The following is a 144,179-nucleotide window of genomic DNA, read 5'->3' on the forward strand; positions in this document are numbered from 1 at the left end:
TCCGAACTTCCATACATCATGGAAAATATAAAGCAAATTATTACTTTTATCATGATACTCAAGACCAATTTTTAATTAACCACCAGATATGTTTAGGCTAATGCCATTTGTCAAGATTTCCCATTTAGCTGGATTTCATTTTCCACTCAAAGTAACCTTTTTATAGCTTCAACAAATTAATTTAAGAAGTCCCTGCCTCGTATATTTGTGATGCTGTCACACAAAGTGGCTTTAGAACAGAATTACATTCTTAAAAAAGGTAAAAGGAGTAACTGGATATCAATAATATAAGAAGTGAAAAATGTACAAAGAACAATGGATATTGCTATGAACTGTTTCTGCTTATTTTGTCTATAGCTCTTTATTAAAGCATTAAACATAGTGATTACACATCACTGCAAGTGTTTACAGTCAAGAGAGTGCAGTAATTGTAAAATGACACACTTGAGAAATCAGCCAACTTCAACCAAGGCTGATTGCACTGGGACTGAAGGCGATGCAAATTTTAATGGCTCTTAGCCACCCTTAAATTTCGAATTAATAACACAGTTTCCTATAGGAGGCAATATTTTATACGTGGTAACAGTCAGCAGTATTTTTCATGTTCAATAGCCTCGTAACAGTTTTCTGTTATTTCATGGCTATGAAGGAGCAAAGTGAGGGGGGGGGGGGCTAAGGTGGAACTTTATATAGAAAGTTGAAGCACTCTTCAAGTTTGAGCAGCACAAGGGTGGGCTGTTGTATAACAGGGCTTTTACGGTGGCATAGCTCCCACCACACCTTCTACTCAGCAGCATTGCAGGGGTATAAATCTTTGAAGAACTGCAACCTGCGTCACACACGCACACACCCACTACCGAGGATGTTCCACCCAGTTGGTGGGCAGGGGAGAGACGGGCTAATCAGAGACAACCCAGGAGGTCCGAGGTCCCAAGGTCTAGGACTGTGTGTGTCCGGAAGTGCTTGTGTAAGTGTGTGGAGCTGTAGCGGGGGTACAAAGATCAGCGTATAGTCCAGCAGCAGGTAATCCATCATATCTTGTTCATTCACATCTGCACTGTGCCCCTGAGGGGCAAAAGATTCACAGAGAAAAAGGTCAAGGTGACATTGCTTTCCTCCTGTCTGTCTTAGTCCAAAGCAATACTTAAACATATAAATCAAAATAAAAAACACATTTTCCCCTGGCCTGATCACATGCTTGAAGAATGTTTACATTATATTAATAAGGCTCTTAACATTGAACCCCAGAGGGTATATAGAGTTTTCTGTTGCTCAAGTCAAACCAGCAGCACCACAGTGTAGAAATATTCAGTCATAAGTTAAAGCCATATACAATATAAATAAATGTACCGAAAAGTACTTATTATGCAGAATGCCTGATTTCAGAATAATGATGTGTTACACTGTTTTACTGTAACAGGTTGGTACATACGTTTTTCACCTTTATTTAGCAGCCAGTAAAGTCTTATTTAAATGACTTAAACTGCAGGGGAGCTCAATAAAGTCTTATTCTCATTTATAACATAACCTCAAAGTTAATTTGTTGATTTTATTATTTTTTTTATTTTATTTTGTAATATTGTATCATTTCTGTAATATTGTAATGTTTTTTGTATTTTTGTGGGCATGTCTAAACAGCATAATACTTGCATACGTACATGTATGCAACTCCGGTGCAATATCATATCATATTCATAAACACATGTATGTGTTTTTAACCTGTGCAACAGTATACAAATACACACATACTGACGTATATGATAAATGTGTACAATAGGGCTTTGTGCAATTACACCAGGCCTTTACATTAAAGGGCATCAAGGGAAATGTGCAATTACACCAAGACTTCACAAAGATGTGCAATACACCAACACTTAAGTTCTAAACCCCAGTCTCTTTAGCACCTTATATACTTGTGTGGCAAAATCGCATAGTTACCTGTTGTAATGTTTTGTGAGTGTCTTTGTTAACTTCTGAAAAGTTTTCATTGTCGTTTGCTTTCTGCTTGTTGGTGTGCTGCCTGTGTTTTGTACTTCTATGTAATTTTGGTTGGTAATTAGCCTATGGCTATAATCTTATTTGTGTTTCATTCATTCACTGCCCTAATTTAAATGAAAGTAATACATTCTAGAGAGAACCGGTATATCAATACCTCCAGAAATTATTAATTCAAGGTATTTAAGTAGTTTTATTTTGTAATACTTTAGACTCCTACGGCGCCACTGCTAAGTAATTAGGGGACTATTGTAAGTCTATGACTTAAGAAAATGGACTTTATTATCCTCTGTACTGTTAGCAGTGACTTTCAGTTTAACATGCGCAGTGAAGACGTTTTGGACACTACATCCCCCAATAGGCTATTCTTTCCTCGAAAGTAAGTGTTGCATTAAAAATAAAGACAATGAAGTCATGTGAAACCTCGATAATGTCAAGTCTTTATTGATATGGTGTCATACAGCAATTCATGAGCAGTAATAGCAGTAAAGATAATATCATGTCATCTACATTCAATCCCCTAAGCATTTGTAATCATAGCAGCTATAAGAAAGGCTAACAGAGAAAGAATCACGACTAAGCACCCCACTGGATAGAATCATACACATCACACACATGGCCAGATAAAAGCTGCTGGTGTTTTAAGGCATTTCACATCCGACAGTATTTGCTCTATGGCTAAATCTTGATGGTTGGTTTTGGATTGGTGGCGTACTGTATTGTCATAGTTTTCTTACAGTAGGTGGTGTTGCGCATGCACTTAGAAATGTTTGGCAGTGCTGTAGAAGTAGTAGTGACATTATTCTTTAGACACCAATTTAAATATTTTGCTTAAAGTGTAAAGATAAAGGCTTGACATTTGCAACCACCAACCATTCATCCATTGTTATAGCTGTATACTATAAAAATGCTGCTTTTATTTGTAGGTTCTTGTACATCTGAGTTTTTCTCCGCTTCACACTTGAAATCAGTTATCCATTACACAAAACGACCAACTTTCAGATTTGCTGCCTCCTCAATAATTCCAGGTATGATAGGCCACAGTGTAGAGACACACATACTACAGTACTAAGATACTTATCTCAAATCTCAAGTTAAATAGCATGAACTCAATCCAGAACAGTCTGCGTTACAATCAGTATTTTTTTTGTTTTCAGTGTGAATGCAGTTTGTCAGGGCGAGGATCGCCTCGAGAAGCAGCAAGAGAAGAAGAAAGCTTTGTTAAAGTTGGCAGTGCACAAGCAGAAAAAAGCTACAAGTCTCTGTTTTATACTGAAGGATATCTAAGTAGTGAGGTTGTACTACAACAATCGTTTAATCCAGTCATGGCCTCGGTTACAAAGAGAGGTTGAGTGGTTTCAAACACATCTGGGTGTGGCAGCTTCCGACTGACTTTGTGATGTACGTTGAGGGGGGATGACATTGGTTTTTCACTGGCGGAGTGATATGGTATGGATTCTGGGGCTCAAATGAGTGTCAAGCATCATCTATGGCACATGGGAAATGTTTTATACGCAAACACGGACCAAAAACCAAATGGCTCATACAGACTCTTGTAAATTTGTGCTGAAGCTTAGTTTACAACACAGCCTCCGTTTTACTGTTTCTCATCAAGAGAAATGCACTTCCTATTTCTTTAATGAGATGATTTTCTAACCTTACAGTATCTTTGTCAACTTTTTCCCTCTATCCTTCATTGTGCTTACTGCTGAGTTATCACCAAATTAGGTATTTCCATTCCTGTGTAAGTGCTGTAAAGAGGATCTTTCCCTCATATGTTCAAAGCAGAGAGCTACAGCTTCCCTACTTCACAACCTTAAGTACAAGTTTAAACAGCAGTCTCAAATCTATCTGACAGACTAACAAGTACGACTATTACGTTTTTAAATAAGCACAGTGTGAACGATGATGCTCAGCATGGTAAATGGTGAATAAAGACGACTTGAGTCGACTCCATGACACCCAACAAACAACAAAATCGTGTTGAATGAGCGATGGATGGATTCCATGCAAGCATGACATCTACATACACCATGCATATTACACTCATTAATACATGTGTTGTCTTGTTTGTTTCAAGTCTCACCTGAATCGTTACGTCAGTGGGAAAGTTGTAAAGGAATTTAATGCATGAGCGGTTTTTTTTGTTATCCACTTCCAATCGGTCATGCAGGGCTGACTGGGTCGAGGCCAAACCACAGATCAGAAAAATTGTGCAAGAAGAAGTAATCACCTCCGTTATTAGAGAGTATGCTTGAACGAATGCCTCTTTTGTAAAGTGGTGTTTACTTTGGCTGGTGTCCTACAATTGTAGACTGTGCTTCCTTACCTAACTGTCATTATGTCAGGAATCATTTCAGCCTTGCCAATAGCAGCTGATGTGTTTTGAGTCTTATGTCCTTGAAATGCGCAGACATGCTTCCACTGGAATGTGTTGAGATGCTCTCACAGCTTGTGATGGTGGTGAAGGATCAGAGATATCCTCTAATGTGTTTAAGTATCACTTATTGATCTTATATCAGTCCAAAGTGTGAAAAAACAGCTGAATATTATATATTTCACTTCTGGAAGAAATGCTACCTTAGTGCTTGCTATTGTCAGCTGTTGAATGTGACGGAGAAAGAGAGAGAACAGATGTTGTATTGAGTGATGGCTACAGTAGAGTTATAATGGATTTCCTTCTGGGGACACATGTGGGGAACAATGGGGAAAGAGAAACTTATTCAAAACAAACATCTGGATCTTAAACTTTTAACACTTGAGGTATTAAGCACACAAAGATCAGATAGAAATAAGATATCATCTTAGATCACTGCAAGTGTTTCAAGTAAAGGCCCAAGGTTTGCTTTAAAATAGGAGAAGAAGAAGAAAGGAATGGATGGTGGTGCTAAGGAAAGCTTTCGCGTTTGAAAACAGGCTTACAGTAAAGGCTTTTAGTTTTTCTGATTGGTTGGGATGTCGCTGGGGTCTTGTTGCTTCTCCATCTTCTTGGTGGTGGTCACTGTCTCCTCATAAACTTCACGTTGGGAGACCTTGGCTCCAGCCTTACTCTGCTGCTGCTCTTCATCCTTCTTGGAGCCCTTACCAGAGCTGGAGTAGATACGGGTCTGATAGTTGTAGCTTTGCCCCATACCTGCGCTCATGGAAGTGCCGGGATAGCCGATCCCTGTCCCTATGCGGGTCTCCTCTCCTTCCAGCAGTTTCCTGCAGAGAGGATGATGATGGGATGAGTTTAGACAGGATACATAATACAGGAATGGAAATTTGAAAATGCAACTTCTTCTTCTTCACCTTTGTGTTTTTAATTTATCTTTTTTTTTTTTTTTTTTTAACTTTCTTTTTACATAAGCATATCATAATTGAATATGAGAGTAGTTCTGAAGGAAAGAGTCTACCTGTATGCTGCGATTTCAATATCCAGAGCCATCTTAACATTCAGCAGATCCTGGTACTCCCTGAGGTGACGAGCCATCTCGCTCTTAGTAGTCCTCAGCTCGTTTTCCAGCTCTACCATGCTGTCCTAAAGGAAGGAAAATCACAAAAGAAAAAGTGAAAGAGATTTAACTAGAAGTTAGTCAAAAATAGTCTTTGACCCAATTGTTGCAGGACAGTTATCTCAGCGTCCAAACAAAGAACTCTGTCAGGCCTTTTTATTTATAAAGCTGCAGTCTTTTACCAACAAAAAAAAAATTCTGTTTTATTTTTTTCAGAAATGATATTCTCCATTAGATGTGCTGGATCTAACACGGCAGTGATGTGAAATGACTCATTAAGAGCGTTTACACCAAGTGGGCGTTGTCAGATGCAGCTGCTGAGCGTGCGCTCCCAAGGGAGAGAGTTTCAGCACCATGGACAGAGCCCCACCGACAGCAGCTGCTCCTGATATTATTCTTACGTTGACTTTCACTGCTTGAAAGAAAAAAACAAAAGCTATACAGTTTACGTATATAAATGCCAATAAAATGTATTTGAACTGAAAACACATTTTGCGCTCACGTTTTTATTATCCTATTGTAAGTGTTAGACCTGACGTTAATGTGATTACCTGGTAGTTTCCAATCTCCACACTGTGCCTGTCCTCCATCTCATGCAGCTGCTTTTCCAGAGACTCATTGGTTCCCCTCAGGCTCTCTATCTCGATGGTCTTGGACTGCAGCTGCCTCCTGAACTCGTTCATCTCCTCCCTGCTGGCTCGGATTGCCTCGTTACTCCGAGTGGCCTGCTCGGACAGGTCGGCGAACTTGGTCTTGTACCACTCCTCTGCAGACTGCAGGTTCTTGGAAGCCATGGACTCGTACTGGCCACGGATCTCCTTAAGGGCGGAGGTGAGGTCCGGTTTGGACACCTCCATCTCCACAGATACCTGGGCGGCCTGGATCATTTCCATCAGCTCAGCAACCTCCTCCTCGTGCACCTTCCTGAGGAAGTTGATCTCGTCCAGCAGGGATTCCACCTTCTTCTCCAGGTCCAGGCGTACCATGGTGGCATCATCCACGTCTTTCTTAAACGCCTTAAGGGTAGCCTCTGCCTCCTCGCGAGCATGGAACTCGTCTTCGTACTTTCCCCTGAGCTTCTGCAGGTCTTCATCTATACCGTCCCTCTCGATCAGGAGCTGAGACTTCTCTGCATTCACCTCATCCAGCTGGGAGCGCAGTTCACGGATCTCCTGCTGGTAGAGCTCGGCCAGTCGGGACGGTTCGGTCTGCCGCTGGCGCAGCGCGGTCAGCTCCGTCTCCAGCACTTTGTTATGCTGCTCCAAGTTGCGCACTTTCTCGATAAACATTGCAAAGCGGTCATTGAGACCCTGCATTTGCTCCTTTTCATTGGTGCGAACTATTTTGAACTCGTTGTTAAGGGCGGTGCTCTGGGTCAGGTCGTAGCTCTCCAGCGGCATGGACGAGAAGGAGCGGCCCGACTTTCTGCTGTGCAAGCCCATGGAGGTCACATTGCTCCGGGAAGCAGAGAAGGAGCGGGAACCTCCCCTGGAGGAGCCGCTCATCGGAGTCCGGGATGGAGAGGATGCATAACGGGGAGAATCCCCGAAAATCTTCCGGTAGGAAGAGGAGGTGAAAACATCAGATCCGTAGTTCATGTTGGCTGGTACAGTAAATGGAGACAGAACAGCGCAGTGGGCGCGCCTCCTTTATATATGGAGGGGGAGCGACCCAATCACTAATTAATGCTGGCAGCATCCGGACACGTCAGGTATAGCCCCATCTAGACTATAGGCTATACGAATTAAAAAAAAAAAGACTATTATGCTTTATGTGAGCTCAGAAAAAAATTAAAGTGTGCTATAGGCTGAGATTAGTTCGGATGCACAATTGTGGCTCTTCTTTGTGTGGAGCAGAGCTCATACGTTGCGATCAGCGTCCTAACACCTGTTCAGAGATTTTTAGACAATTACTTTCAGAAGCTACCTTTATGTAAGTGTTCTCTAGACTTTTCATCGTTGTGTTTGCTGAGAAAAGTAATGAAAAACGACATACTCATGACTTAAATCATAAATCACTCTAAAAGTACACCATGGCTTTGATTGAGCAGAACAATGACGGTGCACTTTACTTTAAAAACTTTTTCTTCACAATTTTGCATCGTCGCAACTGGTTGCAGGCACCTAACATTATTGTTCTCTCAATAATTGTAGTCAGTGACTTTCAACCAAATGTCTTCTAAATCCTTGTTCCCCCCTATGACAGAGCTTCAAACTTTCAGATCTGCACCTACATTTCTTCAAAATTAAGATTTTGCATAGACGAAGAACTTGTTAATTCAAGTGTAAGAGATATAAGAAGCTTGAACATTGTGTTTACATTTGAACAGGAGGTAAAGGTCAAATGTCTTTTTTTTAACGTTGAAAAAATAAAGACGTTCATATGCTTACATTCAAGTTACTCTTTACATTCACCATTTAATCATTTGTTTGGTGTTCATCCAGTTGTGTTTAAGGCTCATTGGACACAGTGTCACGCTCACAGGCCTTTGCTGCCCTCTGTTGACAATTTTCAGAACACAGCAAACATATGTTTCTGAAGTATACATGGTCACTTGATACTGAGTTGTAAAATATGTCAAGTGAGGATTAATGAATCGGAACTGATGGAACTGATAGATGTCTTGTCAGTTAACCACATGCAGGAGATGAAAGCTATCCTTATAATGCATAAGCCCTGTGTGTACATGGGATCATTGGGGCTTTTCTTGCTTGCTTCAGATCCCAAATGTATATGCTGATCTGGTAAATGGACTTGAGCTTGAATAGCACTTTTCTAATCTTCTGGCTACTCAGAGTGCCTTTACACCGCATGTCACACCTACATGTCATCAGCCATCCACACACTGAGGGCAGAGACTGCGATGTAAAGTGTCCTTCTTATTAGCTGATTCCATTCCCAATGGGAGCTTGTGGTTAAGTATCGTGCCCAAGGACACATCAGACATGTTGCTGCAGGATCTGGGAGTGGAACCTTGACCTTCCATTTGAGAGACAACAACTGAGCCACAGCCTCAGATGGCACAAATGATGATATCAGGCGGAGTGATGAGTTTGTTATATTAGTTATAGTGGTTAGGGTTAGGGTTAGAGTTGGGGGGGGGACAAAGGTGGATATGGGAAACTATTTCATTTCATTTATTTGTTCCTAACGAGGAAAAACACACAATTTACACAGAAAATGATTTACAATGCATCACAATCCTCTTTGTAAGGAAGCAGAATATATTTTATTTTGCCTGCTACTCACTCAAAGAAAAAACAAGAGTTAGTATATGTATATAATGCATAATAAGTTAGTCTAGTTGGACAAATTAGAGGGCACTGATGGAATCATTTTGCTTATCTATATACTTCAGGAAGAAGAGTGGCAGGCTGAGGTCTCAGTCAGACCTGCTGCCGTGAACACACCGGTGGAAGGGGTATGCTTTTTCACAGTATTTATTGATTAGACACTGTTGGTGCAGCAGCTATATGGTACAGACATCTTTCCATATGACCCGGTTGAAGATCGTGGGTCAAGGCCAACAACGATCTGTTCTCTGCCAAAGTGGACCTGCCTGATATTCTGTGCATGGGGGAGGAGAACCACACTGCGGCTGCTCTACAGTATGGGAGGGTGTCGAAAGATCGTGAAAAACAATTGGAGAAAATGTTACTCCATGTGTACTATATGCGTTGTACGAAGGTATCATAGAATCTGTCATATGAAATGTATCTGAAATGTCTTAGAATACTACATGCACAGCATATTGGGTGTTTTCCATCATTTTACACACTTTATTCTGTTTGTACATGTGGGAAGAGTCACCCAGGCTCTTTCTCACTGGACTCCATCTCCTTCTCAGCCTTGGGAGATGGTAAATAGTCATGTAGTCTCTTTTCTCACACTAGGGGATAGATTGTGCCTTGCCAGGTGGGCAGTGGCTCTATGTGGCATGATGGGGAAGTGCTCTGTGTAGTGTGATGGAAATGTATAAGTTTTCATGTTTTCCTTTTCTCGGGGCCTCTTTCTCTCCTCACCGTGTGAGAGACGGGTCTTCGAATGCTTATTTTGCCTTCGAATGAATGTTCATTGAGACCAGATCGATCTTGGGGTTCTTTTCTGAATAGATCTTCTCACTCTTTATTTTTACTCTTTGGTAATGGGAAAAATTCCACAACAATTTGGCGTTGTCGGCAGGATCCAGCGAGCTGCTACACGAGGGAAACGGGGAACGGTTTTTGGCCAGAATGAGGAAAGAAAAAACTCAGTCCACCTGTTTGAACAGGGGAGCCAGGATCTCGTTTCCTGCGTCTACAGCTGCCTGGATCCAACAGACTTGATCCGAGAGAATACTGGGTGAGATACTATTCAAATTATAATTCCAGACTCTCTGGGAAAGGGACTGATGGGTGTTCTTAAAATTTCAGCACTATAAAAACGAGAAATCGGGAATTTTTCCATGGAGACTCAGTGACTCAGTGTTTCGGCACGATAAAATTAGGAAATCCAGCAAGAGATGTCTTGACTGTTAAAATGGGGTCCGGATCCAGTAAGGGTCTGTCCTTTTCCCCGACAGTCCAGTGTGTAATATTATGAAAAAAAAGAAAAAACAGGAAAAAAAAAAAACAAATACTGTGAAAAATGTTCGAATTTCTGAATGAATGAATGAATATATATAGATTTCCAGAGGGAGGTTCGTTGAGCTTACATCAGTTAAAATAATAAATAAAATATAAATAATAAGTACAGTATAAATACATTTAAAAAAGGTAAAGATGAAAGTTAAGAAAGATTTGGAAAGATATGGGAGTCATAGCAAAAGCATGAGAATGTGGAAGACTGCAGCGAGACTCTCGCTGCAAAAGAGAGAGGAAAAGGTCATGTAAAAGATTGGCAGAGGGACGAGTTTAAGGTGGGGATGTAACTGGAAGAAAAAAAAAGTTCAGCCCACCTCCATATAGGTCTAGTGATACCTCACGCCTGTCTCCTTATGCCCCATTGCAGGCACCATTGCAGGCCCTCAGGGTGACGGACTTGGACCTGGACTCCTACCCTCCCATGCCGCCGTCCCTGCCACCACTGGAACCAGACCAGCCGGAACCAGACGACCAGCCTCCTCCCCATGGTCAACAGGGCCCAGCTAACAGTTCTTCAACATCGCAACGTTATGACTGCCCTAACATTGCCAGCTCCAGACCAAAGAGCAAAGCATCCAGATTGGAATAACACAGACACTGGAATACAAAGCTGCTGTTGCAACTCTGACCCGAGACCTGAGAGACAGATTCTTCAGAAACACTGATACCAGCGCTATCAGGAGTGTTATGCAGCCCCTCAGAGAAGCAAGCTGCTGATTTCCTGCATTGCCTGACGGAAGCCTTTAACCGTCACTCAGGCCTCCTCTGCAACCACATTATGGATTATCTGAAGTTATGGGGCAGATATGCATGCTGTACATAAGGTGGTGTCATGGTGCAAGGTATGGAGAGCTCCAAAGACATGTTTTACACGCTCAGGACGTGGTGAATGAGCGAGAAGGGAGCAGAAAGACAAGAGAGACACTCTTGCATAAGGCTACGCTCACCATGGACAGTGGATCTGCCATTTCCAGGGCCTTTCCCAAAAACACGGATGCAAAGGGGGCAGAGCCCTTGACTGACATTCTGACGTGTGCTATTTCTGCCGGCAACCTGGCCATTGAAGGGACGATTGCCTGCAGCGAGGAAGAGCTGAAGGAGGAGCCACTGGCGGGGACGGACGGGAGGTTAGGACTCCGGGTACGGACGTCAACCCGGTTGCTGAGGGTCCTGTCCAGGGGCGTGAGATACCACACACACACACACACACACACTGCTACACTCTGTTGAAACGGCGCCTGCTTCTACTGATTCACATAGGTTACACACACAGGAGGCATTAACACACTTAGAGTTACAAACACAACCCCTGCCAGGAACTTGTGTTTATTTACTTATTTTCAGGAACTTTTGTTTATTTACTTTTTTTGGGGTAATTATGATATTTTGATTCCGCATTTCAAAACCTACCTGTGTTTACGATAGAAATTTTGGGTAAACTTGTGAAATTTATGGTTGATTTTGAGGCTACTCATTCTGTGATCACAGATTTCAGATTTATTTTGTCTACCCCAATTACATATAGTGGCAGATAGATCTATTCTATATCTGCCTCTGGGGAAACCATTAGAGAAAGGGTTTCTAATCTAAAGATTTTCAGCTACGTCATTCATTTCTGGTTTTTCATCATGGACCTAATGATGATGATCCTGACACGTGTTACAACTGTACAATGGGCCCCATTTGAACTGAAATATATCTATGAGTTGAGACTACAGTTAGGACAGTTGACCCAGAAACTTCTTAAAATGACAAAAGAAAAGTTGCTCCTGACTCAGACTTCAAGCGACTTACTGACTTACACTGTACCTCTCATGCGTCTTTGACCATGTTTATGAAAAACAATGGTACAAACAATCCTCTGACAGACTGACTCCAGAAACATTGTTTTGGAGCTCCCACGTGGCTGCTATCTGTGTGTCCTTGATGGAGCCTCAGGAAGAGTTGTTTAGAGTTTACAGTTTCTCTCTGCATGTTTCTTCCTGAAGCTGAGCGCTCCTTCGAGCAATTGTTTATAGTTTAGCTAATTGTTATTATTTAATGTTTATTTTGTAGAGAGAGAGAGAGAGAGAGAGAGAGAGAGAGAGAGAGAGAGAGAGAGAGCGAGAGAGAGCACAGTCTACTGAATTAAATTCCCTGGGTGTTAAACATGCCTGGCCAATAAAATTGATTCTGATTAAAACAAGCCCTGTCTCAGTCGCCACCTCCTGTTGTTCAAACTGTGGATGAAAAGGGAGGAGTTCTTTATTGTATAAATGCATGGTGATAAACTCCGTTCGGTGGCCTACTTTTCATCCAAACTTGACTCTGTGGAACTTCCTGGGTTTCTTAGAGCTGTATAGCAGCAGCTGAAGAAGCTGTTTTGGCTGCACTTGACATTGTTGGCTCTGTCCTTGTTTCTCGTAATGTTTACATTATTTTGCTTGATCAAAAAGCATGAGACTTGTCTGTTGCCAGGTGATTGCGCTATTCCACCATCTTGCTTGGCCTCCCCAATTTCACTGTCAGGTCTGCACACCTTGTGCTGACCTCTCTTACCGACCACTGATTAACCCTGACCTAATCCCGTTCGTTGATGGTTTCTCCTCCTGCTCTGACATTGGACTGAATAGGGTAGAATACGCTGTCTGCTCTATACACTAACTCCGTTATCCCTTCGGAGTAGTTCATGACTTTGGAGCACTATGAAAACGTCGCCCATTCTCCCTTGGGATCAATAAAGTATCTATCTATCTATCTATCTATCTATCTATCTATCTATCTATCTATCTATCTATCTGTCTGTTTTTAACACTGTTGTATTCCAATACATCTAAAATGGAAAAAGCAGCAGAACTTGTCAAACTTGAAGAAAGTGATTCACTTTCTGTGACCTCTGATGATGCTGACAGCTTCATCTCTGACACTCTGGATCCAACCTTTGCAGACCGTAAATCCAACACCGAGAAAACCATAAGCAGCCAGCCATCAAGCTCTGGCTCTCTGAATTAAAGGTGGTCTCAAAACCAGCCAGTACCTCATCTTCGGCAGAATCCTTAAAACCACGGGAGGATACTGAAGCAGCAGAAGTGGAAGTCCCCCCACTTTTTTAGGAACTGAAAAAAGCTTATATCATACAATCAAGGGATTCTTTGACAGCCTCACTGAAGGGCAAAGAAACAGAGGTGTATTGAACCGTGATGTAAAGGAGAAACTGACCAACATGCATGCAGATGTGCTGAGACTCTCAGTAGAGACAGTTTTTTCATATTTGACTACAAGTCCAACCTCTCTCAAGGAATGGGGACAAGAAAACGATCGGAAGGAGTTGCTCTTTAGTCCAAGAGGGGCCACTCAAATGGACAATGAAGAAATCAAACAGAGGTTGAAAGACTCCTTTAGTGAGGTGTTCTGTGAAGTGGTCGGTGCTGACGCCTCGATCAGTTTTACTCCCGCATTTGCAACGGCCATCCTAAATGTGTTCACAGAGGAAGACAACTTCATTGTCTCAAAGGCTATGAATGATTCAAAACAGTCCTCTGTTATTCGGGTTCCTGTTCTTCAAACCAAAGGAAAATAAAGTGCACCCAGCCATGTCTGATGAACAAGTCAGAGTCACCAAGTCAAATAGGTTTGCCTCATTCTTAAGGAAACTGAGGAAGAATCAATCAATTTCTGATGAAGTTGACCATGATGTCAGCTCATCTTCTTGGAATTCCTTGACGTGCACCAAAGGCTCCTCGTCGTCTCAGGATCAAGTACTAACAGGTACAGATGTGGATGAGACCCAGGTGAAGAAACAGAAAGGATTCTAGGGATTATTTGGAAAGGGCAAGAAAAAGGAGAAGACAAATAATCCATGGAGATTCTTCTCTTGCTGTAGAGAAGACTCTTGCGATGTCTTGTAATAGACTGGTATAGTGATGACGTATTTTCGTAGGCCAACCCGAAAAAATGGCCCCGGTGGTTCCTACGAAAATCGCCTATGGGATTTTTGCATTGGATTTTGGATCATTGCAGAAAATAAGCTCTGTGTCAAACACACGTTTCTGATGCGTTGCTGTTTTGATCAGTGGGATAATCTTCACAGATGAACATCATTTATATGAAGTTTGAAGAGGTAATGCAGCCGAGAGAAGTAAAAAGCTAACGTTACGTCGGTTTATAATGACGTCACAACCATTATGCTTCATCGGTCTAATCATCGGATTTGACAAGCTAGTGAAACGTTAGCTTAATAAGTTGTTTATTAACCTAATATTTACAAGAGCACTGAAACGCATGACTAGAGGCTGTAAGGAGGATTAGGGAGAGAGTTCCCGGCGTGATGACGTGTAATGTCTGCAACAACCACTGTAGTTTCAGTTAGCTACTTGTTAGCAACCGCCGTTTAAAGTTCACATAAAAACATTAAAATTCACAAGTGGATTCTTAGCTAACGTACTTTTTCTCGTCTAACAAAACGTCAACATCTCTTCAGCTTGTGTTAACCACAGACCTTATTTCAGGCGTCTAAACACAAACCCATTCAAAATCCCCATTGACTTTTAGAGGTTAGAACCACGGTGCTAAAATGCTAACTCACTTCCTGGTTTTAGGACTCAAAACTACACCAGTCTATACGGTCGCTCCCCCTCTATACCTGAGCAACCTTTACTTTCCTCCCCTTCTGACTCGCCCCTGTAGCTACACCTCATATCCCCCAACCTTTCACTTTGTTATTTTATCCTTTGATTCTTTTATCAACAGTACTTGTACATCTGTGTTAAAAGCTGCACGTCTTGTTAAAAGGTACTTTAATTTAGGCCCCATCTTTCCTGATTCTACCTTTTAATCCTTTATCTCTGAGTTTACTCTGGGCACTCCAGTTCCCCTAACACTCATACATAAAAAAAAAATAAAAAATTAAATTAAACCAGAAAATGACGTGGAAAAAGTGAAAAGTTATCTTTTAAGTCGACTGTTATTTACTTATTCACTTATACGCTTTTTTCAGAGTTGAGCTATTCCACCATTCTATTTAAAAAAAACCTCAAATGAATGAAGATGTACTTGTTATGTTTATGGTCGAGGTAATGATCAAGACTAGGCTCCACACAATAAGACTCATTAGACTCAGATGGCTCACGTTTATGAAAGTATACATCAGATGAATACTGCAGGAGACATGATTGTACATCACACTTGTGGTCCAGTGTGCTGCTCAAACCAGACACTTCCAAAGGCTCTGCATATGTTCATAAAGATATTATCAGTGTTGTGCCTCATTGACCCATCTAGATAATCTATGACGTCAAGGAGCCTGGGCCCCAAAAAAATAAAAAATAATAATATACAGTATACTTAATATTAATTTGTTATAAACACTTATTCATAAAGGGCAAAGTACAGCAGAACATGAGTTCAATCTGAGTCTTATTCTTATTGGATGATTGTGTTATATTATTATTTTCTTATTGTGACTGTGTGCCAAAAGTTGCAATTCTGACATTGTTTAGCTGTACAGAAAGAATCAAAGAAAGCTTTTTCTAAGAAATCTCTTTAGGTATTCACTTTTGTACTTCACAAAATGTTTAATATCTGACTTGTTTATTGAATTCATCTTTTAAAAATATAAGTTTGATAACTGCTGTAGAAAGAAGTTATTGTTAGATCTTGTAAGAAAATTGTAATACAGGAGTGCCACCATGAGGGGGAAGACTGACACTCTGTCAGTTTTGGCCAACCTGGTCTCTTCAATCTGCGTATAAATGACACAACATTTCACTTTCAAATGATGTGCCATGCATAATTTGAAAGTGTAATATCGTGTTATTTGTACGCAGATTGACGAGACGGGGTTTGAATTAATACAGTGAGTAGGAACAGACAGTACTGAGGGACTTATAATAACAGAAGCATTGGCCAGAATATTATAGGAAAAAGAAAGTCGGTATTTATCATTTACTGAGTACTATACTTATGTTCAACAAGCCAACATCAAAACATTGCATAAACATTTATAATCTAATATGTGTCCATATTCACATTACAAAGTTATTGATGGAAGCTCTGCAAAAGAATTGTTGACCATATTTCAGGTAGTTCTTTTCTTTATTTTTTGTACTGAAATTGTTAAGGGTTTCAGAAAAATGCTTAATCTTACTTTTCTGTTTGTCTTTATTTGTTAGCTAGAACAGATCCATTCATTTAAAGCAGGAGGAAATAACTAACCTGCCTTTGCCCAAAGTAAACTTCATCTGCCCACCAGCATGCTTGAGGATAATATTCTCTCGGTTGCTCTAAATGCCTGCTGCCTCAATTATGGTCAAAAAGATTTGATGTGATAACAGCAATAAGCAAAATAACCTGACAGGTGTATTTTGTCATCAGACTGTGATCTAGACATACTCTGTACAATACCTTCAGACAGGTACAGTGTTAGATTAAGAATGGAAAATAGCACATGACTGTAACTGAGCTCACTGCAGGGTCGCAGACTCAGAGCACGTTTTACAAGTGTTACAGCAGTACTAAGTAAAATTTGTTTTGTTTGTTTTTTTATACCAACATTGACTTACAGAGAACCCTGCAGCAGTGAGCATTCCTTTGCGGGGTGTTTTGATTCTGTTGTAGCTCAAAGAATCTTCCGTAGTTGTGCATTTTTAAAAATTCTTTAAAGATTTTCAATCTTGGGATTTTGCCTTTGTCACCATGGAAACCATATGTGCATCTGTCAAACTTGTTTTTCAAGTAAAAAAAAAGTTCATCAGTCCACAGAACAAAACTCAATCTTCATTTAACTTCATTATACTATCAAGGTAAGAAAACAATCGCTCTTTACTTGTTCTTTGTCTTGTTAGTAAAAAGCTTCAATAGTCTTGAGCTTTATGAGAAAAACTCATAAAACTAAGAACTTGGATTCTGTTTGAAGTTTCATCCTGTTGGTAGAGTTAAAAGATAACTAGCGAAACTTAACAGCTTAATTTCTTTATATTTGTATTAATGATAAAGGTTTGTTAAGGTGTATGTTTAGAGTTGTCTTAAAGTATAAACAGCTGAAAGTGCATGAGGTTACAAAAACGGTTTATCTATGCTAATATCATGAGAGTTGCACATGTTTTACTAGAGTAATGTAACCTCCCATGTACTTTTTTCTTCACATATTTATTCTCAAGAAAGGGTCAGATTTTTGTGAAGAGGCGATAAGTGTATTGTTATTATTTGGATTAATGGGTTTTTGTTGATTTACTGTCCTTATGTGACATTAGAGTGGATTCTCCAAAAGAAGAATATCTGGCAAAAGGGAAGAAGGAGCAGTGAAATGAGCTCAACAGAAGAGCCTTTGAACCTCGTCATAGACAGGTCGAGCCATCAACGCCTGCAGCCTTCTGCCCCCCTGAAAGGCATCGATGGAGCTGACCAATCAGAGGCAAGTGAGCACATGGGGAGAGGCTTCATGCAGAGGCTAAAATAAAAGGAGGGTTTTTACAAACACAAATAAAAGACCAATAAGATGTTATTTTGAGATCCAAATCATGCAAAGCTACTCTACAGGTTTCACAGGCCTACAACATAATAAAGGGGAAATGAGTATAATATGGGAATATTAAGTTAGGATGCAAATTCCACACTTAACCACACGGAGAAAACAGTTATTTTGTTGCTTAAGTTTTATTATTTTGTTGGTTGCACAAGGAAAACAATAAGGTAATCTTAAAAGGGAGGATGTGCATTTACATTTTACACATTAAAATCTAAGACACATAAGGCTTCTATTTTTGCCAGAGCATGCTCCATTAATTTGCCACAAAGCAGGTCTTGCAGGTGCAACAGGAAGTCAGACATCAAATAATATACTCTGATTTGACTCTAGGTCGTAGTTCTCTTTACTACCTTAATAAAATGTCACAATAGTTACTTACCCATAGAAAAAGCAAGACAATCAAAAAAAAAAAAAAATCCAAGTTCACCCTTCTTTGTATTTGTTCTTGTGTTTATACCAGTTTTATACCATATAAAATGTATTATCTTGTGCAGTTGCACATGATTCAGTAAATACCGTGGGAACTTTGCCCAGTGTTACTGCTCTCTGCTTCACTCTGAAAATAGAGCCAATGGGTGCTGATGAATGAGGAAGAACGGAACCATATTGTGTAAACTCGGGTCTAAATTGGGCTGGAAGCTTTAGAGGCAATCACTCATAAGAACAAACCTGCGTGGCTCCATGAACTTTAACCATGATGTGTTTTCTTAAAGGGTGAAGGCATAGAAACACCAGAAGGTTAAACAAGAGACAAGAAACCTATTATTGGACTGAGGTTTTACCAAACTGATCAATGGATAGGTGGTCAACTTAGACTCTTTATATGGACTAACGATTGTTTACCTTGAGATCTTTTTGGGCAGTGATTCTTAATTACTTTCTGTTCATTAAGTATTGCTTTAGGGCGATTCTTTTTCTTAGCCCTAACAAAAACCCCCACCAATGTTCACTTGGATTGAGAAAACTTTTCTCATATTGTCAGGAAGCATGTGTTTGATATCCTATGCAATCTTATGTTTGTCTCTTTCTCTGTCTGTTTGTTGTTGCTTTGCAGGAACAGGTCTGCAAAAACCAAGGCAACCTTTCAGCAAAGATGGATCAATTTGGATCAGTTCCCCACACCGGAGAACGCCTCCAACATTCCATGGTTAACGCTAGAGAAAAATCTTTTTCCTGCAACCAATGTGGAAGGAGTTTCAGACGATCAGGCAACTTGAAAATTCACAAGCTTATCCACACTGGAGAAAAGCCTTACTCCTGTGACCATTGTGGGAAGAGTTTTAGACATATAGGCTCTTTGAGACGTCACAAGCTAATCCACACTGGAGAAAAGCCTTACTCTTGTGACCTTTGTGGGAAGAGTTTCAGACAATCAGGCAAATTGAAAAGTCACAAGCTTTTCCACACTGGAGAAAAGCCTTACTTCTGTGACCATTGTGGGAAGAGTTTCAGCCAATCAGACAAATTGAAAAGTCACAAGCTTATCCACACTGGAGAAAAGCCTTACTCCTGTGACCATTGTGGGATGAGTTTTAGACATTCAGGCTCCTTGAAAAGTCACAAGCTAATCCACACTGGAGAAAAGCCTTACTCCTGTGACCATTGTGGGAAGAGTTTTAGACATTTAGGCTCTTTGAGACGTCACAAGCTTACCCACACTGGAGAAATGCTTTACTTCTGTGAGCATTGTGGGAAGAGTTTCATTCAATCAGGCTCCTTGAAAAGTCACAAGCTTACCCACTACTTCTGTGATCATTGTGGAAAGCATCACTAACGCATCCATTCAAGAGAAAAGGTCAATTAGTGCACCAATACACCTTTTAGAAATTAACAAACTCGTCAACCAACTGGTTGTCCAAAGTTCACGCATGTATTGTAAAAGCTGTTGTGAAATTGAGTAAAAATAAATATTATGCAAGAGACCTAAGTTGTACATTTGGTATTGTTTTCTACATTGCTATAGCTACAGCAATTAACAAAAATACACAGGTAAAATAAAAATGGATATTGTATAAAAGGCTCAGACAGTAAGCAATGTTCAGGTTAATTGATCAGGCTCCTTCTGCATAATGATAAAGTCAGCACATCATGAACAGTTATCAGAGCTTGTCGGAGACGAAAGCGGCAGCGTGCAAGTAGGACTCTGTACATAAGTTTACTACATAAGTATTACCTTTTGTTAAGGGATCTTTACTGTCCTGTTTCCAACAAGAGTTGAGTCAATGACGGAACGTAAGTTGTCCTTAATGTTCGATAATATTCATAAGTTGGTATTTACACCTGTAGCCTCCTGTTAACTAGAGAAAGTATGATTGTATTATGGCCTTTACCCTCTGGTTTATTGTTGTTGAATGCTTGTAGTAGTTTAATGTTATTTCTGAGTTTCATCACGCATGAGGCGTGTTTCTCTTTGATGTTAGTTTAATTGATTCCATGCGTGGTTGAAAGTCCGTTTGTGGACTCTGCTAGTAATATTTTTTGTTGACCTGCAGATGGCGCCTGTAATACTTATGCACACAGTAGCCTATAGTGAAATGGTTATCTGTCTAGGAAGTTAATTTCTGCCATTTTCTATTTTTCACTTTAATAGACTGGTATAGTAATGATGTGTTTTTGTAGGCCAACCCGAAAAAATCACGCCGGTGGTTCCTACGAAAATTCGCCTATGGGATTTTGGATCATTGCAGAAAATAAGCTCTGTGTCAAACACACATTTCTGACGCGTTGCTGTTTTGTTCAGCGGGATAATCTTTACAGATGAACATCATTTATATGAAGTTTGAAGAGTTAATGCAGCTGAGAGAAGTAAAAAGCTAACGTTATGTTCTAGCGAATTACACCGCGGTCGGTTTATAATGACGTCACGACCATTATGCTTCATCGATCTAAGCGGATTTGACAAGATAGCTAAACGTTAGCTTAATAAGTTGTTTATTAACCTAATATTTACAAGAGCACTGAAACGCATGACTAGAGGCTGTAAGGAGGATTAGAGAGAGAGTCCCCGGTGTGATGACGTGCAATGTCTGTGACGACCACTGTAGTTTCAGTTAGCTACTCGTTAGCAACCGCCGTTTAAAGTTTGAGTAAAAACTTTAAAATTCACAAATGGATTCTTAGCTAACGTAGTTTTTCTCGTCTAACAAAACGTCAACATCTCTTCAGCTTGTGTTAACCACAGACCTTATTTCAAGCGTCTAACCACAAACCTATTCAAAATCTCCACTGACTTTTAGAATTAGGAACCCATGGTGCTACAATGCTAACTCACTTCCTGGTTTTAGGACTCAAAACTACACCAGTCTATATTCCTGTTGAAGAATTTGTTGTAATGATTCTGAGGAATGTATTTATGTTAGAAATACAGTAAGTGTTTACCAATTCATATTTGTATTAGCGCCTTAATTGATTTACCTTTTTTGTTAGGGTTAGACTAAATGAATACAACACTGGATTTTTAGTTAATAAATACTGCTGGATCACAGGCAATTTAAGACTAATTACGTCTCCTCATCATTTTCCTCTGTAAGCTGACCGATACACCATCCTGTTTCAAGTCAAACCTTTAAAGAATTAGCTGTGCCTTATTACCTTTCCAATAGATATACTGTACATATAAAACAAACAATCTTTAGTTAAGGGAATACATTTAGATAATACTTAATACAGAGTTTTCAAATGGTTCCTGTCTGAGTACTGCACTACACAATTTGAAATGAACATACCCAACTCAAAAAACACCAGCCCGCACACTTGTCGCTATGGGCGGGCCATAGGGGGCTGGGCCCGCCCGCAAAAATGCTTGTGCACCCCCACTTGAGGCACAGATGTTTAAAAATGTTTAATTTAATTATATATTATCATAGATACAAATTATGTTGCATTGATGTTGCATTCTTTACCCTTAAGCCATTACAAATATTAAGAAACAATGGTGTGATTGTGTTTGATTGATGGGAATCTACACTGTAACAGCCTATCACGGTCTGACTAAATGTAAAAGCCGTGATGTAAAGCCGGATATCATTGGTGAAGATGTGCGGTTGCGTCTGTGTCCTCACTGAGCAGGGGTAGGGGGGGAGGGGGGTTATACACGCAGCAGACGAACAGGAGAGAGAGACAGAGACAGAGGTTGACACCTCTGTTATGTCCTCCTCGTATTTTTCTTTAAGTTTCGTTTCATTAAAACCAAAAGTAAACACGCTGCAGGTCTATTTTTTAGAACGGCATTTAAATGAATCGGAGCAACGATGTAACATAGTTTTAAGAGGCAGCGTCAATCAAGTTATCATTTGTTGCAGCAAGAAAGGCAGGGGATGATCAGGCAAAGAGGAGAGGAGAATTTAGTGTCTATGTGTTTAGGTGTTTGGTAATAAGCTAAGTGAATGAGCCTATAGATGCAACAGATAAATACAATAAAGATGTAAATGTAGCCTGGGCTGAAAAATGAAAGGACATGAATCAGAATATTTGAAGTTCATGTTCAAGGCTGAACAGCATTTTATAATATTATTTGGATGTTTGGATGGATAAGTAAAACTGTGACTAAACATGGCATTACAATTGTAATAATCATGACTCAGTATACTGAGGCTTTTCATTTTAAGAATTTAACAGAGATTGAGACAGGAGGAGAGGAGAGAGAAAGAGCAGGAGAAGGAACCAGTGAGATGAATGTGGAGTTAGGTCCAGGAAGCCCATTATCAGCCCAGGACCCAGTTATATACAAAGACCAGGACCCAGCTACATACAAAGACCAGGACCCAGCTACATACAAAGACCAGAGTCTCTCTATATCACTCAGTCAATCACCATATCCTATACCAAACACTTCATATACAGTTAGAGATCACCTTAGTTGTTATTTATTGTGAGGCAGCAACACCACACACAAATACTTCAGTTATAGTTTTATATATTTTATGATTGCAGCAACACACTTATACAAAGACACACTAAACAGTTTTGCCTAAAATAAATGTTTTTCGAATGTTGACCTCGATATTTCAAAAATCCTGGCCAAGGCCGCTTGTTTATTTGGGTTTTTTCCTCTCTCTCTCTCCTTTTTCCTCTTCAAGCTGCAACTCTGCAGAGTGTATAAATAAAAGTGTGTTTATATCATAAACATTTGATATAATGCATATTTTTACAAAAAATCTGAAGAGCCACTTGGGAGCCGGAAGAACCGGCTCTTTTTGGTGAGCCGAGCCAAAAGATGTGTGTGTGTTACATGTCAATGCATATCCCTCTGTGGACTGCTTTAAAATGCAATATTTGAGAGATCTAATATGTTGTATATTGTGTTATTGATATTCATCATAACATTGCTTCTATGTAGGCTTATGTGGTGTAGGCTATACCGCAGGTCATATTGTTGGTTTTGTTTAACATGATGACTTCGTGCTGCGCAAATACAGTATAGGATTCTAAAAATATTGTGGCGAGCTGTGTGGAAGAATGACTCAAGACAAGCTTTTGGTCTCAGTCAACACACACTGCCAACTAGAAGGTGCTTTTATTTAGGCAGAACATTAACAACAACACGCTACACTGCCAACAGCAGGAGGTCATTCACATCAATACCCCAAACACTCATGGTTTTCCCCAAAGTCCTGAACACCCACAATGCTCCGCGGCATCAAAACCCCACGATTGGCTCTACAATCGCTACAATATGCTTACTGTAGGCTGATAATAATTGTGCCCCCCCATGCATTTCATATGCCCCCCCTGAGACTAAGGTCTGGCGACGGGTCTGCCAGCCCGACATAGCAAAAAAAAAAAAAAAGCCCTATTTGCCCACACAGGAGATGATCTGACTGCTCTTAAGCAAAGTCTTAACACTTGAGCCTGAACAACATCCAATCCTGCCAATGAGTACGGACTTTGCTGCTGAACTATGTATTACACTCCCACAGTCAAAACAGGATGTGATTAAGGCAACATAAATTCGCTTCAGTGATACAAAGTCTGCACCCCACCTCAATCCTAACCAGCATCTCATTACATCAGAGAACAAGTTATTCTCTGATCAAATTCAACCCCGAAGTATCTAAAACTTTCCACTCTTTCGATTTCTCTTCCATACATTTTTAGTTTGCAATTTGCATCCTACACCTTTGCTCCATAGTCTTCACAGTCCACGAAGCCACGTCCTGCGTGGATCGCGAAGGCTGAACCGAGTGGCCTCCGAAATGAGACTGTCTGGTCTATGGGAGGACCATCTACTCGCGTCACTAACTGTTCGGCCGCTTCGTAGCCCTGACGCCGTTTGTTTTTTGACTGTTGTTTTTTAAACACACCTCCACCAACTACACACACCTTTTAAATTTAGATTTGTAAAATGGAGCCAGGAGATATTATTTATTCATTTTGTTATCTTAGCTACTGTTGTTAAAAGCCAGAGACGTTGAAATTCATAACCACGGGTGTGTGATGTATCTCCGGCAGAGACAGCACCATGGCCAGGTGTTTGTACTTTAGCCTTAATTTTGTCCTTAACTTTAAGCTAAGTTAGTTAACAACAACAAACATAGTTTATATGGCTCATCAATCAATAAACCTCTGGATAGCACAGATTCACAAGTATTATCACAAAAAACAGGTAAAAGACCGTACTTATTAATATATGAAGACCAAACATTAATCTGTCAGGAAAGCACTTAGCACAATTTAACAAAAGTTACAGTCAAGAAAAAATTAAAATAATATTTTTATTTATGTAATGATATAATTTACCTCTGAAAAATTCATCAGAACTATCCCCCTTTATTAAAAAAAATCAAAATAGTAGCTTTTTACAGGGGGGAAAAAGCTACTTTTTTTAGGGGACTCATATGTTAGGTACATTTACAGCTCATCTCTCAGTAACGGCACAGTAATTACTTCATCACTGACCTCAGCCTGGAGTCTCTCAGAGCGTTCACAGTAAGCCCACTAACTCCACTTTCAGACCACAGCAAAACCACAATTTACCTTAACAGAGCAACAACCAATCAGAAAGCACAGACACCAATCAAACTACATAGCATTAAAAAAAAATGCTATAAATGGAAAAAGGACAGTGCATAATCTTACCAAAATGCGATTAGACAATAACAAGTCCAATAAAAGTTAGACAAGTTTCTAGAAAATAACTTTCCTCCTAACAGTGAACAGCGCAGTAGAACACTAAATTACATATTTGACCATACAGCTTCATTATCTAACCTCAAGACCTCAAATAGAAAATGCCAAAATATTATCAAGCAGAACATATGCCTTCCCTATAGTGAAACCGTAAAACAGTATAAAATACTTTAAGAAATAAAAGGGACCAACATATCAGGAATCAACTAAATTAAATTGAAGAATCCATTCAAAATGGAGACGTATGGATAAATCACTTATTGAACCTTTTTGGCCAGATAGAGCATTCTGAACAAAAACAGAAACACAACAACTAAAACACACATGAGATAAACTACAAAGTGTTAGGATTCAGAATATAAGTGGAACAAAACGCACGACTCAGAGACAGAATAAACAAACAATAATTTATTAAACAACGAGTGACACGGTGAATAAATGTACTACATGAAATATGAGTGACATTAATGTGCAGCATAAATCTAATGTGACAATAATGTGTACAAGTAATATAAAGTGACTCTAAATATGTGTACAAGAAATATAAGGTGACTCTAAATGTGAACAAGGAATATACGGTGACTCTAAATGTGTTACAAGAATATAATGTGACTCGAAGGTGATCCAAAAGCACGCGTGTGGAAGCCAGATGAAGACGAACAAGACGACAAGGAACACGAGGTACAGGACGGGCAGGACTGGGAACTAGCGAGAGGGAGAAAAAACATGAAGGGTCAAAAACACGACAGGGAATAATACAAGCAATCACAGAGCACTAAATACTGGTAAAGACACGGCGAGTACGAACCACTGAGGGAAGAACAATAATCTGCCGCCGGCAGTGTGGAAGGAGCCGGCTTACATAATGAGATGATTGAAGTGACCACACCTGTGAGCTAACCTGAAAGCAATGAGTAATTAGGGGGTGAAGGGAGAACACAGAGGGAGTGACAGACAGGGAAAAACAAAACAAACACACGTGGGAAGACACAGAAACCAGAACATGACAGTACCCCCCCCTCAATGACCGCTACCTGGCGGTCCTCCAGGTTTCCCCGGGAACTGTCTATAAAAATCCTGGATCAAGGAATGATCTAAAATAAGCGCTCTTCAAATCCAGCTCCGCTCCTCCGGACCGTACCCCACCCAGTCGACCAGGAACTGGACCCCCCGACCTCTGCGGCGAACATCCATGATCCTATTGACAGTAAAGGCCGGATGGTCGTCGACGAGCCGGGGGGGTGGAGGGGCGATGGCCGGAGGGCTCAGAACACTCGTGACAACCGGTTTAACCTGAGAAACATGGAAAGTAGGGTGAAAGGAGTCTGAGACGAACTGCAGAGGGGTTAATAATTTTTTCAATCTCGTAAGGACCAATGAACCGGGGGGCCAGTTTCTTGGACTCCACATTGAGCGGAATGTCCTTAGCGTTAAGCCAAACCTTCTGCCCGGGAACATAAACTGGTGCCTGAATCCTGCGACGGTCAGCCAACCTCTGGTTCCTTTCTTTGGTCCTCATAAGCGCAGAACGAGCCTCCCTCCAGGTCCTGCGGATCCGTCACAGGTGATTCTGGACGGACGGAACGGCGATCTCCTCCTCCTGACTGGGGAACAGAGGGGGTAAGTATCCCAACGAGCACATGAATGGGGCCATACCTGTCGCGGAAGAAGTTAGTGAGTTGTGAGCGTATTCCACCCATGCCAGATGTTGGCTCCAACTGCGGGGTCTCTGCGCACAGACGCAGCGAAGCATGGCCTCAAGGTCCTGGTTGGCCCGTGAAGGATAAAAGTTGGTATTGAAGGATAAAAGTTGCTATTTCATCCTTTTCCTAAATGTTGTTAATAGAAATCTGACTCCTCTAAATAATTACCTCAAATCTCTGCGCATTCTTTTGATGGGATGAGAGGAATGACTGGAGGCGTCTCTTTCAGGTTAACAGAGTTTATTAACCCGATGAATCAAGAATAGAAGTTACAGAGTCTCTGGGTTCAACACTACGTGTCCCTGACGACAGACAGATACCTGGTCAGTTCGCGAAGTCTGAGCCCCGACTATCTTTCCCTGAACCCTTTTATACATTAGACAGAGATTATCTAACCAAATTATGCATTCAAGAATGTGCGGTTTCCATCCTCCGATTGGGGCAACTTCCAAATTATGCGCCTCCTGATGTTTGGTTCCGCTTTTCTCATTGGTGCATCATACTCCCGAATCCTTTGTCCTTCTATAGGGGAAGACACATCCTACCTGGCCTGTTTCTTATCACAAGCAGACATCTAGTCTCGTAATCATTTCCTTTTAAGCAACAAACCATTTAAGTGATTAACTATCAAGGCCCACTGAACCTATAAAAGTGGATGAGTAATTAACTGTTCAGGGCCTTAAACTAAACCTATGTTTGAGTTGGTGAGTGATTCAGTTTAAAGGGCCGCATCAAACACATGTTGGAATGTGCACTCACTTCTGCAAGCCCTCTTCACACAAACACCTTACTGAAAAGTATGGCAATTTTATTAACACACACAAACCTGGAATAAAACATGATAAAATAACTGGTATAATATAAATGTAAGCGAACATCATTCAAACTGTAAATATCAAACCTTTCCTTTGGACCGGGTGATGAAACTTTATTGCAGTAAACACTTTGATTATAAGCAGAAAAGGCCTAATATTCTATCACCCGCTCAGTTTGTCCGTTAGATTGAGGGTGATAACCGGATGACAAGCTGACCGTGGCTCCCAAGGCTCGAACGAACGCTCTCCACAGCTGCGAGGTGAACTGTGGCCCTCTGCCGGAGACAATGTCAACGGGGATGCCATGCAGCCGAAAGTTCAGCGGTCTCAGCAGCAGAGGGCAGTTTAGGTAGGGCAATAAAATGAGCAGTCTTAGAAAAACGATCCACAATTGTTATAACAACTGTGTTACCTTCGGAGTCCGGAAGACCCGTGATAAAATCCAGTGCCACATGAGACCAGGGACGTCCCGGCACAGGAAGGGGATGCAGCAGACCCGCTGGCGGCCGATCAGATGCCTTGCCCCTCGCACAGACCGAACACGGCAACACGAAGTCCTTAATGTCCACGCCCATCGTTGGCCACCAGAAATGTCTCTTGATAAACTCCGTAGTTCTGGCAACTCCGGGGTGACAAACCAGTTTGGAGGAATGTCCCAATTGAAGAACCTGGGAATGCACTGTATCTGGAACAAATAAACAATTAGCCGGACCTCCACCCGGATCCGGTTGGTCCCTTTGAGCCTCTCTGACCACAGACTCGACCTCCCAAGTAACCAACGCCACCAGGCAAGAGGGAGGCAGAATAGTGTCCGGAACGATCAGAGTCTCATTTTCTTTTTTGAATTGCCTGGAGAGAGCGTCTGGTTCAATGTTTTTATTACCTGGACGATAGGTAACGGTGAAACTGAACCTCGTGAAAAACAACGCCCACCGGGCCTGTCTCGAACTAAATCTCTTTGCTGTCTGTATGTATGAGAGATTCTTGTGGTCAGACCAGACCACAAACGGCATCTCCGCTCCCTCCAGCCAATGACGCCATTCCTCCAACGCCAATTTGACTGCCAGCAATTCCTTGTTGCCAACGTCATAGTTCTTTTCGGCTGGAGAGAGTTTTCGGGAATAGAAAGCACAGGGATGAACTTTATTATCACTAGTATCCCTTTGAGATAAATCCGCCCCTACCCCAATGTCAGACGCATCCACCTCCACTATGAACTGCTTGGTGGGATCCGGCTGCACCAGAATAGGTGCCGATGAGAATCTCTCCTTGAGATCTACGAACGCCTTCTCCGCAGCTGGTGACCAAGCAAAAGGAACAGTGAGGGATGTTAGTTTAGTGAGTGGTGCGACCACCTGACTGTAGGTTCTAATGAACCGGCGGTAGAAGTTGGCGAAACCCAGGAATCTCTGAAGTTGCTTTCTTGAAGTAGGAGTGTCCCATTCCAGCACTGCTTTCACTTTTCGCCGGGTCCGTCCTTACTTGTTCGCCCTCTAGAATATAACCTAGAAATGAGACTGAAGCAGCATGAAAAACGCACTTCTCCGCTTTAACAAACAGTCTATTTTCAAGTAGTCTCTGGAGCACCTTTTTGACCATGACTACGTGCTCGTCAATGTTTTTAGAAAAAATAAGAATGTCGTCCAAATATACAAAAACTGAGTGGTTCAAAAAATCCCTGAGAACGTCGTTGATGAGAGCTTGAAAAATGGCCGAGGCATTGGTTAGTCCAAACGGCATCACCAGATATTCAAAGTGACCAAGATGAGTGTTGAACGCCGTTTTCCATTCGTCCCCCTCTCTAATGCGCACTAGATGGTAGGCGTTCCGTAAGTCGAGCTTAGTAAAAACTGTTGCTCCGTGTAGAGGTTCAAACGCTGAACTAATGAGTGGTAGAGGATACTTATTCTTGATTGTGATATTGTTCAACCCCCTAAAGTCAATACACGGCCGCAAAGTCTTGTCTTTCTTGTCGACAAAGAAAAATCCGGCACAGAGTGGCGAGGAAGATGGCCGAATAATTCCAGAATTTAGTGACTCTGTGATGTACTTTTCCATGGCCACCTTCTCAGGATTAGAAAGGTTGAATAAACGACTAGAAGGTAAGGGGGCCCCCGGAAGCAAATCAATAGCGCAATCGTATGGTCTGTGAGGAGGTAAGGATAAAGCTCTTTCCTTACTAAAAACTTCACTGAGGTTGTGGTAAACAGGAGGTACTGGAGCTAGATCCGCGGACGACACGGAGTGAGCACGAGGAGCTAATTCACATGAAGAGTTAGCCGCAGTCAGACAATGAGCATGACAAAAGTTACTCCAACCTGTGATTCGACCCATGGACCAATCAATCGAGGGATTATGGCGTTGGAGCCAAGGGAAACCTAGCACTAAGGGAGCATGAGAGGATGGCATGATGTTAAACGTGATCTCCTCTCTGTGATTACCTGCTAGTGTCAGTAATAAAGGTGACGTTTCGTACTCAATGCAAGCAATAAGTTGACCGTTCAAAGCGTCAACTTTGAGGGGTATCGACGTGGGCTGGCTTGAGATCTCCGTCTGTTTAACTAATTCAGAGTCAATGAAATTAGAATCGGCACCCGAGTCTACCAACGCCACTACGGTAATAGGTTTACCATTCACTAAAAAACCAGCCTCCAGATTGAGGCATTTACGAGGGGAATTTATAACTTCTGCTCTGCTCACCAGCACCCCTGCTGCTACTGATGAGCGTGCAAGTTTAAACGAAGGGGACAATTGATTAGCTGATGTCCATCCTCCTCGCAATAAATGCATAGTCTAAGTGAAAACCGTCTATTTCTTTCCGCAGGAGATAATTGGTTCCGACCCAACTGCATGGGTTCCTCCCCATGAACTGCGGTGCGAGGTTTTTCACTCTGGGGAAAAGATGGTGCACGTTGCCTATCAACAACTGACTGACCCAAAAACTCCCCTTGATTTGCTGACCAAGATAAGCCTCTGATTCTCTCCCGTTGTCTCTCCCGGACGCGATTGTCAATACGGATGGCCAGGGTGATCAAATCTTGAAGCGTGTTAGTTTCATTGCGCCCAACCAACCCGTCTTTGACCGTCTCACTTAACCCTTTTAAGAAAATCCCCTGCAAGGCTTGATCGTCCCACCCCAATTCCATGGCTAGTGTCTGAAACTCGATTGAGTATTCAGCCACACTGAGGGCACCCTGCCGTAAACTAAGTAACTGATTCCCCGAATCTTTATTTGACACAGATTGATCAAACACGGACGTCATAATATCAGAAAAATCCTTAAATTGCACACTATCATTAAGCGGGTTGTTCCAAAACGCTGTACCCCAAGTCCTCGCTCTGCCCGAAAGTAATCCCAGGACATACACGATCTTGGATCTGTCCGCTGCATACGTAAGTGGTTGCGTTTTGAACACAAGAGTACATTGAAACAAAAATGACTTACAGTCTCCAAGTTTACCACAAAATCTTTCAGGCGCTGGAACAAAAGGCTCACGAGGCTGGGCAGAACTGGTGGCAGAAACGACAGGGTTAATGTGAGTGACAGGAGCTGTCTGAGAAATTAACAGCTGATTTTCTACGCGATTCAGACTGGCGGAAATCACGTGTAGTGATTCCAATAACCCACGGAGAGTCTGATCATGATGGCCAAGCATAATTCCCTGAGACGAGATAGCATTACGCAACAAACTAGCTTCTATCTCTGGATCGGCTGGTTCCATGTTGGCCAGATTATTGTGTTAGGATTCAGAATATAAGTGGAACCAAACGCACGACTCAGAGACAGAATAAACGAACAATAATTTATTGAACAACGAGTGACACGGTGAATAAATGTACTACATGAAAGATGAGTGACACTAATGTGTAGCATAAATCTAATGTGACAATAATGTGTACAAAAGAGTTCCTTTAAAAAACTGACTTAATTGTCCCTAATGGCTGATAAATGGCCACCTTCCTAAAACATCTGTAAAACCTTAAATGTTGAAGTAAAAAGTTTTTTCCCTACTAAATTCATATTGCCTTGTTGTGTACTAAAAATACATTCAAAATACAAGATTAATTTCAACAAGAAAAACATTTATTTTAGAACATGAACATTGAAAAAATAACATTGAAATACATAGAACATTTACAAATGCAGTAGGGATAGGGAGAGGCTGAGATAGAGAGAAAGAGAGGATGAGCGGGAGAGAGACCATCTTAGGTACAACAGAGGCTGCAAATGCACAGGCTGTGTTCTTTGCAGCAGAATTTGCCACATTTGCAGCAAGGGCTGCACATTTTTCTTTCTGTCCCTGTGCAAAATTCACATTGCTTCCTGCTCTTACTTGGTTGGACGTGCGATGGGCCAGCAGCAGCATCCTGAAGACTCCTGACCATCTCTGCAGCTGCTGATGAGAGGGGAAGGCGAGCTCGGTTTTGAATGTGAGGTGTCACAAGCATCTCTCCAACCTCTTCATTGAACAGCCTCCTCCGATAAGCTTTGCTTTGATTCCACGAAGGATCCATGGCTATCCAAACGACAAAGGCATTGTAGAGTGACACATCCAGGACGTTGTGAAAGAGAGCCAGTGGCCACCTATTGGTCCTCCTCCGGCACGAGTATGTGGAAACAACCTAACAAAACAAAACAAAAAAAAAAAGTATGAATAAATCATCCTAATATTCTTTCTCAGCTATTATTTATTTTACATGAAAATGCTTATTTGAAAAAAACCCTACCTTATCAAGGTTGTCCACTCCTCCCTTGCATCGGTTGTTGTCCATGATGATTTCTGGCTTTCTCTTGTTGTCATTGCTGACATCAGGAGCCCGGTGTTTTGTGCTAAGGAGGAGCACATTTTTCCCTCGTCTTGCAGCGTAGGACACCAATGTGCAGTTCTGCGTGAAAGCAAACTTTGAGGAGAGGACCTCTCTTCCTCTTCTCTGAAGCAAAGCGAGGGGGAGTTCAGGTTTGTTTTGTCGAATTATTCCCACCAGGGCTATTTTCCTTTTCAGCAGCTCCTCCGGCAGTGGGAACGATGTAAAAAAGTTGTCGCATGTCACGACATGGCCCTGGAGCGCCTCGGTCATCTCCAGGACCACTCTCATCCCCTGGTTCACCTCTGCAGGTCTGCCAACTTCTTTGCCTGTGTAAACCTGTAGTCTCCAGGCGTAGGAGGTCTTGACATCACAACAGGCCCAAATCTTCAGCCCATACTTTGCTGTTTTTTTAGGCATATATTGCCTAAAAGACCATCGTCCTTTGAAAGGGACCAGCTGTTCGTCAACACAAATGTTGATATCCGGGTTGAACAGCATTGGGAGCCGATAGGTCCACATCTCCCAGACTTTCCTAAAAGCTTCCAGCTTGTCATCCCTGCGGCGGGGTCTGGAGAGCTTGTCATCAAAGGGCAGTGCTCGGCTGATCTGATGAAAGCGCTTGAGGGACATGGTTGCTGGGAAAATACTCCTACCTGACTTTTCACTCCAGAGGCTGAGGGTGGACTCATTTCTTGATTTATAAACTCCAGCCAAAACAAGCAGCCCCACATAGGCCTGCATTTCCAGCGTGTTCACATCTCTCCACTCCGGAATGGATCGTCTCCCATGCAGATTTGTCATGGCTTCAATGTGCTCAAATATTTCCTTTGTGAGCAGGAGAAAAAAACTGGAAACTGGGTCCTTGCTTCTGGCAGCAGCGAAGTGCGTCAGTCCCGGGGTCAACCCTCTGGCTGCTGGGATGAAGCGGAGACTCTCATCGTTGGTGGGAGACCAGATCTTTCCATTTTTGCATGTAAATCCTGTCTCTGCTTCCTCCTCGCTCTCATCTTCAGATGAGACTTCAGATGAGCTGGAGTCCAAATCTTCCGCTTCAACTTCTGACTCTGTCAGACTCAGAGGAAGATGAGGATTCATCCTCAGAGTCAGACTGCATAATTTGATCAAGCACCTCCTGCGTGGTGAAATGTCTTGCCATTCTTGCCAAATGACTGCTGACGCACTACTGGTCATACTTATAACCATAGCTGAAATGCACCTGCATAAACAAGTGATCAGAAACCAAAACAAAGTTTTGGGCTTTGATTTTTGATTTATCTTAGATGTGGCCCACACACACCCAAACACTTTTCTTTCATGTGGCTTAGTTTAGATCCAGTATCATTCACTTTTAGTAAATGAGCTGATCCTTGAAGTCCCTGTAATACCACTAATGCAATACACATACATGGTTGTAATGCAGAATATATGAAAATATTTTTTGGGCTTTGATTTTTCTCTTTTGATGTGACACACACACAGATCTAGTCACCCTGTGTCAATGAGCTGACCCTGGAGGTCACTGAAATGTCTTTCCATCTCCACACACACACACACACACACACACACACACACACACACACACACACACACACACACACACACACACACACACACACACACACACACACACACACACACACACACACACACACACACACACACACACACACACATCCAGCTTTACACAATCTAAGAGGAAATATACCATTATAAAAGGCGCTAAAAAGCAGAATCTTTCCTGGGTGCTTTTATTTTTAAAATTTGGCGCCATCTGGTGGACAAATATAAACATTACAAGTTCAGAAGCCCTACTTAAAAAATCCTATCTCAACTGAAAGAATGCATTATTTTATGTGGGGATAAATGTGGGATTAAAAATACTGTTTTGAATGGTTGTCAATGCGACAAAAATCAACCGTAGGAACAAGAAAGGATGGAATTCTGTAGCCCAGCCATTTTAGGCCAATTTATGAAATGGATATTACAATTCTAAAGTGTTTTACAAGTGAGCATACTCAGGCAAATGGGAGCTATATTGGAACGACACAGCCAAAATAGTGTGCAAATTACATTTAAAAAAAAAACAAATGGCTGAAAAATGTACAAAGGAACTCTAGTAACACTCTAGAGTTCCTTTGTAGTTCCACTCTAGAGTTCTCTAAATATGTGTACAAGAAATATAAGGTGACTCTAAATGTGAACAAGGAATATACGGTGACTCTAAATGTGTTACAAGAATATAATGTGACTCGAAGGTGATCCAAAAGCACGCGTGTGGAAGCCAGATGAAGACGAACAAGACGACGAGGAACACGAGGTACAGGACGGGCAGGACTGGGAACTAGCGAGAGGGAGAAAAAACACGAAGGGTCAAAAACACGAGCACTAAATACTGCACGGCGAGTATGAACCACTGAGGGAAGAACAATAATCTGCCGCCGGCAGTGTGGAAGGAGCCGGCTTAAATAATGAGATGATTGAAGTGACCACACCTGTGAACAAACCTGAAAGCAATGAGTAATTAGGGGGTGAAGGGAGAACACAGAGGGAGTGACAGACAGGGAAAAACAAAACAAACACACGTGGGAAGACACACAGAAACCAAAACATGACACAAAGTCTAGAGCCCACTATTAAAGATTATCAGAACCCCTTAGATTCCCTAATTAGCTTTAAAGAACTTCAGGATCAAATAAAGTCACTAGACCTCAAATTTCAATTGGCTTTTCTAAAAATCTTTGACCCCAAGGACTGATAACGCCAGTCCACAAAAGTGGAGCCAAATTTGAGCACAATAATTACCACAGGATCTGTGTCGAAAGCAATCTGGGAAAAATCCTCTGTATGATCATGAACCACAGACTCCTTCATTTCCTCAACGAAAATAACGTCGGATCACAAATTAGTTTTTTACCAAATTATCATCCAACAGACCACGTCTTCACCTTCAGCAGCCTCAACAACCAAATAAACAAAAAGAAAAGCAAATTATTCTCCTGCTTTGTCGACTTTAAAAAAGTATTCGACTCAATTTGGCATGCTGTACATACTGTTAGAAAGTGGAATTAAAGGGGAAAACTTCTGACATCATAAAGTCCAGGCACACAAACAAGTGTGCTGTCAAAATTGGCAACCCTCTTTAACATTTGCATCAATGAATTGGCAAAGGCATTAGTTTCAGCTTTAGTTTATAATCGTGACACTGAAGGACTTGGAATGTGACCCTGGTTGACCGTGAGCGTGTGTTGCCGCGTGTTTGTTTTAGGATCCAGTTTAAGATTTTATTGCTTGTTTTTAAATCTCTAAATGCGCTGGCGTCTCAATATGTGTCTGAACTATTGACTGTCCATGCTCCTGTCAGAGCGATGCGATCATCTAATCAGATGCTGCTAGATGTTCCGAGGTGCCGGCAGAAAACCCGAGGTGACAGAGCCTTTGCTGTGGCTGCTCCCTCTCTTTGGAACGCCCTACCTGTTAACATAAGAACTGCTCCAACCATTGAAAACTTCAAATCACTGCTTAAAACCCACCTCTTTGCTCTTGCTTTTAACACAAACTGAGCTTGACATTTTGACATCTTTTTATTTCATTTTCCTATTTATTGTATTTTAGTTGTTTTTATTGTTGTTTTTATAGTGTGACTTCTGCCTGTACAGCACTCGTTGTTTTAGATGTGCTCAAGAAATAAACTTTGATTGATTGATTGATTGTTTATGTCTAAAATGGTGGCCGCGGATATAAACAACTCCAGTTGCTGAATATAAAGCTAGTCATGTTTTGAGTGTGAGACAACTCTTTAGAGCTATATGATGAAGACAATAATAGTTAGAACAAACAGAGTGAAGCATGAGAAACCGAGCCATTTATGAGATTATGGATTAGCTGTGTGTATTGTCAAGCAGGCTAGGCTAGGCTAATATGGTATATACATGCTAATTCTCGCTACAGCCTGTGTTATCAGGTCTGTGTTTCGTCCCAGGCAAGATTAAAGGAGTACATTTTTTTGCATAAAATGTTTGTATTACACATTTTTCAGGGGGCTATTTTAGTCTTTGCAAAATAACAGGATGGCCCCTTGACCCCTGAGAGATCAGTTCTTACAAAATCTCCACACAAAACTCTTTAGAGGGAACTGTTACGACCTCTCAAATTAAGAGTTTAACATAAAAACTACAAGTCATGATGTTTCCAATTCATAAAACAATTTATTTACACAAAAGACCACAAAAGTCTGCTGGTCAGAGACACCAAACAAAACAAAAATAAGTTTAAGTCACCCAGACCAGCCCACAAAGGACTGTCGGACAGGGCACTCACCCTCTAGCCTACTGGTAACCAGAATTCTTTACACACATCAATACAACATTTAGATGTGACTCTCATGAGCGAGCCAGCAGTGAGAGATCCAGCAGCTGATTTCAGCCTCCTCATTGTCCTTCTCCCAATCATTTCCCCAACCACACACACCCATAGGGAGAAACAAAAAGCAATTAGTGAACAGATTCATAACAGTTACATATTAGAGCAAGCAGAGGGGGATAAATAAACAAAACGTAAAAAGAACAAACACTTTACAACCAAAAGAGTCAGATTTTTCATGATTTACTTGTTTTACATCCAAACTAAACATCTTGTAACACACTTTTTTTATGACACCAGCGAGTACTGGTCACATTAAAGAGGCCTGGGCTAAAGAACTAGGTGCTCCAGTGTCAGATGATCTGTGGGAGGAGGGCTTTTCAAGAAAAAAAAAGAGTTGTTCTATGAACTCCAGATATAGGTTTATTCAATTCAAAGTTATCCATAGATTGCATTATTCTAAAACTAAACATTGAATCAGTCTCCCCCTTGTGTGATAGATGTGGTACTGCAGAAGGTTCATTATCACTCTTGTTCTGGCGTTGCCCAGTCCTGACACATTTTTGGAGTGACATATTTAATTGGTTTCCAGACAATATGAAACAAACATTCAGCCAGACTTCAACTTGGCAATATTTGGCAACTCTGACTTGGCGAGGCCCCTTCCCTCCCACCAATAACAGACTCTTAATGCAGGCATGGTTGCAGCTAAGAAATTGATTTTGCTTAACTAGAAGTCTTCAACACCCCCATGTTTCAAAAGGTGGCTCGATGAAATGCTTCTCATTGCTAAGATGGAGCAGATTCATTTTAGCAAACAGAACTGTCATGGTTATTTCATTAAGGTGTGGAAACCTTAAGAGTTAACTGTATCTATTGATCGTCTATGCTTCTATGTTATCTTAATATTCTGTGTATACTCCATTCTATTTGGCATACTGACTGAGGATTTTGACTGACTCCCACCCATATGTGTGTTTTTTGCTTCGTTGTTTGTTTTCTATCCAGGACTGTTCCAGGGCTCTCTTTTTGGACATTCTTGTGTGTCCCTTGCCTGTCTTTCTTTCTGTCATTTTGTATATTACTGCTGGGTGTTCTGGGTGTGCTTCAAACAATGTCTGAACAAACACGCAGCTCGCTCAGGGTAGCATAACCTCCCTCTGCATATGACATCTTCTTTCTGCACTGCCATTCCTCATGTCTAGTTAAAGGACTGGCGAGTTTAAATGGGCAAGACATTGGATGGCCCTAATATTGACTGCAGGGCTGCACATGCAGATTTTATCAGGCAAATGCCAGTAAATAGCATCAACAGCTGCAGACAGCATTAGCAATTAGACTTTTGAGAAGGAGTCGTTGTGACAATAGTGGAGTGGGAAGGTGAAGTAAACAGGACCCGTCACCTTCCATGTGCATGGATGTAGTTGTTGCACACATGAATGCATGATATAGGATATCAAAGCTCAACTTGCATCTTCTATATCTTTGACTATGATATGGTTGAAAGTTATGATCAATACACCAATTTCACCAACTAACAAAATAACTTAATGTTTACTATAATAATGTTGCATTGTAGTTGGTTTAGGAAAAAGCTGCAAAAGCTGCTAATATCCATATCCTTGGTAATTGATTTTATTGAACTGGTCGTTAACTGCCGACCCACTCATTAACATTTATTCCTGACTTTGTGTTAGTCAGTAATGCCCAACTGCCTCTCCTATAGTACAACCCTCATCTCTTTCTCAATAGTATTCTTCTTTGTCAGTGCCTTCATAGTTTCAGATGTTTCCCCCCCAACCATCTTGCTTCATCACTCAAATTTCAAATGTGTTCAATAACAATAGTTTTTAACTCTCCATTTCCTTTATTTATTAGTTTAGACAGAATATGTTATTAACCCCTGCAGGGAAACTCATTTGCCACCTGGCCAATTCATACAAACAACAAACATTATCAACAGTAAAATTATAGGACACAAGTAAATGAATAACAAACACCATTGAAGCCATTTGGGACATAATATACAGCCATGAGTGAAAAACACAACTAAAAATGTTTTGGAATTAAAGGACCTCCTAAGTTGTTATAACTGCATCATCCTTTCCATCATTTAAAACAGATTTCTTTTCGGTCTCTTCTATCCATCATCCCCAATTATTGACTATGCATTACTATTAGGCTATAGGCTTGTGTGTGTGTGTGTGTGTGTGCGTGTGTGTGTGCACGTATGTATATATTAGTGGAGTGATTGGCATGCTTGTCTCAGTCTTTATTTAAGGATACGGGTGATAAGAGGAAAGTGTAAGGGAGGTGTTGCATGTTATCAAACAAAGTGGCATTCAGTCTTGTGCACGCACGCATGCATGCACGAACGCACACACACACACAAAGAGCAGTCATGGTTTGTGAGCATACAAACATCCCGTCATTGATACAGTACCAAAGCTGATTATAATTCATCGTATTGTCTTGTCTGCTATACAAAAGCTGTCATCATATGGTTATCCATTGCAACAACTTGTTATATTATCCTAAAGTTTTGGTGGCACGCTGTAACAATAGAAAAACTTTGGTAGTGAGCAATAAAATTATTTGTATTGTGTGGATATATTGTTATTTTTTATTGTGGCCCTGAAGGTAAAGTCTCTAAATATTTCACCCACTGTAAAATCTATTTCACCGACAGCAAATATATTTCACAAACAGAAAAAAGGGAAAACACAAAAAGTGCTTGTTCTGCTGTACTGTCTCCGGTGTGTCGTGTACGTCACTAGTTTCTTTCTTTAGTGTGGGAAGGATGCTTTTCACATTTTTGTGCTTTTTATTATTCTCTATTTGACATTTTTTTAATTCTGTTTTATATGTTGGTAATTGCTTCTCATTTTATTTTATTTAAGTACTTGCTATTTTGTCCTTTGTTTCTGATTTATAGTCAATTTTTAATTTTTCAATATTCCAAATAATTCCATTGCTAAAGGTAGACGGTGCTCATGTCAGCAGGATGGTAGTAAATAATGTAGAGGTGGCATGGTTTGTTTCTCCTGTTTGAATATTAAACCGCATCCATATCGGCATGAAACACTGTCAGAAATAAAGTGCTACATTTATACCTTTAGGGGTACAACAGCTCATCACTGCAGTACCCTCAAAGGTATAACTCTTGTACCCCTTAAAAAGGATAAATATTACAGTTTGTGGGGACATTTTACCTCTGGGGTACAACGATGGACCTTAATGATCTGGGGGGAAAAATGTACCACTGGAAATGGTACTCTAGATGGTCTGTCTAATTACAACCACTTGGCAACCAATTGACTTCACTTCATATAAATAAAGAGGTAAGAACACAAAACCCAACATAGCTTCAAATTTCATAAAGTCTAATAGCTCTCTCCTGAAAATGTTCATTTTTTTTTTTTTAGGTTTATTTTTTGTGATTTTCATGCCTTTATTTTAGAGACAGGACAGTGGATAGATTCAGAAATTGTCGAGAGAGAGTGGAGAAAGAAATGCTGGAAAGCAGCCATTGGTTGGATTTGAACTTTGGCCGCTTTGAGGACTATGGGCTCTGAACATGGGTTGTGTGCATTAACCATTAGGCTACAGGCGCTGCTCTTCAAATAATTCTTGAAAGAATTCCACAGTTTGAGACCAACAACAGATATACAAAGCTGCTTTAAAAATATGTCAGTATAGCCATTGCTTAAAATAAAATTTCGTCCTACAGGTCTTCAACTTCTACACTAAAAACAAATCTTTTGTTGATTTTCTTGTAATACTTTATCTCTGAACATAATTACCGGTGTCTGTATGTGTAATTCAACTCAATCTTTCAGTTTCACTAATCCTGACCTAAAAAACAGCATGCGCTCTCTTGTCCACTTTACAAATGACTCATACTGCTCTTTTCTCTCAGATAAATGATGGTTTAATGATATAACGTGACCCCTCACTCCAACACAGTAACTAAGATAAGGCAACGCACGTGAACAATACACAATCATCTGTACCTTATCTTCCAACAAAAACTTTGCTTTGTTAAACACAAAGATATTCTAAAAAACTTTTGTTTCAACGTAACACCTTTCAAATGTCATTTATCATCCATGATCACACGGAAAAAACAGAATTCAATTTGAATACCATAGTCAGAAAAGTGTTGTCCTTCTTTTTTTGATTGGCAACAATCATAAACTTACTTTGATTCAAATTTAAGGAAAACATATTTTCATCAAACAATGACCATTTTATTTTCTGTACTTACTGCTAAAGAAGTTCCTTTGAGATTGATCTTAATTCTCAGGATATTGACTTTATTATGTGACATGAATTTCCCCTCTGGAGATAAAAAAGGATTATGTCAGTTTATTTCAGGATTGAGTTTAAAGTGAAAATCCTCAGAAGTTACAAAAAAAATCCAGCCTAGGTCATTTTGTGCCCTGTTGTATAAGAACGCATACATTTTCTGTTTTAATCTGTTCCGCTCTTTAAATTCTCATAATCCTCCTAATGTTGGAACAATGAGAGAGAAAATGAAAAATCACTTTGTATTGGATGTAAAGTTGTTATCAAACACAACTCTTAATCCTGTGTTGGCTTTCATTAATTTTCGTTTCTTTTCTGTTTAACAGACAGATGTGTACAGTAGGAACATTTTTCAATTTCTTTTACTCAATTACTTTAAGGTTTTTTACAAAGTGCAGATTCAATTTGAAGTCTTTCAGTTTTATACTACTTTCCTTTGAGTCCTTCAATCGTCGCTAATGCACAGATAACATGGTTTCTGTGTCATAAAAACAATGGCTTGCAGCTTAATCACATTAGAGATAGTATCTTTGACCTTGTCACCAGCAACGAGTCATTGTGAGTTCAACTGATGCTCAAAGATTTTCAGAAAAAGCAAAGACTGGTAAAAATCTAATGCAAAGAAGTCACAGGGGCAGAATCAGAATCAGATTTAATGCCATGTCTTTTTATATACAGAGAATGTATCTATGTAAAGTCTATAGGTGCAAAAAACAAAGAACATAACAGTATTATATAACAGTAAAAGATAGTGACGTTGCCTATCTGGGCCCAATATACACATTTAGTTTGCAAACTTATATTGTTTGGGAACCTTTCATTTTTCTATTTACACCTGTCTTCTTTTTTACCCTTTTACAGCTAAGCCTCAAAATGTCCACCCAAACCTTTTTTCTTATCCTTTAACTATGAGCTTTTGCCGATCTCTTTCAGAATACCTTGAACTTTTAATATCTGGCAGATAATTACAATTTCCTTGTTATAACAATGCAATATCAGTTTTAGATGAGGAAAAACAAACAAACAAAAAAATACTATACAGTTTTAAGTGATTAAAAATACACTGGAATTGTACATAAATAACGCAAGATTCCTACTCTCTTATATTTGCAAAAAAGGCCATACAATGGAAACTATATTCATTCGTTTTTACCCACAGTTTCAGTGATTAAAAAACACTGGAATTATACATAAATAACAGACTTTGCAAGTTAATCGGTATTTGAAATGATTCATTCAGTGCTTTTGGTAAATTTTCTTAGATTGGTTTCAGCACATTAATTGTATTTCAACATGAGTAGATCACTGCGAGGGTCTGCGCAGCACTAAGGTTCACAGAGGGCAAATGAATCTTTGCTCTAAAATAATTAGATGCGGATTATCTCAGGTTTCGCTCTGATGCGGGGATGTGGCGTCACGTGTCTGTGCCACGACGACGGTTAGTCCCGCCTCCTCTTGATAGACAGGATTAAGCTCCGCCCCCATCGTCTCATAACAACAGCTGGCAGCAGAAAGGGAGAGATAGCGAAAGAGCGAGCGGAGCAGGAACACTCATCTGATGCTCGGCTGTGTACGGCGAAGACACCACAGCGTTGACTGCTGCTTTCTGTAGGAAATCACACTATCGACTTCTCTGACTCTCACACGGCTCAAGGGCGCATGCTCAGACTCACTGACAGTGCAGTAGTTTGATTCAGGAACAGAGAGGTGAGTACAGTAATGACTGTCAGAGATACGAGCAGAGAAATCTGCCTTCGTACTTTGGAGGCTTTTGTTTTCGTATCAAAGCCAGCTAAGGCGTTAGCCTCGCCCAGAGCACTTCTTCTTCTGTTCCCCTCTTACTTGTGTCAGATAAAAGGAGGCTGTGTTAGTGCAGCTAGCTGAACACCAAGATGTTGAATTCAACGTGAATCCTTCAAACGACGCTTCTTGTTGTCAGCCTGTAAATACACTTCATCATTAGCTTGAGGTAATCTCTGTTTACATATTTGGCTCCGAGGAAAAGTAAGGCAGTATGTGATGTAATTCAACAAACCAATGACTTGTGAAATAAAGGGTGACAGCTAAGGTTACGTGCAGCTTTTGTTGTAATGAGCGTCGAGCCCTTCTTCTCTCAGGACTGAAGAAACAAAGCCTGTAACAAGTTGTGTTAAGCCTTGTTTCTCTTGCTGGGTGCAGGGCAGTTTTGTATGTTTACTTGCTGCTTTGCTCAAACAAGAGCTCCCCTCAGACCCCGCTGGACCCGTTACATTATGCAGGATGGTGTCACAAATAAAGGCTGAGAACATGCTCCAGATTAGAGCTGAAAACAGGTTTTTATTCGGAGCCAATCACCACAAACAGCAGCGTTCACCTTTTGATTGGACAGTGGACGATGTGAAAAACAAACACGTCGAAGCTTTTGTGTCATCATCTCCCGTCAAGCTGTTCAGTCAACATTGCTGCCTTTGTTTTGATAGTCTGCTGCAGTGTTAGTGGCCCTGATGACAGTTCTCGTCTTCCCCTCGTTTCAGTCTCATTTGCATGCGGTGGCAGAAGAACAAGGAGAAAGCTGACCTCCTGTGTTTCCTTCCTGCAGTCCAGCCTCTCCAGTGTCAGCAGGAGGAAAAAAAACCAAAACAGACCTGTCCATTCCACAGAAAAGGGCAAACTTAAAGCTCAGCTTAAAGGCTGAGACTCATTAGGCATTTTCTTCTCCTGTCTGAGCTTGTCCGTGTGTTTGTCTACCAAAAATTAGGTGTAGAACAGCCTACTATGACAGCCCATGTAAAAAGTTTCATGGATGTTATTAGATTGTTGTTCTGTGTCTTGCCTTTTTTTGGGCGTTGTTGTCCAACTTCGACTTTGTCATGATGATTGGAGGACTTTTTGCTGAGCTGTTAAAACATAACAAGCTCCATTAGGCAAACTAGGTCGGCTCTCAACAATTTTTTTTGTTTTCATAATTGAATACAGCGACGCCACCGATCTGACCTGTTTTATATGTTTGTCCTGCCCTGCCTTAAAGGGATACTTCACCCATTTACATGAAGTTTTCTTCATGTGATGCAAAAAGCGTCATATTGCATCACAAGAAGAAAACTTTCAAGCAAAGAAAAACACATTTTTCTCGTCTCGGGGCAAAATGAGGGTTGGATACATGACCACACTACTACCATGTTTCTAATGATACAAAGCTTCATGCAAATGGGTGAAGTATCCCTTTAACCTCACCCATCGTCCTTTATCTGTTAGCACGGCAGGTAAGCCCTCATCGATAAAGTTTCAACTGTAGTTATTAAAGAGTTCGCATCTCCTTAACATCTCTGCACAAGCATGCAAAAAGCAGTTTGAACACATACAAGGCTGGTCCTGCTGGTAGTAAAGCCTTAGGTCTTAGGTTAAAGACAATTACATCTATCCTTCACACTAGTGTTGTAGCCAAGACCACATTAACCGAGACCAGAGTGCTACGAGACAAAGACAAGACCGAGACATTCAGGGATTCAGGCAAGACCATGAATATCACTGAAAAGTCATCTTCCAGTATCTGCAGCGGGCGTGTCGTTTAGACTGAAACACTGGGAAGGTTGCAACTGTAAGGGGGGATAAACATCAAGATTACTCATGAATTTAAGTTATTAGAAGTTTTAGAAAGGGGCATTTTTCTTCAGTCCTGAGAGAAGAAGGGCTCGACGCTCATTACAACAAAAGCTGCACGTAACCTTAGCTGTCACCCTTTATTTCACAAGTCATTGGTTTGTTGAATTACATCACATACTGCCTTACAGTGATTATGGAAATATTGCGCTCCGGTGGTGGTCTTAACCGGTCTTGATTTCAAATCCGGTGTCCACCCAGTCTGAGACCGAGACAACACTGAGGAATCATGCTTTCAATTCCGAGTTGAGACCTTTCAAAAGTGCTCTCGGGGCCGATCTTGAGACCAAGACCGATTTGAGGTCTGAGTGTTTTGTAAGCAGAGCATTGACTTCTTTAATTCTACATTTTCAAGCTCGACCTCATTATGTGCTTTTTTTTTCACTTCTTCTTCTCCTCAGATTTTAAAGCGGTTTTAAACATGACGACTTCATGGAGTGACAGACTGCAGAACTATGCAGATTTGCCTGCCAACATGGACGGCCTGACTATGAAAAAATATAGAAGAGAAGCGCACCACAGGTAAGAGAAACATGTGGAGGTACGACGTGTGTAAGTAAACCTCTTCCAGATGGGACTCCTTGAGCATTTAATGATGTCAACTGAGCCGTCAGACAAAAGAATTCCTCCCTCGGTCGTGACTGAAACGTACATTTCTATGATACCACAACCAAGACTTTAACTCTGATCTTACCACAAACAAAGACTTTGCATGCAAAAATGGTTGCAACAAGAAACTTTTATTGCCATTTTTTTGTAATGCAACAAATGCAGACGTGTAAAAACTGTATTATTTACATCTAAACATGAGGTGTATGCATTAACCACTGTGTGACCAGCGCCCTCTTTGCACCAGATTTAAGAACTAAATTTGACTCGCAGTATTTTTCATCCTGCTCAATCTGTTCATTTGTTTTCTTCCTCTGAACAGAATTTTAGTAAAGAATCAAATGAACCAAAGGAGCCATAAGGCTGCAGAGTGAACAGCCTTTGTTAGCTCAGTGAGCTCAGGTCACTAATCATTAATCCAACCAAACACTGAGCACTTCGACTCACTTCCCCCCTCTCTATGTAGAACTTAGTAGTCAATATGAAACATGTGTCACATCGTATTTCCATCAGTGTGTTTAATTCAATGTGGCAGTATTTAAAGTGAAACTGCAGCTGTATCAAGGAATGAGTTATCTTTGTAGGACCTTTGCCCCGACATGCTTTTGACTGTGGAACAGAGGCATGAACTGTTGAGTTTCACTCAGATGACACAAGGCATCAAATCAATAATCAGACTCGTTGCTTAGTTTTAGTTCCATTAAGAGCAGATTTTTTTTTTGCTGCTGAACTTTTGATTTCAGCAACACTTTTCACTGTGTCACTTCTTATAGCCCGTTTCCACCAAGCAGTCCGGTTTGGTTCAGTACAGTTTGGTATGGTAAACTTTGGTCTTGCTTGCATTTTCAGACCTTAGTAAACGGTGTGGTAATAAAAGGGTACCGAACTGACCCGGACCGCTTGGTGGAAACCAGACTTATGTTCATTTCAGCAGTAATGACTCTCAGTGATATATCTTGATGAGGGTCCTGTCAGGTCCTCCGGGCCCTATCAGACAAAACATCGGGCCCAACCAACTCCTGCAAAATGTCCCTCAAGCCACGCCTTGATCCCAAGTGTTACACCCTGACAGTGAAGTTATTTCTCCAGACATTCGACACATCATCACCTGGACGCTCTCTCAACACTCTTTTCATGTAGCACGTTTCTATAGCCGAGTTTCCAGTTTAAAGTTGATGAAATACAAACTAACATGAGTTTAAAATAAATGCTCTTTCAGACATTTTTAACCATTTTAAGCAGCATTGTTATACTGTTTAACTTAATTAATGTTCTAAAGGAAATATTTAACTGTGTAAAAGTGATTTTATTGGTTGAGTCAAAAATCCTACTGTTATTACTGATTAACATATAAATAATGAGAATGAGAGTCAGGCACAGATTTTCACCATGACTTTAAAATGAGTGGACAGCAGTTCTTCTCAGTTCGTTCTTGGTTCACTTGTCTTCTTTGAACACCGGATGGTGTGTCTCACTTGGCATTAAAGACACCGTTTTTAAGGCAGTAGCAGCGGAGCAGGCTCAGCTTTCATGCTAGCTCGACAACATTGATATCATATGACTCTAGAGATCACAATGATTCCATTGTTAAGCAATACTGAGGCTGGATGCTACTTTTCTAATATAATTTTTTAGAGCCCGTCAGTCATGGGTCCTTGGAATCGTCCTACATTTCCTCCCCTGAACTCGTCCGTTAGGTGTAAATCGTCAATGGTTTTCCCTCATACTCCAAAGTGAGTGGGAGAGCACTGGTGGTCCATTCACATTGTCAAGTTGGAAAATGTTTATCTTCCGTGCGTTATTTTTTAAAGACACAAAAAGTTGTGATCGTATCTCTTACAAACACAGGGACCCTGTCAAAAATGGTGAAAATTGAAATAAATCTTCGACATTTTCAGGACCAAAGTATGACAATGTATTTTTGTTCTTTCAAGACGGCGTGCTGGGGTTTTCTGGAGGCTTTTATAAATACAAAAAAACAAACAGGAAATGTCCGTTTGGGTGCCTTGGACACCGTGTCTAATGAAACGGGTTTAATATTCTTTAATTTTTACTAGTATTGCATCAAAGTTCATCTGTCATGAACACCTTATTGTTGGACACATTTCGTCAGTTTATTTATTTCCTTACATCTCAAACTTCATGCCATGAGGTGATGCAGAACCGTGACTTGTCTCGATGGTTTCTGATCTGCTGCCTCAGATTTAACATCTATTTGTCTGCGTCTTGGGGGAGGTTTTCAGGCTGTTCTGAAACATTCCTGTCTGCTTCACTGTAAAATGTCACCAGGCTGTAAGAGGTCCTTGGAATAAATGCTGAAGCCAAAGATTGTAATCAGATTAGAAGCCAAACCGACACCCTCTAATTGTCTTTTTTTTGGTATCGATCAAATCTTTATGGGCACAAAGGTTTTACCAAAGCTACCCACCCACGTCTCTGTTTCTTACTAACTGGAAACATATTGTAGTCAGGCTGATGTTAGTCGGGACTTATTACATGTCTGAGCAATAAAAGTGCATTACTGTTAAATGTTTAACTAAGCCTTGGACATGTGTTTCCACTGGGAACTGCTGTTCTTTTACACCCTTATGTAATGTGCAATGTTCACAGGGTTTATGAAGCTGTGTCTCATCTGTTAGCTGTGTGTAAAGTGCTGACATAAGTCATCCAGTCCATGATGTCCGCTATACATCCCCTCCAGACAGACACGCACCAACAAGCGTCTAAGCAAAGGTCACAAAGATGCTTGTGGCAGAAGTGTTTTTTTATTATTACTTTTTTAAGTTTATCACGGCTGCAGCAATTTTTCAATGTAGGACACAATTGAAGGTGACCTTTTGTGACAATGGACCTTTCCTTCAAAGTAAGAGGGGGTCTTAAGCAATGCAGCCTGATAGTGAGCGGCGTATCACATAGCAGAGGGCTGAGGACTCTGGACAGGACAGATAAACTTTCTGTCACAGGGAGTGGAATCACTGTCTTCAGGAGATTAGTGAGCAGTGGAACAAATCTGGCAGATTGCGGCACAGCTGGGATTGTCCTTTAGGTGTGGTGAGTCCTATGTGAGCTATTTGAAGCATTAGCGTCGCTGTCAGAAGGAGCACAGTTGAGTCTGACTCAAGTAAAGGAGTCACTCCACCAATCAGTTGTCAATACAGCTGATTAGAAGATATTCTTAATCATCTGTAGAGGACTTTTACTGCACCTCCCACAGAGGTTAGGTAATGAATCACATGGGAAATGAAAACGGCACACAGAAGACTTAAATTCTAATCCTGTGCTGGGAAAGGCTAAGCTTCACCCAGCCTCACTGACAATGAAGTGGTACCTTTGTTATGATGGCAAGTCTGTGTGGAAACAGAATCAGGTCATGATTATTTGGATATTATAACCCACTCAACATCTTTAACCGCGACTGAACACTTCACATGCTCATGATAGTGTTGGGCCAACTTTAGCATTTAAGTACTGTTTAGAAAATCCAACTTTATGGGGTTAAGTCCGACTTTCTGAACTTGTTTTTCTTTGATCATGTGACTCAACTGACAGAATCAGATTCTTGTTTACGCCCTATTGATTGCTCATTCTTGCTTGCCTTAATATTGAACACCAATTATTGAATTATTCATTTCAATCTACTTGTGAGATTTCTGTTGTATGGACTAAATCAATCCAAGAATTTTCCCTTAAACATTTGACTCTAACGTGCCTCGAACCTTCCCCTTGTAATATCAAGGTTCTTTATATTAAATGAATACTATTAAAAGAATCTACAGCTGACAGTGTAGAACATTAGCGCCTTAATAAGATCTGTCCATGTGCATCTAAAATGATACCAGTCTGCTCGATTAACCATCCTGTAAGTGTTTACATGGAACCAAATCTCAGTCCGGGGGGGGCGGGGCTGTCAGGGCTGTCGGGGCTTGCTTGATTCTACCCGACTTGTGATTGTTCTGGATGTCTTTGAGGGCCCGCAAACATCATGTTGCACAACAACAACCGTGACTGATGGCACACAATAACAGAGAATGACGCGGAATAGCCACAATCATTTTTGCAACAAGTCAGAAAATGTCTGAATGGCAAGAAAGCAAAGAGAGAGAGAGGTGGGGGCATTGTTTGTGGGCCCCAGCTGCCCTGTGCTGCCCGAGCTGATCAGAGTCAAACTGAGGTTTAATTTTGTACAGAATGCATCGCCCGTCGTGCGTTGGACTGAGATCTAAATGGGAACTTGTTCACTATGGAACTGCTGCCAGGTAATTCCCAACCGATTAAAACATTAGAGAGGATGTCGAGGTCACAGATTAATGATAAGACTGTCTGCTGGCTCTGAGTTTGTGGATCACATTATTTTGCTAATCTAGACTGATGTTCCGTTTTTGTTCCACTGTGACATTTTGGATTTCACTTTGGTTTATTTACACCTTACTTCAAGCATGATACACATGTCCGTGAACACGGCTACATATGGAGTTCAGTCTCTGATGTTGGAGATTAGCTCTGTAGGTCTGTGTCAGTAGTTACAGTTAAGCTAGCAGTGTGTGTGTCTGCTCTGTGGAAGCTGTCAGCCAGGCGGTGTCAACACTATCTATCACTGTGGGCACCTTGGACCCCGACTACTGACTGATTCATGAGTCAGCACAGTCGACCTGTTCCTGGAAGATTTGCCTCCAGAAATACGTCCTCGGGGTTAGCGCAGCGTTGGAGTTTAGTTTCACTTCCTGTGGTTTCACCAGCCATGAGGCTAATCTGGTTGTTTTACTTCATAAGAACTTAATACGTTTGTGGTTAATACCTCCAGTCCAATGTGACGCTATTGTGTAACCATGACATTTTAATTAGAATGAATTGAATATGAAAGTGTTATTTAGAAAGTGATTATGTTTTTATTTGAATGTAAAACGTTAAATTATTGTTTGTAACATTCAGCGTTTAACTGTTTGTGTTCCAGTATCTTCAGGTCATGTCATGATCTTAGCTGTAATATGTTTAAATGTCACTTTTCCTAAGCTCGTAACTCCTGAATACACGACTACTGTACAGTTAAGGTCAACAAGCCGAGACATTCAGTCCATAGAAAACTGGATTTGTTACCACGGCAGGGTCTTTAATGGAGACTAAAACAATGACTGTAATATATCATTTCTGGTTATTTTATGTGACTATAATTCACGGTCTTGTAACGTAAAGCAAACTGTAGAAAGGTTTTTGAACAATATGTCCGTGTTTGAATTTTATTTTGATAAAAGTTGTTTGTCTGAGTCACTTTAATGGAAAAAAAACAAACAAACAAGCGTGAAGTGCCACTGTAAGCTGGCGTACACAGACGTCATGTAAATGATACTTGGATACATCGACGATTAGCACATTGTCTTCCTTGGGCCAATTTCACTTGTTGGTCTTGATGATGGTTAAGTCTGAGTTTGTTGTCATCAGTGGTTGACGCAGCCGTAAAGGAACACACGACGCTGCTCATGTTATCGTTGAAACTGAAACCTGTACCTCTTCTTGTTTCCTCTATAGAGTGTTTGTCAACAGAAGCTTGGCCATGGAGAAGATTAAGTGCTTTGGCTTCGATATGGATTACACCCTAGCAGGTAAGATGAACACACATTCATTTGATTTAACGCTCCCTAAAAACTCCTCCTGGTGCTTGTAAATGTGCGAAGAGCAGAGAGGAGAAGTTTAGATGGATGATGCTTAGATTTCATCAATAAAACATTTTTAATTCTGAATTCATTAAAAGCATTTCACCGACAGTTTGGGGAAAAAAAAGTGGATTTCTCAGACGTACTGTATGTTCGTATTTTTCCTACTTTCACACCGCAGCTCACAGCTACACATTCACACACTGATGGCAGCGGCTGCTATGTGAAGTGTCCATCAGTGTTAAATAATCGAATGCATAGACGCTTTGTCAGCGGCGGGAGCAACTTGGGGTTAAGTCTCATCCAGGAAACTTTGACGTGTTAGTTTGGGGCTCGAACCCCCGGCCTTCTCGACCACTGAGCCAGTATTATTAGTGAATCGCTCGTTATTGACTCTTCATCCTCATTCTGTGTTTTTTGTAGATTTCATCATCTGCAGAACTCTCTATTTTCACCCCCCGAACTGCAGCTTGTTGTCCACAAAGTATTATTTAGGTCAAAGCTAGTGACATATTTAGCACACCACACATTTTGATCTCTCAATTTAAAGTGAAGCTCCCAACAAAGCCGACTGTGTGGAGGTTCTACTGGCCTAAAATATCCACTCACTTGTTTTTTTATACAACATTCACTGTGACTCAGCTGCAGTTTTTGGTCTCCCCGTCTCTATAAATACACCCACCTTGACTCTGGAAACAGGTCAGCTTTGTTTGTCGAGTTCATCAGTGATGGCTCCCTTAAGGACGGGGATCACTCGTAGTCCCTGTCTGGCTCTGTACCTGCATCCCTCCAGCCCTGTTCTGGAGTTCAGCGGATTTCACAGACGCTCAGCTGTTGACATGACTCTCTTTATGGGAGCTCATAACCAAGTGGTAATGTTTGCTAGAAGCATGGCTATCAAGTATCTCTCGGACCACAGGCAGAGTTCATCATCATGTCTGGTGTTGTTGTGACGGAAAGGCTGCTGGTGAAGCGCAGCACCCAGGCTCACTGCAGGGTTTGGAACAGGCTCAAACCCAAAATCAAAGAGCTTCAGGTACTTTTCAGAAATAGTTTCCCTTCGTACTTATGTGAGGAGTGACAACACTATGATTGAGAATATAGAAGTTAAACACATATTTAATGCGGCCACATACAGTAGTTACTCTGTTGAGATGTGCAATAACATCGATCAATGCTGAAATAACAATATGAAGTGAAATAAGTGAACACAAAGTAAATTGTGCATGTTGGCTCTGAAGGAAGCTGATAACACGCTTTAACTTCATCTGACTGCATCAAAATAATGTGACGGCATCTTCTCAAACTCGTTCTGTCCCGTGCTAACCAGACGGGAGAAAGAAAAACTGAAAGTGTTTGAGTATAGGGAGAGGCTACGGCAAGAACATCACAGGGAATCAGAAAAGTAAAGTGTTTATTTTCTTCATTGTGTTAAAACACTTTTAGTACGCCGCCACACAACCCTCACTGGATTCTGTGCTAATCCAGTGGAAGCCAGGCTGCCTTTGCCCTTCTGATAGAGAAGAGACAGCGATACTACTGGGTAGATTTAAGTCCCACACACACACACACACCTACACACACACACCTACACACACACACCTACACACACACACACACACACACACACACACACACACACACACACACACACACACACACACACACACACACCCCTCCTGGGTCACACAGGTATGTGAGTGGTGCCTTCTGGGTTCAAACACCTCCACCTATGCGCTCTTACCTCCTGAAGGTCCATGTTTAAAGATTATACTTCATAGTGTTTAAAGACATCTTGAAATGAGCTCAGTAAGAAACAAGCTGTCACTCATTTTAGATTTTAATGTTTATCACTAAAATAATGTTGCATTGAGCAGAATATGTCACGCTGAACACTGACATGGTTGTGATTCATGATGGGAGCCCCCGCACCATTAACAAGCCGGATGGGTGCTCTGGTCTGTCGCCCAGAGGCCGAGGGGACAGGACCGTTTTCCACTCGCCTCAGTCCATTTGCGATGAGCCCAGACTCGCAGAGGAGGCGGGGCATTCTGGGATTTGGTTAATATTTTCCTCTTTGCACGGTAGAGTATGAGTTGCAGGATGACCTGCATACACAGACGATGGTTAAAGTGATTGATTTGAAAGCAGGCTGTCCTGAGGCTCCACAGACAATGACATGCTCCAGAGCTCGACCCCATTCTTACTTCAGAAAGCCTCTCATGGATGCTCTTTTAATACACATCCATGTCACTAACCTGTTGTGGGTTAATCTCATGAAATATGAGCTGTTTCATCAGATGATTTATTTATTTTTCAACATTTCACAACTTACACAGCCTTTCATCACCTCTGTGCCCACTTGTTAAAAGAAGTTTGTCTGCATCCGTTTCAAATTCAGTTTCATTATTTGACATGAAGTTCGGCCAATCACTTCTGTCTCAGTGTTGGAAGTGTTTCCTTTCTACAGAATCAGGTCGGGCGCGTACGTTGTGAAATGTTCGGTCCGACTTTGTGAACTGAACCAGACTAACGCGTGACCACATTGCCTCATGTGTTCTTTGTGCTCCGTTGGGGAACACATGATAAGGACACCAAAGGAAAACGTTGCTCAAACACACATACAGGCCCAGATTGCATAGAGAGAAACTCACAGTTGTGTCCTAGTTTTCCAGCAGACTTTTTTTTTTGGCTGGAATGTGGAGGCCCTGAGGCTGTGGGTGAGTTTCCTCATTTTCCCACCACACGTATGATCGTGTCATGAATCTGTGACAAAGACCTACATGAGCGTATTAGTTGTTACAGAGACTTGAATGTAGGCTGCTATCTGACATGGTTCAGATACAGTCCTTGTGTTGGAAACTTGACTTTAAGTGATTTTGATTTAGTGGCCTACTTGTAGAAGAGTGCTGCTTGTTTATCTTGTATGAAGAGGGGTATGTTTCATGTAGGCCCGAGGTGACCCAGGAGACACACTCATGAACCCCAAGTTACAGATCCTTTACGGGAAGTCCACGTTTCTCCTCTCATCTGAGTGAACGGTTACATGTGTGTTTCTGTGTGTACGTGTCCGACATACATACCGACAGTGTGAGAAATACGAGAAGGGCCTTACAGCCGATGGAGCGAGCGCCCCAATGAGGCAGAACTGCAAACCAGTCAAGGACGACGTGAAAAGCAACAACTTCCGGTCAGCTAACACGAGTTTTCAACAATCTGTGTTTGTCGCGGATGCCTCGCTGGTTTAGTAACACAGTCAACTTTGCATACCTGTAGTTTCAATTCAGATGGTTTGATGTTACGAGGTTTTGTTGGTCAGAAGTGGGCGGGGCCTTAAAACTGAAACGTTTGACTTTTGTTAAGCTTTGGGCTGATGTGAATGATGTCTTCAAACTTGAAGGATTATGTTGGAGTTAAGGTTTGTCCTTTACTAGTAGACCTACCTGTGTGTCTTTTCAGTTCATTACGGTCCGTTTCTCCACTGAGGCACGACATGGTGGTTTTATTTTAGGCTGTGTGGGTGGTAACACGCCACCGTCCCAAGGTCAACACGTGAAAGTAGCCGCCCGCTGAAGTAAAGAAAAAGAGAGTGATGACAGCTGAGGCGACAGAGGTTGACAAATGAGGGAAAAGGAGCAGGAGGGGGGGGGGGGGGCGTGCAAGAAGGAGGAGAAAAAGGCAATTTATGTGCTGTACACTGCTGCTCTGGGCAGGCAGCCCGAACCGTCAGATTGCCTGGAGACCACAGCGGCAGGGAGCCATTGAAGGTTACGTGATGTTCATGCAGGAACAGGCTCTTGCTTACAGAATAGGGGTGTCAAAAAAAAAGAAGCAAGCTATTTCTGAACCCGTTTTGGTGGAGCTCGGTGCACACTCATTATGCTCCCGTGTGTAAGCCAGCATTAGACTCACGCGCCCACATTTTGCAGAATTGGACGCAGATGTTTTCCTGTTTGTCCTTCGGTGCTGTTCCCCCGCTAACTGTCCTCTATCCAAACATCATCAGCCAATATTTCTTTCCCCCCCCCCCCCCCCCCCCGGGGCCTTGAACCCCTCCACAGAGAGTGTAGAAAGCAGCCAACAACACAAGTGCATTCTCTGTTTTGTATTTATAACTTCTGACATATTCTTTTCCCAGTGTCACATAGCATTTTAATCCTCTGCCAGCCTCTTCTTAGTCCGGCATCAATCTGAGTTTTTATTTTCAGAGCCCTCCCCTGCTTGCTTTAGCTTCGGCCCGGGGGTAAATATCTGGTGGTGACAGGGCAGAGGGTGCTCAGAGCCACCGTCAAGAGCCGAGTGAATTTTCATTCTGACGCCTGATCCTGTTTCGTTTTGGATTTACGTGTGGAACATCGAGGCCCTTGTTGACGGCAGGGAGAGGAGAGAAGAGGGCAGTGTATATTGTAGTGATCAAAACGGTGAGGTAGCCCAACAGACGATCAAATGGATGCAGTAACCTCAGTGAAGTCACATGGACACATTGCGTAACACTGGCGGGCTCCCCTTCCTGTAAGTCCCCTCTCATGTTTGCTCTGTAATCACAACTTCCCTCAGCGCTCCTGTTCCATAACTGTACACAAGCAAGAGTGTTTATGTTACATGTAAGCCTCTACCTGTTCACCTCAGCTCTGTGATTATGTGTCTCTGTGGAATCTTTTTTAACCAGCTGGACGACACCCAAACACATGCAGTTTGTCCTGGTGCCATGGTTTGATTTTGTCACAGCTGTATATAATAATACATACATTATTAAGTACCAGTAGGCCAGCGTATTCTCTGTGGGCCTTTCATTGGATAGAGCGGCTGAAGGAGACAGGAAGTGTAGAGAGGAGAAGACATGCAGTAAAGGCAGAGGTCGGATTCGAACCCATGGTCGCTGTGATCAGGACTTCAGCCTCAGTACATGAGGGCGTGCGTCAACTGCCATTCAGCAGTCCGAGGTCAGCTTAATGGTGTTTTTTTTTTTTTTTTAACAATGATTAGAGCAGTGAGGAGTTTGAAGCTGGTCATGACTGAACTCATTCTGATTTCACTTTATGAGCTACTAAAGCTCGCTGCCAGTTTCCATATTTCCATGGTAACAATGGATTTAACTGTTTAAAGAAAAAAAAGTAAGTTTAAAAAAAACTGTCCCTTCACATGTTCTGGAATATATAAGCCTAGAGATAAGTCGTACTTCAACCAACCAAAAACATTTCTTTAGAATGAACAACAATTGTCTTTGATATTTTATCCTCTGGACTGCTTTTCTTAAAAATGTAACATGTGATTATTGTTGTAGACTGATATCAATCAGTCATTCTTTGTTTGTAAAGTGCCAGTTCCTAAGAAAAAGTGTCTCGACTGTACTCTTTGTTATATTACACACAAAGACCCAATGTGCCGATGTGGCTCAGTTGGTAGTGTATCGGGGGGGGTTCGGTCCCCAGCTCCTGCAGCCACGTGTCTGATGTGTTCTTGGAGAAGAAGTCGCTGCGTCTGTGGCGTATGACTGGGTTTAGCTACTTCTGATGTTCACTTCAGATCAGCCTCTGCCATCAGTGTGTGAATGTGGACGCGTGACCTGCGGCGTGAAAGCACTAGGAGTACTCCCGAGACCAGAAAAGTCCATTCACTATTCACTATTAACCAAATGTTGACACACGAACCTGAGGCTACTAATAATCAATAAAACTTTAAAATGCACCATGGCACTCTCTGTGTTATGGTTCTTAGTAAACATTCGGTACATGTTTGTTTGTTTGTTTTTATCTCCAGTGTACAAGTCACCAGAATACGAGTCACTTGGTTTTGAGCTCACTGTGGAGCGGCTGGTTTCCATCGGTTACCCCCAAGAGCTGCTCAGCTTCGTCTACGACCCATCCTTTCCCACCAGGTGAGAGCAACACACACACACACACACACACACACACACACACACACACACACACACACACACACACACACACACACACACACACACACACACACACACACATACTTACTGTGAGTGGGACTATTAGACTTCTAAGACCTCTGAGTTTGTCCTGTCAGTCTCTGTGATCAAACAACATGTGGGCAGTGATCGTTTGTTCCCTCCTACTTTCAGGGGCCTTGTCTTTGATACTATGTATGGAAACCTGTTGAAGGTTGACGCCTATGGCAACATCCTGGTGTGTGTCCATGGGTTCAACTTCCTTCGAGGGTAAGAGTTTTCACCAATCCCCTGCATGATTAATGAAACATGCACTTTATGCTTTAACTTCTATTTGTTTGTTTTGTCCTGACGCAGATTGATTTTTGTTTGCTCTCTTCCCTCAGCCCTGAGATACGTGAACGGTACCCGAACAAGTTCATCCAGAGAGATGACACAGAGCGCTTTTATATCCTTAACACACTCTTCAACCTGCCAGGTGAGGTCTCTGAACACTGAGGATAATACCATGCCTCTGGTTAAAGACATGTAGTGAGCAAGAAAAGAAAACCCTGATTAGAAGCCGAACATTAGCTTTTTTCGGAAGGTCATACAGAAACCATCACAGTCGAGTGACTTTATTAAAGAACACCTCCTCCTGTTTCCCTCACAGAGACCTACCTCTTTGCCTGCCTGGTGGACTTTTTCTCCAACTGTGATAGATACACAAGGTGAGGAACTGTTGGTTTCACTCGTTGTCATGCAACAAGTTTCTGGGCACCGCATGGTGACACAAAGACAGTTGCAAGCCAAACTGGGTTAAAAGGAAGCCCTACAGCATGGGAGGGTCCAGGTGTCTCAATGCTAATCGAAGCTTATTGTTTTCAAATCCAAATCACACGGGAATTCAATCAATCAACCCTTATTCAATAACAGAAGGATTTATTAATCTCTCCACTAATTGCAGAGATGCATGAATTCTTACCAGAATTATTTAGCAATTAAAGATGTTCCCACTAATTATTGACAGAGAATGAAATCGTTCTGTAACATTAAGATCCTCCTTCAAATGTTACAATAAGAGGAAACAATGGCCTGTAAAATTGTTGAGGATGTAATCTGGAATGGCTGCATGTCCTTTGTCCTCTGAAACCTGGTTGTTGGTCTTTTAGGGGGCGAATGCTTTCCTGTTTGGCTGGGGACCCCTCCAACAAGGGAAGGCTATCCCATTTAAAAGCAAACAAAAAACAAATGTCACGTTTTTAAAAACCTTCTGTAAAGATCTGTCCTGTCCGACGGCTCTGTACGTGTTTGTCTCTGCTCCTCTCCTGCAGCTGTGAAAGTGGCTTCAAAAACGGCGACCTCTTCATGTCCTATAAAAGCATGTTCCAGGACATCCGCGACGCCGTCGACTGGGTCCACTTCAAGGTCAGACACTTTAGACAGTCGGGATTTTTAGGCCTCGTGGATGCCGGTGACTAACACAACTCTGATTTCACTCCTTTCACTTTCCGCTCCATGTGTGACTGCTGAGTCCTTGTTACCATGACTACAAAGTGATACATCAGCAGATCCCCTTTTTTAAGACTGTCTGATCACATAGCTTGCATCAATATAAAAAAAACGTTCATGGTATCTTAATAGAGTTCATCCTTTTGCAGAAATGCATCAACAAACTCAATACCTTGTGGTGTATTGAGGGGCACATCAGGATTCATCTACTGGGGGAATGAATCTCTGGATCACATTTTGAAATCCAGCCAACATCAACTTGTCAAGCGGAAAGCTAACCAGATGGTGGCAATAGACTGAGGGTCAGAGAGTCATCCAAGCCATAAATAGTCACCCTCTGGGGTTATTAGTATCCAAGATACTCAGAACGGCTCCGCAGTAAGAAAGCAACTAGAAACATCTGTGGTGCAGAAAACGTTCCTCGATGTTCGGTCGTCATGCGTTGGCAAAGTGTTTGTGAGAATACAACAAAGTACAATATGTTAGAGGAAACAGGGAAGGACAATAACAATGAATGATTTCTGTATGTTAGGCCTGGCCATTCCCCACAACCTCACGATACGTATCACGATGCGTGTTAGTTTTGGATCATGACCACCTCATACAAAGAATGACCTTTAACAGCTGTTCTTTTTCGTTGAGATAACAATAAGATAATAATAGATTAAAGGATCCTATCTCTTAAAGTTACGCCCTTAGAGATCCTAAAAGTAGACCAAAATGATAATAATATATGCAAATACAATATTCTTTCATTTTTGTTAAAATATTCCCCCCGTTGTCTCTTTGTTTTTGTATAATGTGTAACATTATGGTTTCACTTAAATCTCTTTTTAATTTACATGTGTAAACTACTGAAGCAGCGTGAGTCACTGAGCAGCTGTCTTCTTTATCAAACACGTTCAAGTCTTTACAAGATACAGCAGAGAAGACCTTCTGTCATCTTCTGAGTGTACGAGTCGAGTGACAGTGAAAGTGTCGCTCTGTGCTGGCACACATTGACGCTGTGTAGCGATCCTAGCTGCTGACTTCTTGTCAAATGTTCAGGGACATTGATCGTGTTGCTGCTGTTTTACCTCGTTTTTGTGAATCTTGGACGACTCATGTCCAACTCCAGACTGCCTGGTGTTTGTAAAATAAACATTTAATTTAAATTTAATTTAATTTAAGTTTAGCTCACAGAGTTTCTTATCCATGCTTTTTTTGATTTGTAACGTGCCGTGCGTCATGTAGTTTTGCTTATACTGCCCCATATTGGCTTGAATGGGAACTGCATAATGGAAAATGAGTCTTTCTATACGGCCTTCTCAGCTTTGCTGCTGTATTGATACTGTAAAATCTGCATCGATACACGTGTTGGCAGGGAGCACATGATATGTTTGAGCACAAGCCTACTGTATGTATAGATACAAGATGTTCTGCTTTTCTGTAACTTTGTACGGCACATTTCTTTTTTTTTTTTTGCAAACATTTAAATGTGTTCTATCCTTTTTCAAAGAGCTAAACATATTTATTATGATTTTGCTATCACAGCTGTCTCATCTTCCACATCCTGAAAAAGCCACCAATTAAAATGTGTGTTACTGAACTGGAAGGAACATTGATATTTAAATTGTTGTCCTGAAGATGATGTTTAAAGCAGATCACCATTCTTCACAGTCCACATTTCTAGTGTTGAGACTCATTCCTCTTTTCTTTCAATGCAGGGTACTTTAAAGGAGAAGACTGTGGAGAACCTGGAGAAGTATGTAGTGAGAGATGTAAGTAGTTTGTATTCATTAAGGATGCACACACACACACACAACTTTCACAGTGTCCCACATTCTTGCTTTGCTCTGTGAAGAGAGAGTTTGTTAAAATGCTGACAGCTTCAGTCTTTTTCTCTCCTTTCTTCATCTCTGTTCCCACCAGGGGAAGCTGCCTCTTCTCCTCAGCCGAATGAATGAAGTTGCCAAGGTTTTCTTGGCAACCAACAGCGACTACAAATACACTGAAGTGAGTACAGACATGCACATACCGCACAGGCCGCAATTCCCAAGAGAAAACTGTCAAACTGGCATTTAGAAATTACATCAAGAATGATGGCTGTCTGTTTGCAGCACCAACATGTATGTATTACTCTAAACATGACTGCACTCTAATGACTGTGTACTCTCTGCATGTTCTGTTCCTACAGAAAATCATGACCTACCTGTTTGACTTCCCTCATGGCCCAAAGGTAAACTTTACATTTATTTTCTGTCTTTTCTTCGAAAGTTGTTGAAAAAGTCAAAGTTAAAAGACAAACTGTCAGTTTGCTCTATTGATTGATTTTCTGTGTGTGTGTGTTTGCTACTACTACAGCCTGGGACTGCACACCGACCCTGGAAATCCTACTTTGATCTGATCCTGGTGGACGCCAGAAAGCCGCTGTTCTTCGGAGAGGGGACGGTGCTCAGACAGGTCGACACGGTGAGCAGACTCAGAACACACCGCGGGTCAGAGGAGACGTGACTTTCAGCTGCTTTGTGTGAACGCAGACGACTGTAACATGCTGCAGCTCAGTAGCACGGCGACTTTTTAAACTGCTGATATGATGCATGCTTACAAGTACACAAGTTCAAGAATATAACCAAAAGAGTACCATCTTTAGCATTTTAAGACTTTTTTTTCTCTTGACTTAAACAGTCTGGAATGATTAATCATTTATAACATACTTCTAATAAAGCTTTATAGATTTGTTTACACATTGCAGCTGAAGCGTTACACCCCTTTTTAATGAACTTTTAATAAATAGACATTGTTAGCATGCAGCAGGTATCTTCAGCTGGATCGTATTTAAATAAAAAGGGGTGTGTCTTAAAAAAAGTAATTGCCTGTGACATCAACCTTCATCCATCAGAGAAAGTGTAGCTGTTTGTGATTGGTTAACCGTGTCCTTGCATAAATCATATTTACAGTAATGATGCATGCAGGTGGACCAATGACAGAGCTTGTAACTATTTGTAAAGTAATGTTAGTTTAACGTTTTCAAAATGTTGTAATTCTATCAATGAAGCATTTTAACACATGGCTTAGGTAGCAACTTCAAATCTCATCCCCTCAACAATCCTTTATTTTGTATCAGACAACAGGACGTTTGAAGATAGGAACCTACACAGGACCTCTGCAGCATGGTATCGTCTACTCTGGAGGTAAGGCTCCATCCACCTCTAACATCTCTTTAGTTTAATTTTTATTGTGCACTTTCAGGAAAATCCAAAACAAGAGATACACAAACAGACAGTTTACACATACACAGATACAACCAAAAGGCACTATAAATAGTGTTTTAAGGGGAAGCCAGTGTAAAAGTACACAGACCTGTAGTTCCTCCAGTGTCCACAGAGGCTGGCTCAAGTATCTCCAGAAGTCTCACACACATTTTAAAATGCCCATTTTACAGCGGAAATAGAGACAGTCACATTGTAGCAGGAGGCCCTCCTAAGCTCCGCCTCTTCACCTCATTGGTTGGCCTGACGTTAGTTTGAGACATCATTTCAAACATAACGATCGCCTTCGATTGGCTTCAAAAATCAGTCTCAGAAACAATTTGGTGACATCACTGAGACTCCGTGCATGTTTGATACAGTCCATATAGACACAACTAAGGCGTAAACTAAACAATATATTACTAAACAGTAACATTATGTGTAATTATTTGTACCTGTGGTTGATACATTTTGGACTGCAGCCTCTGAAATTGAGGCGCCTGCTTGACTGGCTGAGCTTAACCAGCACCACCTCAGAACCTGTTTTCAAGTCTTATCTTTCTCATGTAGGTTCCTCAGACATCGTGTGTGACCTGCTGGGGGCCAAGGGGAAGGACATAGTGTACATCGGGGACCACATCTTTGGAGACATCCTGAAGTCTAAGAAACGTCAGGGCTGGAGGACGTTCTTGGTCATACCTGAGCTGGCCCAGGAGCTGCATGTGTGGACCGACAAGAGCTGTAAGTCAGCAGACAGACAAGCATTCAAACATGACGCACTGTTCACAGACCTGATGGCTGAGGGAAGAGGGAAGTTGTTTGGATGGCTGAACTCCTACATGATCTGATCGGTTCTTCAGATATTGGTGTCCCACAGGGAGGGCATACATTCAGAGGATTTTCCCCTCATATTGCTGTTCTACTGTCATTAGAAAGCAGTCTAAACCCAGACCTGCTAGTTTCAGAACGATATGTACGAATTAATAAGTTGCCATTAATGAAGATCATTTTATCATGAATATACAAAATTATTATTTTTAATATTTACTAATCTAGGCCATGAGACACGAAGGGTTCAGAGACTCATCTTCTGCTCTTGTCTTTCAGCGTTATTCGAGGAGCTGCAGGGTCTGGACATTTTCCTCGCAGAACTCTACAAGTAAGTTATGACCTTCATTTCCCCACTCCCTTCGCCATAATCCACTTCCTTTGCAGCGCTTCTGCTGCTCTCTGCTCTCTCCAGTGACAGTGTCTGGCGGCATGGCGTTTGAGCGTGTGTTTGAGAAAGACAAACAGGGTCAAAGTCTAAAGGGCTGCCTGATAGCTGTGTTCACTGATGTTATTTATAGCCTGACGCGACTCGCTGTTGCACCACCTCTTTGACACATTACCTTTCAGACGAACATGAGAGTCCACCACTCCCCTGGCCTCACTCGCCCCCTCTGTCTTTCTCTCCTTCTTCCACAGACATTTGGACAGCAGCAGCAATGAGAGGCCGGACATCAGCACTATTCAGAGAAGGGTCAAGGTACAGCATCTATCACCTCAGTTTCTATGACAACAAGAAGCCTGTCCACAGACGGCTGATGAGTAATCAATACCCAGGTGTACAGTGTATTGCTTTAGGCATGTGTGTAGAGAAAGTCAGACTCCTGATAGTAGAGAGTAATTACACACCTCATCCCTTCTCCTTTACCTTTTTAGAAAGTGACCCATGACATGGACATGTGCTATGGCATGATGGGAAGTCTTTTCCGCAGCGGCTCCAGACAGACTTTGTTCGCCTCTCAAGTAATGCGTTACGCCGACTTGTACGCCGCGTCCTTCATCAACCTGCTGTACTACCCCTTCAGCTACCTCTTCAGAGCCGCACACGTGCTGGTGAGTCACTTTATTCATTTTAGTGGTAAAAACTCTCAACATCAACATCCTATGACGTCACAACATGTTTGGATCAGTACGTCAAATTACATGTCCCTCATTCCCTTAAGTCGTGCAAAATGGTAAAAATGGTAAGGTGAGGTCGGCTCCTCGGCCCTGATCGGGGCTTGAGCCGCTCAATACCAAGACCAACATCCAACCTAAAGTCTGAGCAAGGAACCCTCCTGGAGTTAAGGGGCTTCATGAGCGTTCCTTCAGTCACCCTTCAGTGACCTTGAAACACGTCACGCTGCCACTTTTGCTTTGCTTGATGAACGTCAGTCTCATACACTACTTTAGGCTGCCAATGTTACAAAACTATTTACTCTTCTTTTTTTTTTTGTGTCCGTCCATGTCCCCAGATGCCCCACGAGTCGACAGTGGAGCACACCCACGTGGACATGGACATCGAGTCACCACTGGCCACACGTAACCGCACCCACTGCAGCGACTGTAAAGATCTGGAGTGCAAACGCAACCAGCTGACCCGCTCCTTCAGCGAGATCAAACCTCCCAACCTGTTCCCCCAGACTCCACAGGAGATCACTCACTGCCACGATGAGGACGACGATGAAGAGGAGGAGGAAGAGGAGGAGGAGGAGGAGGAAGAAGAAGAAGAAGAAGAAGAGGAGTAGGTGTTAAAACTGACTAACAGAGGAAAGCCACGCTCCTGTTCCTGCCTTCCCAGTAGAGTCGCGTAGTTATCTCTCTTATAGTGCGGCAAGGAGGAACATCATCTCCAGTGTGTGTCTGTGTGTGTGTGTTTGTATAAATGTCCATACTTTATGCACACACACACACACACACAAACACACTGCAGATGTTTGAGGAAAGTAAAAAGGACCAGTGAGACAGATCATATGACTGTCAGAGGACTGCTTGCATGCTTGTTCCTCTTAAAGCTAAATTCTCCACGCTTCATTCATTTTCATATCTGGATTATTTCCTCCGTCAGGCAGACAGATGTCACATATCTTGTGTTTCATCAGCTGACTTCTGAGAATCCGCTGGTGGGGTGAATAGATGTAGTCATATTTCCTCCCGGGATCCATCAGAAACATTCAGTAAACGTTCTTTTAAATCCTAACAGACGAGCCCTGCTGACACAGTATGCACAGTAGAGTCAAAGGAAAAGGCTCTGCAGTTACAAAAAAACAGACCTTTTTTGATATGCAACATGGGATCAACATTTAGTTTGTCATCGGCTCCGTTAGATTTGTTGTTTTCTTGTTATTATAGAGGATTACTCGTAAGTAGGGGTGTGTGTGTGTGTACTCACTCAGACTGCAGCATCCAAGCCAACAGTCAGCGAAGGCTCCATTGTACTAAAGTGAAGCACAGGAGCACTGAAGCACAAGCCGGCGTTAAACCGATGAATAACCAGATGCATCCTTTGTATCAAGACTCATGTGAGGGAGCGTGGAGCTGTACACGGGTGTCTGCTGGACTGATTGTTACCAAGCAACTGTGCAGAGCAATCAGAGGAACGGTTTAACGCCAGCAGCAGCCAGCATGCAGTATTTTCTCCACTTGGTTATGTAAGAAGAAGAAACTTGAATGATGCATCCAACCATGTCAGAAGGCTTTTATTTTGATAAGGGAAATGTACAGTAGACGATAATGTGAGCTTGAATGTGGCCTCAGGATGCAAGGCAATGAGGCTTTAGAGAATGCACAGTGTCAAGCTCATTTCTGCAGCTTCAAACTGGGATTAGCTTGATTTCTTGATTTCCTCGGTGTGGGTCTTGTGTGTGTTTTGTATTCCGCATCATATTCATGAGGACATGTGCCAAACAGAGCGAGTGAGGCTTGCGCATGCACAGTATTCTTCTGATGGGCTTTGAACACTGTGAAGCGACCGTTTTCATGATACAGTTGATTCTGTCACTAGTTCAAAACTGAATGGGAAAAAACAAACCCTCAGAGTTTAAGCACTTCACTTTGCATTTCTTTAATACTTTGTAAGACAACGAATGAGAAGCTTCAAACCCCTGAAAGAACGCCATTATAACATTTAGTGTTTATAACAACAAAAGGTTATTAAAAAAACCCATCTCTAGGCCCTGACGCACCGAGCACAGCGGCAACAAACTAGTGGTGACTTTATGCAACCTTCAGTGTTTTATCGCTCCCAAAAAGTTGCATCATCATCAGGACAGTGATGCACGTTGTTTGACTCTTTTTTTTTTTTAACAATCTCCATCCAAGTTTTATTTTTTTTAAATTCAATTTGAAACAGATAAAGAAAGAGGGAAAACACTGATGTTTGACATTAAAAATGCTGTATGCAAAAAAAAAAAAAAAAAGATGGATAAAGTGCATGGGAAAGAGTTTTAGGGATGAATCCTGACCGGAGGAATTTGATCCAAACATCATAAAAAAAAGCAGAAACTCTGCAGAATATGTTTTGTCCTGTTGTCTTCTGTAACTAAGTGGGGGAAAAAGTACCCTAAATTTGGTTAAACCAACCAATTAATTTGTAAACCGAACTCTGCCGAGAACAAAAACGTTGGTAGTGACTTAAAAGAAGAATCGTCTATGTTCTGAAGCTGCTTTCAGGGCTGATCACAAAAGACAGCGATTGACCAACATTGTACACATTCTAAAGAAATCTTTCTTTCTCCTTTTTATTTTTTAAAAAACATTTAGTGTGTCCTGTATGTTAAGCCCCTCCCCCTCCCCTTTATATATAATATATTAAGCCTGTTCTCCTGTCAGTGTTGGAGTGGCCTGTTGATTTAAGGCCACAAAAGGGAAGGATCAAACCGTCTACTTTCATGCATTATTACTGAGTTTGGTTTGAAGTGGTTTGAGAAGGTGAATGTGTTGAACCGCTCTTTTCTGCGCTCATCCTTTGGATAAACCCTTGTGAAACTTTTAGAAACGTATAACAGCATTTTGTCATCATTTATTCTTTAGTGCTAATTTTACAAGTGAACTATTTGTATTCTGCGTTTTGTTGTTTAGTTTCTTACACATAGTGGAACTGGATATGCTACATACGGCAGCTGCATTGGTAATAGGAATTAGCCTACTGTCTTTTTTCTTTGCATTTGCGTATGCATGTGAAAAAAAGTGCTTGTAAAATAACAAGCATATCTATTCTACAGAAGTGGTTATGGTAGCTTTTTTTTTTTTTGCATTTTATGGTTTAGTAAAAGTGTTTTTTTCTTTTCCTGACATTTGTCATCGTAGTTTACAGGGATATTAGACATCAAACCTGTAAAAAAAGAAACTCTTAACAATGAAGGGAAGTGTGAAGAGCATGTTGTGTAACAAATGAGTCACCTGTTATCACCATGGGTTTATTTTTATTTTTCTAAGCTAATGTTTTTAAAAGGTCCTGGTTTACAGAACTGTAAATAGACATTTCCATTTCCTTTCCAAGTAACTGTTTTGTTAACTTTTATACTCTACCATTTAAAAAAAAAAAAAACAAAAAAAAAAAAAGTCTGTTCGCTCTTTGAGCAAACTGAAGCCTGGACTAACAGGTTGAAGAATCTGAAGAGGATTTGTGTCAGTGGCTGTGATGCACACAGTGTATTCAGATTAAGGTGCCAAAACGTCACCTTTCCGTTCTCTTTCGTTTTGATGCATTTGGAATACACGTTCTCCTGAACAGTGGTTCTGTTTGATTGTTTCCAGACATTCTCCAACACTCTGTACATTGATACATACAGATGTAGAATAAAGATAGTTTTTCATAATTGTCTCGTTCTTCTGTTGTGTATCTGCCTCCCGTACTACTTTCAGTGATTCAAGGTCCCACAAGCAGAGCTGCTTTCTGGGAGCACTAAGATCCGAAGGACCCTGTGAGGAATATCATCTCTTTTTTTTTTCTTGCTCTTTCAGTAATTGTTTGCATCACTTTGGATAAGCAGAGGAGTCTTTAAAGATGTATTAGAGCAGCCTGATAATAGAGACATGCAATCATCCAACCCTAGAATTAAAAGAAGAATCTGAAGCTGTGAACAAATCCTTCAGCGTTCAAACATAAACGCCTCAACATGTTGACAGACTTCCATTAGGACTGAAACACATCTGAAGGTTTGTCCCACACATACAGTACATCCAGTGTACTGTATGTGATACTGCTACTGCAGTTTTTTCCTGACTCAGCATTTGACATAAGCAAAGTACGCTTTGAATGATAAACTAAAAGTCTGACTTTAAAGTCTCAGTTCTGAGACGAGTTCTGACTGCTGCCCTGAAAGCCAGAGTTATGAGAATCTGACGGTGTGTGGCCTTAACCCTTTCCCTATACCCTACTTTTGCTTGACTGGCTTGTCTTTGTAGCCGCACAGCATAGAGTTCATATTGTTTAGTATGGGACCACTTGTACAGAGGCTGAAGTCCTACAAGTGGGCGGCCCGGGTTCGAATCCTCCCTCTGACTCCTTTTCTGCGTTTCTTTCTCCACTCTCTCTCTCTCCTACGATTTATAACTCTGTCCACTGTCTTATCGCTAAAGAAAGGCATACAAAGCCCCAGAATAAACCTTTGAAAAATGACTCATGAAAACTCAGCTCTGGAGTCTATTCAGACTTAACCCAGTAATGGGGCGCTGGTTTAGATCAGTTATTGAAGCAGGCTCCTCCTGTATAGAGGCTACAGTCTGGGATGCATAGCTGCAGGTTCAACTCCTGATCTTGTTGCTATCTCTCAATCTCTCTTCCCACATTTCCTGCTTGTCCAAGGCTGTCCTGTCAAAATAAAGGTAAATAGCACACCAAGATAAAATATCGAGCATTTTTGCAATGTGTTATTTCATCATTCAAAAGTTACCTGTTTGCACACTTTATATGACCCACTCTGGAGTAAGGAACAATAAAAAAGCAGGCACATATAATTTTGAAGAAACTTGCTGACTCACGGTTCTTTTTATTGCTAAAGCAAAAATAAACCCTCTCACATGAAACACAGGAAGCAGAGTTTAGAGTGAGTTCATTGAGTCACCGACGACGTGTCTGTTAATGATTTACTTTTTTATTAAACCACCAGCTGGTGGAGGCAATGGGAATGTTGTTTTCAGGTAGAAGAAGCTTTATGGACAGCACATGGGTACAGTAGCAGCATCGGGATTGACAAAGAGACCAGTATAACAGGCCTGCAAAGCATTCACATAACGGAAAGAATATGTGCCCAGAAGAGGATAAAAGTGTGCGAGAAGACCTTCTGAAAGTAGTGTATAACAAAATATTTAAAAAAAAGAAAAAAATGCCCCAGCTGATGCTTCTCCCAGTCGTTCCTGTTGTGCATTTGAATGTGAATTGTGAAACGTCACCATGCATCTCATTCCCCTGTCAGGCACGAAGCAGAGTCCTACACTCTGATCATCATTCATCGTTTTATCTCTGGAGTGATTGTCCCTGCAGAGCAGAGCGGGCCTGCTGCATAGGAGCACTTTCAAGTAAACAATAAAACAACAGCGAACACACAGCTGCAAACAATGCACATGTCCTCTGTATCCGGTTACACAACTGAGACTCCCCTGTGGCCCAGCAGATGGAGGGGCTGTTTGTCGGTTTTCAGGGTCTTACATGTTTGAAGTATGAAAACAGCGACCACCAGTGGTAACAAACTGAATCTGAATATTCAAACATAGCATTCAGCTGTAGGACACTGATGCATCCAGTAAACTGACCAGGAGACTGCCAGCATACAGTACAAATATTATCATGGTACAGATCTGGAAGTTAAATCAAATTATTTTAAAAGTTAATTTCTTAAAAACTAAATTTCTGCAGATTTAAAAAAAAAAACTGAATTATTCTGCACTAAGGCCTTTGTAGGAGAAACTTTAAGCACACACACATCTTAAAAAGGCTTTCATGTCTTAGTGAGGTAAAACAACAAGGGCCAACAAACAGCAAAGAAAAGGGACTTTAGAAAATAGTTTGACATCTGTAGTATTATTAAGAGAATGTGTTCAGGAGACTTTAGCTCACAGTAGCTCAAAATTAAGACAAGAATAAATGTTGAATAAAACAGGGACAAGCACAACATGATTCAATGTTTAAAAAAGAATGAATGCATTCATGGGGGTGCAGAAGGGCTAGTGGTTAGTTTGTACCGAGCCTAGTGTCCTCAGGGCGAGGACTGGGGCTTCGCTGCATGTCATTAGCCACTCTCCCTGATTTCTCGATTCATTGTCCTGTCTCTGTAATTAAGGCCAAAAAAAATCTTAAAATGAAAAAAGAAAAGCACTCTAACTACTCCAAGATGTCACTGTGATTGAGAAAAGGCAATAAAGATCCAATTTAGCTCATAACCAAGAGTGAAAATCACAACTTTTTGAATGGTGTAATGAACATGGTTGCATTCAGCAGAAATATAGGGTACAAAAATAAATTGTGGTTTTACAGGGTGTTATGGTCTGGACTATTTCTTGGCTTGGGGCAGTAACGTTTTAACTAATTAAAGAGCTTTAGAGTTAATTCAAGTCTTTGATAACGCTCGATTAGCCAGCTAGCTGTCTTCACCTGTTAGCAGTTTACCTGCCAGGCTAAGCTAACGGGCTTGAAGCTGCAGATATATAAGGTATTGTCTGACTGTCAGCACGACTACAAATGAATGAACATTTTCCAAGAAACATTTAGCTATATTCTTGAAAATGTGAAAGAATAAATGTTAAGATTTAAGTGTTTCTATGATCAAATTAATTTAAAATAATGACCTCTTAAGTATAGCAGACATGTTAGAGCCGGAAATGTAACAACAACCCAAAATGTTACAAAAAAAACAAATTAAAACCCAAAATGTAATAACTGACCGGTAGTGTAACAAGATGCTGAACCCAAAAAGAAGTAACTTTTTGGGTCATTTATTACATTAGGGGGCAGGCAAACTATTTTTCTCAGTTATGGAGTAAAGGGTTTATTACTTTAATGTTGAGTGAAGTATCATACTGTAGATATATATAATAATGGTCCAGTTCAAGTATATAAGTATGTATACATGGGGAACGGGGACATTTGTGTGTGATACGACACTACATTAAAGTAATATACCCTTTAATCCATAAATGATTGACTCACTCGATGATGTCATACAATGATTACAATATTAGGAGAAAAATATTTTTGCCCCATAATGTAATAACTGACCCAAAATGTAACAACTTGTTTGATTTTGGGCAAAGAGTGACTACATTTTGATAAATTTTCGGCCAGTTATTACATTTTGGGTTTTATTAAAATAAAATGTTTACATTTCGGGGTCGACATTTATGAAGACTTCTCTTCAAGTGTAACCATAATGATCATTACTAAGCATGGAGTATAATCGATATTGTGTGAGGGAGCCAAACAAGTGAAGCCCAGTTACTGTCACATTCACTGCTGTCAAGAAATAGCCTTTCTGCACCGTTAAAACCAACATGCAATCATCACACATGCAGAAAAAAAAAAAGCACGTTGACACATAAATGTAGGGAAAGCATAGCTGTGGATAATACATGGACATGTTTAATGTCGAGGTTACTTTTTGTGACGTTGATGATGCTCAACATGTTAGATGAGGTCATTAATACTGTGCAATTATCAAGTTTGATTATGTGTAAAATTGGCACACAAAAAAAATATAGGACCCATAAACTCCACATGCATAGGTTCCATGTTGGCACTTTCACCCCCCCCCCTCCCCCCCTTTCACATCTGTGAATGGTCCAGACGTCATAACTCCCACATGAACATATATTAGACTTTGTGTTTAAGGTCAAAGGATGCAAAAACATGAAACAAGAGACAAAGACAAAGAGATACCGCCTAAGGACAATTTTGCTTGTGGATGGCTGCTGTTTAGCATTTTTAAAAACAAATATACATATACATACAGTACATACAAATATATCTGTCAATTTATAATACAGTCATTTCTTTTATTCATAATCATCTCTTAAATAAATTGCTTTTCATTGCACTTTGTTAAAATAATTAATTCTATGATTTTTCTTAAAGGCAATATTGTGATTTGTTTTAAGGTGAAAAATATAGAGTACCATAAGCCTGATTTAGGATAATAGTAAAAATAACAAGATCTGTAATATACATACTGTATCTGTAAAAGACCCTCCCCACCTCATATACAAGAATGGATGTTTGTCTCCATATATGTTGCATGTCCTTTTTGATATGACGCGTGTGCCCCAAGCACATCTTAATGTACATGCTCGAGCATGCACGTATACCAGTATATTTCATATCATGTCTCCACGCATACATATATACATACCGTACAATATTATAAAATAAATAAATACAGGAAAACATTCTTGGTTCGTGGTTTAGGAGTTATTTCAAAGCGGTTTTTGGTGCAGTCTTTGACCAACCGTCGCGCTCTGCTAGTGTGGGTTTGAGTCTTTGCTGATGGGATCAGAAGTCCACTGAGCGTCCCTGAAAGATGCTCAGGTGGGGGAGATGAATTTAAGTTTGTGTGTGTTAGTGTGTGGGAATGGGACTTTTTTTAAATGTATTTAATGTGTGTATCTATAAAAACGGTCTGTGTCCGGTTGAGGAAGAGGGGGGACCAAAGTCTTTGGCCTGAGTAGGAAATACAGCAAATGTGTTGTGTTGCGTGTGCGCGCATTCATTTTGCTTGCGGTTGTAGGGCAAAGGGACAGGGCTTGCATGCACTCTGTCACCCTCCGGTCCAAGTCATCACAAGGAAAGTGTCTGATTGTCCCAAAAAGAAGCTCAGTCACAGGAACTGTTCAAGTGCACCCACTGTAAAAGCATGTCGTACAGCAGGGATTCTGACAGCGTTCAGGTGGGGGAGCCCAGGGTGTCACATCACCTTTCCTCCCCACTGGCCCTTCATGAAAGGGTCTCACTGACTGACTGGGGATTACTGGTTGGAGTAGAACCTTCACTCCACCTGCCTCCACTTCCCCACTTTCCCTCATCTCCCTCTTCGCCACTGCTCCGTGTGTGTGTGTCCATGAGACAGGGTGGGAACTGGGTCTCCACCAGGCTTAACGGGGGCTAGATGGGTCCCTCGTTGTGGGTGCTGTGGTTGCTCCTGCTGAGGCCCACACAGTTCTGCTGCTGATTGAGCAGGTGGGACGTCTCGTTTGCCACGACGACAGACACGGCAGGGGTGCTGCTAGTGGTGCTGGCTGTGGTGGTAACAACAGTGGGGGTCTCCACTGCATCATGCAGCTCTGTCAGCGTGAGCTCAATTTTTGTGAACTCACTGTCTGTCGACTGTGGCGTTTTGTCCATGCGTGACGCCATTACAGCGTTCTGGTATTGTTGGCGTGTTACCTAGGGGAAATAAAGAGTGACAGCCATAGTGAGATCATAAGTCAGAGCAGAAATCATTTGGCTTGTAGGGCTTGCAGATTCTTACGTAAAGTATTTTCAACACTTTTTTTCATCATGATTATAGTTTTTGAAAATGTTTATTATTTGAACCAATTTGTTCAGATTCAACAGGGTCCATTTCTTTATTATGTGGAGCCACCACTCATGGCTACTAAAAGAAAAATACCCCCTGACTCTCCGAGAAAAAATCAAATTAAAAGACATCCTGGTAACACCCTGTAATGAACATGACCACAGATCAGATTATTGGATTTGGATATCTAAAGATAATATAAATGTGTGTGCAGTGAAGCTCAGTGTCAGGATACAACCCGATGTCAGCTGTTCCCACAACTTTCCCATCAATGGTAAATGGACTTGAGCTTGTATAGTGGTTTTCTAGTCTTCTGACTACTCAAAGCACTTTTACACCGCAGATCACACCTACCCATTCACACTGATGGCTGGTTATGTGAGTAACTAATTCATTCATACGCCCCTGACGCAGCAGGGGGGAACAATTTTGGGGTTAAGTGGCTTGCCCAGGGACACATCGGACATATTGCTCGCAGTAGCTGGGGATCGAACCCTCGACCTATTTAATTAATTCATAATTAAATTTCTATTCTCCGGTTACGGCCGCAGCCCTCCATGGGTTACGGTCTACGGTAGTGACACGCCTGCTGCACACAAAGGATGATTTTTCAGTGACATGTATGGTCTCGGTCTCGGCCTGCCTTGGTCTCGGTTGGTGTGGTCTTGACCACAACAACTATCCGGGACGTTCTATCAGTCATTTTGCAGGACAATCAGCAAAGGGAGGCAGGAAGCTTTCTAATCTGACCAGACTCACCTGACTCCTCTCAGTATGAGGAGCAGTGCTCTTTCTCAAGCTCCCTCTCCATGCTTGAGATTATATTCAAAACTTTGGCCAACCGTCATGTTGAGGAAAATCATTTTGTTCAATAGTCCCATTTCTATTCTTTCAGTCACTACGTAATGCTCTCGACCGGGGTGATGCTTTGCTTCTTCACTTGGATCTTTTGGACCACAATAATGTGAATTCTGCCTTTAACTGTGTTTCAGTTTATTAATCCCAGGGGGAAGTTCTGTCATCCATGATTTGAACAAGACACTTGGACCATCCTTCACTTGGGGCCGCTCTTTAATCCACAAGCAATCCCTCAAGCTCCAGAAGAAACCAATGGCCTCCGACCCGGTGACTCGTGGATGCTGAGCTTGTTCGGCTTCACACTTAGCTGTAAACCACAGTAGTGTTGGAGGACAGTTTTACAAAGCAAACAGAGCAACGTGTTCCCTCAAATAGCAAAGACAGTTCTGAGGTTTTGTAAATGAAAACTCTCCCCATGCCCTGGATGTTTCTTGAGACGCTGTCGATGAACGTCACTCTCTCTCTTCAGCATTCCTATCAATTAAAGGCTAAAAGAGCCTAAAAGACAAGTGAATACCAAACAGAACATCACACCTCCTGGGATCATGTTGGACTTTTTACTGAGGATTCTGACACAGTTATCAGATGGCTGGTAGCCATCGACCCCCAGTCCCCATCAGAGGACTGCCTGGGCACATGTACTGGCAGTTGAGATGCTACTGTAGTATCAATGTGTTGGTACTAAAAATACATATTGATCAGTTTGTGTCTTCCTTTATCTCCAGTGTTTGTTCTCACCTTTATAAACTGCAGGTCTGAGCGCGCCCTGACTGAGTAGTCAGGTACGTAGATCTGAAGGAAGGAGTTGAGCTGGTTGTTGCTGCTGCCATGAGTCGGGGTGATGGCGTCGATACGATCACTCCTGTTCAGAGAGTCTGAGTGGTTGAGTCCAAACGGCCGTGGAGGAGACTTGTTTTCTGTAAAGATGAGGGAGGAGAGGACATTTAAACACTTCAATGACGTGTACACTGAAACATCAAGTCTATCAATCTGAACATTTCATAGGTTTCTTTCTGGTGAAGACCTGGGGGAAAACCAGGGGATACTGAAAAGGGGAGGAGGAAGATATATTTGTCTTCCTGCAGGTTTAATCTGATTAGTAAAAAGCCACTCAGAGATCATGATGAAACTCTCCTTTGTCCCTTCACAGTACCGTTGGCATTTCCCGATACAACAATGTGTAGTAATGCTGAAAAAGTGTGCGTTCCAGCTTGAATACCTTGATAACTTTTAACTTAAAAAAAAAAAAAAAAAAGTTTTTCTATACCACCCGAGAACAAGTTATGTCTGACTTTCACTAATGTGAACAGAAGGTGGATTGTTTTTTTGCTTTCAGAGACACATCATCTTCTGATCTATTTAAATATCTCCTCATCAGCCCTTAGCTGCTACGCGCTAATTAGTTAATGCTCGCATGCTGAGCAAAAATGGGGAGCGTGTAGCATGTATGCATTATCCTTGTGGGCCTCCTTGCATGTTGACATTGCTATTATTTAAAATCAGTTTGGTGGCTTAAGCCTGAACCTGTTGAATGTGTCAGTTTGAAGTTCAGCCCCTTGTCGATGTAGATTTTTTGTACATTTAGCAGATCGTCATTTGGAAAGAAATGTACCGCTCTTGTGACGTACCTGTCCTACCTCACTATTTTCTTTTAAACTCCTGAGCTGTTGCACAACTTCAGCAGCTCTTAAGATCCTGTCTGCTGGTGACTTTGTTCCCAGTCAAGCGTCAGATGTTAGCATAGATGCTTGCTGTGATGTATGGAAATCTAATATCTTCATGAGTCTTTAGGTGAGGCGAGTATTGTACACCAGGTAATGACTTAGTGGTTTCCAGTGATGCTGCTTTCTTTATGCACTACCACTTCAAGCACTTGTTCTGCTTTTTTTTTTGTCTTCTTTTTTTCATAAAGTTTAATTAAAGACAGATTATGTTTTCCACTTCTTAAAGCCGAGTGAAAATCACACACAACAAAGTGGAAACGGCTTGGCAAACACTAATGCTACTACACCGACTGGAATGTATGTAATCCCATGTAGGAATATGTGTGTGCTTGTGTGTGTGTGTGTGTGCGTGTGTGTGTGTGTGTGTGTGTGTGTGTGTGTGCATAGGGACACAGTTGGCCAAAGACCTGGCATGTGAACTTTTGCGGATAAGTACTCCAGTTTCTTGGGGCCATGAAAATGGCGGAGTGTGTCAGGAATACACACATGATGCATTAACATACACATACAAACACACACACACACACACACACACACACAAACACACACACACACACACACACACACACACACACACACACACACAAACACACACACACACACACACACACACACACACACACACACACTCAGATGTGTGCACAGCAGGGGGGAAACCCTGAGAGAAAAAAAAAGTAAGAGATGCACCGGTTAGTAAAGTGACAGTTTTCCTCGATACGTCGGGGTACATTAGTAGTAGAAAGCAGCTCAATAAGATAACACATACGCATCTATATTAATCCACGTTTGGGACGTTTTTTGGGACTAGTTATGTGAGTGTGTGTGTGTGTGTGTGTGTATGCTCTGCTTACATGTGTTCATGTGAACATATGTGTACGTGCGTGTCTTTGTGTGTGTGCTCAGTGGTTCTCCGGCAGGGGGCTGTAGCTGTAGGTCTTGTTTATGTTGTGAGAGGGTTAGAGGTTAGGGGCGAGCGGGGCGGAGCCTGGATCCGCTTTGGGGCCTCCAGTCTCCAGCACCATTCAGCCACTTGACTAATGGCTCAGGGGATGAGAAAGTTAAGTCTCGATCCAAACCTTTGTTCCCCTCTCCGTTTTTCTCCTTCAATTATATAAATGAAAATACACTGTACATGTTGCATTCAGGTACAATCAGACTTTTCAGCCATGCCTCTCTTTAACCCCACAGTAAAATTAGACAGAAAACAGAACTTCAACATATTAGTTGCACTTTATCAAGATTATTTTATGCTTCTTTTTAATGTAACCATTAAATAATGAATGTATACATGATGTATGTATAGTTAGAAAAGCCCACTGTACCTGGAGATCCTGCTAGGGATTCAGCCCTACTGACCACAAATGTGCGAGACAGGGACAGAGGCACTTTGGAAAGACAAGAAGAAGGGAGAAAACATGTCAATAGTAACAAATGTTGAGTGTGCTCACAGGAATCATCAACATTTTTAAACGCAGTCTCAGCACAGGAGGAGTAACGTGCCAATGAGCCTTGTGACCTCTGAGCAGCTAAGAATACAAAACTCGCTCATCCTAAATGAATTGAATCATGATGTCTTACTGTTGAGTGTCTGCTCAAATGACAAGAAGGTCATTCTGCTTTTTCACCAGTAGGTGTCTCTCAGATCCTACCACCCATGTGAAGCGCCAGAGCTGAAAAGGCTGAGAGTAGTATTGAAGTTTATGAATGAACTGGGAGAACCGGGTGGATCAGTCAGTGACGCCTTCACGTGATGTCACTGCAGGACCGCCATGTTGGCCTTAAAGTTATTGTGCTGAAACACTCATTAAAGTGCTTTTGATAAAGTAGGTCCTAAAATAGTCTGTGTTTTGCCAGCTTGTTGCCGCAATCTGGTAACCATGACGATTTCAAAAAGATTAAGGAAACAGATGTGCTTAATGTCGTGTTTTTTATTCAATACTACGAGCTAAATCCTCAAATGTAAAATGCAGTCACCTAAACATTATAATGGCTTTTCTTCAAGGAAACACAAACATTATACACCTTGCCACCTATTCATACTGAATCAGATTGTTGTAATAAATAAGAGAAGCTAATAGTGTGTGTGTGTGTGTGTGTGTGTGTGTGTGTGTGTGTGTGTGTGCCACGCAGGACTCTTACCTGGTGAGGCTGTCAGAGCCATCATCCCATAGAAGGAGAACGGTCCTGCTTCAAACTTCATCCCCTCTTTTCCCGCCTCCACCTCCACTCTCCCCTGTGACAGAGAGAGAGAGAGAGAAGAGAGAGAGAGAGAGAGAGAGAGAGAGAGAGAGAGAGAGAGAGAGAGAGAGAGAGAGAGAGAGAGAGAGAGAGAGAGAGAAAGAGGAGTTCACCCGCAGTCAGACTGTGCAAAGACACATTTCATTTGTTGCATGTTTTTCTGCGTGTACCCTTCATGTTTACGTATGTAGATTACTCGTCTGAAAACACTTTGCTCATTTTCTGCTTGAAAACATTTAATCATTGTGCCCATGCGTTCAGAACAAATCCCCTTCCCTCTTTCCTTTCTTTTTTACTACTTTTAGAAAATCCCTACTCTGGTTAATAGCTTCCAATCTGCTCCTAAACCTGGTCTCAAGGGCAGTGACCTCACACATGTCCTACCAGGAACTCATTTGATCCACAGAGATTTCCCATTCTGACTGACTGAGGAACTAAAGAGAGTACGGTGACGGTGACGGTTAGTAAGTTTAAAAATAGAGGGTCAAACTGTCTCTGATATACATGTTTATTAGCTCTTTCTAAATATCATATTTCAGAGTGTAAAATGAAAACCTTCGATGGTGATGAAGAACTTTCATTGATTCTCTCTCTTTGATCAAAGTGGAGGACTGCCCCACCCCAACATGTTCAGAACGATGTACTGTGACCAGTTTGAAATCATTGAATTAGTCATTAAAGGTTGGGAAGATTTGACCTGACTAAACCTACAGCTGAATGTACGTTTAATGCAGGCCTCTGCACCGAGCATGGCAGGAGAACACACAGCTGATGTACTGCTGCTGTTACATGTCATGTTCAGAACATTGGAATAAATCAGGCATGGATTGAAAAAACTACGAAATGTCTTATAATCAAAACTTTGAGTGCATCACAGTACTGCACTGATTAGTTGCAATGATACTGACTACATTTTTGGTATATTTTGACACAATGTATTCAGACATTTGTAAAACAAAGGTGCTGTTGCTTGTTTTACAGTACAATCATACCATGCATACCTTTTTAGGATGCGTGGCCCCCGTGGGAACAAACCTGCAGCACAGCTTTGTTGGATAGTCGACTATTTAACCATTTTCACTTGACAAACATATACCAATGACACCACAATAAGATGATGAGTCTTTTAAAATATCATTCTACAGTGTTCCAGGATGCCATTTGAAGAAATCTGATGAATTATCATGTGTTCGCTGCTTTCTGTATTAAAATGAAAATGGATAGTGACTTTCAGGAGGAATTCAACCACAGACTATATGGACACAGTCTCAGTGATTTTCATTGTCGCTCATTTGAAAGTCTTAAAATGAGAAATAATTTGTCAGATTCTCTTTGTTATTAAACATTGTTTCATTTCAGGCCCTTCCTCTGTGAAACCGTCAACCATTCAGGGTCTTGGAGGTAGACACCCAACTCTTCAGGCTGGCCCTGGCCTAGTTCTGCTAATGTAGCTTAGACTGCTGGGGGACTTGATACACTGACATCCTGTCTTATCCTCTATCTGTATGCTGCATGTGTCTCATTTATCCATGTAACTAACTTTGAAACAGTTTGCACTCGCTTGTCCCAAAGGTTGCGGTGGTTTGTTTTTGCAGAGCGTCTGCTGACGTGGAAATTTGCTACTTTTTTATTGGAGATGCTACTTTCAGTCTTCATGATGAGTTTATATTTTGGGGCTGTGTGTGTATGTCTCTCTCTCTCTCTCTCTCTCTCTCTCTCTGTCTGTGTGTTTGTCACACTCTATCCTTCTGCTCAGCCAGCTGCAGAGAGAGGCTGGTAACACATGAGCCTGTTTAAAAGAAGTTGTCCTTGAAACTGTTTTCATGAGTTGGATCATCATGTTGGGTGATTTTGATATCACAACATAACTTCTGTTGTGATTTGGTGCTTTAAAGAAAAGAATGATTGTTCAATGGTTTTTAGGATTTGTCACTTGGAACTCATCGATACTATCCTTTAATAACTAACTACAAAGAACAAATATCAGCAGCACTTCTTTATCTTCAATGTCTTTATTGTGATATAAAAAGTAGTACAGTATGGTAAAGGGTATATTGTTGGGACCATCTTCCCCTTCACTTTGAATGTTTTGTTTCTACCCACCTGCAGTACGAGGATGAAATAATCCACAGGCTTGTTCCTGTGGTAGAGGTAGTGCTCTGCCGCCCGCTTGTTCTTCTCATCGTACTTCAGCTCCTGGATGACGTTGGGGTGCTTCAACAAACGCAGCAAAATCTTTTCTGACATTTGCACCGGTGCAAACGGCTCGACCTCTGAAGAAGCAGAGAGAGGAGGACAGGCAGACTGTAAATAAATACAGTAAGTCACATTAATTTATAGCTTGGACAATATTCACTTTTAGAGTTGACACATAAATCCATATATTGAGAATCACAAAAAAAAATCAGTGACAGTGGTAGACAGCCATTTTTAAATGTGAGGTTTTCTAAACAAATCATTTCTGATACATGTCAGGCCTTTCATAGACGTTTCAGCTCCATGATCCCTGATTGAGAGATTTCTTTCCCAGTGATTCAAGAGAATATTTGACATTCAACAATTTTCTTTAGAATCAACAGACTCTCATTGTATGAGTCCTTCCCAAAGGCCCACAGGGCTAATAAGAACTAATGCAGGTGTTCAGCTAAGAGGAAATGAATAAATAAACTGAATAATAAATGTGTTATCTTTTTTGTATCAGGTTATATGCTATATATTATGGTATTATGCTATATAAGTTTAAGTCTAATGCTAATGTTAACTGCACAGGTTGAATCTGTAATTATGTTTACTCTGTAGTCACATAGGGGCTGCTAAATCTTGTTTGGGGATTATTGTATACAGAGGGGAGGGGGGACAGTGGGTGTGTATTGTAACTAATGTCTTCTAATGTGAATCTATCTATCTATCTATCTATCTATCTATCTATCTATCTATCTATCTATCTATCTATCTATCTATCTATCTATCTATCTATCTATCTATCTATCTATCTATCTATCTATCTATCTATCTATCTATCTATCTATCATAGCATAGAAAGTGCATAGAAAGTAATTGGTTACAGTTTAGTATTTGTAGCTCTCCAGGTGAACAGCATTAGAGAAAAAAGTATATTTTCTCACAGGTTATCTCTGTTACTGTCAGGTCCTAAACTATCCTGTGACATCTCAGGTGATATTATTCATTCGTCTTTTTAATGAGTTCTTCACACCAGGCTCTGAGCACCTGCATCCCGGACGACCTTCAGTATGCTGCTGTCTGATTACTGAAGGATGATGCTACACTGCGACACACACCTCGACATGTGTTTCTTTTGTGTCTGCAGGAATATTTGTGAAGACTGGTGATGAAAGCAACAATATGTAGGAATTTGATCAGATGCGCTTTCTCTGAGTGCAACTGCACTGTCGTAAGACAGAAACAGACAAAGCCAGCAACAACCACGTCAACTGACGAGGTCCAGTCTTTTTACCAGATTTTAAACAAATACAACTCGAGCCTCTTTACGATACGATACACTTCCCCCCTTAGGGAAATGTGTCTGACTATCTGTTTACATGTGGAGTGTACATACTGTATGTGTATGTGTATTCAGCTGTTGTCATGATATCTATTGGCTGTGGCTAAATTGCTTCATTGACTGGGGTCACTTATTCTGCTGGTTGAGAGAGGATTATAAGGTTCAAAAAAGTAACTTCAAGTAACTTTTCAGTTCAATGTGGATGGCATAACAATAAATACATTTGTATGCAAACCTGAGACGTAACATTGGCATTTGCTCATTAAAAGGTTTAAACATGAGACAACAAAGAAACAGATACAGCCTGACGTTAGGTGCTGTTATGAATAATATCTGCAGAGATGTACACTCTGCTTCTCTGTCACTCTCCCTTCCTCGCTTGATCCATCACCGTGTTGTAACAAACCACACGGACAGGCTAACTAGCTTTATTTAAATAACTGAAAGCGTGTGTGTGAAACCCGTATGCACTTCTTGTGGTAGAGTTACATCCTAATCTTTAATATCTTTAATTTAGTTAATAGTAACTTGATGGCAAAGACGAAGGGTTCGGACCTGTGTGTTATTATTCACATTAATATTAAGCTGCTACTGTTTCAGAGTAAACTAACAGAAACTTAACAAAACTTATGGACAACTTTTAAACACAGGTATCCTGACTGTGACTGGTTTTCTGTGACCCTCAATTGGGCCAATCAGCACCTTCGAATCAACGGCGGTGATATGTGTCAGCTGGCTCCACCACCAGGAACTAAACTCCCTAATAGTCTTTAGAGGAACTTAATCAACGCTTAGCTGCTAGGTCAAAGTTCTAAAGCAAATCCAACTGCAAAGAGGCGTAGTCAACCTCTGCTGCTGCGGCTGCTGATGTAGTAGTGCTGCTCGGATATTCTGCAGCCTGCTCAGAAATCCATTTCCCAGGGGAAAGCGGGTGAAATATTTCACATTTTACACTAAGTATGTTGACTTGTGTGAGAACCCTGATCATAGGCCAAAAATGCTGGAAGTGATGTCACTGAGAAACGAGTGTAAGCAAACAGGGTGCTGTTTTTAAAGCTGTGAGCTCGGATCCCGACATGTAGCCCTCAGAGAACAACATGCAGGCAAATCGAATGGAAACACAGGCCTTTTTTTTTTTTTTTTTTTGCAGCCTCCACAGACATCCCGTGCTGTACTCCTGAGAGGCCTACCACCTCTTCACATACACACAAACACTTGTTGTGAGTCCACACACAATTCATTCGCTCACACCCACAAACAGCAGATACTCATTCTACACACATACTTACTCCTCCCTTCACCCACTTGCCCAAAACTCAAAGCAGACATGGGCACATGCACACACAAACAGCCCAGACACACACACACACTCTCTCTTCCCGCAGTGAGGGGCCGAGGGCACACTGGGGGAAGTCAAGCAGCAACGCAGCCCACTTGCCTGTTGCTAGGAAACGCAGGGTAGCCAGCAGAAGCTGAGGTGATATTTTAACCTTCATTTCATTGTCGGTTGGCTTGAAGGCCGAGAAATCCTGTTTCCTTTCCCGATGGGTGATTTTCTTCTTTGTCTTGTTGTCAGCTGAAAAGAGAAAATGAAAAGTCAAGCTCAAGACACAAACTAAAACAAACTTTTTCTGCAACAGGAAAAGGTCGGTCCACGCCACGCCACAGACACTGAGCCTGTCCTCCAGGGTCACGGGGTGACTAAACTTGAGTTACCCAAAGCTTATTTCTTTTTCTGGAAATGTAGCTGTGGCGTCCTTCTCAGAACTAAAAGAGAGCTATAGGGGGCTACAATGTTAGCTTACCACATTCTTAGCATTACTTAAAGCTATATGCATTAGGGCAACAAATAGACTGGCATGTAATACATGTCTGCACTCCCAAACTGATACCCTGGGAGCTGTATTAGTACAGAATGCTCCTACATGAGACATTCATCAAGGGTTATAATTTAACAGAGATAAACTTTTAAGAAATGTGGAAGTTATAAAAGTCACAGCAGACATCGATTCTTTGGTGGAAATTGTGAAAAAAAATCCTGTTGTAATTTTAGTTGAGAATGCAACAAACCTGCGACTTACAAAGTCACAAAAGTATATTTGTACAAACTTTGATTAGAAAAAAGAATCTTTGTGAATAAATCATCTGTAGACCTAGTAAAAATTACTCGGGACAACCCTGTAAGTCATTAATGTAACACTATGTTCACCAGCTAGTTGCTAGTTTAGCATGCTGGTACTGAGCGTGTTGTCAGGCTCTGAATCTTTGGGTGTCTCATGATCTAAATCCAATTTGATTGTTGTGGTCATGATTACATTCAGAATGAGTCTGGATTCATTGATCTGGTTTTTGGTCTATTTATGAATGAGTACATCAGGATCTAGTCCAGTCATCTGTGAGACTGGCTGAAGTTCTTGTTGCTCTGTTTAGCATTCTAATGAGTTAAAGAGCTAGCTTTAGCACTTAGCAGGGAGTGACTGGTTAGCTCACAAAAGTGATAAAATACACAAATATTTCATTTTTTTAAATCGATTTTTGGATGTTATGAATTGATTTTAAGAAGTACTGGTTTGCAAGTCGGTAGATCACTAAACCCAACATACAGAGGTAGAGTTTTAACACGCCGGCCGCAGATTCCACTTCCACTTGTTGCACATCTATCTCACTTTCTTTCCCATATGTCCTTTCTCTCTTCAGCTGTCCTTTCAATAAAGGCAAGGGGCAAATTTATGATCCTGTTTATGGAAGGTAGGAGTTATTTTCATTGACATGTTATACCATGCTGCATCTGGAAACATGGCTGATGAAACCAGAATTTCAAACAAAACCAAAAGATGCACTGAAAGAAACTTAGTACAGCTGAGCATGAAGCAAAAAGTCTCTGCGTTTTTATTCTTTATTACAAGAACAATATTATATTTTATTTAATTTAACTGATGAAATTTACCATACGATGCTTACAAGCTGTTACTTACAGCCCTGTTATGCCTCGCGTGCAGCTGTAACACACGGCTGTGGAATAGAGCAAAGTCATTCCATCCATTATCATCAATCAGAGGCAGAGACAGAGACGAAACGGGGGAACGAGCTGGCAAGGAGCAGCACTGTGTGTGTGTGTGTGTGTGTGTGCATGCCTGAGTGTGTGTATGTGAAGCCCCTGGTCTGTGCTCACATGCAGTACCTCTCTCGCTCCTCTCTTCGCTTTTTGCAACGCTGTAATGCAGTGTGCATTCTCACTGGGACACCAAAATGACACGGGATTGATGGATGCAATGTGTAAGTACAAGTGCATAACAACAAACTTTGTAACAGCCGATGGTGGTACTGCAGTCTGTAAATTAAATATAAACAATTGTTTCTTTTTCTTTGGGCCTGATATGCCTTCATTGTAGTTTGAAATTTGAGAGTGGGGAACATCATGAGTTTTAATACAGAATGTATTATCTGTCCCTATGTGGACCTTTAAGTATACAGTGTGGACCTAAATTCAGTTGATGCGACTTTAGATTCAGAATAAGAAAATGATCATATTTTCAAAGTTTCAAAATGACTTTTCTGCTATTCATACCACAATAAACTGTACCCAGCATTAAAACTAACGTTCAAGTCCCAAGTTAACAAAATTGTGTCTTCAGACGGATATACTGTATGAGTACAGATGCACCCTTATGAGTCAGAGCGGAGCAGATTTTGATCTTAACCAGCGGGCTCTGATAAGTTTTAGAGTAGATCATGGATTTCAGACTGGTGCTTGTACTACAACAGACTGCACATGTTTACAGGAGAGGTGTATGTTTAGAGGAAACCTACTGTACAGGTCAGTCTCATCCAGGATCTCTGACTTTATGATTTCTTCAATGACGTCCTCCAAGGTGACAATACCCAGCACTTCGTAGAAAGGGTCTCCCTCGCCCTCGTTGTTCACCCTCTGAACTATGGCCAGGTGGGATTTTCCTAGCAAAACATACATGCACACACAGACACACAAACACAGGTTATAAAGTTAGGGTCATAAAATGATAAAGAGCGTTTCATATAGGTCAGGTGGTGAAGGGTACGAACAGGCAGGGAAGCACATGGTTCTTTCTATTTTAGATCCATTTAAGATGTAACACAGGTAGATGCTTAAATACACATTGGACAGACATAATAATCACACAGTGTTTTGACTTTGAGGCTGCAGGGTGTCTTACAGATATCAGACAATCAGAAACACGCAGAGAGCAGGTGACACAAGGTGAACGAGAGGAGTAACTGATATCAGAGTCAGTGATCAAATTTTAACATTGCCAGCAAAAATGTGAGCGTCCAGCGAGACAGACAGTCAGACATTTATCACATAAGTCCCCTCAGCCTTTCCTTCCTCCACATCTGTGTTCCCAGGACCCTCCTGTGTGCTTTACAGTCTGAAAAAAATAAATAAAAAAGAAACAAACCGCTGTGTATGCAGAGAATACTGTCAAGCAAAATGCTAAACAAATTCTTCGCCTTTTCTCAGCTTGTGATCATTTAAAAGGAATTTTCCAGAGGCCCAGGCTAATATTAGCCCCTGCAAAATGAAGTTTCCATTCCGCCCCGGCGATATTCTCACCGAGTGAAGGAACAGACCGGGTGAAACCTCCGCTGTGTGATCAGATTGTCTGGAAATGGGCCGTTTGCATGCAGATACACCTGTGTGTAAATAGTGGAGGACGTCAGTGAGCTTGAGTGTGCATGAGCTTGCACGTGTGTCAGAGTGCATGCTGTGCAGGTGCAGGTGCAAATGTGTTTGTATTTGTAGAGAGCGCAGGTGGATCAGTGCTCAGATGCGGTTACAGCTAATGTGGGCCACTTCGGTGCAGGCCAGGCTTTCAGACTGAAAGGATTGAGGGCAGATCACAGACAGTGTTTTATTGCTCCCTGACAGCACTATGACAGCACACTGATGTGCAGGGTACAGTGTCGAAAAGTGAGAATCGATGCTTTTAAGAAATATACTCAGGTTTCACCAAATATGATCGCAGGCTAAGATCCCCAAAGCGAGGTAATAATAATGTAAACACCAAATATCCACCATTCCAGTTAATGCTAAAGTCTCATTGTCAAGGTGTGCTGGGAGACTCCTCCCGTTTATATCGTGTTGTCAAAGACGTCTAGTGTGCATTGCTTTACCACAGAGAGCCGGGGATAACTAGGACAAACACAAATGGAGCCTCAGTGGGTTACGGCAATCAGGCCTCAAAAGTCCTTGAGCAAGCAATTACTCTACACTGCCCAGAGAGGGAGAAAGGCAAATGGAGTTGCCGACACAGCACAGCGCAGTGAAACCGATCAATGCTCACTTCCTTCTCTTTAATGGTATCCACTCCACTCATGTCAGCTTCAGAAGCACGCTTCCAAAGTAGGTTTGTGAGCACAGATTATCAGACAGTTGAATCCTGAAAGTGTGGAGCTGAGCAGGAAAGGGAAATGTTTGAATTGACATGTAAGTATGATGTGTGTGTGTGTGGGGGGGGGGGGTTTAAACATTTAAGGAAACACACTTGTCTTCTCCGACACTAAGATAGGAGATCTACTTCCTATGACTTCTTTGTTTGTTGTGAAGTATATTAGCCTAGCTTAGAGATCAAGTAGTCAACCAACCTGAAAGCATGTCAAAGAAAATGTTGTTTTTGTTGTTTTTTTTATTGTGAAAAGACTGATTGAGAGTGAAATAAAGCATATGTGAGTTTAATGTGGAAGAGCATGTATTGAAATACGTTCTCAACCAAAACCATGCCAGTTTTAGTGTAACTATTAGAAAGTATTCATTTCATTATTTGACCAAAGCATTGAACATCAAGAATGATTTACAAAAACTAGCTCGACCTGCAAGCTTCTTTCTAACCTTTCACTTAGTTGGAGCCCAACGGGTGACAGAAAGTTACTCCACCTCAGACGCTCTACAATGATCTTTGTTTGGCAGAAGACAACAAGTCATCTGAAGGTGACAAACTAACCCTGAGTAACTCACCCTATCAGCGGGTCAAGTATCCAACTAAATGTCCATGGTTACAGTGGCTGGACAGCGTAGTGGAGGTCTAACTGGAGTAAACTAAAAAGTTAAGACATGCATACCCACTCTCCTGATGTATACAATTTTGTATTTTGCAGTCATGTCCAGGACATTGAACATTTGAGGACTGGCAGACTGACATACTGCCTAGTCAGTTGGCTATCATTAACAGGTTAACAACGACATACACACACATTTTGATAATTTCATAAATGATATGTTGGAAAAGTATCCCTATAAGTGCTGCTTCTTTGTGTTTCTCTCCACTGGCTTCCACAGAACACAACAAAGCTGTTTTAACATAATTGGGATGTGAACTCCAGCCTGGTCTGTAAAGAATTACAAGATGAAAACACAATGAACACAACAGTTTATGTGAGACAAAACTGACCAACATAATGCAACAACACCAAAGACCACAACCTCTTTACTTTCAATAAAAAAGAAAACTTCTCTGATGTAGTGATTGAACAATCAGCACACTTCTATCTCTTTTTAAGTATTTCACAAGGAGAGTATCTGATTTCATTTCTTGTAAAACTTGTCTTGATTTTTTGATTTGTCATGTGTATAGGAATGAGAATGAGTGGTTCGGCTTTATCAAAAGGAAAAGGAACAACCACTGGCAATGTCTCAACTAGGGATGTCCCAATCCGCTATTGACATAGGATATTGGTCCGATATCAGCCAGAAAATGAATATCGGATTTTATTGACAGCATCTAAAATCTCAGATATTAGCACTCCGATAAGCAGACCATTTAACAGACTTTAAGTATTTTTTTTTTTTTCTGGATTTATTTTGGTTATTTTTCAGGGTCTTCTAATTTATTTTCATTTATTTTATTCACTTGAAGAATACTGTAGATATTATGTTGAAGGTTAAAATTTATGTAACCAGGGGGCGCTTTTTGCATCACATGAAGAAAACTTCCAGGCAAAGAAAAACACATTTTTCTCGTCTCAGGGCAAAATGAGGGCTGGATTCACGGCCATTCAACACTACTACCATGTTTCTAATGATACACAGCTTCATGTAAATGGGTGAAGTATCCCTTTAAAAGCCACACCCCTCACTTACATTCACTAATACCATTGGTCCAGAAGCTTTGAGTGTGGACTCGTGCATGCATGGTGTAGAGAGCGAGCAGGGAGACAGGGAGCCATGATTGGTTCATAAAACGTGTCCCGAGTGCAGTCATTGGTTTAATTTTCTTACATGTTTACAACTGCTACAGATTTTCTTTTTTCGTTGAGAATTATTAATTACTGTCAGGACCTAAAGTCAATTTCGACCAAAATCTTAAAAAGTGGATCTGGAGGAAATGACCTGCCCTGCCTTTAATGTAAGCCTCCAGAAAAGAGGTGTAGGAAATTAGAGCTCCACAAATCTAATCTCTCCTCACACTGCCATGTGCTCACATACTAAACACACACAGCACAGGTCATTTGTTTGACAAGTTAAAGTAATCCTATCATGAAGTTTGTTCACATCAAGAACACTTTCCTTCACCTCACCCTGAAGGGGAGATTACTCTGGCTTAACTATTAGAGATGACCTGTTGTAAGAGCTTGAACACGGGCTGTAACGGTCAATAGTTGAAAAGAATAAAAGAACAACAGCCAGGGATACTAAATATTGTGATGCAATTCCATAGAAAAGACAGACAGTAGGATGTTAATGCAACGTTTAAATGTGTTCATACAAGAGTCTGTCTCATGAGATACGACGTAAGGGAAAAAATCCAAACTTAAGTCATTCTGTCTTTGTTGATCTCCTCTTGCACAAACATTTCCCTTCAAATGTCTTTCCATCTTCTACCATAAACACCAGTTGAACAATTTTAATTTATACCAAGATAAGCCTTGAATACCAAGGTATTCAAAAAGGTCTGATTGTTATATTTTTGCTCTTGTGATTTATTGCTGTTTTTTGTCTTAGCGAGGGCTTAACATCAAAACATCTACGTGCTGCACTGATGCAACATTTTCAACAACTATGTGAAGTTACCAGAAATCCATCCATGTGCTTTCAGTTATTCCTGAAATGTTATTCTGATCTTCTTTAAAGAAATCATCCATTAACACAGTGTTCAAACAAAAGTGTACCAATATCTATAGGATGGATTTTCTACAAAATCTTCAGTCACTCATAACACATATTATTTTAAAATATTATTATATAAAATAGAACAACATGTCGGCAACATACCAGAGGGAGAACACAACCCAATGCTAATGGTAACCAAATAGCAAAAACACAATGAAATAGCACAACAAAATAAACAACCAAAGACAAATGACACAACCTCAAACCTACAAAATACACTAAAGAATAACTAAAGAAGAAACCAACAGTTGCTCCCACTTCCTCATCGTTGGCGTACTTCTAAAGATCTGACTGCTTGCAGCCTCAGCCTTTAGTATATAAATGGGTGAGAATGTGAAGGTGTTACCTGCAGTGTAAAAGTGCTTTGAGTAGTCAAAAGACTAGAAGAGTGCAATACAAGCTGAAGTCCATTTACCATCCCTCAATATAAAACCTAACCAAATACAGGCACAACTACACAACACTAAATCTAGCTTGGCTGAATCAGCTTCAGTCCAAGCACAAAGATTGTGCAATACTCATTCAGACATCCATTCGTTAGTCGGCTGTGGCTCAGTTGGTTGTTGGCTTTCTCTTAACTGGAAGGTCGAGGGTTCGATCCCCAACTCAACCCCCACATGTCTGATGTGTCCTTGGGCAAGACACTTGCTGGTACGTTGGCAGCGTATGAATGGAATTTCTTATTTCTGGTGGCAACCTCATGCCTGAGCGTGAATAGGTGCGAATGTGTAGGTGTGACCTGCCGTGAAAAAAGTGCTTTGAGTAGTCAGAAGGCTAGAAGATCAATAAACCAAGCTCTGCAAACACAGCACAGTCTAACTCAACCAATACAACCTAAATAGTAGACACAACCACATACACACAGCATGTTGAACTGCAATGCTTTGAATATTATTGGATATCTTTGGATGTTATTCAGCGATATTTAACGTGTTTTATCTGCCAGATAGAAACTGGACCAAATCAGACATCATATATCGATGTTTATTCTGATTCTAAGTTCTACTATTGAAGAAGACAGACGGCAGAGGTGAGAAGCCTACAGAACAATGACATTTTGTATCCATCTCATAATCTTTTTCAAGTTAATCAATGGACAGGTGTTTCACTTATTACATTCACAAAGTTTTAAAACCAGTAATAGTGCTGTGAAGAGTGTTGAAACATTAATACTCAAAAGTCAAGTTCATTGGCTGATCTTTGTGAGAAAGACAAGCGTTCTTCCTGAGCGGTACTTCGTTACTGATGTTGTTAGGTTGTAGTTTCAGGTGGTGCTATTTTCTGTAAACAAAGATTCAAGCCATTTTTTCATTTCAGTGCCGGTGTGATCTCCACTTCTGGTGATGTCTCCAGTCTATCTTCAGTCTATTTCTGTCTCTCTCAACGTTACACACACAGACACACAAACAAATAAACACAGTCGCCTTTCGCACAGTGGCTTCACATCTTTTTGTCTTGCAGTCCCACAAGTAGAGTGCACATTTTTCAGATTCCCACAAAGATAAACACATAGACATAACACACAAGCGACGTAAAAAAATCAGCTTCTGTCTAACATTAATATGTAACTGGACAATGACAGCCTGTTTATTCATAGCTTCTTAGCTGCTGTTATGGCAGTGGGTTTTGTGAAGCTGGACTGGAGGTAGTCTGACCCTCTGGGGCCTGGAACTTGGAAACTGGCCACAGGGAGAGCATGTCCTTGCAAAGACCAGTCGTCTGGGGTCCTATAAGCCACCACTGCTGCCTTACATCTGGGGCTGTCTAGCTGAGCCGGAGCTGAATGCATGCTGAGCAGTCCAGCACAAAGGCAGCCTGCACACACCAAGGTCAGGGGTCAAATCACTTTCAATTTCAATTATTAAGGAAGCATGTTTTCTTAAGTTGAAAACTCAGAGGCTCGTGTTTTCCATTTCGGATTTCTAAACCAGTTTGGAGAATAATGGTCACAAAACTGGCCAAAAGCACTTTCATTTTACATTAGTAATTAAGTTAAGTAATCACACTCAAGCACTCACTTACCAGCACACACACACACACACACACACACACACACACACACACACACACACACACACACACACACACACACACACACAGGATTATTTAGTTTCCCTTCACTACAAAGCAGCAGATGACTAAGGTACCAGGAAGTGATTAATCTCAGTGAGGACAAAGTCAGTGACCACAAAATAGTTGGTATGTTGAGCGCATACAAAAATGGGCTCTCCAAGGATGAAGAAACATGTCAAAAGATCAACTCAAAGAGGGCAATGATTCACTTTTTAGAACACTAATGTTAAGATTTAGTTTAGATACGAAGATTTCCCTTAGTCTATAACTTTATAAAATAAGATTATATAATGTTACCTTCTGTTAAATTAATAGGTCACAGTTGAATCAAAGTTTGATTAAGGACATGTTAGCACTGGACTCAGTATCCATAGTAGCTAGTGACTCCTATGAAACCCTATAAAAGCTTTTTTTGTATTGGAATACAACAGTGTTAAAAACTACAATGTGCTGCTGCAGATGAAGCCATGAGTAACACGGCACCTTCAAAAAGCCTCGTTTAAGCCTAGTTTATTCTTAAAGCGCAAAATGCAACGCCATAGCTACACTGCTGTAGCTAGCACTACATTTGCATAGTTGGTCTGCATACCTCTGCAATACAACATCACTTGGCAATGATATTTCTATGCTAGTTTGTTTGTGTACAGGACACCATGGTGAATGAAAACGAAATATTGAGAAGCAGTTAATTATATTATAATGTCCATAATAACAAAAAAGAGAAGAGAGGAGACATCCCAGGAGAGTGAATGTACAGCCTTGGAATGAAATGGATTTAATGCTACACTCCAACTCTAGTTAACCTACATTAAAGACATACAGGGGTTAATGATCTGAAGAACATATTCATCTTCTCGTCATACACTCGTGGACCGATCAAAGGGCTTGCACGCAGGCTTCTGCGCAGGTACAGGGCTACAGGAGCCTCAGGCATACGTCACTTTGATTCAGTGCAGGAGTGTGAGGCCATTATCATGTGGTGGTAGCAAACAAGAAAATGTGAAAGCTTCAGAAAAGGAGTTTGGTTGCAGCCGTATGGAAAGAATGAAGCGCGGTCTGCCGTCAGTGTGAAGATGATAACGTTTTACATTTTGAAATAATAATTCATTTTACTGAATACATTTAAGGGTGCTATGCAAACTTGTTTTTCACATAACAGACTTCTTTAAGTTGCTTCAGTATGTCTCTCATGACCACATCTGCAGCAACATGGGGGCCTGACCATCATCTGCTTACCCTGGATAACTACCTCACACTGTGCTTGGTGCTCGTCTGATGATACATCTATATTTTCAGTGGGTTAGGGGAGTTGGGGGTTTGGGTCTTTTTCGCCCTGTAGATAGACAAAGGCCCATATTAAAATAGCACTGACTCTTGTTAGTGACATTGGGCGTAACAAGCCACCCATATGTCCATCTCTATCCATCCATCAATCTATTCATCTGTAATCCAAAACCAGGCCTGAGAACCTCCACTCAGGCCTTCAGAGACTAAGCTGTGTGCTCTTTTCCACCATTCCCAGCTTATTTATGGAATGCAGCTTTGTCATATTTTTCCACAGCGCAATTTCCCCCTATAAATAGACACGTAAGGCTCATAGAGTTAGGGTGGGAGTATGAGGGGTCAGTATCTGTTTTGGACACTCATCATTGCCCCACTCCCCGTCTTCTGCGCCCCCCCCCCTCCCTCCCCCCCATTTTTCCAAATATCTGAGCCCTGACAAATATAGTGCATGTTAGGGTGATGGGAACCCGTTGGAAAGTTGCTGTTCTAAGTCTACCTCCAGCAAAAGTTTCCAGCCATTCTGACCCATTTTTCCGTTGACATAGACAAAAACACTTTACCCTAAAGCTGGTAACATGTCGCTATTTAAAGCTTCTTCAATTAGATAAACATTTAGTCTGAATATGCTCGCAATTAAATAACAGAACTGTCTCTTGGCCTGTGTCAGCCGGAAAATATGAGGAATGTGTCTGTTTGCATGTTTGTCTGCATGAGTGTCCGTACATCCTTCATGAGAAATAAAGATAAGGCAGATCATGGAAATGCTTTGTGAGCCATTTAAAAATATGTTCAAATCAGTATTAAGCTACTTACATTGTAAGTACAGCTGCACCTCTAAAAAGTCCCTCAATAAGTGTTAAGAAAATCTGTAAGCAGCATTCATAATTTTAATTATTATGATTTTTATAGGCTACTGTTATAACTTCAATTTTCCTCCTGACCTGAAAGTTGCACTGAATATTCGAGCTGGAAGATGCTGCAGGCGTCTGTTATGCACATGACTCTGACATGGAGCTCTTTGTTTTCTCCAAACATGAGGATTTTTTTTGTCTTCTCCGACAACATTTTGAGCTGTGATAGTTACATATGACACCCTTCTCTGGGTAGATGCTCACATTTGTATAGCAGTTTAAAAAAACCTTCAATCAAAAAATGAAATGACATTGGAACATTGTATAAATATTGAGTGTGAAGATTTGGAGATTTCACAGTCTACAGTAAATAATACCGTTCAAAGATTCTGAGAATCTGGGGCGCCGGTAGCCTCAGGGTTACTGCGTCAGGCCATGAAGGGAGGCATCGTCCTCCAAGCGGGCAGTCCGGGTTCGAATACAAGCTGTGGCTCCTTTCCTGCATGTCACTCTTCTCTCTCTCTCTCTCTCTCTCTCTCTCTCTCTCTCTTCAATTTCTAAATCTATGCATTGTCTATAAAAGTCATGAAGAGGCCAATCAGAGAAACTGAAGAAAGAGCCCTGGGCATGTATGCGGGAGACAAGTCCAAAAAACAATACAGTGTGCCTGTGATCATCACGCCACCATTCTGCAGCTGACAGCATGGGCTCAGAAAAACTTCCAATTATGTGAACTCAGTTCGCCCTGATGTCCACGAATAAAACCATACATCAACCCGATTAAGAAACGCTGCTGCCTTCTCTGGGTGGGAGAGAAGATGAGGTGGAAAACTGTCCTGAGGTCAGACAAGCAAAAGGAGCTTTGCTGTGTGTAAATCCTTGATGCTCTGTCCTCCAGACTAGTGTTGTACTCGAACCAAGACCGGTCTCCAGACACCTTTTTGAAGGTCTCTGTCTTGGCTCGGAATCTTGTTTGGTCTCAGACTGGATCAAGATTTCGAATCAGGAACAGTCGAGACCACCACTGAATGGTATTTTCCATGACTGTGACGTCTATTTCAGGGAAGGCCTTACTTATTTCAGCAACACAATGCCAAACCACATTCTGCACAAATCACAGCAGCAAAAAAAAATCACACATCTCACATCTGTAAGGCACTGAGACAGCGTGAAGAAGCATGCATGGAAGGCCAGTCTGGACGGGGAATCGAACCAGGATCCTTTTTGCTGTGATAACACATGCAGCACTTACTGCTGCCAGTGTGCAGCCCTAAAATACATAATAAATATTATATATAGCTTAATATAAAAGGCAATATACTGTGTATAAACGATGACATAACAAGTCATCAGAAAGAAAAAAAAAGATGAACCCTCGGATGAAACACGGTATTTCTGAGTTCTTCAAAAACATTTGTGTTGTTTGAATTTGAAATGTTTTAGGTGGATTTTTTAGTGATGTGATGTTGTTGGAGTTTTGGCAAATCTGCCCAAATTTCTTCTTTATGCAACTTGCAACATGGAAATTCTAGTTTTCCACGACTGTGGTTCTGTATATGAAATGGGCGGATTATGCAAAAGATGCCGGCCTGCTTTCTGATAAACAGCTCTGAAGCTCAGATGGTGTACTGCAGCCTTTGCAGAGTTCCTCCTCTCTAGATGCTCGCTTGTTGTTTTGCAATAAAAGGAATTGTAAAATTCTAGAATGATAATGATAAAATTGTTTTTGAAATATGTAAAGAGACATGACTGATGACAGCGACCTGCAAGATGTTTTTCTTTTTTTATTTCATATCTGAGCACCTATACGAACATTTTCTCGGTGATGTTAACCAGTTTGTGTTCAGTCCCTCATTTCATGCTGCTTTCTTGTTCTTCAGATCAATCACTTTATTGCCTATGATATGGACTGATCAGCGTAATGCAGAGAAGTCTGCTCACAGCTCCTAACCGTCATTAAGGGGCCTTGGTCACAAGATCACCCTACTGCTACTAGCCAGTGGTGTTTCACTCCACACACACACATACAGTACGGCCCAACACCCGCACACTGCTGGAATGACATTGTTGTTCATTCAGAGAAGCAGCTTGCTGTCGTAGCTGGCTGCGTTTGTTGTTGAAAGGTCCCCTGGGTGGAGATTCCTTCGGGCCTCAGTCATAAGGAGAGGCATCAATGGGAAACCAGTGGGGATAGATGAATGGGCCTGTGGTCAGGTGCTGCTCTGTTATGTGAGTGTTGCAACTGCTGAATGGTGAGCACATCACACACCAATGACAGGAACTTGGTGTGTTTCAAAGTTGAAAAACACATGAAGGTAGAGCTGCGTCAACTACGATTTATGACCTGAAAAAAAATGTCAGGAAATTGATTTTAGTCATGATGATTAAATAAAAGATTGTCAGCTCTCACGTTACATACCGCACAGAGGTTACAGTAGAGCTGGCTATTGTTCACAACCTCACAACTCAATTCCACTTCAATTCTTTGGGTCACGATTCGATATTGATTAATCAGCCTCGATATCGATTTAATAACAGATGACACTGTACCTTATGATATATGTTCAACAATTGTGTGTGCATTATTATCATTATTTATCAGGGAATTATTCTTTAATAAACAAAGAATAAAACATTAAAGTACAGTGTGTAGATGTACGGCAGCACCCACAGTGCCCCCACTGGAGTGGGGTGTTATAACAATGGAAATAATCGATCTCAGGATTTCCCTCAATCGATATTGAATTGAGGAAAAAAATAATTGCAATGCGGTGATAAATCAATATTATTAATTATTCGGTTACAGGTTACAAATACTTTCTTGCTTTGATACGTAAATCTCCATGCACTACCTTAGTGTAAATAGGTGTATGTACGGCAAAAACTACCATTTTATACCAGAAGAGAGTGTTAACGTCTGCTGTCTGTGAAACTACGAAGCTGAACTCTTGGTATAAGCCTAGCTTATAGACTTGAACTGGGGCTATACCGTTAGCCTTTTAGGGTACAAATAAAGGTCAATGTGACCCTTTATAATAGGACTGCAGTTCCTCAAGTGGCCACTTGAGGTTTGCTCCAAGGTGAGTCACTCCGAATCAGGTCAAAATCTCCAACTACACAGCAGAATAAAACAGCTCATTCTTCTATTCATGAAAACTGTAGCGAGGGTCAACAGTTAACAGCAGCTGCCTCTCTTCTCTCCACACTCGTGTTGGCACACTGGTCATTTTCTGACTCCAGCACACCAACACTGCAACTACCAAAGCGCTGAATTTCATGCTTCAAAATCACAGTTGAAAAAAACAAACAATGGATATCAACCCAGTGGCTGTGCCAATTATAATCAACAGCTATAACACACAATGTTCCTCTTCAGAGTCTACAGACCTCAGTTATTGATAAATGTGGGTTCATGTATAGTAAGTTATAGAAGTACATTTGAACTCACTTGTTTAGTAGGTAATGGAGAAGGTGAATAATGGACAAATCAGGTTGATAAGGTCAGTAATAAATAATGTGTTAAAAATGTTTGAACCCACTGCATGTAACTCTGAATATTTCTAGAAATAAACAACATGTAAAGTTCATGTCAATAATTCCATAAAGCACTGTTGCTGATGAAACCATCTGGTTTGACGCACTTTACACTTGTGACACACAGAGAGAAAGCTCATTAAACACCTGAAAACACACATTTTTGGCACAGAGTCCCTTGAAGCTTTAATACTCATCATTAATACCTCAATAAAACAATTAGCCGGGGCAAAATCCTTAAAGCTAGAATGAGCTAAGTACTCAATAAAAGAGCTGCTGGCCTTGTGAAATAAGCTTTGAGCATGAGGCTTGTTGAGGGAACACGAAACCTGCAAGAATGTCCTGCATTCGATGTTGGATTGATTACATTAGAGACCAGCACAGATCAGTCAAACTGCTGACAATAGTGATCATCAAAAACAGATGTGTTCCTCCAAACACTAACCTGATTCACTATCACTCCTTTATACATCAGTTATGGCTGAGTTATGGGGATTCATGGTAGATCAAAGCCATGTGGCTTTAGGCCATGTTAATCAGTGAGTAGTGTGATAAAGCTGTAAAATAGAAAGGATCACACTTTAGATTAATAAGGATTAAAAGTGCATCACAGGGCACTGGTTGCATGTTGATAAGTGTGCGCCCCAGGTGTAAAGGGTACAGTCCTCCAAGTGGTGGTTCAGGTTTGAATCCCACCTCTGGCATCTTTCCCACATGTCATTCCCCATCTCTCTCACTCTCTCTCTCTTTCTGTCTCTCTCTCTTTCTGTCTCTCTCTATCTGTCTCTCTCTCTCTCTCTCTCTCGCTCTCTCTCTCTCTCTCTCTCTATCTCTCTCTCTCTCTGTCTCACTCTCTCTCTCTCTCTGTCTCTCTCTCTCTCTCTGTCTCTCTCTCTCTCTCTCTCTCTCTGTCTCTCTCACTCTCTCTCTCTCTCCCGGATTTGGACTGTATATATTGTCCTATTTCAGAAAGATCTGTAATCATTCTGCTTAAACAATACACCATATTCTCTCATATATTACCATATTAGCTCAAATGTTATCATGTTGTAATGTTAGATTGCAGCTTTTTAATTCCATTGCTTCCTTGTTGAAAAGCAACTGCAAAGATGACGGACAGCAGAAATCCAGAGAGAGATCAGATCACATTTTGTGCTAAACACACGCAACAAACCGTTTGCTACCATCAGATCGCAGCTTCCCATCCTGATGCGTGATGTCACAGGAACATGGCCGCTGTGGGAGTATGGTGAACAATCACGATGACCGTTTCACCTCTCAAGCAGCCTTAACATTTTGAAAAAGGAAAGACTTTTCTCCCAGCACCTCAAGTTGTCTACAGAAGTGAAAACTCGAAAATCTGTGAACTCAAAACTCTCCATCTGCAATGAGTGAAACAGGACAGGAATAATAAGTGAAGCTGGGGGTTCAGCTGTGGATGGGGTTAAACCTCAGAGCTGGATCTGGGTCTGTGGGGTCAGCTGGAGCAGGGGCAGGGGCCTGCAGCCCATAGTGGGGCTCTATTAGCCGTTTCCTCCACTAGCTGATAGTTGGGAGAACCCAGAAAGGGAACAAGTGAAATCATACAGCAAAAGCTGAGTAAACTAAAATAAATCTATTTACAGTAACGCTACATAAGCAGAACTCTGGTGACGATGATCTGAACACTGTGTTTCTCGATCTGCTTTACATTATGTATACATATCTTTAGTACGAAGGAACCTTCAGAATCCCGTCTGACGTACTAATCGAGACATGAAGCACACTGTTACACTGACATCTGTCAGCATACAGTAAAGTAAGAGAGGGAGAAAAAGCAGAGAAGTGGAACTTTTTGTATGTTGTTGTTTGTAAAATGAACACACATGAAGTGTGTAAGTATAAGTGGGGCTAAATGATGTAACTGTATTCTGATTACTCTTGTGAGTCACGTTTATTATGACTATTACTGACAAGGTGTATGTCTATATGGAGGTCGTGAGACACTGGGAGGGGGTTTTGCAAGATATATGGGTGACGTCAATAAGACTTGGACGAACAATAATCATCAATCCATTAATCACTGTTTAGAAATGTGAGCAGAAAAAGTAAGAAGCCATACGGAGACACGTGAGATGATCAGGGCTGAGTCGCTGACGGCTTCATTTTAGTCTCAGTTTCCTCTGAACAGCTTCTTCCTTTAATAGTAATAACATTCATTTTTTGAGTTGCAAAGGTGATGGGCGCCCTCTTTAGTAGAGAATGGTATTACACATGACTGCTAGTAACATTTTTAATACATTTTTCATCGGCTAAATTAACGATTCATCAGAAACATCCCTAATCTCTACAGATTGAACATAGAGCTATGAAAGCCATCGGCCAACATCCCAATCGGATTGTTTTCCTCCCAATGTCGACATCGGTGTCAGTCCCAAAAATCCCATATTGGTCAGGAGCTAATATCAAGGCTAAGAGTTAAGACTATATTTGCATACATCTTGAGGCCCGCCTTAACTCCAATATTTGATAGAATTCAAGGTTGAAGAAAAGATAGCTGGAGATACCATTTCCAATATGGTAACCACAATTATTCGGCTTCAGAACTCCTCTTCAGAAACAAATGGCTGACGTCACTAAGACTCCGTGACCATGTTTACGCTGTCGATGGCTTTCGCTAACATGACTGCTGCCAATTTCTCAGGAACCAAAACTCTCTTGGGGGAATTTTCCACCGGTTGCTCAATATGACTTTGATAAGTTTCCTACAGACAATCTTCAGTCCATGAACTTTGATGAATAATTTAAACACAGGCACCACATCAGAGTAAAGTATAAGGTCTGGTTGCTGGATCCTTTTTGCTGTTTAATTTATTAATGATGCGATTACACGGCCAGATGAAATGAAACACTTGCACTGAAGTCTCAGAAAAGTAGGCTCCATCAGCTGATTGTAAAAAGCGCTGGTGTCTTTCGGGCCTGTGAAGGGCCCGTCTCGGGCTTTTCCTCTAGCCAGTAAATGGAGAGACGGACAGTGTGCCCGGTGTTATCAATGAAGCCAGTCTCCTGGCTCTCTGAAAAGTGCAGCTTGGAAGGCATCCACGGCAGGGCATTAGGCCTGGAGGTTTGTGTCGTTTGTAATTTATAACACCGAGGGAAATGGGCAAGAGGACAATATGGAGAGAAGAGGGAGAGAGGGAATGTGGGAGGAGGGGGAAGGGACTTGCTGCACTAGCAAGTGGCTCTGCTTCCCTGAGTGTGCTGCACAGAGCCTGGTTACTGGGCTGACCAAGCTGGAGGGCTTTCTGTGCCTCTCTGAGGGAAGCCTGAATGGCTCCTTATTTTTCCTTTTGCTCATGCAAAGTTCAACAGAAACTATAGAAATATACAGTTTGGTTTTCTTACTTGCGCGTGTAAATACAGAGAACAACTAGCAGTGAGAGTGACGATTGCCCAATGAACAGCTTTATATTGTACACAGTGTGTTTGAGAAGAGCTCGTAGCAGCTTCACAACATATCAGAGACTCTGAGACATTAAACATCAAGCAGGAAATCCCAAAGTATAGCAGCATTACCTCCTCCTTCTTTCACTACTGCAGAGCACCTCCGGAGCTCAAGGTCTGAACCAGTGTGACCACCTTCCACATCATCTTTTCCCAGCAAACCTTCCATCAGTGAGGGGCTTCACCGATTTCACCAGTTTCACTTCAGCTGAAATAGGACATGACGATCACTGCTGCACACCAGCATCCTCATTTTTCTACTCCTAATCGACACACAGCAACACTAATAGCAGCAATTTCCCTTCATTTCATAAGAATGACATAACGCACAACACCCAAACTACCATGATAATATCTCAGATATGACTGAAGTCCAAACAAACAGGACTTCTAGCTTTTCCTTTCAGCAAACACAAAATGTGGCTTTTCTACCGTCAAGCCCATCGGACATGAAACGAGACATCTTAATTAACTTTAATCTTGTTCCCTTTCGAACTGTTATTAAATGAATGTCTCCGAGTTATCTCTGATGGAGTTACAGATCGCACTCGGCTTTGGCAGTGAGTTCTTTGAGTTCACATCGTTCATTGAAGTGTCTTGAATCCTCTCGTTGCAGATATGTATGTCTCTTTAAAATAATATATCATGTATATTCAATTTAGGGTTGTGTTGCACGAGTCAATCAAAAACTGTATGGCTAAAAAAAAATCTGTTTTTGTAAAATAACATTAAATCAGGAAGTGATGTCACAGCAGTGGACGTGATTTTTGGAGATAAAATGTACAAAGTTCCTGCAGTTAAAAAAACTTGATAACCAATGACTAAAATAGACACTTGTAGAATTATGCCCAGGGTATTTATCAATAGTTGTATGTCCCTTTTATTGAATTGATATAAGTTGTAAATATTGAAACAGGATGGTTACAGTCACACGACAGGATAATTTTGAGATTTGGTCTAAAAATGTAAACATGTAAAAACACAGCAGCTTTAATAACAGCAGTTTCATGAATAACAAGGTCATGTTTAACTATTTCATGCATTTTAAATAATCAAAACACTTATTATAATATGTCTCATCATATGTGACAATGAAAGTTCATGTCACGTCAACAAGCCAGATACCAACAAGTCCTAAAGCTTGAGAGCATGAAACGAATGGACTGAGCCTGCTGTGCAGAGATGAGCACTTCATGATATGGGATATTTAAAGCTCCAGTGTGAAACTTTGTGTATGTTTGAAGCCCTCTCTGGACAAAGTGTCATTTCCTGTCTCTTTGCTGTCCTGTACATGTGTATGTTGTTTTTCTGATGAACAATCTCCTGCTTTCTTTTAAGGTAAAAACGGCTGTTCCAGAAGTGAGCTGTTAATCTGTCACCTACCCTGCAGCAACTGTTACAAGCAGGACATATTATAAGGTAGACATAATCAATCCTCTTACTGATGGTCTGGTTTGGGTTTTTAGATCATTTGGAGGCATCAGCATTAATTTCAGTTGGTTTAATAACACGGTGAAATCTCCTCACAGGAGCTTTAAGTTCTAAAAAGGCACATTAGCTTTCACTTTAAGGGGAACATTAAGACCAACGTTCTTGATAGAAATGAGGCACTGTCTGGTTCCACAGCAGACCTTTATTGCATTTTTCAGAGTTAACAATTGCATTAATAGCTCTCCTTTTATTTCTGAATAACCCGTCAACACCTTATCACTTGAAAAAGAAACAACACACAGGTCCAGCGTGATCTCTGTTTTGGGAAACGGCTTATAAAGGAGCGTGGGGGTGGATGAATTCTCGATTGCGTAATAACAAATTTTCCTCAGTAGTGCATGGCTACAGATCCTTGGCAACATGTGCTGGAAGCAGACTCGGCTCCTTAACAACATCCACAACACAAAACTATAGAAGCATTCCTTCTGGAGTGGCAATTATCAGAGGCTAGCAGAAACCAAACGAGTTGCTAATGAGTCTTTCTTCAGAGTTTTCGAATAATAAAACGCAGGAACTGTAACCTTTGTAATTTATGAAAGAGAAACACTTCACCTGTTACAATAAGGGCCTCTGATTCATCCCACCAGCATCCTTCGTACAATCTAGGGCCTATTCTGAACTCTTTTTCAACTCTATAGTCATAGAAGCAGATTGTCCCTCTACGAGCATTAGTCCTTTGATACATCACACAAGTCTATCATACAGACGTGACCATGATCAAGTCACAGAGGTTCACATCAAAAGCCTCTTTATGAAAGACATTCACACAACTGGCTCTTCAAAGTCATGTCATCTTCAAGGCAACAGGAACCTTGTTGTGATTTCTGTTTCGACAGTAGCAGCTTTATTTTCTACTGCACCTTGTGTTGGTTGTACACAGGTTTGCCAAGTGGGGCGAATTTGGAGGCCAAAGCATTTTACAGTTATTGCCCAATAACGCGAGCTTACACTGACACAGTTGTTTGAGAACAAAAGCGGGAGTTGAAGGGGAGAATCACGTACTGGCATAGCCAACCTATAGACTTTATCATCATTACCTTTCCACCTTTATGTCTCTGCTCAGCACATCCGAACCGCCGCAGACAGGCTGAACTGTTGTGTTCATGTTGAACGATTGTGTGGTCTGTCAAGAGGAAAAGAAACGTAAAGTAAAAGTCATAATGCCAGATCAGACAGGCTTTGGGAATGCACTGCGCCTCGATTCACACTCCTTAACTGTTGTACTAATCGGGTCTTAAAAGCTACACTGCATGTTGTACCAGAATCTGAAGAATGTAGGCCAATTCAAAAGCCAGTCCTTAAACGCTACAAACCCGAGTTCAATCCAGACATGTCAATCACCAAAAGTCAATCATGAGTTTGTTCATTTATATTTCATTGAACAGCTGAAAACGTAAACGTTGAATGAACTTTATAACAGGGAATAAGCGTACTCTTTACGACAATCTATGTCACTATTTTAAACACAAAGTACTGTGTTATTTTAGTTACGTTTTCTTTACTTTTCTTTATGTTTTTAAGGATTGAAAAAAAAAACCCAAAACAAATCATCTTCACTGCTTAATGACTCTGCTTCTTGAGTACGAGACTGGACATTTTCCAAATTAATGGACAGACAACAGCATCGGGCTCAGTGTGCAAGATGGCTAGATTAAGAAATCAGGGAGAGAAAGTAGGCGATGACGTGTGGGAAAGGACTCAGGCAGCCCACTCAGAGGACTTCAATCTGTACATAGGGCGCAACCGATCCACGAGGCACGATACGCTCAACACAACGTTAACCAGTATTATGAAAAAACAACAAAAATCAGCTTTTCGTATTGTCAATGGATTCAAGTTTGTAGGACTGATATTTTTCAATGCATATCTATGAAGGGCCCTTCTTGTTTTAAAACCACCTAAATAGGGGTTGCTAGTAAAGTTGAAACAGTCATTAAGGTCCTGACACTGAAAAGATTGTCCTAGTTGGACCGTTCCTGAGCGGTCACCGCCCTAGTTTTGGGGGGAATGTCCGACTCTGTCACTACCTGTCGGCCCCCCGTCTGTGTTTCGTTGGCCAATTCGAAATGTTGAATCTTCGACAGCACTCAGTGATTGGCTGTTTGGAGGTTTCATGTATCTCTAGCTCTTGACACAGGCTCAGGAAGGCCCATTGAGCCTACCGCTGTAGCATCCATGCTTCCACTCATTTAGTGCCTTTCTCTTTATGTGTCGGGATTGCCTCTTCTTTTCTTTGTCCACTAAAAGATCAAGGGCTGGCAACACCAGCAGCAATTTCTACTTCTTATCAGACAATATTCTCGATGAGTAGGCAACCTATGATACGAGTGGTGCGTGACAGTGGTGTGAAACTGGGCTTCTCGTATCATAACAACAGACCACCGCCGCCTGCTCCTCTCACACTTGCAGAACATACGCGGTGGTTGCGGCCTTCGAGGATTTAAGCCAACAAGAGTTTTAGTGTCCTTGAGCTCAATGTCTTTGTGTTTCAGTTCATAAGGGCAAAAAAAAAAATAATAATAATAATATAATATTTTGCCAATGGAATATAAAAGCCGGCACATGTCAGCTGAATGTTTAAGTCCATGTCTTTGAACTCCACTAATGTATTTATGGACAACATACACTTCAGTCTAACAGGGACAAAAATGAAGGTCATTGACGTATTAACAGTGATGGATCACCTGCACTGTTTCCAGGAACTTACAAGTCTCTGCAGATCTAATGAGCTAAAACAGTGTTTGGTCAAATGAATCGAAAGTCAAAGGAAGAATAGCAGAAAAGTTACCCTCCAACTCGTTTCTACAACAGAAGTTTTGGCTTTCTCTCATCAAAGAAAGCGGTTCCTTGGTGCATGTGAAAAACACACATTTGAATGGTATGCATGTGTAATGATGAAAAATGCTTGCTTAATGTTTACTGGAGCTTACATCCATCTCCCAAAATATTCCATAAGTAGTGTAGTTTTTCCATTAAACCTAAATGTTTTAACCTTTGATTTACAACTGTTTGTCACATGTACTTACATGCATGGAAGAAGAAGAAAAAAACCACCTTTGTACGCTTTCACACTCGCACAATACTCCTGAAAAAACTTCTGAAGTTGAACTGCATATGTGAACGCTCAGACTTCATCGAGACTTTATCATCCTAGTTTTTAAGGGAGCAGAATCAGAATCAGATCAGAATTCATATCAAGGGTCCTGAAGTTCTCGAGAAATGTTCAGGAGTGCACGTAAATGTGACTTATAGCATTTAATGCTGTCGAAATGACACAAAGCCTTTTATTCAAACACACCGACAAACTTTGGATTGAGGTCATGATTCCTGAGAAAAGGAGCGGCTGGCAGGAGTATTCTTACTGAGTTCAAAGGGGTGTCCCTCATCAGGAAACATTAAGTGTCCTGAGCAACATGCTGCCAATTAATCCCAACACTTTAAGCAGCAATAGCACCAAGGGTTGCCAACTGAACACACAAGACAGAATAGATACACCGCCTACTGTCACTTAAGAATGTGGAACTCATGAAATTTAATGGATGGTGACCTTTGATCCATAATCCCCCTCTTCCTCACACAACTTATGACATCATGAACATTTTCAGTCAAAATGTGATGAATTGAAACTGGAAGGGGGTTTTTTTTGGCTGTGGATCTGTGTTCAAATAGGAAACTGGAGATCTTCGTCTGTATCAGTTCGATGGGGATGAAGCAGCGGGGCCTTCGACGGACCGAGCCACGCTTTGTTCCAATGACTGGGGGGTGTTGAGGTTGTCCCGACCCGTGAATCTATGTGAAGATAAACATAGCGAGGGTGAAAAGCATCTGTGAAGCCAAACTGGACCTTTTCTCTCCTCACAAGAGCTTGTGTTGACAAAAATGATGTTTAGTGCAGTTTGATAGACCAAATATTCAGCCACAGATCGTTGGTTCTTTTTGGCCGGTCATCGGACATCGGCTCCGAGGTGCCAAAGCAGAACTTTGTCTTAGATCTTTTTAACTTTCATTGTTGTTTTATTTCGCACTTTTCTGGCTGTCCCCATGGCGGCTTGGATCAAAAATATGGACGAGGTCTCTAAAAAATTATCTCACTCTTTCATAGCTGTCACATCTGGAAAGATACTCTGCGGTGAAAAAAACTCTTTCCTTTTACATGTCGACAGTGAAGGTCACACAAGCTTTTACAGGCACACCTTCCACCCGACCATAAAAACGGCAACCGCTCCCAGACCCAACATCATTTCTACATACAACGCGCAAAAACTGAAAACGAGAAAGCATGAACAACAAAAGCTACAGGAGCTGACGGGGGTTTTCGTCCTACAGGGTTCAGAGTCTAAAGTTTGACTGTGGGCAAACTCTTCATCGATGAGGGACCAGACCTCGGACACAGAGGACACACTGACAGTCCTATAGATGTTCCACTCGCTCTGACTCCTCCCCTTTCCTTGCCCTGTGATGTGTTTAGCCTTTATGCTTGGTTTGTTGATGTGACCGTTAACCTTCTGCAAAACAACCAACCTGTAAATATTTTGACTGAATTGAGAAAATGACACCAGCTTTTGTATGCTATGATTGATCATTCAATCTTCTCTTTGATGATCATTCAAAACTAAAACTTTGTATTCAGTGTTTTTCTTCTGATTTTGTAAAAATGTAATCGTTTATATTATGCATGTGTTTGTGTCAAACAATATAAATAAAAACAAAACTAATATTTAAAGCGCCTCACTCGTGCCTTTTTTTTTATTTTTATTTCACGTCAACATGGTTTATTACAATGCAGCTCATCCAGGTAGCTTTGAAGGAGTTCAACGGCTCCAAAAAAAAAAAGTGTTATTAGCCGGACAGGATGCTTATATTTTATACAAACCGATCAGATTACATTTTCTAAGAATTTATTTGTCACAGGACCTTTAAAATGATTTCAAGCTGACCTGTGTGATATGCAGGCTTCAGCAGAACATATCGATGGGTTTAATTAATTCTTAACAGTTATAGATGTGTTTTCAAAGAAGGCTTATGTACGTATGTTTTGAAGAGAAAAACCACTGCAGAGGTGTCGAGGGCCTTTGAATCAGTCTTTGAAGAAAGCCGCGTGCCTGCAAAGCTACCAATGGATGCAGATGTTAAGAGTTACAAGTTTTTGCCACAGCCAGTGACCTAAAGGCCTCTGTGATTGAAAGGTTTAATCGTACTTAAAAAAACAGAATATGGAGATATTTTACGGCTAAAAATACTCGACGATATCTGGATGTCTAACAAGACGGTGAAAAGTTATAATAGACTGCAGATACATTTCTATTTCTGCACAGGTTCATGTACATTTCTTTAGTATAAGTCTATTTTTAATTGCACATGGTTCCATTTTTTTTTTAACTTTTATTCATATTATAGGGGGCCTTCTAAATCTTGTTTTGGGTTTTTATATATGTAAGGGAGGGCCAGCGGTTGTTTATTGTTCATCGTAACAAATGTCTCGTCATCTATCTATCTATCTGTCTGTCCGTCCGTCCGTCCAGTTTAGAAACTTCCCTCCCGACGGCGAGGTAAATGAAAGATGAATTTTAATAAGGTTGACCTTGTAAAGATTGAACTGAGTGGATGGGTGAGATCTTTTCCAGCATTTAACTCGGGCACAGGTCACACCATACTTCTTTTTGGAGCATGATGGCTTTTGAATTACCGGAGTCTCTGTTATAACATTCTGTAATAAGAGACACTCTGTGATTGGCTGATTTCTCAGAAGTGGTGAGTCTTTTGCTTATCTCTTCTGGAAGCTTAAATACCCCACAGCTCGCACACTGCACACTCATTGGTTGAAATAGCGTCATGCATTTACATTCTTGTGGGAAAAAGAAAAATCACACTCATTGGTTCTTTTGAAATAGAGTCTTTCATTTTGAGAAAAAACACTTTGGAGTTTCACTTTAAGACAAAGTCCTGAGCAAAGGACGGTGAAGGCTGTTGAATGTGATTGAAGCATAGATTGGCCTACATGTATATTGTGGCAATCAGCGAACTAGTTCAAGACGTCCCCCTTTCACACAGGGGATCTTACTCTAAAACAGTGAAGCACACTCACAGCATGCTCTTCTACAATGATGGTCATTTATCTTTTGGTGTGACAGCCTTTCTATGTTATCACGTGTTAGTTAGGCAGGAAGACATTTTTATTCCTTGCGTCTGCCGGGTCACGTCCCAGTCTCTGTGGATGTCAGTATTCGAGTTAGGCGGGTGTCCTGCCTTCCTCCAGGGGCAGAGATAAGGCTTCTGAAGGAGAATACCTGTGAATAACCTGAAATCAGCTCCTCAAACATCCTCCACTCACAAGGCTGGTTACACTGCATGTGAGTGAGTGGATAACTTTCAGGAATAAAGCACATAACTCAAAGTCAGACAGGCAGCTAAATCCCTGTTTCTGACTCAACTACTTGGTTTGGTCCCAAATGGCACACACTGACCCACTCATTAACTGGCAAACCTGCAGCTTGACAGGCCGCCCCTGGATGACAGTAATTGTTGCAATCGCGGGCCGAGAACAATTAATGAAGGGGTCAGAAGTTTCCAGAGGGGTGTCGTCTCAAATTAAACAGCTCCTGCATGAATCTGAGCGTAACCCCTAACCTGGGGGAGCCGGGAAACATGAGTGTGTGCTTACTGTACAGTCGGCATCCGGACTTGATCTTCACTGCAGAGTGAACGTTGAGTTATACTGTATTTAAAGAGTGACTTTTGGTTTCTTTTAATTTGCTTAAACGAATCTAATCTATCATTCGTTGGGAAACGTTTCCAGGAGAAAAAAAAAAAAAAAAGGTTGTTTCTGCAGAAAAGTTTTACATCACTTATCTGACACCTACCCAATGCCGGCAGGTTCAGGCATTCAACATAACCATACAGAAATAATCAATCTCATCACTGATGGTCTCATTTGCTTATTTAGATCATATGGACACATTCATATAAGAATAAGTCTGTACAGTACAGCTTTAAATCATCCAAACAACCACACAGATTCCTCTATATTTCCTTTAACGTTTCAGATTTTTAACTTTAGGTTATCCCATGTTGTAAAGTTGTAAAGAGGCAGCTTCAAGCATCGCTCACAAATCTAAATGTACTAAGAACATTTGTGGAAGTGTATGCTGCTGCTGCACAGTCTCTAATATGAGCATTTTTTTTTTTAGTAGCAGACTTCAGACGTCTGTGCAGCTCTGCGAGCGGCATCAAATTAATTAACAGTGACTTAGAATACAAAGCACTTTGAACTGAGTGTGTGCCGCGAACAGAGCCAGAGTGACGGGAAACTTTGACCTGCAGCCCTCACTACAACCGTTACTTATGATTTGCTGAAGGAGAATTTAAATCCCACTCAGAGTAATGGAGATGATGGATTTGACTCAAACTGATCAAGCACAGTTTAAGCATCATCTTGATTTCACAACAGAAAAATAAACTGTACGTCTGCTACCGTGCAAAACGAATGCTACAAATAATTAGCACAGAATCGCACCGTCCACCAAAGCTCACTGACAAGTGAGCACAAAGGTTGACTTGACTTGTTCCCGTGACGGGCCCGAGGAGAAGAATACATCATTTGTAAAGTTGGTACAAAACTAAACAAGGAGATGAGCTAAGGAATTCGGTGAAAACAGGAGTCAAACCCAAACAACCGACAGACAGAGGAGTGTCCCAAAAACAAGCAGAGAAATGTAAATAGAGGTCGTTATTTAGACTGTTAGAAGTACAAAACACAACAACGGAGTGTTTTAACACTGTATGACACACTGCATCAATATTAACAGTTATTGTATATACTTTTATTGATAAAGACAGCTGTTGTGTTTTTTGCTCAAATTAGTGTTATGTGGCGCTAGTGGCCAAGTGGTTAGGGCGCCTGCTCCATGTTCAGAGGGTTATGGGAGGGTTCATGTACGATCTTGGGCTCCTTTCCCTCTCTGTCCCTAACTGCTGACTCTCAGGGGCGGCTGTGGATCAGTGGAAGAGCAGGTCATCTCTCAACCTCAGCTAGGGGTTCGATCCCCAGCTCAGCTCAACATGTACGATGTCTCCTGGGACAAGATCCCAGTCGCTCCTGCTGCTTCATCTGCGGTGTATGAATGGCATGAGTTACTTCTGATGGTAACTTTACACCTCTGCCTTCAGGGTGTGAAAGTGAGTATACAAGCTCAGTTACACAAGTCCTGCTCTGATGTTGGATGTTACAAAGATGCACATCCAAACACCCTGGCTGACAAACAGATGTTATGCATATTGTCAGGTAATTATGAATTATAATATGGTTGTCATAAACGAGTATTGCCTTAAGCACGGCATGGCAATAATCATTCTGAAGCAATTGTTCCTAGATTTTGGGAAATTTACAAACATTTTTTTTTTGTATTAGCAAAGAAAAATGCATCTTTACAACAGACACTCTTTTGGCTGCTTTTTAAGAACGACTAGAGAAGCCATCGTCCAGGGTTTGACAATAATAGAGCTTGTGGCCTCAGTTTTCAGTCGGCAACAGTAAACTAGAGCGATGAAAGAGGACATGAATTCCTTCTTTCTAAGCACTGTTCAATGTTTACAACCCAAATATCAACAAAAAGAGACGACATGAAGGAAAGGTGGAAATAAACAGACTTGCTCTGCATACTTATTTGTAGATTTTTAGAAGTAGAAATGCACAACAAGCTTGATGGCTCTTAGAAGATAGCTGATGAGTTCGGAGAATAGCTTCACTTGAATGGACTCTGCCTCGTTTGCTTTCCACCGTGTTTAATGAACCAGAGCTAAAGCCCGATAAGACACGACTACTCAGACTAAAAACAAACATCAGAACGACCCCAGATCTTTGTCCTGGCCTTCAGATTCTGCATTAATATGCGACTTGTTTATAGAGCATAACACGAACATGACACCAGAGTCAGTGCAGGTGTATTCTGATCAACGCAGAAGAACTAAACTGGGATTCATCAATGAGCGTGCATCAGCGCTTATTCTCCATAGTTGATCTTGTTAAAACTTCCGTTTGCCTTTAAATTCAATACTGATGTTGCGGCTGACGGTTTTCTACTGATGGTCGAACATGTGTCCACTCCTATTTGTTTCATTGACCTGCCAACATTTGACCCACAGGTGAAGAAGCAGAGGCTCAACTTCAATCCTTAAGAAAGAACATCTCGCCCATCAAACGCTCACGACCCCCTCGGCCCAGCACACGCAGCTCATCCTGATATTGTGATAATAGAGTTGAACATGTCACAGTGATGCAGTGCTACGCTCACTGTTGCACCAACTCTGCTTAAAAAAAGGGACAAAAACACAAAAATCAAGTGGAACTGATGTTTTTATGCTGCGAGTGCATGTCTGTAAATAATGAGTGATGAAAACAAACAAACCCCCACAGCTAGTATATTATGCAATGCTAATTTGGCATGGGGCACTAAACCTAATTTCTGGTAATGGAGCTGAATGGTTTGTTCTGTTTTTACACCCAATTAATCCTCTTAAAGCAAAGTGAGTATTCTCATTTGCACGCAATGCATCAACCGGGGTTTTTCGCAAAAGTATTGATGAGTCTGGGACTGAGCAGGTGTGCTAATGTGCCATCAGGTCACACCTGGCCGGACATTAAAAGAACGGACTGGTACCAAATCCTCAAACGCTGCCAGGAATAGCTTAGTCAGAGGCAACAACAGAGAGAGGGGTGTGTGTGTGTGTGTGTGTGTGTGTGGGAGGGGGGGTGGCGGCTATGCAAAACATCAGGTAAACCATGGGTGAGGTAAACATCTTTCACAAACACCATGCGCATAAACACACACGCAACACACGAGGGGCTCGAGGGTTTTAGAGGCTGTTATTCATTATCCACACGACTGCATTCCAGGGCCGGACAAAAGGAGTTATCGCCACCATCATTCAGAGGCAAGCACAAGAGAGGTGGAGAGGGATTTAAGCAGGTTCTCAAACAAGATGCCCCCACCTGATAACCTTAGCACCGCCGTTGCACCATTCCCACATGTCCCCTAATGCATTCACAAATCAGAGTGTGAGAGAGAGAGAGAGGCGGGGGGAGAGAGAGGGGGGGGGGGGGGAGAGGAGGAAAGTAAGACACAGAGAAGGAGAGAGAGAGAAACTGTGTGAACATTAACAGTGAATGGAAGCGATGGAGGAAGATAAGGACACCTCCTCCCCGCTGCAGGAAGTGAGCAGTGAGGCTGTGTTGAGTTCACCTCACGACTGATGAGGCGGCTTCACTGCCGTGATTAGAAATGCCAAAACAGCGCCATATTCCTCCTCTTTTTTTCCATCACAACCTGGAGTTTCTTTAAAGGTACCAAAGTTCTCCTCCTGCTTTTCTTCCTGAAAATCAGCTTTAAAGTAGAGATGCATCATGCACCTGACTGTACAAATCACAGCTCATCACAATCTTTAAAAGAACTATTTAGCTGATTTAGATACCAATATCTGTATCAAAATGTTACGCTCTGTGTTTTTTTTCTTCCAAATTAGCTATGTGACTGGATGTATTCACACTGTTGTTAATAGTTCCTCCTCTTGGAATCAAAACAGAGTTTGTCCAACAGGTAACTTTTCATCAAAATAAAGTCATTTGGTTTTTCTCAATCAGCAGTAAAGTCGGCTTTACAGCACTAAATGAACGTGACAGGACAGATACATCATTGGCTTCTGACATTGGTGTCAGTATGCCAATGATGTCTGACATACAGATGTTTAATAACTGACACATCATTGCATCCCCACTTTAAAGTGTTTGTGAGATTTTCCACAGGCGGCACAGGGATTAACTCAGCATAAAGGGACGAGCTGTGGCTTCCTCTATAACCTCTAATATACTATTACATAAGTGCCTCATCAAAGAGTGGACAGGTGAAAGGTCAACCTGCATGTGCCATGACCTTTGTGACTGAAGAGACAACAGAGAGGTTGAAGTGAAAAGAAGACTTTTATCTTGGATCTGAAAAGGTGAATGAATAATAAAGTGTTTGAGAAAAGACGTTTTTTGTTTCTTCTCGGAGCTGTCTTACCTTTTTTAAACTCCTCCAGCATCGCATCCAGCTTGGTGTCATTGAACACAAAATGCAACGGGTGGCTGTAAAACTTTGTGATGGTTTTCAGCGGGGTGCAATCATCCGGGTCCACAAACGCCAGGTCCTTGACAAACAGCAGATCCACTATGTTGGACCTCTCACCCTCGTAGACAGGGATGCGCGTGTAGCCGCTCTTCATGATCTCGGACATGGTGTTGAAGTCCAGGATGGTATCCCCCGGGATCATGAAGCAATCTCTGAGTGGTGTCATCACGTCCTCCACGGTTTTAGTCCTGAGCTCCAGCGCGCCCTGGATGATGTTCAGCTCCTCCTTCACCAGGTCGTTGTACGGGTCCGTGACGCGCAGCATCTCCAGAAGCTTCTCCCGGTTGTACACGGTTCCTATCTCCTGTCCCAGAAGGTAGTCCAGCAGCTTGCTCACCGGGTAGGACGCAGGGAAGGTGAGCAGCATGAAGAACTTGGTGAGGAATATGGTGTTGGCGCCGACGGCGAGGCCATGTCTCGAGCAGATGGCCTGTGGCACAATTTCTCCAAAAATCACTATTCCAATGGTGGACATGACCACAGCGATCAACCCGGAACCAGCGATATCATCCAGCAGAATCGTCAGCGTGGTGTTCACCAACACGTTCCCGAGCAAGAGCGAGCAAAGCAAGTAATTCCCTTGGCTCCTGACCGGCTCGATCTTTTTGGCGTAATTCTTCTCCTTTTCCGTGCCGCAGTTCTGCACTATCTGGAGCTCCATGGGGTCCAGAGCCATGAGCCCCAGGTTTAACCCGCTGAACATACCCGACAAGCAAAGCAACATGGAGATGAAGATAACCTGGAGCCAGAAAGGCAGCAGAAACTTTTTCTCCTCCACCACTATTACTTTAGTGTCATCCCCGTCGTGGTAGATCCAGGTGTTCTCCGTCCAGGGGTCGTGCATCCCTGCAACAGCCGGTGTCGCGGTGGCGATGCAAAGGTAATACGATTTACTCCTCTCCGTCTTTCGCAGAGGTTTGACATCAATCTCAACTATTCCGGATGTTTTTCGACTCAGAATGATGTTGGGCAATATAATTATATCCGAAGTCCTGATACCGCAGGGATGCAAGCCGGAGAAATCCTCTTGGCTCTGGTTATCCCCCGAGGAGCTGTCAATGCTCCCAAGCGTCCTGCTCCGCTCATGTTCCGTGAAAGCAATTTTGGACCAGGTCTCGTTGTTGATGTTGTGCCCGTACACTCTTAATTTCACCCGAGAGCGCTCGCTCACGCGCAGGTAGCCCCTATCCATGAAAGAAATGTCGTCCGTGTCCTCCAGTCGCAGCCCTATGATGACGGTCTCCTCGGACCCTTCCTTGCCACTTGTCGGGGAGACACAACAGCCAGTGACAGTTAAGAAAATCATCGCCAAAGCTCGGACCCGGTTAAGTGACGCCATTTTTGCAGCAGTGGGTTCTTGGGATAACGGCTCTGCCATATTGATAACCATTGGCAACCAACCTCCTGAATGAAAAAGGCTTTTAAAATTCAGAGCCAGTCGGAGTCCGCCTTCATCTCCGCCGAGGGTTGCCGTGACTTGTGCATCGGGACCTGTTCGTTCCCACTACGTGTCCGACACTGATGACTCGCGAGCGCAGGCTTATGGGCCAACTCGTGCCTCCCCTGATGTCCCCAAGACAGGCGACGGCGGGGACCAATCAGAACGGGTCACTGGCTGGGAGGCGGGGCGTACGCAGCCTCCTTCGCGAATCACATTCCAAAACAAGTGCACCTCATGTTAAGAGACAGTCAGGACTCTGCTCGTGACTTTTTTACACAGATTTTTTGCTAACTTTATGTTAAATTATTATTTATTATACACAACTAAGGAATAAAGTTATCAGTAAATGAAGATGAAAATATGCGGAGCACTAAGTTATAAAATACATCATTTTTGTTTTGCATAAAAGATGTATTTTTAAAGGCAACTTTTTAAAAAAAATATATACAGGCTACTTAATTTTATACGAATTGCATTGCAATAAATCACGTATTAAGATTATGCTATTTGGCACAACGGCTCCAAATGTGATTAGAAAATCGAAAACTATTTTTTGGTCTTTTCTTTTAAGTACTCCATAGGGAGCACTATAGGTGGGTGTTAGAAGCAATTCTGTTTTTATTAACCTTTAGAAAGTTAGAAGGCCTGCAGAGTTTAAAGATGTTTTACTTCACAAGGAATTAAAAAGAGAGTAAAGAAATGTTTCAGTGAAACCAAAGTATCATTTTAATTTGATCTCAAAGATTTGTGTTGGAAACCCATGGTATGTTGGGACTCACTGTCAATCATAGCAACAGTATATCATTTCACAGGACTTGTGTACCCACCAACAACCATTCTAAAGGCATAATTTAATTTAAATGCAGATCCTTCTGCTTTTTATGCAGACTATTTCTTGTTCAAAGACTTAGTCTACGTTTCTGTTGTGATAATCCCATTATACAAACAGTGTGCACAAATGAAAACAAAACACTTTCCTGATTCACAACGTTTACTCATAGCAAAAATTACAAAAAAACATGAATTATAACAGTAATGATCATTAAAATACATAGCATGGCTCACAATAGTGCAAAATCGGTCAATATGAAGGAAAACTAAAATATTAGAGTCAGAGTTACTACACCAGTCGTGGGGTCATTTTGTAAAGGCAACAATGACAAAAGTCCCAAATAAAGGCGTGAATGGGATAGATAAAAGATCAATATATTTTACTTTGGAGAGGTTTCTTGAAGAGAAATACAGTTTCTTCAAATTTACAAAACTGTGCAAGCCTCACACAAAACAATCATAATGTTTTATTATGTTTAAATTTAGTTTATTTTCAATCATATTTCAAGCAAATAAGATTGTCTTGGAAGGGTTAAGCAACATGTCAGTAAGACACGTGTTAATTTGTGTGAGAGTAAGGATTCATTTAAACTTCAACAAACAGCACAATGACAAAGCATGGGGCATAATTAAGTCTGCACACTACAGTTCCTATTATTCTGAATACACAGGAATATGCAGGGCCTGTTTATCACCGTGCGCTTCCCACCATCACTTGCAGCAGGAAGCAGACTTTGTGCTGCAGCACCCCCCTGTGGCTGATCCTGGACTCTGTTTCTCCAGCTGTGAGGCCAGTTCAAAAGGATCCACAACACCAGCCTATGTCAAAAGTTAAAAAAGAAAGAAATCCTTGGAATTAGACAGCCTAGATCCAGACAACAATTTAGTCTGGGCTGTAAGAGTCCACTTTTGTCAAAAAAGGAATACAGAAACATTCAGGATGAATTCAGATATTCTTCCTCCTATTCTAACATAAACACCAGCTATACAGAACATTATAAGCCGAATACAAGTTTTACACTGAGCTTTAAGAAGCAGGTTGATGCACGTGCCTCTTTTATCAAACACTGGTTGTTCATTAGATCAGTGTTTCCCAGTAGCTGTGCTGCCATGAACCAGACCAAAGACTCTTTTACTACTATTATCACCATTCAGGCGTGTTGATTGGAGAAAAGTATCTCTGGCGCGTTATTTCACATCAGAGGTCAGGTCCAAAGGTCAGGACAATGGAAGAAAAATTGATAAATCGCAGAGAGATTGGATTCACTTCTTTGCGCTGCATAAACAAAGCAGCCTAACTGGAGAATAACGTGTCACTTGCTGGAAAGATTGTGCTTGTGTTTTAAAACTACAAAGTGTTGTTTGTAGATGTGTGTATGTGTGCACAGAATGACCATGAGAACTGATAAGATGGCATTCCATTAGCTGAGAAGAGAACATTCCTCCCTGTTCAAGGTTCCCCAGCATGACTCCACAGTCTGGTTATGACTCCAAGACAGCTGCTTGACCTTGTGCGTGTGAATGTGTGTGTAAGTATGTTTGAGTGGGTATGCGAGTCTGTGTGTGTGTGTGTATAAGATCTTGCAGCAAGCGTCCTGTTGCATGTGTGTGTGTGTATAGCTCAGTGCACAGTGAAACAGTGGGGCTCTCTGGGTGTGTCCCACATTTGAAACCAACACCACACACAAACTGACCTTTAGCGCTCAGCACAAAACAAAAAAAACAGAGACATTTCCACATCCAGGAATTTAGTTGTGACACTGACTTGAGGTTTGACTGCGAGGGGCTCACAGGGGCCTCCAGGTGGCTTGAAAGTGAAGTCCTCCTTAAATCTGGAATGGGTCAGGATGGTGGCGAGCTCTTCATCAACCTGCACCACCTCACCTACCTGTAAAATCCACACACATATGACATCATTTGCATACATTGTTGTTTTTTTTTAAATAAGCTGTTCTTGTTTTGAAGGATCCAAAGACCTTGAACGTGTGCTGACAGTCAAACTCAAAGAGCTCCTCCACTCCTGTAATGTTCCCGTCATATATAACCTGGCAGGACTTGGCACCGCCTCTAGGCACCTTGAACAGGCGGTACGTGGCAGAGACAAACTTGTAGTCACCTGAATTTCAGAACAGGTAAGAAAGAGTCATGAATAAAATAGCATTAACCTGAAATAGAACAAGCCATAATGTTTAACTTAAACCCGAGCTGTGCAACACAAATATAAACCAATCTAACATTTTAAATAAATACAGTTAATATTACAACAAATACAGAATTACAAAGTTTTATTGTCATTATACTGGTGTCAATTTTACATTCTACACCTGCTATGATGATGATGAGGGTTTTTGTTTGATTATGACGATGATGATATTTAAGACTCAAGAACAGATATCAGTGTTGTCCTGTGCGTTGCCTGTCAGCACCTGTGTGTCCAATCACACTTAAAGCTGTTCATTTGCACTTACTGACGTCGTTTCTTCCTCTCTAGATCCTTGCTGGTGTTGTACTTTCTCTCTGCTAACTGCCCATCTTAGTGCGAAAACAGACAAATGAAAAAAAAGAGTAGCAGACCCAGAATTTGCTGCAGTTCTTTGTTGTCGATTGTGAGGACCCTGGCTGTGACCAGACGTGGTGGGCTGAAGCCAACTTCTTCAGCCAGCTGTAGCAGATCCTTCCACCAGAGCGCTCCACCAATACACTCACCTGCCAGCAGAAAAAGTCATCAAGTCTTTCCTTCTGGCACATCACAGCTTTTATTGCACTGGAATATTGAGTCGACCCACCCCACAGGACTTTGTGATTTTTAATCTCCTCTGTTAATATTTCACTGCTGTACACATCACTGAAGTACAGCTCACCACCATCCTGAAGACAATAAGGTCCAACAGTAAGTAAATATCCCTGCTAACTACACAGATGTGTCAAAGCATTATTGTCATATTTAATAACTTTTTTATTACCTTGAGCACACTGTAAGCTTCAGCCAGCACTCTCCTCTTGTCTGGAGAGAGATTCACCACACAGTTGGAACTGTGGCAGAAAATCAACATTCAACACTTACTGTAAGTGTTATTTTACAATCATAACATCACAAAATACAAAGTCAGAGAGAGATAGAGAGGAAAGAAAGGATTCTTACATAATGATATCGAATGAGCCCTTCTCAAGACCCGCTTCTGTCAGGGCCTCAATGTAGCCCTCGACAAAACCGACGTTGGGCTTCTTGTACCCAAACTCTGTCGTGTGATAGTCCACGTAGGTCTGAGCCACTTTGAGCTAGAAAAGAGAACACAGACTTGTATGAAGTCTCTCTGTTGGTGAATATTTCATATTGAGCAAATGTGGGATGCCATGTCCAAGCTATAATGTTTAGTTGTATTTGAAATAATATTTGCATCTGAAATTGAATCAATGTGCCTTATTGGTAAATATAAAACACAATTTGTCTCAATTATGTTCTCTGATGCTGATATACAGTACCTGGTCCTCCGTCATGTCAATGCCAACGACATGACCATTCTCACCCACAAGGTCACTCAGCATGTAGCAATCCCTCCCACTTCCACAGCCCAAGTCCAGTATCTTGCAGCCCTCCAAGTTCTCTGGTACCACCAGACCACAGCCATAGTACCTGAAGACAAAGGGAAATCATTCTATCTGTGTGCGGTGTGTAGTCACCATGACACTGCAAAAAAACAGATAACGGAATGAGGTTTTTTTGGGAAGTACATTTACACATGCAAGGAAGTTGTCTTGGTGCTCAACAATAACAAAGGAAATAAAGCAGAACTAGCAAGAACTTAAATAATACGGTGTAAGAGCAATTACAAATATATCAAATAGAATTTAAAAATGCACACAAAATGCACACTGTAGGAGCTGTGCAGTGGACAAGGAGAAATAATATTGGATGTGTAGATTATCTGAAGCAACAGCAGAGATTGGAAGAAACCTGGCAACGACTTCAGGGTGCACTTTCTTCAACGCCTGACGGATGAAGGCGGGGATGGGCTTGGCTGGAGTCACACAGGCATTGGTCTTCAGGTCTGAAGAGTTTTTCAGCACTTTACCATAATAATCCTTTAAACAGTAGATTAAACAGTAGGTTGGTATTCATTAATGCACTTTAACAATCCTAAATATTATTGGGGAAAAGGGTGTTAGCAGTCACCATGACACTGCAAAACCATTGTAATGCGTTTCTAATGACAGATATTAGTGATGTAGCCTACTGTGCTGCTTTTGATACCTTGACGTCCACGTGAATGGCGTCATCAACGTAACCTTTGGCGCACGCGCTGCAAAAGAGTTCATATAATACATTATTAACTAATATGTGCAGTATACGGTTATCAAACTACAACTTCAAGACAACTTTCATTTTGTGTTTCATTCACTGTTTGCTGGCATGTGGAAAACATTCAAGTAAAGTACATTAAGTCTACTCAGTCTCAGCGTTAACTCAACGTCAGATCTTAGATCTGAGGTCTTTAGGGCCACAAGTAATGAAATAAAAATGATTAAAGCTACATTGTACAATTGAGAATCTTACCTCTTTTCTCCAGACATTATCTCGAGTAGAAAGTCCACTCAAAATCTGCTGTGTCTCAGTCCTCCGTGCAACTCGACTATAGACTAGTGACTCTATGTAAATATTAGTCAGTGCAGACTGAGCAGTGTCCGGGTGGCTAAATAGTCAGCAGCCCTGTGACATCACAGACTTTTATTAATAGTTTATTTGGACCTTACGAACACAGTTGAACCATAATATCCGAGTTTTCTTCTTCATCTGCTTTGAGCTTCTTGCAGTTTACTCTCTTGGTGTTGCATCACTGCCATCCTCTGGAAGTAAATAGATCCTACAGCACCATTCTATTTAAGTTGCTCTGTCTATGGTCCTCCTGATCTGCAGTATATGGTTCTTTTTTCTTTTTTCAACTGGTACCTGGTCATGGACCAGGACCAGTCCATCTGGAGGATTCCTTGGTCTTTTTCAGGTTCCTGGATTCGGACCTCTTCTTTTGAATTCCCCCAGCTGTATCTTGACTCCGTTTCTGTTTGGCTATGTTGTCCCTGATTACCCAATGCTGCTCCCAATCTTTGAAACCTGCAGGACCATTGTTGTCTTTTATTATCCCTTTAGAGCCATTCTTAAAAACCCTGCCTTGTCTTATATAACTTTACAATTGCACTCTAAAATGTATCTCATCATATTCATACCTGCCTATCAGCTATTCTGAATACTCTTGTTATGACCCCTCTATTTTAATCTGAATTCAACTAACTGAATTAGTTAAAAGTCACATATTATCTTTTTCACCCAGATCCTGTATTATTATGTCTATAATAAAAACTCCTCTATTTCAAGCCTGCTCAGAACAGGCTTTTTCTGTCAGTAGCTTTAAATGCAAATGAGCTGTTTGACCACGCCCCTGTAAAAGGGCTTGGGTGGCTCAGGCTTTCGATGCCCTGTTTACGGTGAGAAGGCAGATCAAACACTTAGCTGTGGGAGTGTCACACACCTGGGGGATGGGTTAGGTTCAAGGTTCTTTATTGTCAATTCCAAAATATGTCAGACATACAGTGAAATCTAAATTACGTTTCCCCCCCTCCCCACGGTGCAATGTAGATAAAAAAGGTACGGTAAATAAAATAAAACAAGGTAAAAAAGATAAATAATATTGACATTAATAAACCTAAATGTGCAAAAAGTACAAAGTTAAATAAAATGGAGTATAAAACAAGATTATAAGAAAAGTGAAACTTGTGCATGCGTGCAATGTGCAATAAGTGACCAGGGTTCTGTTTCAATGTTCAAACAGGAGGAGGTTCCAATGTTCAGTGTTCATGGGGGCAGAGGGGAGGGAAGGGAAGGGAGAGAGGGGAGGGAGTTCAGCTTCCTGACAGCTTGGTGGAAGAAGCTGTTTCTCAGTCTGGTAGAGCCGGCCCGCAGGCTGCGGTAGCGTCTCCCCGATGGCAGGAGGCTGAAGAGGCTGTGTGAGGGGTGGGTGGGGTCACTCACAATGCGGGTTGCTTTGCGGGTGAGGCGGTAGAGGTCCTGAAGAGAGCGGAGTGGGACACCGATGATCCGTTCAGCCGCCTTCACTGTGCGCTGCAGGGTCTTGTGGTTGGCAGCAGTGCAGCTCCCCAGCCACACAGTGATGCAGCTGGTCAGGATGCTCTCGATGGTGCCTCTGTAGAAGGAGCACAGGTGGGGGTGCTCGTGCTCTCTTCAGCTTACGGAGGAAGTAGAGGCGCTGCTGGGACTTCTTGGCCAGTGATGTGGTTACTGCCCTTCTTAATGTCATAAAGCAAAAATCTACAGACAGCCTGTTTGAGCACAAATTTTATGAAAAGTGGAGCAAGTAAAATATGGATGGGATAGACTTTGCTTATAGTCAGGGGGTTTGTCAGACACATTTTTAGTGTTACAAAACCATAAAATGTAAAGTGGATTTTGCATAATTTTGACTTCAAGGATCAATGAAATGATTTATTCTAGTCCTCTTCTCTTCTCAAGTCTAATTAACGTGTGCTCATACGCATTTTAAAACATGAGTCATCTCAAATTTAAAAGGGCATGTTTATTGAACATACATCCATCTCAGTTGTTTTAATAAATGGCTTATGATCAGAACATTCAAAGAATATGTGCAAAACCACCTCACACGCACCTGTGAAGAACAAAAACGTGTCTTTGGCGAGAGGCCCGGATCTTGTTAACAAGTCTTCAACTGTATTGTTAGTCTAACGTACCCTTCACATAACTTCAGGATCATTTTCAAAAGAAGTTACATTTTCTCTTTACAGAAAAAAAAAATAATACCCATAATGAGAGAGAACAATAAATCTGTCCATGACAATAAAGCTAATGATTTCATAAAAAACTATGAAAGCAACCAACTCGTTACAGAATATAATGCACTATTTGGAAATATAAAGTGGTTGTGAAATTTTCTACAGTTTCAATACAATTTTTTTAAAGGATTCAGCTGATATGAAAAATAGCTCATCTTGGTACTACGTGTACCACAATTACACACTGGTACTTTCCAGCTCATGAAAAGAAGTAACATATAAAGCACTTTCGAGTATGTTCAGGCATCGGTTGATAAAATTAGGCATCCTACTGGTAACAAAGAAAGTTCATTGTACTTGTGCTTTTGGGAGACACATTCTTTTCAAAGTGTTTTGGTTGGTGTAAATGAATCGGCTGAAACGCGTGTGCTTTGCAGACATCAACGTGTTCAGAGTGTGTGAAATGGAAAGTCATTACAAAGGCGATACATTAGCCCGACATCGTGACATGTCAAATTGAACAGTTCCAGTTGATAACAGTTACATATTGACAGCAGACATGTTTCATGGCACATTCATCCTCCACATCTGTCTTATTTCGGATTCAAAACATCTGTGCTCATAAAGGCGTTTTAAACTGATAGGACTGAAACCCGTTTCTTTAAGATTGTAATGCGCCGAGCGTTCTTCTTTTTGGTCTGTCATCCATCTGCAGTGCATTGTAGATATTGCTCGTTATATTAAAGCGTGTCCATTACAGAAGACTCACATGCTTCTTTATTTATACCCAAGAACATCTACAAACTTTAACTGTCTTTACTTTCTTTGATTTCTGCTGCTTTGGATTATTCTTACCATTAATGACTTTTTGTTTTAAAAATACAAGGGAGGTAAAATTCCTATATTACAAAAACATGCATGTCTGAAAAGCCTCGCTGTTCACTTACAAACAGCGGTTGTGGTATTTACAACCTTTGTAAGAAACCTTACAGTAGAGTATCCTTTAAAGGAGATCTATTATACTCACTTTTAGCATTAATTATTTCAGTCTGGGACGACTATTGAGGATCGTTGCAAGATGTCAAGCTCAAATCTCTTTATCTGATACTGGTGTCAGTAAAATCTCTCATTTCAGTCCGTCTGAAACAGTTCAGGGAAATTTGAATGAACAAGCTGCCGGGGTGGGCATGTAGCTCTCATTATCGGCAGAACCTGACATCAAGTTCTGGCCAAGTCTCACGAAAGTTGTCATAATGTCTCGTTCAGAGCAGCAGGAAACCACATCAGGAAAATCCACCAACACAATGTATTGAGTTTAAAAAAACAAACAAGAAAAACATTGCTGAGCTTTAGTATGGCCATATGCAGATCAGCATGATAGATCTCCTTCAAATGATGACACTCCAATATGCATACACTGATTTGTTTTCCTCTGAACATATCCTGTCTTCAACTTGATTCATCAGGGTCATCCATTCATTAAATTCTTTGAAGCCTTATTTTTTTTATAAAAGTTAGACAGTCCACTTAACTGCAATCAGCCTTAAATGATTGAGGAGGAAGCTGTTATAAACATTTAATTATTAAATACTGCAAATGCATGGTGATAAATCAATGTGAAAATCCAAAACAAAGACTGTTTTCATACTGTGAAGCTGGTGATGGTGGAAATCGACTGAAGTGACTGACACAAAGTTTGAGGTCTGACGTTGCCCATCCCAGGTGTAATCTCTAGATAGCTTAAGGTTCTTTGCCTGGTTTTGGTACCTGCTTTGACGTGGTCATTCATTTTCACTGATGTGTATCACTGGGGTGGGTTGAGAGGGGGGAGAGAGGAACATACTACAAACATTCATTACATAATTTAGAAACTGATTGTGTACAAAGTGAATCTGTTTCATTCCCTACTGGCAATTCACAGAGGTCCGTTTCTCACAGACGCTGCAACAAAGCCCTAAAGACTGATCATGTACTGCAATTTAAGACTGAATTTAAGAAATTACACATTTTCTCTTTTGATTGTGTAGCTAAAAGATTCTTATACAAACATATTTACATTCTGTGCAAAATAAGAACTGCTGACATGGACATTTATTAATGCACTTATATTTCCCTATCACTAGCGGGGCAGAGAGAGAGAGCAACAGAAACACGAGGCAGGGCGGTTTTTAAATCGCTGAAGAAGCACTTTTAGAAGCATGAGTCGAACGGGACCTTCCACACAGTCTTGTTCTCGTGTCCCTGTACGGAATCCGTTTGCAAAAGCACACTGTGGTATTTCCACATTGCACTCAGTGTGTGCGTGTGTGTTTCTTTTTCTATGTAGTGTCCTGCCAGCAGAGAACAGCTTTACAGAATTTTTGCAAGCACCTGCTGAGGAGAGCTGCATTCAGAGTGTCCCGTCCTGACGTCAAAGCTTTAGCTTTTGTGTAGCGGTAGCTTTTGTTGCATAAAAAGGACGACTGAAGGTGTGTGTGTGTGTGTGTGTGTGTGTAGGTGCGTGCATGTGTGTGCGCAGTGGGCAAAGTCTTAATTGCCACAGGCTGTTGTAGGGCTTGTACTTCCCAAATATAACCCACAATACACAGGTTAAGGCCACCATTAAAGTGTGGAGAGGAGCAGGTATGTCCAACAATCTCAATCATTTAGCTCAGATTTCCTCTTCCCACCCTTGTTTTATTGAAGACACACACTCATTAAAACACTCACTGAGAAAGTATTCTGATGAGACATACTCGCTCAGACCAAAGCAGAAGCCTCTTTGCTTTGAGTCAAGTGCTCTCTCCTTCCCTCTGACACAACATTGTGTGTGTTAGTGTGTGTCAGCCCTGTGGCTCAGTGCTGGTGCTGTTGTGCGGCCCCTCCTGCTCATTGATGGTGTGGAGGAGGAGGCACACCGGAGGGTGGAGCGCGGAGCCGCCTATCAGGTGAGCCGGCTGGGGAGGCGCTGATGGCCCACGTGCGACCCGCCTCTCCAGCCCGCCCAGCACCTGCTCCTCCTCTACGCCGAAGGAGGCTCGATGACCGCAGCTGTCGCAGAAGTCGCCTGCCTCCTCTTCCCCCTCCGCCTCCTCCCCGTCATCTCCCTCGCGTCCCAGCAAGCTCTCCAGCTCCCTCAACTCCTTGCCTTCCTGGCCCGTCCCTCCGGCTCCAGTGAAGCTGTTACTCCCACGTGTTCCACACACACAAACCTCAATCCCAGAGTCCCCCGTGAATCGCCTCCTCCTTCCAACGGGGAGTCGATCTTTGTCCTCAGCGCAACCTTCTGATAGGTCCTTCAGCAGGGGGTCTTTGCAGGTGTCGTCCCCACTTCCACTTATTTTCTCCTGGCTGGTAAATCCCTCCCTGCTGACCCCATCCGACAGTAGAATCCTTCCTGGATCCAGTGCTGTCTGCAGGGGCTTGTTGTCAGGCTTTGGCTGAAAGTTTAAAGTTGGGGGTTGTGGTTCGTCTGTGCTGGGTCTGCAACACAGACCATCAGAGACTGGGGTCACTGCGGTGGACTGGGTGGTTGGAAAATGTCCCTCTTGCTGCTCGGGAGCCTGTGGACTCGAGGCCACTGAGGAGGGGCCTGTGTGTGAGGCACTGTAGGGAGGGGGGGGCGTCGGTGGCCTGTTGACCACCTCTTCATAGTCAGGCAGGAGGTAGTTTGGCAGAAACCCTGGAGAGAAAACGATGGGAGAAAAAACTGTTTGAGTACAACAAAGAGCAAATTTAAGAAACAATTACATGGATTCCTTTTTTTTTTTTCCCTCTCTTTCGACACACATCACCGTCCGACTCCTTAAACTTCAGTGTGACCTTCCTGAACTTACCAGACCACCGGTCAAGCATTCCCAGAGCAGTAGGGGGGAAACTGTGACAAAACAAGTTCATTTCTGGGTCAGATCTGTGCTCGGGGCTGTTGTCAGAGATGGTGTTTCAACACAGGCGAGGGAGCCTGAACCATAAGCTTTGTTTGTCACTGCTTTTAAACGTCTTTTAGAATCAACTGGTCAACAACACCTGACAGATAAAACTCAACACTGCAAGGCCCGGTGACGCTCTAGGTCGGTACACCAGTAAGTCTTTGTCCAGAATAAATGTATTATCAAATTAACTGTGCTGCTTTGTTGTTCCCAGCTTTATGCATTTACTTAAGGTGCGTTCCATTTGATTTTACAAGTTAAAAAATTTCAGAGTTGCTGGTCTGATTCTTCATCAGAAACGTCCCGGTACGTCAACAGTAACGTTTGCGTTTATTAGCATCTCAGTCCTCTGTTCGTGTTATTAAATCAAACACAACGATGGTATCGTGCAGGTTCTCTCTGTTGTCTGGATTTTTTTTTGCACGCAAACTACAACTTGATGTGTTGTTAGCACCAGGTACTAGCTAACAGAACAAAGGTGCTCATGGAGGCGTTCACATGGTTTTGACACGCAGCAGCTCTGGTGTGTCCTTACAGACCGAGCTGACTGATCAGCACGTTTTCACGCTGTGAGACTGAGACAGAGTTAGCGGAAAGATGCTAAAACGCTGAGGACAAGTGCAGCACGGCTTCGAATAAGATGCCAGGATTCACACATTTCTCTGAAGGGATGTTACCCGTAACAACCTGTTCAAACTCAAGAGAGTATCTGGGTCTATTTTCAATCTGAAGGTTTTTACTGAGTGCAGCTATTTTACCTGCACAAATAGACTGATTTATCAAAGAACTGATATAAGAAGCAAACGGCAACAAGCTCAGTTTGAGCGCTTACTGAAGTAGAAGGGCACAGAGGGGTAGTTGTGTGCTTCTCGGTAAGCGATGAGGTTGATCTCGTGTTGCCGTTGCTGCTGCTGCAGTCTGTGCTTTGTGCGGCGATGGTGACAAACGCAGCAGCAGCTCAGGATGAAGATGATCGCCCACACCAGCCAAAACCCTGAAAGTGAACGAGAGAGAAGAACAGCGTTCACCTGAAGAGCACTTACAAAACGCTCAGCTAGCTTGTGGTGATGTAACAAAGAGCCTGCTGCTAACACAAACATGACAACTGCAGATCAAATACTGCCGACATCTGCTCGTAACACAGTAACAAACACATGTGCTGCTTTATAATTGAAAATATAGGACCTCCTGTCTCTATGATAAACTTTCTATCTGTAGAAACTCCATATTTGTCACCATAGTATGACCACACGGGTTAGCGTATTTTAGCTAAACCTGCAGGAAAATAAAGAGCTGACCTGTTTCCTCGTCAGAACTAATGTTCGAATGTTAATGTTGGTATACGTGGACAATTTGCAGACAGTTTAGTTTAGTTTATTTGTTTAGCACACATTCCAAAAAAGAAATCAAAATGGTGCAACAAGGGAACGAAGCCCAACGGACTTGTACAAGAGTTCCACCCCTTTCAATGAACACAATCAATTTATATTTACAAGGCTAACGAATAAACATTTGACAAGTAAGGAGATAAAGTACAAACATAATTAGTGATACATGAAAAAAATAAAAATAAAAAGAATAAAAAGATAAAGGAGACAAAGTACAAAATAATCATAAGTACATTGAAGAACAAGGTAATCATTGTAGATCCAAGAAATAAGGAGAGTTGATTTAAAATATGTCATTTTATACAAAGCTTTCTGATCATAAAGTGTAAGAAAAGTAAAATGTCATAGTTAAAGAACCAGCCGTTTGTCATGAAGGTTTTCTATAAAGCATGTGCACAGTGAGATTAAACTATCTAAAGTTTAGTTAAAAAAAGGCAGAAAAAAACCAAACACCCGACTGTCGTAAAGAAAGGCTGTAAACTTTATGTGTCTCAGCATTCATCAGGACTCCAAGTAATTATTCACAATTTTCTTTGAGAGTCAAAAATGTACTCCACACCTCAGGACGGCTTTGGCTCAGTGGTAGAGTCGGTGGTCTCTTAACCAAAAGGTCGAGGGTTTGATTCCCCAGCTCATGTGTCCTTGGGCAAGACACTTATCGCCGACTTGCTCCTGCTGCTTCGACAGCAGCGTGTGAATGACAATAGTTACTTTCAATGGCCTACTAGCAGAGAGAGAGAGTGTGTGTGTGTGTGTGTGTGTGTGTGTGTGTGTGTGTGTGAGTGTGAGTGTGTGTGTGTGATGGGATGATACATCTGTTGAGATTCTCCACGTGTGGTGCTGCCTGATTTCTACATCGGGGAGGATTTTAAAGCTCCTGTACTGTGAGCCAGGCTTCTTAAAATGCCTCCACTCTACACTCATCTACTGTCGTCAAGAGGCTGACGACACTTTGCCCTCTTACAGGAGTTTAGTTTCAATATGAAACTACAAATCATCAACAGGTCTTAACTATGCAGCCTGATCTAAAACCTACACCTACACACACACACCTACACACACACACCTACACACACACACCTACACACACACACACACACACACCTACACACTAAATGAATAGACCACTTTCAAACTAACACACTCCCACACACACGTCTCTCTGCTGCAGCAGCGTTACTCTGTGAGGGGTTTTCAAAGTTCTGCGGAGGAAACAGGGCAGCCAGGCAGGACAAACTCGGCCCTTTGTGTTCACACATGCAGCTCGTCCTGCATATAATCGAGAGGTTTTTATAGGAGTTGTGTGAAAATGTAAGTGCATAGAGGGAGGTTTAAAAAACGGTTCAAGGACAAAGAAGAGTGGAGGGAAAGCAGGATACTTACACCAGAGCTCATAGTAGTAGCTGCAGCACTGAGACTCCCCGCAGCAGTGTCCCGACTCACAGATGTAGGTCTGGTTGTTCACACCGTCACAGTGCAGAAGACTCTGAAAGAGAGGAACACAGTGAGCTTAAAGTTGAACCAAACTTTCAATGAATTAACCCTGGATCCTCACATTAAATGAACCCCCCCCTCCCTTTTTTTTTCTTGATACAAAGTGCTTGTCAGTGCTTTAAAGTCAGACATTCATTTGAGTAAATACGTTTAAAAGGGCTACTGACATCAACACAAACATTTACTGTTAAGATTCATCGTTTGAGCGGCCTGTGACCAACGACTGTCGGCCTGTGTGGCTGTGATTGAGGTTTTACTGGTCTTCTCCATGATGCACTACATATACAAGACGTATAAACATCAGACCGATGAACACACACAAGCCAGAGCGATTAGTCGACCAGCCCACGTGGCGATAATACTCATTTATTCATCAGTCAAATAGGATTTCATTGGTGTTTTACTGGATTCTACTGGCCGCTCTCTGTCACCAGCAGAGGGCGCTGTATGGTTTACAACAAACATCACTCTTCAGAGTGCCAAGCGGTGATGCACGTACATGCACAGTTAATTCCAGTTTATATCTACGAAGATGATAGGAAGATATATTGGCCGATTTGTCCGTATCAGATTATTTTCCTCCCCAGTATCTTTCCTGCTATCCATGTCCGTATCGGCTCCCAAAATCCTGTACTGGTTGAGGCTCATAAGTCTCCCACTAAAAAAAAAAACCTTTCAGGCATTCTGAGGCGTAAAAACAGAGGAGGAGAAAAGGAGACCCTGAACTGCTGAACAGAAGAATAAAACACTTTCAAAATGACTCAAGTGTTTCTCCTCCTCATGAACCTTTCCACAAATTCTAATGTTTACTTAAAATAAATAAACACTTCTTCGTTTCATCTGATGTGTTTGTTTGTCCTTCTCACAGGTACTGTGAAACACGTGATAGAGGATCACTGCATCGTTACACAACTATTAAATGTCAGCCTCACGTCTTTTCTCATTATTATCGAAAGTGAAAGTAAATCTCAGCGCTGAAGATTGTGACTGATATCAAAGGCGAGATCAGTCCTGCTTCATGACCTTTCTAGGAGCTCATGTTCAGATCAGAACAAGTGGAGCGATGGCTCTTCTTTGTGGTTACTAACACAGCACAGACTTCCACCTTCATCACTGACGTCCTGCCTTTAAATCCATCTGACTCATTGTTGTTGTTGTTGCTCTGTATTTGTATCCGTCTCTTTCAGTTTCTGAAGATGTCTGTCCATCATGAGTCTGGTTCTGTTCTGACTCTTAACTTGTTTTTTTTTCTTGCCACTGTAACTTTGATATAAGTTGCTTCCTGTTGTGCTCATCGTGAAGGCTTCCTGTTGGGTCTTTGTGAATAGTACAAACAAAGAGGAATGGTTAGACCTGCTCTTCTTGTAGAGTGTCTTAAGAGAACGTTTATTATGAACCGCTGCTGTCTACAGGTCTCTTTTAACCAGCACACATGTTTCTCTCTCCTCACAGGTTAGGTACATTATGCTATATAAGTTTTAAGTCTAATGCTAATGCCAACTGCACAGGTTTAACCTTTACTCTTAGTCACATAGGGGCTGATAAATCTTGTTTGGGGGATTATTGTATAGAGAGGGGAGGGAGGACAGCGGGTGTGTATTGTAACCAATGTCTTGTGTCCTGTCTGTCTGTATACTGCTACTGGATGCCCTGAATTTCCCTCGGGATCAATAAAGTATCTATCTATCTATCTATCTATCTATACAAATGAAGACTGATGTGGCGACTTCAAAACAGTGTATAAATATAAATCTGTGGAGTCAGGGCAGCAAATGATTGTTTTCATAAACGCTTCATTCACCGCTGTAATTATCCAAACAAGACCAAAAAAAAAAAAAAAAAAAAAAGTTTCCTCAATTTCACAGAACAAAAAATAAAAGCCAGACTTTTTTCTACCATCACCACAAGATCATCAGTAAATTCAATTTTTCTTACAGATCAACAGAATGTTGCAGCTCTTGATTTGGGTGACATTTCTAATATTTCTACATGTGTCAAAAGAAATGCTCACACAGCAGCTACCTACAAGCCAACATTTATACTTAGCTTTGAGTCTGAAGTAAACAAGTCTGAACCGCATGTGCTGGTAAGCTACTAGAATTTCATGAGTGTTTCATGCCCATATCAAGTGCAAATGTTTGAATGTCAGGCAGCGAGAAAAAAAACCCCACACACACTCACTGGGTTCCCCATCATGTAATACACCGTTTGAACTTCAAAGTTCAGCTGAGGCCTGGACCGGACTCACAAAACATCAGAGGGGCTTTGACAAAACAGTCCCATTAATCCTAAATCAATAAGACACTTATCTCCACTCCACACTGTGTCCTGTTTTTACTGTTAATAAAGTCAACGAGCAGCTGCCTCACCACACATTAACCTGAAACCATCAGAGCCATGAGAGTTGTGAAAGGACACAGATTAGTGAAAAGACAAGGGAGCAGTGTGATCGGTAAGCTTCATGAGAAAGGCAGAGCGAAGTGTTCTCCGTGTTGATTACCAGAGTAGATCCCAGATCGTGAAGCATGATGATGATCTGGAGTTGGAAAAAAAAAAAAAAAAAAAAAAAAAATCTCACAAAAAGTCTCTTCAGCTAATGGCTCATTATCCCACGGAGGACAGAAGTCAAACTGCTCTGAAACAAACTCTCTCGCTCTCCTTGACTCTGTCTCTCTTTCTCTGTCCACACACACTCACACACACTCACACACACACACACACTCCCTCTGCCCACTCTACTCCAGGCCCAACAGTGGACAAGCATTGCTTTACGGAAATTTCCAACCAGCAGCGGACGCTTTGCTCCAAGCTGGGCCGCTGCAGGATAATAAGGCGTATCGAGCGATGAGAGGTGTGTTGAGTGTGAGGGAGGGTGGGCGAGGGGGGGGGGGGGGGGATGGGGACACACACACACACACACACACTCAGCAAGAAGAAAAGCAGTGAGAAAGCCAGAGCGGTAACACAGGAATGATTCGTCGCATGAGATACATCGGATCAGCACAAACCAAACAGCTGACATGAAGTTAAGCAACAACCTCAAACATGACGGATGAATCATTTCTCAACAGCTGCTCTGGGTTTGTTTGGTTTTCATACAGCCTTACATCAAGATACAAGGATTTGTGTTCTCTGTCACACACGCATGATGTTCTGATCGGACACTTTGTCTGACTATTCTCCGCCTTATGCTCCCGACTGGGCAGGCCGAGCTTTTCTTTTGCAACTGGATACAGATAAACATCACGTTTGTTTGCTTTAGGAAAGGTGCTCCATTTAATTCACATGACAACTTATGTAGCTGGGAAAATTGGGTAACAGCATGTCAATCAAAGTGCTGCACCTGAAGATATCTGGGTCATTAAAGATTACGCGGCAGTTCGTATGACTGCTCGTCTTACTTAAAGACAGACAGTGAAGAATCTGGAGCGGCTGGATTCCTGTCTCTCATCCAAAAAGGTGAACTGGAACAAACCTCCTCCTCTCTCATGCTCCTCCACCAGATTAAAGCAGATACGGTTTCTGTCTCAGAAACGTTCGCTCTATTGGATATTAATCAGTCGGTAATGAGAAGCTGTTGAAACAAGCAGACAATGCAAACTGTTCAAAAGTCCCCTGCTGACTATCAGATACTCTCGACAGAGATTAATGACAACACTTCTCAGTCAGACGGGGAGTTGGTCCAGTTGGCACGGACCTGAACAACTGGGCGCTATAAGACCTCGCTGACCCGTTGTTGATCAAACCGACGTGCACCAAAGAAAGCGCTCTTTCATAGCTATCAAGGTTACCTCAGGAACAAAACATGGCAACCTCTCGCCACGGTTCATGCCAGACATTCCCCCTCGCAAACATCTTCCAATGAGGTCCGTTTGACAACATTAGACAGTAAGAACATACTGTGTGTTTATGAGTAAAGGCGGTAAAGAAAACCGTAGTAGTTAAAACTACAACCATCAAGCTGTCACACCAACCTGAGGCGACTGCGCACACACACGCACTTTATTCATGAGGTACTAAAAGAAAGAAAGAAAAAACAAGTTGCTGAACATGAACTAGTTCTTTATGTGAAAGGTAAACTTAGTTCACATTTTAAAATGTTGATCTGTAAACTGTACTTTGAGGGACTTATATTTCTTTTTTTTTTTAAACTCCTTCAGGCCGTCTTGCCTTCGTACGCAGTAAAGCTGAGGAGAGACAGGAAACGTTTGGAGGAGAACGCGGGGGGGAAGACATGCAGCAAAGGGCAACGCTTGGATTTGAACCCACAGCTGCCATGTTTTTTTTTTTTGTTGTTTTTTTTCGCGACTGCCTGACTTGTAAAGCAAGAACGCTTCATGAACATGTAAAGCCATTCATGTACAAGGAGGTAAACGTGCTCGGACTCAGTTAGTCCTGGAGCAGTGTGAAGGGGAGAGAGAGACTGACAGTAAGACAGAAGACGAAGTCAAAACTTAATGATCGAGAAATAACTGAAATAGGAACGATTTGAACCTGTACTTTCCCTCAGACACAAGCACAACACGTTCTTTCTGTATGAACGGTGTGATGGAGGAGGAAGGGGGATCTATTGACGTCATGTGGTTTTGAAGGTTTATGCTACTTTTTTAGCTCAACATCAAAGTAATCTGCAAAAAAGATATTTAATGAATTCAGTGGTACATTAAAATAACAAAACAAGCTGTAGTGTTTGAGACAGCAGCCCTCCAGTCCGAATACTAGACGGCACAATGGAGGGAAAACAGCTGATATAAAGGGAACTAATGAGACATGTTTATCATAACGTTTGACGGAAACGTGACCACTGTGGATGATTGATCTGCAACACATAACATCATACAGCTAACTCTGTGTGTGTGTGTGTGTGTGTGTGTGTGTGTGTGTGTGTGTGTGTGTGTGTGTGAACCTTCTGAAGAGTGAATGCAGTAAGAGCTCAGGGCCATGTGAGGAAACTACAGTCTCACAGTATCAGTGCTAGGGATGGGTACGAGCACTCCCCGCTGACTCCATTATTTGAGTTGCAATTCGTTACTCGCGCACCTGTGCGAGCGCTGCTTTTGTCTCATACAGCGTTATTCTTGAGATCCAGCTTTTATCTTACACTGAAGATACTAGCAAGGAAGACAATGAACGGGATACAAACGTATGACTTTGGCTTTAGTGCACACGAGCTAGATGTCAACAAAAACCATAGGCAACTACAGCAACTCTCAAGGGACAAATCAGACAGAAAGCAAAAGCACAACAAATACAGAACTGTCTGCTACACCTGCGACGTGTCAGTCAAGAAAAGTGATGACAAAACGATGAAGTGAATGTTCAGTGCAAGATTTGTGGCGTTAAAATTACATACCAATGAAATATTAGTTCGATGCTTAAAACACAATTGGAAAAGAGCAGAGAACGAAACAGGCAGTCTCGCGTCACACTATTAGCTAGCCCTGTTAGCACACGTCGTTAGCCTGCTAATAACCAAGACGATAACTGGAGATATACTTCCATTAACTTTTATAGAAGGAGCTTCAGAGAGCTCAGGGTGTTTGTCGAGCTGGAGTACAAGCTACCATCACAGAGAACAACAGGTACGAGGCTGTTCTTTGAGAGTGTTAAGCAACACAGTGTGAAGTACACAGACTACACTGCTGTCACGACATGACGATCGCTTTCTGTTGTTGGCTATTTATTTACATTTATCTTTAAATATTGTTTGTTTATGTCATTTAACAGGAATTTACTGGATGTTTCTGTCATTTTACAGGCATTTAAAGGCATAAAAAATCTATTTATTTATATTTTAAAAATCTTGTGCGAGTACTCGATCATTAGATAATTTGAGCACTCGAGTACTGATATGACAGTAAATTGCCATCCCTAACCAGTGCACCATCAGCTTTAAGCTTTTACATGCAGCGATAACGGACAAACATTATCTCACACCCTTACAGCTCTACCTGAAGGTTTAAAAACAGGCCTGTAAATATGTCAAGTGTCACCTCTCTACGGTTAATTCATACACGAGCACAATGATAAACAGATTAGAGACACATGGAGCCCCATCCACGTCATTAAAGCAGTCACTGGAATTCTCTTTGGCAAGAAAATAAAATTGAAGTTCTGTCCATTAGTTTGTGACCCTTGTACCTTCGTATCTGACGAGGAGTCTTTAAGACAGAGATAGAAATTAAACCTTTAATCCTTACGAGAACCCTCACATGTAGTTCAGCACATTCGCTGCTGATAAAACAGAAAGAGTATCTATGTCCTGCATGATAACAGAGTTTTGACCCGACTTCATCTCAATAAATGTTGTGGAGCAGGATTTTGTTCATAACATCTCAATCTCTGCTCAGTCAAAGAAAAAGCAGTGATGGAGATACGTATGATGTCCTCGTTCTGGATCAAGCCTTCAGTTTAAAGTGAAGTTTGCGTCCGTCTTCAATCAATACGAGCAAAGTTGCAGAGATTGAACGTGGGAAAAATACCCGAAAATATTGTTTGCTGCATGCTACATAGAAGGTAGTGCTGAGCAATTAATCAAGTTTTCAAAGAAGAAACGACCATTAAAACAAGATAATAGAGATTAAACGATTACAAGAGTTGTCTTATTTTGTCCTGCCTGGTAAAAGTGTCGACATAATTGTTAATACATTTTAATAAATGCATGTGATGCAATTGTTGTAAAATCAACGAGTAAACGCGTTTAATAACCGTGATCTTATTATTATTATTATCATCAAACAAAACAATCAGGGTTATGATTTCAGCCAAAATGGAGGAGCCCAAACACAAGGTTTAGTGCTTGTGGCTTCAAATGTTACCAGACGTCAAGCTTCATTTGAAACATTAAAAAAAAAAAAAAAAAAAAAAAACATTAATACATAACTGGAAATAATGAAAAAGCACTGAGTGCTTTCCCTAAAAGGTTTCACTGAACACCCATCTAATCACAATTAACTGATAAATCAATAAATCCTTTTTCTGATCCATATAAATACTTTAAAGGGGGCATATTATGAAGAATCCACTTTTACAGTGTTTTTTACCATGACCATTTATTTGGGTAACTTCAGTTTAACAACCAACAATGTGTGAAATAAATCCATCCAGTCCTTTGTTTGTTGTCTGCATAAGTCATACAACACAGAGAAAATGGTCTGTTTCAAATGTTCTCTTCTTGTGACATCACAGTGGGATTCTAGTTAAAAAAATGTTTTTTAAAAAAAAAAACCTCCCGTTTTCTCCACCCCCAGCCTAGAGCAAAACTTTTGCGAATGTCCGGCATTTTTATTTTCCCTATTGAAGGAGTGACGTCTACTTGGAAAACTCAGGAGTTAATCCCATTTAAAAGAGACACGCCAAAACAGAGCGTTCTGAGAGAGCTGGTTTCTACAGAGTCACAAACCTCCTCTGCTGCTTGATTCATGTTACAATTTAATCAAAACACAGCACAGACGTTTCATTTAGAGCACAGGAGAGTGTTTGAAAAAGGGGGATAATATGTCCTCTTTTAAAGATCATTATCAGGTACTGACAAAATTGTATTACATCAACCTACTCACTCAAATGGTGTCATCAGGTGTAACACAACAATACATAATATTGCAACCACAGCATGTAACCAAAGCATGTCGTTACAGGAAGTTCACACCGAGAATCTGAATACTCCACTTGACAGCTGAAGTGTTTACTGACTGAGAATGGACATTTATCTGAAGAGGCCTTTGAATTCCTGGCTTTGCAGTTGTTTCTGTAATATGACTACTCAAAACTGGAAACAGTAAGTGTTGGAGAAAGAGTTCAACGACTTGACTGTAGGCTGCTTCAAACTGCACTTCAAGAGTTAATAAAAGTGGTGAAGTTAGTTTCTCTTATTCACATACATTTCTTCATGATACTGCTGGCATGCAATCAAACGTGAAATCTCTTTATTTTCCCTTTAAACACAAGTTTCACGAACCTACAGGCGAGACACACAAACCAGCACAATGATACTAAACAGATAAGAGACACATGGGATCCCATCAACATGTGAAAACAAAACTAGATTGTTTTTTTGGGGGGGGGGTTTGGAAATTAAAATAAAACTGAAACCAAATTCTTTCCATTAGTTTGTGACCCTTGTACCCTCATATCTGACGAGGACTCTTAAGAAAGAGATAGATCTTAAACCTTTAATCCTCACCAGACCTCTCACTGCTGACATTTCAGCACTTTCACTGCTGATAAAACCAAGAGGGTATCTCATACATGTCCTGCATGATAACAGAGTTTTGACCTGACTTTCTCTTAATAAATGTTATGACCTTTAGCTGACGTGCTCTGTAGTGGGACCATATTACTGGTGTGTCAACACAGGGATGTCTACTTTAAACGTGATCTTAAAGTAGGATAGATCCATGTACTAGTAAGGGCAAAATATCACAAACTTGTTTTCATGTAAGATGTTAAACTAGTTTCACGTCTCCTGATTTGTTTATACTCATATACCTGAAGATGTCACTTGTGAATAAAATGTCAACCCTTCACCATAAACAAAACAGAGCAAGGCCCTGACTCTGTCATGTAGCTTTAGCTCGGAGCTAGCAGCCGAACTTACTGAGCGTGCTAACATTATCATGTCAGCGTACAAGTCACTGCTTTGCAATAAGTAACAGCAGTCGACAAAACGGTGTTGTAATAACGATAGGTTTGTTCTTTAATGAGCCTTGAGGCGTCTAAGTTTAAAGTTTGCCAACTTAGCTGAGTGACTAGCTCGCTAACAGAGCGAGAGCCTCGACCTTACCCTGTCTGCAGCGGACTCGGTGGGGCTGACAGATCCAACAGCGTGCAAAAACAATCCCATCTTGAGAGCCGGATAAACGCCTCTCATTCCTCCAGAGAGTGGCTACAGCTACGACAAAAACATACGCACGCAAACACAGTTTTTTTCTGAATGTCTTCAACTATATGTCGGCCCCTGTGTGGCTGCTGGGAGGCCGCTGCATGCGCCGCCTCCTCTGCGTCCAGGACATTTCAATAAGGCACGGAGGTGCTGGCGCAACTGGTCTCCGTCGGTGCCACTGGCTGATACAGCTGTTACACAAGCCGCTCCTCCAGCACAGGCACTCCGCCTCAGTTTGCTGGGTGTGGCGTGGTCACCTCGACCCGATCCATGTGCGCAACGTGATGGGCGTTTAGCTGACTTGATGGCTGCTGGGTTGCGGACTGGCCAATGATTGGATGAACCGGGCAAAACTGACAAACGCTGACCAATTAACGATCGGTGCGTCTCAAGTGCATGGCTTTGCTGTCTTCCTGGAGTTTTTCCAGTTTGAGGGAGCTCGTGTGAAAAAAAACAACAGCAGAAATTCATATCCTCCTGGGGGCCATGTTTCTGAAAGAAGCTTCAACAACATTCAAGTCTAACCCTGAGATCTTAGTTTTTGGTTCCAGATCAGCTGATTTGGGTTTGTTAAATCAACTCTGAGTGAGTCCACTGGGTGTTCAGAGTATGATGGTAAAAAAAAAAAAAGCCAAAATAAATGGAGCAAGCAAGAGATCCTCGAACCCTAGAACTATCTTCATGTAGACATATGGCGAATATGAAGAACAAAGTTTTATAAGGAACAAACAGTAACACTGCTGCAGCACAGAGGAGAGAGAGAGAGAGAGAGAGATGAGAAAACAGCTGCTTGCATCAGCGCATAATGATTTATATTATTTATATATTTAATCAGGATTATAATATTGCGGATCCAAACGGTGTCTCTGGATGATTTCTCCGCTAATGAAGAAAACTTGGACAATAGCTTCTCCCCTCTCTCTCTCTCTTTGCGCACCAGGACAAACTGGGCCTGACAATGCTTACATCTTGTACACAGGCCCGTTTTTCTCAGTTATATTATTATTTTTTGATCCAATATTATTTTGATATCATTTGTTAATGTTTCAAAAGAGTCCAAGAAAACATGACGATAACCTATCTAAACATAGGCCCTATTTTCCTGACCTCTGCTTGACCCCCGACTGGGCACATCACAACACCGCTCCTTACCAATAGCTGCTCACTGTGTGCAAGAATGGACAGCTATTTATTACATGTTAAACAAACGTTATTATGTCAAAAAAAACAAAGCCTTAGGGAGCCCAGGGGCGAAAGAGAAGAAGAAAGGAGGAGGAGAAAAGTCAAAAAGAAAGATGTGCCAAAATGGAGGAGCCCAAACACAAGGTTTAGTGCTTGTGGCTTCAAATGTTACCAGACGTCAAGCTTCATTTGAAACATTAAAAAAAAAAAAAAAAAAAAAAACATTAATACATAACTGGAAATAATGAAAAAGCACTGAGTGCTTTCCCTAAAAGGTTTCACTGAACACCCATCTAATCACAATTAACTGATAAATCAATAAATCCTTTTTCTGATCCATATAAATACTTTAAAGGGGGCATATTATGAAGAATCCACTTTTACAGTGTTTTTTACCATGACCATTTATTTGGGTAACTTCAGTTTAACAACCAACAATGTGTGAAATAAATCCATCCAGTCCTTTGTTTGTTGTCTGCATAAGTCATACAACACAGAGAAAATGGTCTGTTTCAAATGTTCTCTTCTTGTGACATCACAGTGGGATTCTAGTTAAAAAAATGTTTTTTAAAAAAAAAACCCTCCCGTTTTCTCCACCCCCAGCCTAGAGCAAAACTTTTGCGAATGTCCGGCATTTTTATTTTCCCAGGGGCGAAAGAGAAGAAGAAAGGAGGAGGAGAAAAGTCAAAAAGAAAGAGGTCATTTGCCTTGGTTATTTATTTAGCAACTTTGCACTCGCAGTTATGCTCGCTTGTTATGGACGGATGATAAGTTATTTTTTACTGCTTTTTCTTCAGGTCAACATATTTCACGTGTTAAGAAATGACCAGTGATAAAAATTAAACGTTTATTCCGTGAAGTATGTCCTATGGTGGATATATTTATTATAAGTGTTATAAGCGTGTGTTACAGCCTCACCAGATGGGATATTCTCATGAGACACGTGAAAACCACTGTAAAGTCTTGGTCAGAGACTAGGTGGGTAATCCGTATCAAAAGTCTTGTGGCAGTAAGATACCAGAATGCTCAAATCAGAGAGGCACTGCTTGAGGTGAGAGAAAGTGCATCAGATTCTGTGGCGAAAGTTAAGGCGCAGCCTTTGGCTGACAAAATTGATTCATACCCCCTTTCAATCTGCACTGATTTGGAGTACTGCTCAATTTCCCCACAAAGTCCAGAGAGATGGTGCTTGACCATTGTGAAACACTGAACACTGGCCTAACCCAAGACGAACAACCTAGCATTGATGGCTACGCTTTTTAGGTGATAATAACCCATGATAACAGCAAAGTTTAGGATTGAGAAAAAAAAGCTGTGATGAGTTTTTTAACTTTACAGTTTGACCCACATCCTACCTGTTATCATTGAGATGGTGGGGGTATGACCTTGTCCCGTCCATTGTTTTTACAGTCTAAGGTCCGGATATGTGAATGCTATTATGTTAGCAAGCTAGAAACGTTTTTAGTAAGGTAATTGCTAAAATATGACGGATCACCAGGTGGTATACTTTTGACTATTTCTGGCCGTATTCATAACCAAAGTCTAAAATGGAATTAAATGGGACACAGCTAGTGTGTATTACATTTTGGTTTGTTTACATTTATATAATAGAAAGTGGCCTTTGATCTATGATGTCACAGGTCGGAATCTTAAACCTTAGACAGAGGCTGATTAATGTGACTGACTGACTTAGTTAGGACGTCAGTATAGACATTGACCGGTATAGTGATGACATATTTTTGTTGGCCAAGAAATGGCGCCGGTGGTTCCTAAGAGAATTCGCCGATGGGATTTTTGCATTGGATTTTGGATGATTGCAGAAAATAAGCTGTGTCAAACACACATTTCTGATGCATACTTTTTTGTTCAGCTGCATAACCTTTACAGATGAACACCATTGTTATGAAGTTTGAAGAGTAAATGCAGTTGAGAAAAGTAAAAAGCTAACGTTATGCTATAACGAACTACACCGCGATGGGTTGATTTCAACAAGTCCCCAAATCTATAGGACCGTAGAAGTCGTCTGTCATGTAATACGACCAATAGGAGCGTTTCCCAAATTAGCGCCCCAACCAGGGAACGTGGAAATGCCAGTAAATCTTCACCCTGCACCGTCACACTGCTTGATGTGCTTACCAAGGTAAGTGGTAATTAACTATTAAGTTAGCTAGCTTGGACTTAGGTTTGGGTTAGGGGTCAAACGTCATTCGATAACAAACACACATTCACCGGATCAAGGTTATTTATACGTCCGCGAGAGGTCACTTGCATCTAAAATGTAAATATGGGTCGTAATTTGACGCTTGCACAAACAACCAGTGGAGTCGTATAGGTTGGAGGACAGGCTAGTTGATTTTGACGTCACGACTGTGCTTCATCGATCTAATCAGCGGTTTTGACAAGTTCGCGAAACCGTAGCTTATTAAGTTGTTTTTTAACCTAATATTTACAAGAGTACTGAAAAACATGACTAAAGGCTGTAAGGTGGATCAGAGATGAGTTCCCTGCGTGACAACATTTAATCTCCCCGACAACCACTGTAGTTTCAGTTAGCTACTTTTTAGCAACTGCCGTTTTAAGTTGTTGTTAGCGTCTCTGTGTTTCCCTCCGTGCTTTGGTCTTTTATTTTTGGACTTTCGAGATTCAGTAACTAAGTAAGTTTTTGTTTTTGCCTTTTTGTTTAAATAAATATTTTTTTGTCCAATATCTGCACTTGGGTCGAGTTAGCCCTTTCAACTCGTGACATATATCTCTCCATGGAGGAGGTTTAAAGAAACATTTCACGCCCGAACACCTCTGCTAATGCAAGTGTCGGCAACAGAGATAGTGCCAACTCTTTCATTCACCTGAGCAAAGCGTTGTCTTCTGCCCCACAGAATAACACTGAGGAAATAATAGACAAAAACATCAGAGAGTATGAACCTTTGGAGCCAAGTTGCCTGAGACAGTCCAGGAATAAACTTAGATGACTTGGGACTCATCCAGGGACAGACCAGGAATCAAATGAGACAGTACAGGAATCACTTCAAAAAACTGAAGACACTACAAGGGACCAACTTGAGACAGTCCAGAAATTAGCCAGGACAACTGGGGACACTTCCAAGAACCCATTTGAGACAGTTCAGGAACATGCTGAGACAACCTGAGACACTACGAGGGACTGGTTTGAGAGACCAAAGTTCAGGTTTGGGAAAAAATGATGTTTGACCCACATCCTACCTGTTATTATTGAGAAGGTGGGGTGTATGACCTTGTCCCGTCCATTCTTTTTGCAGTCTATGGCCCGGATATGTGACTGCTAGGTAAGCAAGCTAATAACGTTTACAGTAACGTAATTACTAAAATATAATTTCTGGCAATACTCATAACCAAAGTCTAAAATGGAATTAAATGGGACACAGCTAGTGTGTATTACATTTTGGGTTGTTTACATTTATATAATAGAAAGTGGCCTTTGATCTATGATGTCACAGGTCGGAATCTTAAACCTTAGACAGAGGCTGATTAATGTGACTGACTGACTTAGTTGGGACGTCAGTATAGACATTGACCGGTATAGTGATGACATATTTTTGTTGGCCAAGAAATGGCGCCGGTGGTTCCTAAGAGAATTCGCCTATGGGATTTTTGCATTGGATTTTGGATGATTGCAGAAAATAAGCTGTGTCAAACACACATTTCTGATGCATACTTTTTTGTTCAGCTGCATAACCTTTACAGATGAACACCATTGTTATGAAGTTTGAAGAGTTAATGCAGTTGAGAAAAGTAAAAAGCTAACGTTATGCTATAACGAACTACACCGCGATGGGTTGATTTCAACAAGTCCCCAAATCTATAGGACCGTAGAAGTCGTCTGTCATGTAATACGACCAATAGGAGCGTTTCCCAAATTAGCGCCCCAACCAGGGAACGTGGAAATGCCAGTAAATCTTCACCCTGCGCCGTCACACTGCTTGATGTGCTTACCAAGGTAAGTGGTAATTAACTATTAAGTTAGCTAGCTTGGACTTAGGTTTGGGTTAGGGGTCAAATGTCATTCGATAACAAACACACATTCACCGGATCAAGGTTATTTATACGTCCGCGAGAGGTCACTTGCATCTAAAATGTAAATATGGGTCGTAATTTGACGCTTGCACAAACAACCAGTGGAGTCGTATAGGTTGGAGGACAGGCTAGTTGATTTTGACGTCACGACTGTGCTTCATCGATCTAATCAGCGGTTTTGACAAGTTCGCGAAACCGTAGCTTATTAAGTTGTTTTTTAACCTAATATTTACAAGAGTACTGAAAAACATGACTAAAGGCTGTAAGGTGGATCAGAGATGAGTTCCCTGCGTGACAACATTTAATCTCCCCGACAACCACTGTAGTTTCAGTTAGCTACTTTTTAGCAACTGCCGTTTTAAGTTGTTGTTAGCGTCTCTGTGTTTCCCTCCGTGCTTTGGTCTTTTATTTTTGGACTTTCGAGATTCAGTAACTAAGTAAGTTTTTGTTTTTGCCTTTTTGTTTAAATAAATATTTTTTTGTCCAATATCTGCACTTGGGTCGAGTTAGCCCTTTCAACTCGTGACATATATCTCTCCATGGAGGAGGTTTAAAGAAACATTTCACGCCCGAACACCTCTGCTAATGCAAGTGTCGGCAACAGAGATAGTGCCAACTCTTTCATTCACCTGAGCAAAGCGTTGTCTTCTGCCCCACAGAATAACACTGAGGAAATAATAGACAAAAACATCAGAGAGTATGAACCTTTGGAGCCAAGTTGCCTGAGACAGTCCAGGAATAAACTTAGATGACTTGGGACTCATCCAGGGACAGACCAGGAATCAAATGAGACAGTACAGGAATCACTTCAAAAAACTGAAGACACTACAAGGGACCAACTTGAGACAGTCCAGAAATTAGCCAGGACAACTGGGGACACTTCCAAGAACCCATTTGAGACAGTTCAGGAACATGCTGAGACAACCTGAGACACTACGAGGGACTGGTTTGAGAGACCAAAGTTCAGGTTTGGGAAAAAATGATGTTTGACCCACATCCTACCTGTTATTATTGAGAAGGTGGGGTGTATGACCTTGTCCCGTCCATTCTTTTTGCAGTCTATGGCCCGGATATGTGACTGCTAGGTAAGCAAGCTAATAACGTTTACAGTAACGTAATTACTAAAATATAATTTCTGGCAATACTCATAACCAAAGTCTAAAATGGAATTAAATGGGACACAGCTAGTGTGTATTACATTTTGGGTTGTTTACATTTATATAATAGAAAGTGGCCTTTGATCTATGATGTCA

At 41.4% G+C, this 144,179-nt stretch overlaps 6 protein-coding genes across 12 annotated transcripts; 1 reads left to right on the plus strand and 5 right to left on the minus strand.

The window, feature by feature from the left end:
• Positions 1-2,414: 2,414 nt before the first annotated feature.
• Positions 2,415-7,151, minus strand: inab (internexin neuronal intermediate filament protein, alpha b). Its single transcript, XM_079336941.1, has 3 exons — positions 6,041-7,151; positions 5,391-5,515; positions 2,415-5,199 (listed from the first exon to the last, which is right to left on the minus strand). Exons 1-3 carry the CDS (start codon positions 7,085-7,087, stop codon positions 4,929-4,931), a joined length of 1,443 nt encoding a protein of 480 aa, XP_079193067.1. The 5' UTR covers positions 7,088-7,151; the 3' UTR covers positions 2,415-4,928.
• A 24,117-nt stretch (positions 7,152-31,268) lies between these two features.
• LOC306820563 (piggyBac transposable element-derived protein 4-like) lies at positions 31,269-33,315 on the minus strand. The gene is made up of 2 exons (XM_079338443.1): positions 31,990-33,315; positions 31,269-31,884 (listed from the first exon to the last, which is right to left on the minus strand). Exons 1-2 carry the CDS (start codon positions 33,271-33,273, stop codon positions 31,468-31,470), a joined length of 1,701 nt encoding a protein of 566 aa, XP_079194569.1. The 5' UTR covers positions 33,274-33,315; the 3' UTR covers positions 31,269-31,467.
• An 8,889-nt stretch (positions 33,316-42,204) lies between these two features.
• nt5c2b (5'-nucleotidase, cytosolic IIb) lies at positions 42,205-66,898 on the plus strand. Its single transcript, XM_079336938.1, has 18 exons — positions 42,205-42,444; positions 44,778-44,898; positions 50,509-50,582; positions 56,394-56,511; positions 56,725-56,820; positions 56,937-57,028; positions 57,203-57,260; positions 57,864-57,957; positions 59,748-59,801; positions 59,953-60,036; positions 60,218-60,259; positions 60,385-60,492; positions 61,148-61,214; positions 61,842-62,012; positions 62,379-62,430; positions 62,739-62,799; positions 62,976-63,152; positions 63,554-66,898. Exons 2-18 carry the CDS (start codon positions 44,798-44,800, stop codon positions 63,824-63,826), a joined length of 1,722 nt encoding a protein of 573 aa, XP_079193064.1. The 5' UTR covers positions 42,205-42,444; positions 44,778-44,797; the 3' UTR covers positions 63,827-66,898.
• A 3,928-nt stretch (positions 66,899-70,826) lies between these two features.
• Positions 70,827-114,627, minus strand: cnnm2b (cyclin and CBS domain divalent metal cation transport mediator 2b). 7 transcript variants are annotated; one of them, XM_079336927.1, is made up of 8 exons: positions 112,843-114,627; positions 84,740-84,883; positions 82,368-82,505; positions 79,510-79,679; positions 77,308-77,401; positions 76,491-76,553; positions 74,183-74,361; positions 70,827-72,453 (listed from the first exon to the last, which is right to left on the minus strand). In XM_079336927.1, the coding sequence occupies exons 1-8, from the start codon at positions 114,338-114,340 to the stop codon at positions 72,172-72,174; spliced, it is 2,568 nt and encodes an 855-aa protein (XP_079193053.1). In that variant the 5' UTR covers positions 114,341-114,627; the 3' UTR covers positions 70,827-72,171. The 7 variants fall into 7 exon arrangements, with proteins under 7 accessions (XP_079193053.1, XP_079193054.1, XP_079193059.1 ...); XM_079336929.1 differs by lacking the exons at positions 70,827-72,453; positions 74,183-74,361; positions 76,491-76,553; ... (2 more) ...; positions 82,368-82,505; positions 84,740-84,883 and adding exons at positions 111,803-111,819; positions 112,027-112,167 and having other exon boundaries at positions 112,843-114,625; XM_079336928.1 differs by lacking the exons at positions 70,827-72,453; positions 74,183-74,361; positions 76,491-76,553; ... (2 more) ...; positions 82,368-82,505; positions 84,740-84,883 and adding an exon at positions 90,119-90,887 and having other exon boundaries at positions 112,843-114,626.
• Positions 114,628-115,364: 737 nt separating this feature from the next.
• as3mt (arsenite methyltransferase) lies at positions 115,365-120,048 on the minus strand. Its single transcript, XM_079338408.1, has 11 exons — positions 119,778-120,048; positions 119,475-119,523; positions 119,178-119,305; positions 118,706-118,856; positions 118,365-118,501; positions 118,186-118,255; positions 118,009-118,090; positions 117,797-117,928; positions 117,199-117,338; positions 116,988-117,110; positions 115,365-116,041 (listed from the first exon to the last, which is right to left on the minus strand). The coding sequence occupies exons 1-11, from the start codon at positions 119,792-119,794 to the stop codon at positions 115,934-115,936; spliced, it is 1,137 nt and encodes a 378-aa protein (XP_079194534.1). The 5' UTR covers positions 119,795-120,048; the 3' UTR covers positions 115,365-115,933.
• Positions 120,049-121,789: 1,741 nt separating this feature from the next.
• On the minus strand, positions 121,790-138,271 carry wbp1lb (WW domain binding protein 1-like b). Its single transcript, XM_079337910.1, has 4 exons — positions 137,596-138,271; positions 128,703-128,805; positions 126,764-126,925; positions 121,790-125,684 (listed from the first exon to the last, which is right to left on the minus strand). The coding sequence occupies exons 1-4, from the start codon at positions 137,680-137,682 to the stop codon at positions 124,846-124,848; spliced, it is 1,191 nt and encodes a 396-aa protein (XP_079194036.1). The 5' UTR covers positions 137,683-138,271; the 3' UTR covers positions 121,790-124,845.
• Positions 138,272-144,179: the final 5,908 nt, after the last annotated feature.

Source organism: Symphodus melops, assembly GCF_947650265.1.
Source record: "Symphodus melops genome assembly, chromosome: 2".
NCBI lineage: Eukaryota > Metazoa > Chordata > Actinopteri > Labriformes > Labridae > Symphodus > Symphodus melops.

Bases quoted from the DNA above. Each gene is read 5' to 3' on its own strand.
- inab (XM_079336941.1), bottom strand. From the start codon at position 7,087: ATGAACTACGGATCTGATGTTTTCACCTCCTCTTCCTACCGGAAGATT. The intron at 5,516-6,040 runs GTAATCACATTA...TCCTTCCTTTAG, and splicing joins TGGAGATTGGAAACTACCAG to GACAGCATGGTAGAGCTGGA. The intron at 5,200-5,390 runs GTAGACTCTTTC...TCCTCTCTGCAG, and splicing joins ATTGAAATCGCAGCATACAG to GAAACTGCTGGAAGGAGAGG.
- LOC306820563 (XM_079338443.1), bottom strand. From the start codon at position 33,273: ATGGTTATAAGTATGACCAGTAGTGCGTCAGCAGTCATTTGGCAAGAA. The intron at 31,885-31,989 runs GTAGGGTTTTTT...TTGTTTTGTTAG, and splicing joins GAGTGGACAACCTTGATAAG to GTTGTTTCCACATACTCGTG.
- nt5c2b (XM_079336938.1), top strand. From the start codon at position 44,798: ATGACGACTTCATGGAGTGACAGACTGCAGAACTATGCAGATTTGCCT. The intron at 56,821-56,936 runs GTAAGAGTTTTC...CTCTTCCCTCAG, and splicing joins GGGTTCAACTTCCTTCGAGG to CCCTGAGATACGTGAACGGT. The intron at 62,013-62,378 runs GTAAGTCAGCAG...CTTGTCTTTCAG, and splicing joins TGTGTGGACCGACAAGAGCT to CGTTATTCGAGGAGCTGCAG.
- cnnm2b (XM_079336927.1), bottom strand. From the start codon at position 114,340: ATGGTTATCAATATGGCAGAGCCGTTATCCCAAGAACCCACTGCTGCA. The intron at 84,884-112,842 runs GTAAGACAGCTC...ATGTTTTGCTAG, and splicing joins GCTGGAGGAGTTTAAAAAAG to GAAAATCCCACCTGGCCATA. The intron at 72,454-74,182 runs GTGAGAACAAAC...TATTTCCCCTAG, and splicing joins CAGACCTGCAGTTTATAAAG to GTAACACGCCAACAATACCA.
- as3mt (XM_079338408.1), bottom strand. The intron at 117,111-117,198 runs GTCTTTGGATCC...TGGATTTTACAG, and splicing joins ACTGTCAGCACACGTTCAAG to GTAGGTGAGGTGGTGCAGGT. The intron at 116,042-116,987 runs GTCAGTGTCACA...CTTTTGACATAG, and splicing joins CCCTCGCAGTCAAACCTCAA to GCTGGTGTTGTGGATCCTTT.
- wbp1lb (XM_079337910.1), bottom strand. From the start codon at position 137,682: ATGAGAGGCGTTTATCCGGCTCTCAAGATGGGATTGTTTTTGCACGCT. The intron at 128,806-137,595 runs GTAAGGTCGAGG...CCTCTCTTTCAG, and splicing joins CCGAGTCCGCTGCAGACAGG to AGTCTTCTGCACTGTGACGG. The intron at 126,926-128,702 runs GTAAGTATCCTG...GTTCACTTTCAG, and splicing joins CTACTACTATGAGCTCTGGT to GGTTTTGGCTGGTGTGGGCG.